The sequence below is a fragment of the Nipponia nippon genome, unplaced genomic scaffold (assembly GCF_047370975.1).
Source record: "Nipponia nippon isolate SJK-2023a ecotype South Korea unplaced genomic scaffold, ASM4737097v1 scaffold_25, whole genome shotgun sequence".
Classification (NCBI taxonomy): domain Eukaryota; kingdom Metazoa; phylum Chordata; class Aves; order Pelecaniformes; family Threskiornithidae; genus Nipponia; species Nipponia nippon.
Window position 1 is genome coordinate 6,649,398 of NW_028262342.1, and position 109,562 is coordinate 6,758,959.

Sequence of the window (109,562 nt, forward strand, 5' to 3'; positions counted from 1 at the left end):
GTGGCTGGAGATCTGTCTTGTAGTGATAGCAGAGCTCTCATCCTGCCAGTCTGCACAGAGGAGGGTCTCATCTCTCAGGGATGCTGCAGAGACCTTGGGAAGGTGCCCTTTGCTGCTAAAGGCGGCTTAGTGCCGTGTCCCAGGCACAGGCAAGGGGACTTGCCTTCATCGCAGGGAAAAGCTCTCGCAGGCACTGGTTACCTGCCTTGGACACTGTGCTGCTGACGCGGCCGCTGGTGCACTGGGGAGAGGCGATGCTCTAAGGGGGACAACCCCAGGGTTACCCAAGGCACAATCCTCCCAAAAAAGCATCTACTGAATGTCCCGTGTCTCCCAGGGCGCCCTGTGCCCTGCCCTCAAGGGTTTGCCTGGCAGCAGTTCATGCTGAAAGCTGAGGGCAGGAGCAGAGGAAGCCCGCAGGACAGCGGGGAGGTGCGGGCAGGGCCGCGTGCCCCAGCTCTCCCCGCTCATTCCCTGGCTAAGCGAGGGCTGAGCACAGTGGAAGGAAGAAAGAGCAAAGCCAGGAAAACTCCTTCCCCATCATATTTACTGAACTGCTCTGAGTTATGACTGGAGGCCAAGATCTGGCTTCAGGCGATTGCCTAAATCATTTAGGAGCTGACAAGGTAGGGAGGGGGGAAAATGTTCTTGTAATTCTTCAGTCTGAGGTACATTAAGGAGCCATAAGCCATGTCGAGAGCTTGAATTACATTAGAGAGATTATCCTGTTACAGTTCATAATCCTGGATAATATACCATCCCGCAGCACACCTGCCAATGATAAATCTCGCCCCGTAATGGGGCAGTCGTGACCCTGGCGGTCCTGTAGCCCTCTTGGCATGGAGCGGTAGCACCATGCAGACAGATGGAGTCAGGAGGGAGAGCACGGAGGAATAACAGCCTGGCAGTGGTGTCTGCACCGAGGGAAATTCATAGCAGGGCGGCTCCTCGTGGTTCTCAGTGTGCTGCGATTCACCGAGCCGCGGCAGGTCCTCATCGGCCTGCGGGCAGCGCAGGCATGGTCCAAGGGGCATCTGTGGGGAAGGACGCCTGGGGTCACCTGTCTCCACTGGGAGCCGTATGGGGCCCCAGCAAGTATGCTGGGCCCCACTGGTGGGGCTGAGGACATGCCACTTGCCAAAGCCCACAGAATAAGGAGGGGAGCCCAGCAGCCAGGTGGAGAGCAGCACCCCAGGCCAGAGCAGGACATCTCCCCAAAAAGAGGGGATTTCTGGCACAAAGCATCACAGCTCTTTCAGTGAGAAATGGGGAGGGACAGGGCTGAGTCCCAAAGCGATGAGGGAGAAAATCAGCCCTAGGAAACAGCCTGTCCTTTTGGAGCAGGGTACCAGAAGAAGTTGAGCTGAAAAGTGGATCAGCGGGTGGGATCTGCAGCCTGGAGATCCTAGGGGTGGTGGGGTCTCCCAGCAGGGCAAGGCAGGGCACTGCCTCTGAGCCTTTAAGCCTTTATGTCAGCGGCATTGGGCTGCCCGTAAAGGTGGAGCTGTGCCAGAGGCCAGCTGCTGCGGAGCACATCTTTGGGGGCCTCGGGCTGCAAGTCTGGGGGACGGCAGGCACTGCCGCCTCTCTGGGACTGGGACCTTCAGCTCTGCTGCAAGATGTTTGCCTTTCTCCAGCATGTATAACTCCCCTTCCCTTCCCATGCATTAGGAAACAACCCAGAGACCTGTCCTCCTCTCTCTGTGGCAAAATCCTGCCTGTAATCTTTTACAAGAGGCCAGCAAGCTCCAGGCCTCCTCGGGGCTCCTCACTCCTTCTTAGCCTACGCCCTCGGCTGTTCAGTCTCAGTCATCTCCCAGCCGTGCCGTCCTGCTCCACCAACTGCAGCCCCCGGGGCTCACAAGCCCCTGTTGTTTCGGATCTCCAGTCCTCCTCCAGCCCAAGCTACTTCTCTGCCCTCGAGCCCATAAATCCTGCTGTCCCCCTTGATGTGAACTGACCATGCAAACACGACCAGGCAGCTGCCGCTTCTCTGCCAGGCAGCCTCTCCCTGCTCCAGCCCACATTCCCCGGCACTGGAAACTGCAACTGCTCTGTTGAAGTCTCCCAACACGTCCCAGGGGAAAATGCTCTGTCCCCGAGGCCAGCCTGGCTCCTGATTTTGCAGAGCGCTGCTCCTGTAAACTGCCTCAATCCACTGACTGCAGAGGGATGACACTGATTTACACTAAACCCCCAAAGGAGGGAATGGGACTGTGTCCACCCGCTCCTGGATGCCTCCTTGCCTCCTCTTCCCCCTGCCCCTCTCCAGACCCGCTTCATGCTCCCTCTGCCCTTGATCTTTTCTTTAATAGCCGCTCACTTCCAGGCTGCTCCCCTCTGATCTGTGGTTAAGCAGCTCCCATGAATTACTGTCATCTCGACACTGGCTGCCAGCCTCCGGCCAAGGTAAATCCCTCCTGCGCTCCCTTCCCCAGCGCCCATCACCTGCACGGCCCCAGCTCCAGGGCCTGCACAGTGTAAAGAAAGAGCCCCTCTGTCCTGCAGGGATTTGCAATCTCCCCTATGGCCCTGGCGGATACTTGACAGAGCCTCTTCTCTCAGGCTTGTGTGTTTTGTTTAAGTGCTTTGAGATAAAGCCCTTTTATCGCGTTAAGAGCTCGGTTGCCCTGGTTTCTTCCTCTGGCCTGAAGGCCATTCTTTTCCTCCCTCTTGTTTTTGACCTCAGGTTCAAGAGTGCTAGACCTCCCTGGTTTAGAGGAGACCTTGGCGGCGAGCGCGACAGCCAGTGTGGGAAAAGCCAGGGCAAGGGTTGGAGAGGGCTGCCAAAGGCCCAGCTTGCTCGGGGAACAGGTTCCAAACCATTTAGGAAAGTAGGAAGGAAACGTAAAAGCAGAGCAGACTTCCGCTCTTTTTCAAGCCTCTGCTGTTCTCCCTTCCTTTTATCTTTTCTCTCTGCTGCTTCCCTTTATTTACACCTCCATCCTTCCTTACTCCTTCTCCCTCTTTCCCCTCCCCTCCTTCCCCTGGCTGTGCCTCCCTTTCCCCCTTTTTCTCACCCTTGTTTTGCTTTCCTTCCCTCCTTTCTCTCTCCCTCTCCCTTCCCCTGCGGCTTGCCAACTGCCAGCAGATGACATCTCCTTTCATGTTTGGGGCTGAGCGGAGGCTCTGAATGTTCGTTTGATTCCGTTAAGATAATAGCTGGTTCACTGTCAGACGCAGACTGATCAGTTAAAACCTTAATCACTGCCTGTCTACTCACATGGCACTTATTTTTTAAGAGATTAATCCCCTAAGCACTGCACCAGCATACATTCAGGCTCAAAGAAAAGGGTGGGTTTTTATTATTATTTGATGCGTTTACTGTTTCTTTTTTGCTCTTTTTAAAAAAAAATGCATCCTCCCCCCCATCTTTTTTAATCCGATGCCCAGAAGACATCTGACCTCCGCCACCCCAGCGCAAGGCCTCTCCCCTCACGCCAGGCGGGCGCGGAGGCCAGGGCTGCCAGTGGGAGACGGAGGTGATGCCCCTCCCGCCTCGGGCTCCGGGAGCTGAGGGGAGACTTGCGGGATGGCACGGTGGGCTGCGGGTTAAGCCTGGTCCGGGACTCAGGAGAGCTGGGCTCCGTCCGCGCCTCCCCGCTCGCTGCCTGTGCCTCCTTGCCCTCCCCGATTCAGACGCAGGAAGCAGCTCCGGATAAACGTCGCAGAGCAGCAAGCGCCGCAGCTCAAGCAAGAGGCCTCCGTCGGCACATCAAAGCCAGCTGGGGAAGTTAGGTGTCCACCTCTGACTAGGATTTAGGTAAAGCTTCTTTAAAGCGCCTCGGCTTAGCACCTGCCTGCATTAAAGCAGCGCCTCTCCAGGCAGGCTGTGCTGGCACCTGGCCGCGGCCCCGGCTTTCCCAGCCACGAGGCAACCGTGGCCCCAAACTGCTGCCAGCACCACGCCAGCACTTTCAGCACCTAACCACTGAATACTAGGATAACAGCAAGCTTAAATCTCCTCCTGAGCTAGGATTTTAATTAATGGAGAACACCACATCCCCCCAACCCATTAGATGTTGCAGTAGGTGCAGAGAAGGAAAGGGGGCTGTGATACGGAGCCCGGCTCCCCGTTTGCCCCAGGGCAGCAGCAACAACCTGCTCTTAGGCAGCATTTTGCATTCACAGAGCTCCAAGTATTTCAGAGGAGGCCTGCCATCTTCACCTCCAGCTTCGAAGGGAAATGGGTGCTGAAAGCTCATTTGCCTCAAAACCACCCTGCAGGTGAAGGCAGAGCCGCCCGACCACGTTTCCCAAAGCAACCCGCTGCAGCTGCCAAGCAAGATGCTTCTTCCCTCCCCCGGTGAGACTCAGCCCTGGAGCTGAGCGGGGCTGGGGAAGGGGGTGGTCGGGGACGCGGGGGTTTTTCTTTACTCCTTCAGCATCACCAGGGAAGCGAGGCAACCTTTTCTGAGCGCTAAAGTTTTGTGAAAATTTTTCTTTACGTTTGACTTGTGATCAAAGAAGGAAGAAAAGTAACATCCCCAAGCCCAAGGTTTGCTTTAGCACTTGTAAAGAAAGTTCAAGAAAAGCACATCTTTTACTAACTCCTAGGTAACAGTTTTCAGACTCCCAGTCCCTGTAACGGCCATGAGAAATGACGATTTCTGCATCCACCCCACTATGGCCACCACGCTCCTGAGCGCCCCGTGTTTTGACCTGCCTCTCACTTGAGGTCATGGCTTCATTTGCATGACGCACAGCGCCAGGGACACGGCAGTCCGGCACACGCGAGGGGTCCCAGGGGTCAGCCCTCAGCTCAGAGGGTGCTGGCGGTCCCCAGGCCCTGACCAGCACAGCAAGAGCAGCTCAGCCATGGGGTATCGTGCTCTCCCTAGGAAAGGGCTTCTCTCTCTGACACCCTGGCGCTGGGGAACCACCAGCAAGCTCTGCAAAAGCCGCTCGTGTGACAAACCAGCTTCCAGAGAGCAGCTTCTCAGCAGCAACCTGCGAAATACAGCCAGGGTTTTGCAGCCTCCACTTGCGATCTGGCAGGACACTGGGCCCTGGAGCCTTCATTTCCACGTCCTGCTCCTAACCCCACACCTGCAGCACCATCAAAGCAGCAACAGCGGTGTCACCAGCTCCCGGATAAAAGAGGTGGAATTGCTGGCAGCAAATGATGACTCAGAATTTGGTAAAATAAAATTGTATATGAGAAGAGGTTTTTGTCAGCTGCCTTTGGCGTTTCCTATTTAAAATGAAAATGTAGTAAGAGAAGAGGCTCTGAGCGTATTTTGGCAATTTTTGGTGAAGTAAAATAAAGCTGTCAAAAGGATTTATACCTATATATAGAAGCAGAGTTCACCTGCAGACCTCGTTCTGCTTATTCCCCAAGATATTCCTGAGGCTGGGGTTCAGCGGAGTTGGAAAAAACATAAAGGAAAAAACCCGCGGAAATTGAAATAAATGATACCCAGAATCATAGGGATAAAGTCTGAGAAAAGAAAGCTTACAGAGGAAAGGGATGCAAAATTCCTTGCTGCAAAGGATGAAGCAATCTCTAACTAATGGAGATTAGGAAGAAACTCTCCCAAAAGACTGGTTATCCCATAAATCAATAGACTCAATAGTGTCGCAGACCTCAGTCACAGGGTCCCGACTCATTGCCCTAAGTGCTACGAGTGCGCGAGCACCCTCCCGACGCAGCTGGGGCTGGCACTTCTGCAGATCGCACCACGGGCAGGCGGAGCCCAGCTTTCAACTGGCCATTCACATGTTTCAAAGCAATGCCAAAAAAAGGCCATAGTAGCGAATGAGTAAAACCCCATGAATCTTTTCTGGTGGAAAGGGTGCTAGCTCTAACTCAAGCCTGAATTGACTTTGATCTTGTGTGTTCGACCTGGCGAGACATTTCCTAGGATGCACACAAGTCTTCAGATGCACTAGAAGCAACCACCGGTGTTCATTCAGGCCAGACAGAGGTACTGCCTCCACCGAGAGGAGCCCGAGTTCACAGCAAATGCTCTTCTCCTGCAGGTTTAAGTTAACACATCTGCTTCCAAAGTGGCTTAACTATTTTTTGTGGAAATAGCAGCTATGCAGAAAGGTAGCCTAACCTACAGGTCCCAGATCTTCAGGTGGGCATCTTGCTAGGGGCCAATACTCCAGTTCAGCCCCACATCTGGTCTGGGGGGAGAACCATTTGGCTTTTAGTCTCCGGCCTTAGGTACGTGGGAGGTCAGGCGGCTGCATTCATCTCTTTCTGACCTACAGCCTAAGAAAAGCTGGCTGCCTTGCAAACGTTGTCACACGGTTATTTAGAGCGCTCAATTGCTGAATGACATTTTACCACAGTATTCTGTTAAGGAAATCCAGGTAGCTGGTTTATCGTAACTGCCACCCCTTCGCCCAGAGATCTCTGCCCCACAGGCTAACACTGTTGCATACCTACAGTCTACAGAGATTCTTAATCTACCCTGGAAAGCACGTTAAATTCCTCCTCTCTTATCAAACTGCAAAAGGATCCTCCTCTGCCTGACCCTAAAATACGCGGCCTGTGCACCACACAGAACAAACAGCCCGGTACACTCAGCAGAGCGGCTCGCTAACACAGAGCCCATGGGGACTGCGCGGAGAGACGCCTCATTCATAAAAAAGAAAAATTCACACTCATCCAAACGGGCTCATGCTCTAAACTTGCCAGAATGAGAGAGCCAGCTGCCCACGCCGCCGACTGCCCAGCACCCCTCAGGGAGAGGACAGGCTGCAGAAGGCTCCCAGAGGCCTCCCTTGACACCGCCAGCGTGGGCTCGTGGGAGCCCCGGCCCCTCGCAGCTGGCTGCCCGCGGGGCACACCTCCATGCCTGGCAGCAGAACGGAAAACCCACAGCATCGCCTGCAGCTCTGCTCTTTTCCATTCTTGATGATTTTTAAATCTCTCCCTTTATGCAAGCAGGGCCTTCCCCTCCATACTTTGGAACGTGAACATTTAAAAAAAAATCTTCTTAAACTTTTAAGATACCAAGGAAACAATTACCCAATTACTTTGTTGGCTATTTACTATTGTTGCTCTGGCTGTGCTTATTGCTTCACAGCTAGAGTTGAGCATTGCACTGAAGGTTGATATTAATAAATAACAGCCATGAACTGACAATACGCCTCTTGCCACCTTAATTGCATATGTGATGTGAGGCTTTTACATGCCTCTGTGCTCACACCACTGCTGGGCAGGGTTACCGGCTCCCCGTACCGAGGGGAAGTTGCTGCACGCGGAGCTTACAGCCAAGCTTCCCAGGGATATTTAAGTGTTTCACTCCCACTGAAACTGCAGATCGCTCCGAGGCTCCCAGCCTGAGAGACTTGCCCAAGCCTGTGGTGGATTTGGGAGAACAACGGTGTTTCCCTCAGGTTCACACCCTAACTGCGAGATCCTCCCTTTGATATCTCAGGATCTCGAGGCCGTTTAAAAGCATTAATAAACAAACTAATGCAGAGAAGGGGCCGTCTCTGTTTCTCAAAGGGGCACCAATGCAAAGAGACAGACGAAGTAACTCGGACAAGATCGCATTAAGGTTTGCTGGAAGCTCTGAAATTCGAGCGCCTGTCTCCTTGTTCCCATCCCACTGCCTTGACCTCCAGGACCATCTCTGCTCTCAGCAAATGAAAACAGGCAGGGTATGACAGATTGACCAGCCAAGCTTCCTGGAGGTATTTCCCACAGATTGTTGCTGAGACATACAATGAAAGCGATAAATATCCCAGTGGGAAATATATGGCACCTCATCTCCCACTTGTGTCGCTGTGAAGAGCTGGGGATAAATTTTAAAAGGCCTTTTCCCTCTTAGGGGATAAATCCTTCAGGACCAATCCTCTGGTGGGAAGCAGAGAACAACTAGAAAACCCCGTGACCCTGCCTGAAATCATGGAGTCAACAAGTGGTCAAGCAGAGGTCAAGAGGCCAAAGCGGGGCCAGAAAGGATGCTTTCTGCCAGGCCCATCTGCTGGCAAACAGACAGCAATCACCCAAAAGGTGCAGCATGGATCAAGCTCCAGGACTCAACTGTTTCCTCCCCCAGACAGTAGCAATTATCATAATCAAGCAGTTGACTCCAATTACGCCTTCCTCTCATTACAGCCAAGGGGATGGACGCAGCCACAGCAGCAAAGGGAAAGTTCGCAGCCCTGTCGCCTTTGCATATCTTAATCTAAAATGACAGGGTGTGACACGGGGGGCCGGTGACCCTGCCAGCCTTCAGCTGTTCGTGTGGCAACAATTTCCAGCACCAAATTACTCCCAGGCAGGGCTTGATTGGAGGTTCAAGGCAGCAGGAGAGAGAAGCCATTTAGGGGACTGAAACATTCTTCACAGCCCTATTTAAATACAATTTACATTCCAGGCTCTGCTGTTTGTGCATTGTTAATTGCACCTTGTACCTTAGTTTATTTTATAGTTGAAGGGTTTTTTTCTTTGCTGTTGTTTTTCAAAGGCATGCTTGCTTTCTTTTTTCTTTTTTCTTTCCTAAGGGGCTGTTGTTCTCAGAATATAGTTATATTTCCTGGAAGGGAAAATAGATTAGTAGATTTAAAGGCCAGAAGGGACAAACAGATCATCTAGATGACCTCCTGTAGAAGACAGGCCAGGACGTTTTACTCAGTAATTCCCGAGTCTCGATTTGTCCAGACTTAACCCAATACCCTGCATTGACTAAAATACCCCTTCCAGCAAGGCAGTCTCAATCCCAAGCCGCCACGAGTCACACGAGTCACTAGTTCCTGGGGCAGCCAGCTCCAGCGCGTAACCATCCCTCGCCGGAGCAGTCACAGGCAGAGATCTGAACGGTGTCTGGGCTGGCGGGACAGCGGGGACACTCGGATCCAGCCTCCTTTCATGGTGTCATCTCACAGCTTCAGCTGCAATCTGCTACCTGCTGCGCTTGGCGCTTGAGAGCCAGAGGAGAGCGCTAAGCCAGGAGAGCTCACCAGCCAAAACGGGCAAGGCAGGCAAGGAAGAAGCCCTGTCTGATAAAGCCAATGCCCCAAGAGCCCAGTGTTTTCCCTGTGCTGAGGTCAGAGGCTTTCAAATTCCAGCACTTTTGATCTGAGTTTGTATCAAACTTATGATGACTTGGTCACTCTTGGACAGACACATTGGTCTTCGTTTCCCACATGTAATGATGGTGGTTCCTCGCTTTCCTCCAGCCCGCTCTCAAAAACGTACTGTCCTTTGTTTGCTGGGTCAGGCTGGCGAGCCAGCGGAGGATGAGATGCATTGCTTAGAGCTCGATAACTGGACAACGCGTGGACCATTTTCATCACCTTTCCACTGAGCGAAGAGTTGTTGGTAGGAGGTACGACAGCGTGGGAACAGAAAAGGATTTCGTTAGATTTGGAAAAAAAAGGCAAAAGACAGAGTGGCTCTGGTTTGAGTCGCGTTTTTCATTCAATTGAAATAGAGCATAAAAACTAAAATAAGAGCATCCACCAGCTTTTTGCATTACTAAAAGATGGTGCAAAGATCAGATTTACCCCGTAGTCCTAAAGCCTGTGGACACTGGCAATGAACCCTCTCTTCTGGCTGCTGCCAAGCAGCAAGTCAAGTCCAGGCAACACAGCTGACTTTCCTACTCAAAATCCCATATTTTTGCACTAATTGTGCACTACTGCATGTTACCACCCATTGGGGGGCTAAGAGAGAAGCCTCATATTCTAACCTTACTTTAACATGTACGGTGTTAGTTGCCTTACATGAGTCTAATTCAATGAGAGCACGGCCAGAAAGTCCTACGCAGCTGAACTGGGGGGGCGCAGAGGTTTACCTCTTCTCAGATGAACTGCACGAGCTGACCAAAAGCTGACTTCCAACCTGGTGCTAATCTAAAGTAAAAAGTTTTCACAAGTTCCTTTTCCTCGGCTATGCAGAAAGGGTGACTACAGAAGGGGAAAATGGATTTTGAATTTCCAGACTCAGGTGGAATTTCAAATCTCAGCTCTGCCTGCAAAAAAAACCCCAAACCCAAACAAAGCATCGATTGGAGGAGCACAGGGGTAAAACACTGCAGAACTTTTCACTCCTCTTTTTCCAACTTGTTCTGCTACTGGGTTTGAAAAGCTGATGTCTTTTGCAAGTGTACTAGATTATTTGTGACTGTGGGCTTTCCACCAGGTTAAGAGCCAACTTTGGATGCCTAGTAGCTGGAGCCAGAACCCGTTCCTGGGTCTCAGGGCCGCTTGCTTTAGCAAAGCCCCGAGAGCTGCGACTTCGTCGTACAAGTCTGAAACCAGTGAACTATCAGCAGGTGACAGCCGGGAGGAAGGCGGAATCGCCCGGTGAAACGTCCTGCCACACGGGAAAGGTTTGATCCTGCCCTGAATGACACCAGGCAGCACTGTCAGTTTGCAGCTATTTTGGCATTCTTTTCTTTGAGCCCCATCTGCTGGAGTCCCGTGATTTCATGACACATTTTGTCTTTCACTCGTTTGTTTCTATTTAAAAGGCACATTTTTAGCCTTTGCAGCCAAGGACAGAAGCCGTAAGCCCCCCAAAACAAATGAAAGAATAATGATCCAATCTGAGGAATTTCAGGATAGTCCCATGATTTCACAATTTCTGAATGCTTGCGGCTGGGAATATCTGGTGCTGCCACTGGTAAAAATAACCTCATGGGCCTGGTTCTCATTTACATGAAGGTCCCTTCACACCAGTCTGGCAATGCTGGAAGCTGGCACGATATAAAAAGAGGTGTCGGTGTAAATGACAACTAAGCCCACTTGACCCCAGCAAGCCTACTCCTAATTTACTCCAGCTCTGGGGAGGTCTGAGTCAGACATCAGCTCAGTAAAACTCGACGGAGAGACAGACAAATGTACGCCACAACCTGATGCCGCTCCAGAGGCCTCCAAGCCAATTATTATGGTGATCTCACTCCTCCCTTCCTTCTTCTTTCTCTCCCCCTTTTCCCATCACGTGCTCGCTTCCAGCACACGCACGTCCTTCTGCAACAAAAAGCAGTGCCACAGAGGAATGTGGAGGGTTTGAAAGCCCCCTGAGAGCAGGTAGATCCATCTGAGCGAGAGTGCCTGCCTCCTCCAAGTCAGGAGGGGAAGGCGGGAAGAGATCGGTTTACATAAGTACTTTGCCATATGAAGAAATAATTTAGTGGTATTAATAGAGGTTAAAGTTTCCCAGGAATCCAAAACAGGCCCTGCCGACACAGGTGGGTTCTTTCACTCACAGGGATGGGGAGAGAAACCTAACTCCTTCCAGTGAAGGGGAGACAGGAGGCGACGGGGGGCAGAGGCTCTGCCAGGGTCTGCGGTGTGTGCGGAGGGTGCGGTGGGCCGCGCTGCCTGCCGGCTGATTTACTGCGGGGCGCGATGGGCTGTGACGGGGGCTTTGCTGAGGGATGCGGTAACCGTGCCGCTAACCCCGCCATGCTGGCTGCCTGGGGAGGACGGGATCTGCAAGGGCAGGGGCTGCTGCCTATTCGGGAGGTAGGAGGCGAATTCCAGATCAAACTTGCGATCAGGAAGGGATCTGTGCGCACGACGCTGGCAACGCACACAGACGCACGCAAGCATGGGCCAAGCACTGCCCAGCACATCTGCCATGGCCCGAGCACGCTCCCCACGCGGGGCAGAAAGAGCACGTGGCCCCGCAGACACGTGCAAGCAGGCTCGTGCTGTTTCTCGGATGGAGCATGCACCAAACATGCTCAGCAACGTGCGTGGAGCGTGCTGCACAATTACCCGCGCTGGAAGTACCTGCATTTTCAGAGCTTGGATACCGGAGACCAACCTGAAACCACCTCCGACTTCGGCAGAAAGCCCCAGCTGATGCCCAGCTACGATTCACCTCCAGTGCCTCCTGGAGAGCAGGACTTCATCCCCACTAAATGGATAAAGTGGCATGGAGCACAGAGGGGCTACAAGCAAGAGACTAGCAAGCCTACATCCCCCTTTGTTTAGATTAGGATCCGAGATAAAGTTGCTGATTCTCAAACATGGAGCTTTTTACAGCCAAGGGAGTTTTACGCCACCCCAAAAAGAATAATCTCTCAAAGCTCTAGTGATTACGGTGCTTTCACCCTATCAAACACATGGGACCAAGCCCCAGCCCACCTTACATGGGGCTGTGCTGCCTTGCGCTCATTCGGGATTTGGCCCACAGCCTCCCGATCACAGACCTTCCCAGAACACGTGCCTGCTGTTCTGCTCCGGAAGGGACTAACAAAGAAATAAGAATATTTGTTAATATTTTCTTTCCACTGAAAAGCAGTTAAGCCTCCTAAGACACTTTTTCCAGACATCTAAATCCTTTAAAAATATTCTCTAGACTCCATAAAACTTACAATTTTCCCTGGGTTCTCCCGTGAGTTATTAAAAACCCGAAGTCCCTACCTTAAGAGCTTAGAGTTTGGTCATGATCAGAAAACCAACTATGTCGAATGGCACCTTCTTGTGCATTCAGAGACGGATCTGCTAACTTAGTGGGGAATATCCGAGTGAACTGCAGGACCCGTACAGCCAACGGAGAACAGCCAAGACACTAAAAAGAGATAAGTGATTTTTTGGGTATCCAGGCTAAGACAGACTGAGGGATGTGTGTTTGAGACGACATAGGCTTGGCCCTCTCTGAAGATGCGGGGTCCTTTGACAGGTGACCTGGACTGGCACAACAACGTTTGTAGCTGTTGGACAATAGCCATCACATTCTCACTGTTCACTCTTTTCTTGACGAACACCTGGCAAAGTCAGAATTTTAATGGCAGCATCTTTGGTTTCTTCCAAAGAGGCTCTTAAAAATCAAGATTTTTTCAAGGACCTCTCAATACATAGGCCAGAAGAAAACCTATGTATCCAGTCATCCATCTCTCCACACATCACCACAGCATCGGAGCGCTGCTGTTACCGGTACAGAGCAAAGTAGAGCCTCTCCCTCCCAACCCAGGCGCCTGTGTGGAGCCTGCACGGTCCTGTACGGACGGCAGGCCGCTCGCACCGAGCCGTGATGGGCGCCGAGCCTCCCCTGGGCATCAGGACAAGCGAACGATGTGGCTCGACAGACGCCCGGCATGGAGGGGCTTCAGAGAGTCAGAAGAGGGTGGGTTTTTCCGTAGCTGCTTTTCTAGACCAGAACTGTGCTCCAACACCACCGGAATCAAAGGGATCGTAATACCCTCCCTGCTTCACTTAAACATCAGCTTGTCTGGGGCGTGAACTCTGCCAACAGCAGCTCCTGCAAAGTGCTTAGCTCTTTCTTTCCCCCTTGTTTTTTTCCTTTTTAAAAAAGCTTTCTCTTTTCCTCCCTGCTCTTACCTCGCTCCCTGTCTACCTCCCCGTAGCCTCCCAGAAGCACTGGCGTGTTTTTAACCCAGGCATGAAACAATCCCACAGCCACAGATTGTGATGTTTCAGATAACATACGGAGAATGTAAATCCTGTCAGCAAGTGCAACAGCCATAAAAGGCTAAAATGGATTCCTGCGGATTAGAAATAAAACACAGAAAGGGCCCTGTTCTCTCACTTTCCTCATCTCACAACCTCCTCCGCCTCCCCTAGCCCTCCCTCTCCTCACTCCCCTTAAAAAATCGCCTGGAAATGCAAGGGGCAGGTTTTTTTTTTTTTCATCAACTTAAAAGAAAAATAAAATACATTCCAGGAAAAGGACTGCTGCTAAGAAAACTAAAACCAGAAAATGCTTAAAGATGTTTTAATGACTTAAACACAGGGCCGGGATTGTGTCTAAAAGTTTCCACATTTAAAAAAAAAAAAAAAGCAAATTCAATATTAAATGTCCCCCTCTACCACTGCTGCTGTATTTCTTTCTCGAACCATCTGATTTAAGCAGTGTATTACTAACACGGCTAGCACGAACAGACACGAGCCTACATTTAAGCAAAAGTTTACGCTTCTGTTCCAAACCAGAAAGGCACAACTGAAAACGCTCCTAAAAATAACGAAGGCCACGTGAGCGTGGGTCCGAGAGGCTGTTAACAAGCAGCTGACAAGTTTCTGCTCTAGGAATTAGACCCTCATTTAGAGGGAGATTAGCAGAAATCTTCCTTCTAATTACAGAACAAGCCCAGCGATCTCTCCGCTCCGAATTTGCTGTTGGGCCGCTCAGCAGCCAAAGAGCCTCCTCCAGCCAGAGGTGTGGTTCCAGTGCGGCTTCAAAGCCTCGGGGCGAGGCGAGCGGGGCCAGTTCTCAGCCCCCTTCTGAAGCCAACCCATGTAATTTGTCACGACCGGTAGCCTGTGCTGTGGAGGGGCCTGACCGCTCACCTGGCATCGAGGGCTGAATCAGATCCTTTCACCGAGCAGACAGCGCGGTTCTTCTGGGCCACGGCAGAGGCTGGGCAGGGCAGGGCGCTACAGCTGCCTGCGGTGCATTTGGCCTTCGGATATGTTCAAAGCAAGATGTGGGGAAAGCCCCGTGCTAAAACGTTGGCTTGTGTGTGGGAGCAGGAGAGACAAACCTCCTGTTAAAACCAGCAACCTCCTGGTAAAACCAGCAGCTGAGAAGTTAACACATAGACAGGCCGTCTGAAACGCACAGCGTCGGGAGCATTTTGTTTAAGTGAGCAAAATCTAGAGTATTCTAGGCAGAATGTGAAAACCCCAAATTTGAGTTGGTGCTTTGAGGCTGCATAAAGGGCAGACAAATAATCAGACAGCAGACAGGCTGAGCGTGGCCTATCGAACATCACCCGTCTTATGGACAGATATGTAGAGACACACACAGACAGACACAAGATGCACCCACAAATACAGCTGCTCCCTGAAACAACCCAGTCCCTGTCAACAGCGGGGTAGGGAAGCTTTTGGCGTTGCACAGCAAAAATACTGCCTGGGTGGGAACGCTAGAAGGTCCCCGTGTCCTGTCTGGGGCCGAGCTTCCCACCCCTGCTCCCACGTCCCACCTCTGCCCCCTCCCAACCCCACTATATCAAGATCAGCCTGCATCTACAGGGCAAGAGCCTGTTGAGAGGCCAGAACTGCCCAGAAGTGTCGGAGAGATGAACAAGCCCCAGAGTAGGGCTGGGACACGTTGACTGAGGCTAGAGAACCGTCCAGAGGTGCACGTGTCCCGCAGGAACGCCCAGAGGGGAAAGGGAGGGAACCAAGGGAGCTTCTCGCAGTTCGTCACAGTTCTCAAACCATTTCCACAGGATCTGACCCCCCGTTTCCTTCCAGCGTACCTAAATTCTTTGGGGACAAACCAACAGACCGAAATAAAAACCTGCTGCCTGCACGCAAAAGGGCGGTTATCTAGCCAGATCATCTGATGTGTAATGGAGCCTTCACTGGGGCCACACCGACCTGCACCCACTGAAAACCTCCCTTCCTATTTGCAGCCCGGCCACGAAGCCAGCTGCAACGGGAGCTGTTATGGAGAGAAACGGAGTTTCTTTTTCCTGAAGTCAGTCTTGATGGACCCAAGGCTCTTCTCACAGCTTTGAGAGGTGGAAAGTCCCCTCCTGCAGGGACCCTCTGGGAAAATAAACCTGTGTGGGACCAGGGGATGTACCAAACCTTGGCTGAAAGCACCCCCCCTGCTCTCCACCCCATCTCCATCTCCCCGCTGCAGCAAGGCCCTGCTGAGACTCAAGCCCCAAACAACTCCTCAGCAGCCGCTCTGACAACCCCTCTCCATCTTCATCCAAAAGCTCATTTCTCTTTCCAGTTCAGCACTGGGGAGGGGTTGTGTGTTTTGTTTTTTTTTTTTTACTGAGAACGTGCAAGCGTGTTTCAAACCCAGATTTCCATCCAAAAGAGTAGGAGGCCGTAGTCAGACTTCCCAGACCACAAAGACGCACAGCTCGCTCTCCTTCCAGCCAGAGTTTCCATTGTGTTCTTCCCAGATGAACTTTTAAAACATGTGCATGTGTGTGTGTGAACGTGTGTGTCAGCGTGTGCGCGAACGTGCGTGGTTTTTTCTTTGCTTAAAGGAAGAACAGAAAAAAGGCGAGCGAGGCTTTTAGGAGGTTAATAAACCGACCTGTTGCCAAGTTGGATATGTGCATGGAAGGGGGGAGTTGAGGGTTTTAATTCCAGTTTTTGATAAATAGAAGACATTCTAGTCATAATAAAATGTGTTTTACACTTGAGGGGGGGAATAAGGGGAAGAAAAAAGGAAAGTTTTGGCCAGGCACTGCAAGCTCCTGAGCCCAAACAATGAGGTTAAGAAACATAACTGTAACGCATTAGTAAATTGACAATGAAATTGCAGTTACTCCACTGGCTCTTTATTAAATAAACACAGCCTGAAATGGACCTGTCTGCCCCGGAGGTATTTGTGTAGGGTTCGTGTTACTAACTCAACACTGCTGCTAAGGCACTCTCCGGCACTGCACACCCTGGAGCGCAAACACATTCCAGAGCAGACCCCGCAAGGTGGGGCCGACCTTGCTTTTCCCCTTGTCACTTTTTCCCTTTCGTTTAGACCCTGGATTTTATAGCCACTGGCTGCTACCAGGACATTTTATCCCCACTCACAGCTCCTTTCAGGACCAATGCAGAGACGGGCGCGCGTGACTACGCGTGCTCAGAGCACGCTCGCGGACTCGCTCTCTCCCGCCCCGTGCCCTGCCCCGCTCTTGCCCCTGGGAGAAGGCCCTCCTCTCCCAGGGCTCCTCGCAGCCTGCCCCCGCTTGAGGTGGCTGCTTCCCCCCAGCTCCCTCGCTTGTTCTGTTCCTGATCAGCCATCGGCCCTTCTCACCTATTCACAACCCCAAGAAGAAAAAAAAAATCACGCACCCTACGACAGCATGCACAGTTCAGACCAGCAGCCATTTACCCCTTGCAGCTACAGCCCCAAGCAGCAAACGTCACCATTTCCCACTCACTGCCTGTCACACCTCTCCACACAAGGGCCTTTCAACAACACGTCTCCATCCCTGCCCTCGTCTACATCGATCTCATCAACAGTCCTGACACTTGTGCCGTAGCCTTACCCCCGGCCATCCAACGCTGCAGCTACCAGCGGCAACCGTAATCAACAACGAGAAGCTACTGCAGTCGGGGATACAGCTGCAACTCACAAAAGCCACCTTACAAAACCTTCACCTGTAGTTCTAGCTAACCATCGACACATCCCAGCCCAGCCAAATCCCAGTCCCAGTCCCACAGGCAAGCTCGGGTAATCCATCCCCGCACGCACGCGCATGTTGGAGACAACAGGAACATCAGCATGTTCAGCACCTTGCGAGGCCTTGAACAGCTGCCAATGTCCTTTGGAGATGCGCCAAACCAGTTCATAAGATGTGAATGATAGAGATTCTCAGCAGCCCATGGGGTCTGTAGCGGGCTGTGCTACTGCTGGCTTGCGTGGTCACGACACGCTTTTCCCCTTGTTCTGAGACATACCTCCTGTGGAGTCAGGTTTTCTCAGTGAGGAATTCTGTTCCTGTCTGCAAGCAGAGTGAAAGCGCTCTGCTCTTCTTTCATATGTGACCAAAACAAAAAGAAGCAGCGGGTTAAGTATTTTCTTGCTCCCACTGTCATCAAGGGCTTTACGGGAAAACATCAGGCTCTCTCAAAGGTAAAATACAGAGATAGGACCCAACGAATTGTGTAGAACAGAGAATTTACCTGTCACTAATTCCATCCAACTAGTCTTCACCTAGACATGACATTTCCCCAGCCACTCAAGGCTCACGCTTTCAAGCCGTCATGCAGAAGAGAAGTCTGATGTGATGAGAAAGTGCACCAAAATTCAATTTTTCTGGAGCAATTTCTTCAACACCTTCTACACAAACGTGAGCCTTGGAACGAGAGCAAGGCCATCCAGCACATGCTGAGCAGCCTTCATGCGTGTTCCTGCCGAGAGCAGCCAAAGTCAAGTGGATGAAGAGAAAGCAGGAGGCAGAGATGCAGCCGCTGATCAGAATTTTAGTAATATGGAAGAAGAGATGAACATTTTGCAAATATGTCTCACTGACACAGAGAACAGCAGATGAGAAGGCCACTGTAAAAGCACAGTACAATAACGTGATGTGGCTTTACTAAATCTAAGTGCCGAAGACAAGGGTAGGGATGCTTTGCAGCGTGCTTACAGATGGGTGCAGGGACCACTGGACAGTGATGATTTGGGCTCCTCCTCTCTGTCCCTTCTCCTCAGGTGCCAAACTGCATTAAAATCCATCAGGATCAAGCTCACACTCAGTATTTTCTTAGCCATCCTATTTTTCCATATGAGCAAATGGTGGTGTTGGCGCATTTAGCCTTTGGAAGAGCTTACCAAGGGGGGCAGAGGCAGCGAATTCTCAAATTGTTTGGGATCCCGAAAGCAAGACTGGCTGTCTCTGCCTAAGAGACAATGACCTAGCTCCACCGGGACTGCGTGGAGCGCGCAGGAGCAGCGGGTGGAAATCCCTGGCTGGCCGCGTGCAGGTCAGCCCAGCCGCTCCAAGGGATTCCGTCTGGCCTTGCAGCTGAACGTGAAATCGCAGAGACGTCTCCTGCCTTGCCAAAAGCAGTTTTAATTTTGTAAGGGAGTGAAAGGGAGAGCTTTCCACTGAGTTCTTTCATTCATATAGACTGGCTGATTTTTAGCCTTTTTTTTTTCCTCCAACTTGTTCAAGTCTCCAAATTTCCCTCTGGAAATTCCATCCTGGGATGGTTTTCTCTTTGAGTTACCTTTTGCAGACTCCTCAGGTGCAACCCAAAGGCCTCCAGGGCCCAGGATTGAAAAGCTCTGCAAATTTAAGTGGATGCAAATAGGAAGATGCCCTGTTCATACGTTCAAGCTGCGTTTGACAGGAGTCTTTTGGACAGGAGTCAGCCTTAGCTGTGGATGGGAGGGAAGGTCTCTCAGAGAAGGTGGCTCTGCCCTATGGTGCTACTTGTTCACAGAGATATTGTTGAAATAAAAACTAAGAGTAAAGCAGTACCGTGTGTATCGAAAGATTGTTTAAAGCATACAAATATTGCACAAGGGTCCCGAAAGCTTCCCCTTCCTACAATTGCCAGAGCCAGCGAGCCCAATATCCGTCTGGAGAGGCATGATGTTTGGACCAGCCACAGCAAGTGGCAGTGACATGGCAGCCTCAGCCTCAGCTTTCTTGTTAGGTTACCTTAACTAAAGCAACATCTATCGCTGGTGGCCAGCTTGTGAGCCTCCAGCAATAAAACCAAGAGCTGAAGCAGCTTGAGCCAATACCTCATCTTCTCTTTCCACAAACAGAAACATGGAGCACCTGGTTTTATTGCTCACTTTGTGCCTCTCCCAGTCCTGGCAACACACATAGCAGGTCCACAGGACACGGGGGCTAACCAGCTCTTTAAAGGGGTTCCAACCTTTTCCTAACTGGGATAGGGTGAAGAGCTCCACTTTAAGAAACTCATATCCTTGGTGGACTTATCCTTTGCGGGTAAGTCATAAGAGAGAGCGATTGTAAGTCACGCTTTACAGTGAGTTACACCAGTCACTTCTTGGAGTTTCCCTCTTTCCCCATCCATCCGGGAGGTCTGACATGTCCTCTGTTCCTCACAGTGGTTTGTCCCTGCTTTCAGAAAGCTCCCACCTTCCCCTTATCCATTTTCTAGGCATTCACTTGACATCTGGTAGAGAGGGATATAAGCCACTCTGCAATGAAATCTTACCCTGCCTCTTTTTCCAGCCTGTCTGACAGAGAACAAGTCAGCTGTGGGCCTCACCAACAATTTTAAACAAAACCCCACAATCCAGCAGGTCAGGCCATTTTAGCATATGTACCTTTTATTTGTAGTGGACTGTTAATAATTAAGTGATGCCTTTCATACAGACATTTACAATAATTTAACCTTGCCCTTGCTGTGTAATTTATTCTTTGCAGAAGCCAATAAAAATAAAGGCCCCATATTTTGTCTCTCTCTCTCATTCTCTGTACATATATATAAATATATATATACACGCATATATCCAGAATAGTGTAATAGGTTTCACATATTGTTCCATAGGTATCATTAGGGTAACAGAGCCAAGTGTCTCAGTTCATATGACTTTCTTTATAGGTGCCTTATAATCCACATAAAATTGAGCTTATGTTTCCTCTCCATCCACTGATTCTAAAACAAGATGAGGAAGGGTTCTCGCTCTTTTTTCCTTTTTAGTTCCAGTCCCCACTGCACCAAATTAAAAATTTACCATTGGTGGTAAAGACCAGTCTTTAAAGAACCCAACAGTTACCAAACTGGACAGCACTTACAGCCCATCTCTTGTAATGTCTTACCTCTGACCGTGACAAGCATTAAAGGCTCCAGGAAAAAGGTTTGAGCAATGCCCACAGTAGACAGGTATCAAATCCTGCCTGCCCAGGGAGAAAAATCCTTCTTAAGTTTGCGAGTCATTACTCCTCTTTCTAAAGCCACAGAACAGAGAACCCAGCAGGTAAGTGGAATAGGAGCAAGGGAAGGGACTAAAACCAGAGATTTATTCCCTCTCGAAAAAAAGAAAGGGAAAAAAGCACAGGACAGGGAAAAAAAGAGCCAAAGCTAGTCCTGTTGGCTTCACTTCCACAGAAAGTCCTAAAGAGGCTACACAGAGAAACAAAAGAAAAATATTTTCCCCTAAAGAAACATTAGTAAAACCACATTTATTAAAGCACAAAAAAATTCCATAACACTTAAGAGACCTGATGCTCTGGAAAGCGCAGGGCTGACCGCTGTGCGCAAGCAGCGGGGCTGAGGAGTCACGGCCGTGTGCCCGTGCAGGATTGCTGCTCCGCAAGGGAGAGCTGGAGAGGCCGGTTTGCCTCTGCCTGCTCCACGGACAAGCAGGGCGACCGGCACAGCCCAGCTTGGCCTGATCCAGGCAGCTATGGAAGAGGGCCTAGAACCTCAGCTGGACGGTTCTTGTGCTCCCAAAGTAAAGCTCAGCTTTACCGTCCTTCCTGAGGTCTAACCTACTCTTAAAAAGCTCCTGCATTAGATGTTCCATCTTCTTAAAGGCAACTGTGCCATGCAATTAAGACACTCAGGCTATGTTGGAGAGGCCAAGACACATGCAAGCACCATGGACCTCCTAGCACACGTGGCCTAGAACCTATGGGTCACATAGGGGACGTGCTTCCCCCGTGCCATACACCCATGGTAATGCTGCAGAAAGTTTCCATTCAATCCCAGGCACAGCTTTTTTCCAGGGTCCTTTAGAGCAGCAGCTCCTAAGGGACGTGAAAGCACGTCCGTATCGTTATTGTCGTTATTATTCACCGGCGTGGCAGGGGAGGAAGGGGCAGGGACAGCACAGCTACTGGTCCCTGGTGCGTGGTCGGCTGGCGGCGCACGGCTGTTTGGTCCATATGAGGTGATGGAAAACTTTCCCGGCAGCATCAGGTGTTGCTGCCGAGCGTGAGCTGCTCCAGTTACACTCTCAGCAAGTGTTATAAACACACAGGCACAATCTAAATATTTATGGCACATGAAATCTCCCGTCTGCTGTTCCTCAGCAGAGAGAGAAGAGAGGAGGGAGGGTGGGAGGGTGAATTAAGAGGTGATTATTGTGCAGGGCCTGTAAAATCAAAATATGGAATCAAGATGTATTCAGTCCCCCGGAATGGTCACCACGGAGAGGAGCCAGGTGTCAGCTCCCTGACATTGATGTAAGAGGTTTGCCACAGGCTGGGGTCAGCGGGCTCAGTCCACGGCCGGGGAAAGCACTCAGCTTCCCCCGGCTGAAACACTGCTGCTGTACACCAGATGGAAACACAGCCCTGCCTTCCTGGTCTCCCTTTTCCTCTCAAGCACCTCCTGAGAGACTGATTGCTTCAGCTCGTAAAACCTTTCTGGGGCTGTGAAGGAGTAGAGCAGGCTGGGAAATTATTTCTCTACCCTTGACAAAAATTATGATAGAATTTGTTTTCTTATTCTTTCTGTTTTCACTCAGATCTCTGGGGGCTTTGTTAAAGGCTGAAGAAGGGCGGGGGGGGAACACAACCCACAACAAAAAAAGAGAGACCCAGCCTGGGGCAGTTTAATGTGTTTCTGTAACAACCGTGCATTGATCCAACCCGTGAAGCGCCGAGTGTCTGAGGGTGACAGGACTGGCTTGCCAGAAGGGAGAAGTGGAGCTGCTTTAGGAGAAATGCTCCACGCAGCAAAGCCTGGGAAGTCAGCACTGACTGAAAAGGCCCCACCAACAGAAGTCCTGCCTGCACTGGTCTCTGGCGCTAGCCAATGCCGTTCCAGCCCATTTCACCACCGTGGCAGGGATCAAGGACAAGGTGTTTACAGGTGCACACGTAAATTTAGTTGGGTAGCTGGACAGCCCACCAACAATCTCCTCCAGGTCATCACAGAGACCTGACGAGGAGAACAGACTGCAAATACATTTTCAGGACCATAACACAGTACAATTCCCAAGGATGTGTCTGCCCACGGACAAAGGACGCGGAGGACAAGAGCAGCATCTTCTCTGATAACGTAAATTCAGCCGGGAACACTGACCCATGACTGGCTCGAGCAGGAGCCCCCCTGGAAGGCTGCCTGGAGAGCAGGCAGACGAGCTGTCAAGGTGCTGCCCAGACTCCTAGCTCAGATTTTGCACTATTATTAGACGAAAAAGCCAATACAGCAGGCAGCTCCTCTACTGTGAAGTGCTTTTTCTTTACACTGGTGTTAAGACATCGACAGCGTTAGTTACCGCATCAGTGGCTCGGACTGCAGGCTTGGCGATGTCCAGCTGGAAATAAAGCAAGTCCTTCCTCCGTGTGGTGGAGCTGTGGCTTGCTGCGTTCCAACAGACTCACTGATGCCTATCAGGAAGGGTGACACCACAAAGAGTGACAGTTTTCTACCTTCTGATGACTTTGGCTTCTGGCTGCCAGAAATCTGAGAGCCAGTGCATGGGAATTTGTGTACTGCTCTGTTTTCAAGGGAGTGTGTTCAGTTAAGGTGGGGCCCCCAAAGTTATTTTTAGCTCAGCACAAATAACGGAGCAGAAGGCTTTGACGTTTTTCCTGAACGAGTCCCAGGACCAAATTAAAAAATCTAGGCTATTTAAGCTCTGATCAGGAATTTACACAGCCTTTCACCTTGATTTGTGCTGGCATTGGTGAGTTTGAGCACAGGCTGCTGACAGCAATGGGAGGATCAGCAGGAAGAAACGCATGGGGTACGGGTGAGGTGAGCTATGCCAATTGAGATCTCCGTTTTCTGTCCAAAATATAGGCTCAGTTTCTCCTCAAGTCTGCTCTGCAAAGTTGCTGAACAGCAACTCTTGACTTCAAGGAAGTACTCCAGTGCCTCAAAGGGCTGACAGCTCGCTGTTGCCAAATTAGAGTAAACAAGCCAATTTCCAGGTCCCCCGGAACTGCAAGCACGTTGATAATCACTTGGGAGAAAGTTTAAGCCTTAGCAATAACAAAGCCAGGGCACGTTCTGGTTGGCACACCCAGCTGGATGTTTACACTCACGCCCACGGAGGCGCCAACCCCAATCTCCTTCCATTGCAATGACAGGCCTGACTTTGCAGGGCTTCCAAAGGCACAACACCTCCTGCCCCGCAGAGGAATTTTACTCCCGGAAGGCTGAGAACGTTTTCCATAGGAATCTGCAGTTGAGAAAGGCGCTATTTTCCATGTTTCATATACGCAAAATGAGACATCCTCCACTGCTTATGTTCCGTAAGCCACGCACCATCTCTGTCAAAAGCTGGAACAAAGGTACTGACTTGAGTGGACTCTGTATGGACTCACCAGCACTGCTTGTCAGTGAGACAAGGGGCAGCTTTTGAATTCCTCTTATTACATATTTCCAGGGTCTCTCGTTTAAGCCTGTCTACAATCAAGTCAGGGAAACAAAGCACCTTTCTCCAGGGAGAGCTCCGCTGACTGCACAGCCAAAGGTAAAGCTACTGTGGACATTAAGAAGCCTCCATGCTACCCCGAGGCTGAGCTCAAATCTCAAAAAAAGCCAAAAATCTCCAGCTCAAACTAATAGACACATCTGCCAACAACTTCTTTTAATTTTTTGGAACTACTCTATAGATTATGTCATTGCCAAGAAAAAGAAGAGATATTTATGATGGTGACTGAAAAGCCTTGAAATTCCAAGTCAGATCCTCAGTGGTGTAAACTGGAGCGGCTCCAGCGAGTCAAGGGGACACTGCCAATTTACACAGGTTGAACTGGCTCTCTAGTTTTACCTGCCTGGCTCTCTAGCACACATGGACAATTAAAGGTAGCTTATTGAGCTACTGTATGAATATCTGCCACTCTTTCCTCTTAAGCCATCCAGTTGGACAAGAAATATAAGGGCACAAACGCAGAAGTAAAACCAGACATTTGCTCCTACCTTGAACTTAGAGGTAGCTGGTGTTGCAGCGTTGGCATGAGAATGGGAACTGAAAGGTGGACGGACAGAGAACGCCTGCTGATACCGTGTCGGGTAGTTTCCTTGAAGCCACTGCGTCTGTCCTGTAAACCGGGGGGGGAAAAATCTTTAGTTTGTAATAGGGTTGTGACTATTAAAAACAGGTACAACGGGGAGGTGTTTCAATACCAAAGCAACAGGAGCATGGGGAGGTTCTAGAGATACAGAAAACATGTGCTAAACATTCAGCAGGTGCTCAGGTTTATATAAAGCGCAGCTCAACAAATTTCCTAACGTTCCTGTCCTGAGGTTCTTGATGAACAAAGTTTCCCCAGGTGGGTCTCATTCAGAATCGGGGCCTTATTTAACATCAGGGAGGTTCTTTTGATCTGCCAGTCTCCTGGCTTTCATTATGACTGAGACATCTTTTTGAGAAGGAAATGTGTATTAAATAATGGCCTTTATTCTTAGTCTTTGGTATTAAAAAAAAGAAGTATATAGTCAACAGAAAATATACGTGCAATATGACAGCATGCAACTGAGGCCTTCCTGAAGGTGCGCACCAAACACATACCAGACTGCGGCGTTAGCAAACACGTACACATATGAGTAACTTTACTCGTGGCAATAGTCCCCATCATCTTAAACTACTCACACCGGTAAAGTGACTCCCATGATTGAGAGCACTGCAGGATTGGGCCCTGCGTACTCGACAGAGCATTTTAAAAAATTTAAATGCATTTAATCCCTTAAAAAAATGTAAACCAGTTGTGACCTCCTGGCATCCCCTGAGTTTAATGGGAGTTTTGTCTGCACAAGGAACGATTCCTTTGTTAGATCGAAACATGCTGAATTTAATCTCAGAATGAATTTTTATGGCCAAGACATAACCCACCCTTGAAAAGAAAGAGAGTTTATAATGGAAAGGCTGACACAGTCTGAATTATAGAGCTATAAATGACAGCACTTTAATCATTCGATTAAAGTGACCAGTCACTTCCAACAAAGGGGTGCTTGAGCCAAAGCTTTTGTAGCAGGTGGAAGGAGCCTCCGCTGACTTCAGAGGTCTTTGGATCAGGCCCAGATTGTTCACGGATTTCAACTATTTTTTATTCATTTCAATCCTTATTCAGCTAGATATTTAAACACGTGCTAAATATTTATTGTTTGTGTAACCTGGGACTAATCTCAAGTTTCACATTAGGCCTGGGTGTAACTATTTTGCCAACCGGTACTCGGATGAGCCAGTTTAAAGAGGGTCTTACTTGAATTTGATATCATATTTTACTTAGCTTTTTGGTGTTACCCTGATTGCTCTAAGGCAGTCGTCACCTTTTGTTAAAGCACATATTGACAGTGCAGCGCAGTGATTTTAGTTGTGTGGAATTAAAAAAAAACAAACAACACACCTCTCCAGTTATTTGGGGTTTCATTTTCATTTTTTTCATGTTTGGGGAAGAAGAAAAGACACAGGAAAAAAAAAAGAGAAAAGGGAAGGTTGAAAATGATTGGGTTTCAGGAAAAAAAATATTTTTGGCAATGAAATCAGGAAAAGCAGCAGGGTTTTTGAATAGTGAAGCTCACCAACCAAGCCAGGGAGAAAAAAAACCCCTGAACTGAGCTCTGAAACTTTACCTTCCTTTAATTATACAGGTGACATTTCAGACATTTAGTCTGATTTTTTTGCATCTGCATATTGAAAACACCCTTTTAAAAATACTTTAAAAAATAGCTGCTATAGAACATTTATTTAGTGAAAAGTAAATCTTATAAAAATTCAATTGCAAAGTAGTTAAGGTATTTGAATTTTTTTTAAAGAAGAAGAATCCCAAGAAAGAAAGTATTTGATGGCTAATAATCTCATTTCAATATAATAGGACCTTTCTTTTGCAAAGAGCAAGACAGGTTAAAAGATATAATTATGACTTTGCAAACTCTCCCAAGTGCTACGCGATCATCTGACAGTTCTGATCCCGGGCTCAGCTCTCAAAGGGGAAAAGTCTTTGTCTAGTTAGAGAGTTAAAGAGACAGGATCCCTATTCCACCCTCTGCCTACATTGCAATTTAACTGTCAAAAAAATCCAAGCTGCAAAATTGTCTTATTCCAACACAGCGCAAGGAAAGAGAGAGAGGTTTGAAACTGACCTGTCAAAAGCACCCTGTTTAAAAATGTATAATATATTTTAAATATTTTTTTCCGGAGGTACTTAAAGGTTAAAGATGTGCCAAAGAAGTAGGATGGATTTTTTTTCCCCCTTCACTAAAGCTTTTTAAAACAATTAAAACAAAAAAAAATCATTTCAAAATTAGGGATCATCAGTGTAAAAAATCCCCTGAAGATCAAAAGGAACACATTAGAATCACATTAATTCTGATTAAAAAAAAGAGAATAAATCCCCTTTTTCAATGGAAAGAGAAACTTCGAGGACATTTAAACAGTGTTTTCATTGTCAGAATTTACAAGAAGGTGGAGCAGAGTGTCTGGAAGAGACGAAGACCAAGGCAAGCACTGAGCCGTGAGGAAGGATACAGAGGCGGCTGTTGACAGTCTGTCCTGGATATTCTTGGGCTCTTTAAAGCCTTCGGTTTTTTAATGTTTCAAAATAGTGGAAGAAGGAGGGGAAAATATTTTTCCCGAGTAACCAAACAAAAGAAGTCATTTCTTAAGGGGGGTTTCCAAGGAGCCACAAACAAACAATTCCAAATCATTTTTTTTCCCAAATATAGATGGCAAACAGAGGGCTGGACACGACCAAAGACGTGACCAAACGAGCACGGGCCGTTGCACCAAAGCGGGTCGGATCTGTGGTACTGCAGCAGCACCTCCCCCGCCCAGGACTGCCTCGACAGGATCAGGCCCCGAAGCGCATTAGCAAAGCCGGGGGAGCCTGGGGGCTGCAGAAAGGCCAGACTGGGGTCTGTAAGCACCTGTGCTGCGGGTTCACCTCTGAGAGCAAGCAACGCGTTCCCCTAAGCAGGGAGCAGGGGCCAAATTTCCCTACTGTTCATCTCACCGCAAGTCAGGAGTGAGCCCTTCGTAAATCAGGAGTCAATTCATCGGAGGCAACAGTTTCCCCACCTGACAGACGCCAAGTGAGAGTGTGTTCAGGTCCGTTCATCCACCTCCATCGAGCCCCAGCAAACACCTCAACAAACTGGAGCAACTGGGAGGGCTTGCGCACCAGCAGCCTCCTTGTAGCCTTCGTTTGCTGCAGGGGGGCTTGTCCTCCAAGGAGCCAGTTGGGTTTTCCTCCCTCCTAATCAGCAAATTGTAACCTGCTCCTTCCCACATGTGGCTCGACTAATGGCCCTGCCGTGTGTCTGGCAGGGGCACAGGCCGAGCTGTTTCCCACACGCGAGTGCACGCACTCGGCGAGAAGGGGGAGCCAAGGGACAGGCAGAGCCGTGGGCGAGAGAGTTGTAGCTTTCGGACAAAAAGGTTGCAGGATAATGTCCCTCCGGGTCCCTCGTTGGCCTTTTAGATCTTTCCCGTAAATGAGTCCTCTCCCAGATGCTTGGGTCCCAAACCCACCAAGAAAAATGGGAATCTCCTTTGGGCTCTGCAGCTGGTCCTTCTAACCGAAGGCTGGCAGGGAGGGCACCAGCCTGTCTCCTCCTCGAAGTCACAAGCTAAAATCTTTCTAGGCCTGAGAGCCAAAGGACACCACCTCAGGGAGCTCCCCAGGTCACAGGAGGAGATCAAAGCAGTCCGGACTGAATAGCGCGCGCAGAGACTCGCATTGCCCGCACGAGGGCCGTGCAGCTGGGCTGGTACCATAGACTTTAACGTGCTTTGAAACATACGCTTATTTATTTAGATTTATACAAAGACCCTAAATGGTATCAGTACAATCCAAGATACCACCACCAGCAAGACAAGTGGCATAAAAATCAGCCTACCCCCTACTGCTCCCCCTGCCAAATTTTCTCCCTTTCCAGCCCTCTTCACTCTCTCATTTCCAGGTGGGTGGGGAAAGAGAAGAGCTTTGCAACAGCACGGAATGTCACGGGCAGACACGGGGAACGTCGGAACAGTGGTAAAGCAGCAGTTGTGTATTGGTGCTTATCTTCAACTTTTTAATATATATAAAACTGGTAAATCGGGGTGTGACCAAACTAAAAAAAAACGGGGATGGGGGACCTCATTAAAGCATCCTTGCAGACTGATTTGCGTTAGGAAGTATGTCACCACAGTCCCGTGTTTCCACAGGACCTGCAGGGTGACCAGGCATTAAGTATTGCTCACTAAAAATTAAAGCCAAACTGGACTCCTGCCCTAGGAAACTTGCCAGATTTCTGCTCTTAAAGGAATGATAAGCGTTTGGGATGCTGGTTGTCTGACTGTGCAAAATCAGGGTCAAGTCTGGGATAAGAGCTCCTCATCAAATAGCTCCAATCCCGCTTCCCTTAAACCCGGAGGGAAGTCTTCCTCTAAGAGCAGGACGAGAACCCACCAGCAAGACGAAGGTGTGCTCCTGGCAGCCCAAATGGATGGTCCTAGGGCAAAGGGCTTTTAGAAGGCGTTCCTTTCATGGATGTTGCTCACAAGAAGACAAGCAAGCCCTCCCATCCTTTCCATTAAGCTCTCTGGTCCTAAATTCTCGTCAGTTTGCCTCAGCCTTTCAAGGGATGAGACAGTGATGGGTTTTCCCTGGTGGAACCAAGAGCAGGATCTGGGTCTCCTTGGGAAACATCATATGCTAAAGCTGGCTTCCTCATGCCACTGTAAAGCTGCCACGATTCACCACATATGAACCAAAATTCATCTGCTTTGCACATTTTCCTCTTAATCCAACCTGTTCTCCAGCTCATCGTTTCTTGTTTGTGATCAGTTTGGAAGGATTTGTGCCTTTGTCTCAGGGACAGTCTAGCTGCTTGCTTATGACAGCACCAAGAGGGCTGCAGGTGTCAAAAGGGAATTCCTGCAGTGAAAATCATGACTGTAGTTCTGAGGAGACACGGAGAGTGGGGAGTAAGACGGTGTGAATGTCACCTGGTGAGAAGAGTAGCGAGTGGCAGAGAGCCACGGCACACGCTGATTCGACGCGTTAAGTGCGCAGCTGGAGCAGACACATACACACAAAAGGGGAGAGGCAGTCAGCAGGCGTAACCCCGTGGAATTCCACAGCAAGACCCGTGCTTGGGTGCTTGCTTACAATTTTCACCTCATCGCTTTCCTTCCTTCCTATTGCTGCAGAAACCACCCTCATCTGAGCATCCCCAATGACCCGTTCCAACGGGCACCCTCTTACCAGCCCGTTCAAACCAAAGGCCGTGGTTAATACCAACAGCTTTGCCAGGATTTTCTCAGCTAGGGGAAATTTGCAGGTGGTGTGAAGCTAGGGATGCTGGCTTTACACCGCAGAGCCTGACCCTGCAGAAGCAGAGTACCTGTCCTCAGAGCAACGTCTCACCATCAAACGAGACAATTTCAGCTGAGCTGTGAGCTGAGCTGCCTTCAGGCTGGGACAGGCTCAGGCGACGTCCCCACTCTGCAGTTGGTCCCCCCTCAGCGCACAGCACACGTTTCGGTTTGATTGATTTTGTAATTGCTCGTTTAATTGAACAGTTACAGCAACACTATCAGGAAAAGGTTTCAGGGCTGGGAAGGGGGGTGGGAGGGGAATTGGAGCTGGGGAAAGAGCAAAATGGGTTTTTCCCTTTCTCTTAAGATGAAAACAGAGAGAAGAGGCAAGGAGATGAGCTCCCCTTAGCTGGCACTGAGGAGGAAGGGAGCCGAAAACAATAAATTACAAAAAGAGAAGAAGAAAAATGAGAAGTGGGTTGAAAAGTGTGGCAGGGCCAGAGGGTCCCAGGGACTGCTTAGCCTCTAACTGACATCCTCTTCCTGCTAGCTGTGAATGCTGGCATGAGGAAAATGGGCCACAGAGAAGGAAAGCTGGGAAGCTCTGTGAGCTGGAAGGGGGGGAATGAGCAGGAGAAGGTGGGAGAAGATGCCTGTGTGCCTAAATAAAAGGTGCACGAGCAACACGGAGAGACAGGGAAAGACATAGCTGTGTCAGAGAAGCTGCGAAGAGCGGAGAGTGTATGAAAGCAAAACAGATGTGTACAGCAAGGTCTGCATTTCGAGCACAAGAAAGGGTGGTGTGTGTAGCATATCCTTGTCCGAGAGGTAAACCTCCAGGGAGTGGGAGAATGGCCCAGCAGGTATACATAGGAAAGCTGGGATGTGCGAGAGTGAAGGGAGAGCGCACATATATGAGAGGAAAGCGAGAAAAATAGTGACAGAGATGGATGGACGCCTGCGCCAAAGGAGGCGAGTGCGAGAGACATCAGGACACACACTGGCTGGGTTGATCGGTGAGCCTGCTATTGGGTATGCTCTGCTGTTACGCTGTGATACGAGGTTGCTGCTTACTTGCAGAGCTGGTGCCACGCTGGTTTTCGTGTCTGGGGCTGCATGGGCACTACTTCCATGTGTCTGTGAACTTTTTGGAGCATTTCTGCCCCCGATCTGCATACACTGCCTAGGTGGGCTTCCCAAAGGGGTGAGCACCTCTAGTTGTTGGCGCGGTAGGCGTTTGCATCACTTTTCACAGCGTGTTTGTGTATACCCATGTGAAGGGGTGGGCACGGACACGTGTGTAAATCCGCTACACGCCCATCTGTGCAGTGGGCATAGCACGCCTCTGCTTCCACGAGTCCAGATGTGGCAGTGCCACTGCATGCCCCTCTGTGGTACACGTGTGTCGAAGCGGGAGCATGTGCGGGTTGGGTGTGTGTCAGGAAAAGGACAGGAGAATCCAGACAGGGTCAGGGGGGAAGGTGCACACAGAGGCCATGGTGCAGCTCCACAGCAAAGGAGATCAGGTTTCAGGAGAGCCTGGAGCTCCGGCTGGAGGGGGACAGGAGGTGGGCTTTGCTGCCTGCATTCCCTGGCAGGCAGCACAAGGCAGGTTTAAAGAATATCCTTCCATTTAGGAGTTTGTTTATTATTCTTAACTAAGCAGCTCAGACAGGCAAGCTGGCAGCACCATGTCCACACTGACTTCCCAGGAAGGCAGGGAAGGGAGGGACAGGAAGGCAGATTTCCAGACTAGGGGACAAAGGGATTTATGTACCACTGGGCTAGGGAAGGGGGCAAAGCTGCTCTGCTAACTATTCAGAAAGAACATGGAAGACACTCAGCTTTGGGATGTCAGGGTGGAGTCTGGGTGGGGTGCAGCTGCAGTACGGCAAACAGGATCATAGCCGACTCGCTGTTCCAAAACCCAGCAGCCCCCTTGGGCTGGCTGCTCCTCTTACACTTAAGAATGTCAGACTTTTGTCTGAAATTCCTCGGATCCGGGAGCAGAGACTCAGCTATGTGTTTTCTAGGGAGGAAGCAGAAGCGATCCCTTCTCTCTCCTGTTAAAACCCACTTATTCTGTCAGGAGTCACAGGGCACCAGGATATTTGTGGTACTAGAAATTCCCTCACCTTGCAAGTGTGTCCATACCAGGGAGTCAGTGCACATCTCCCAGCTCTGTGTTTTGGCTTGTCGGGCCCATCTAGCAAGTTGTCAGCTACTGCAGCGATGACCAAGAACACAGCAACCTAGATAGAAAGGAGAGACGGTGTTGGTATGCATTTCTCACAGGGACAGACCATATATATCTGTGGGCTCCCTCAAAACGTGACAGAAGAGGGAAAGGTTCTGCATGGATGTCCACAGAGTGAAACACACAGGAGTATTTTCCTGCATACTGCTTGTGCACGCACACCAGCTTAGCTTAACACTGCCCGTGTGCGCAAAGATACGCAGAGCAGTGTTTTTTAGCCGGCACCTTCCACATCTTCCGTGGACTCTAGTGTGCGCGGGAGTGCTGCAGATCCAGGTGACGGGCGCCCACCTGCAGCGTGTGGGCACACACCGAACTTACCCCCGTGCGACAGGGGAGTTCGCGTCCTTGCAGCTCAGGGCAGGACTGCAAAGGAGGGACTATTTTTGCCGTTCGCTGAGCGCTGATGTGTGTGCTCACACTGTCATGAAAATGAGGTCAAGGAAGGTCACTCAGTTCAACAGTATAAATCAAGGAGGAAAGTAGAGTGGAAGCCTGTGAATACTCGGGAGATCTCAGCAGCAGGGGGTGGCCGGGGGAGCGGAGGAAGGGCTAATGAGACCGGGAGTGCCACACGCGGGTGAAGCAGAAAATAGCGGTGAATGAAAGCAGCCAAACGGTGGCAGCCAAAACAGAAGGCAGGAAAGCCCAGCCTCAGGTCCTTTATCCTGCGCTATAACCAACGCTTCGTGTTAACTCGCAGGATTATTCTGCCAGAGCAGGCAGAGGGGCTCCACACCCTCCGGTCCCAACCCGCTGACAGGAAACCTTTCACTGGAAACTTGCTTGCATTCAGTGCAAAATGTCTCACTTCTGTTAGCAATTTGTTCCCATCACAAGCATTCCTGGGAGGAGGTTGGCGGGGTAGGAAGCGGCCGGGAGGGCTGCGCGGGACGCTTCCACCTGGCGACCTGGTTAATAACACAATGGAGCAGACAGCCGGCCTTTCACCACCTCTCGCTTTCCTCCATGTCCCTCATTCCGCCTTTCACCACCTCCCCCTCCATTTCTCTCCTTTCTCCTCCCTTTTGCCAGCCTCCTCTCTCCCCTTCTCCACTTCCCCTCTTCTTTCATCCCTTTGTTTTTCTGCTGCTATGAGCTCCTAGCACATTTGGACCTCGCGCTCTGTCCCGTCTGCAGGCCTCCCAAACTCATCACACCTGTGCCCCACCGCCCTCTCGGGTACGGCAGAACTCAGCACTTTCTCCTTGGGCTGGGTCTGAGCCTCCAAAATGCTCTTTGTGATCAGTCTTCTCTCTGGACAGAAGTCTCCCTCGCTCCCTCTTCCCTTCCCCCTTCTCTTTCTCTCCCTCACATAATATTTTCCATATGAAGAAGCCTTCCTGAAGCCACACACTGCCCTCTCGGCGAGTCTTAGGCGGGTTAAAGGAGACCCTGGGAGCCTTTAATCCTCTCTCTCTCGCTTGCTTTCATCCTCAGCCACAGCTGGACGCCCCATTGATGTGGAACAGACCAAACACCAGGCCTCTCACTAAGCTGCTGCTGTGGGGCCTCTTCTCCTTTAGAGGCGAGCCGAGCCCATGGCCCATGTCCTGCTTACAGAGCGCCTGTCCCGCGTGCCCAGCGGCCCCGGCACGCACACGTCCAGCCCCTCCGGCCCCGGCTCTGCCTGCCTCCCCCCGGCCGTGCTCCTGCTCTCACTGCAGCAGCCGTTTCTCTGAGCCATCTTCCACACCACCTTGTTCTGAGACAAGCCCCCACCTTCTCCCTCATCCCAGCATCCCCCTTTCTCAGCATTATTTAGCATCAGTTCGCCACTGCCCCGCATCCCTGCGGAGCATCAGGCCTGGATGAGGGTGAAGGACTGGTTTATGGTGCTCTGCTGAAGCAGCCACCGGTGGGGATGCCCCCAGGAAGGGCCTGGCAGGCTCCATCATCTGCCAGATAAGGCCTTAGGACTGCAGCCTGCTTACAATTTCGGGAAGAAGGGTCTTTGCTGCCTGTTCCAGACCTCCCTTAGGGCACGCTGCAGGGTGAGGCATGGATACACAGCTTCTCTAAAACCTTTGCAGCACGCACAGGATGGGCTCACATGGGCACTTGCCTCCTGGAGCCAGAGGAGTGACAAACTGCCATGCCCGGGCACCTGCCCGCAGCAGGACACCCTGGGCTTTGGCCGCTGCGCGCTCCGCTAGCCGGGCGTTTCGTTCTCATTGCAAAACACGGGGAATATTGCGAAGGCACTGCGAAGGCCGGCATTTCACCTCGGTGCCGAGCTCTAGGCAGCTAGCCGGCTGCTTGCGAGCAGAGACCGGGCCTGGCTGCCGAAGACCCCCGTCCCCGCCTGCGAAGCCCCTGCCGGGGGACCCCTGTCCCTGTCCCTGCCCCCAGACCCCGCCCCCCCGCAGGCCCCATTCCCGGTCCTCCCCCGCCCCCTAGCGGCCGGAGCCAGCCCTGCCCCGCGCCCGCCGCCGCCCCGAGCGGCCCCGCTGCCGGGTCCTGCCGTGGTGCTCAGCCAGGGCCAGCGTGCGGCGCAGGCAAACCCGGAGCGGGGAAGTCTCCGTAAGGCCGCTGGCATTTTAAGAGGTGTTTAATCCAAAGAGGTTTCTGTGGATTTCACGGTAGTGAGAGTACGTCAATGGGAAGCAAGAATTTCTATGGAAGGCAACAGAGAACGTATGGTTTCATCCTTGATTGGATGAAAAGCTCAAAAGAAACTTCAGGGGGCTTTGGGGACTCCAAGCAGATAGGCAGAAAAGAGGTGGCTTGATGAGAGAGTTCAGAGAAAAGGGAAAAAATGATCCAAGCTGTCAGAAACACAACCTAGGAGGGAAAAGTAAAAGCCTTGGGGATGGTTAGTCTGGAGTGGAAGGACTGAGGGGAGGCATGGCAGGCGTCACTGCATCCAAAGCAAGGGAAAGGGAGTAATCTGTTCTCCGGGTTCAGAGCGGACACAACAGGGAGCGAGGCCTTTAAATAGCTGGGATGTCAGATGTTAGGAGAAGCCTTCAAACAAGGATGGTGCGGCACTGGAACAGGTCACCGGGAGAGGGCTGCAACCTAAACTAGTGCAACAGAGATCTTTAGAAATTACGTCGAAAGAGCTGATCCTACTGCGTGTCACGGGGCGAGATTAAGTGACCTCCTGAGATAACATTCATCTTGTTTTCTGTGATGCTGTAATTAAAAGCCACATTGATCCTCTGTCAGAGATGCAGCAAAAGGACCAACTTCATTACCTCCTTGCTGTTCCTTAGTGACCAACACACTAGCCCCTGGACGGACATCTCCATGACCTGTCCTGCCCAGAGAGCTTCTCTCCTCAAAGACAGGACCTCCAGTGGACATGGCGAATGCAGACGCTGTGGGAAAGGACGAGGCATTGCAATGGAGCGCAGTTCTTGGCTCGGTTTGTAGGCAACCAGTTGCAGAAACTGAACTAATTGCGGACTCTTGGGACTTGTTCATAAGAGAACGAGTGCATTCCCCCTTCTTGTTATTGAGCATCAAGCGCCTGATGAGAGAGGGATTTGGGGACAAGACAATGCGAAGATATCTAGCACAAAATGATTAGCCAGAATGTACTGTTAATAAGCTGCTTATTCATATAATTGGAAATTATTTCCAGCAAGGGTGTCACTACAGTCTTTCTGCACTGCTCTGGTGGAGCGAGGCAGCTAGGTACTGGCCCAGGGGAGACCCCTGCGAGCACATCGGCTGGTGGGGAGGCAGAGGAATTTACTACTGTTATACTTCTTCACTGTCACTGCCTTGAAGGGCAGAGAAGGGCACAGGGATTTCAAAGGGAGGCAGAAGGGACTCTGCCCAGCCCTGCTGCCTAGGGACATGTTTCCCCGTACGGCAAGCACGAGGCATCTGGGAGCAGCGTGGAAGGACAGTCCTTCTCCAGCATCCTGGAGCTGTAACAAGGGTAAGGCCAAGAAAGCATGGAGTCAAGACAAAGACGACCTGCCACCACTTGTGCTTTCCAAAGCGGCCCTTTAAGTTAGAGCCAGCTGTGGAAGAGCCATGAGTGAGCCCACCCCAGAGCTGTGCCAGCCATCCCTAAAAGAAGACTCTGGTTGTGGCTACGATGCACGCATTGTGGCTTGGTGATTGAACTGGAGGTTTCCACAGGTGGCTTTGCTCACCTTGAGGAGAGCTGGCTTCATCCTGGTTTCCAGGAGGCAGAGTTCCTTGGGGAGGCCAAGGGAAAGGAGGGGAAAAGCTACAGAAGCCATTGCCCATTCCCTCCGTTAGCTCTGCCCAGCGGGTGCACAAATACAGGGATGTGGCATTGCACCACCCCAGGTCTTTCTCCTTCCCTCACCTCCACTGGGGTGGAACCCAGGCCTGCGAGGCACCCAGGCTCAGAATCAGCCACGTGGAAGTTCACGTGCCTCTAAAAAACTGAAACATTTCTCCATTTTCCTGAGGCCAAGGGCTGGCCAATTTTAATGATGTTGCTAGTGGGAGTGTCGAGGGGTCTTTCAGGGACAACACTGAGAGTGTACCAAGATGGAGAAGTGTGGCTTCTGTTGATGCAAGGGGGAGAAGAAAACAGCTTCTCCTCGAATTCTGCCTAATACATCTGTGTCTTCTGAAGCAGCCAAGCTCTGTTGATATGGACAATTCAATTATTGAAGCACGAATTTGGTTGCAAAACAGCAGTGAAGGATTTCTGTGCCAAGCAGTAAGCCACTAAGCGCAGGCACATCCTCCAGCAGTACCAGTGTGGGAGAGGAGGGTACAGAGAGAAGACATCTACTGATCTTCTGATCTGCCTCCAGTGGTGCCCTTTCTCTTGGCTCCAAGACAGGCATGGAGCAGAGTCCTCCTGCCTCTGCTCTTCTGTTTTTCAGGTAAGAGAAGGGGTGAGGCAGTACCAGAGGCAAGGGGAGCTTGGGCACAGTGTTTCTCTTGCATTTGTCTAAGGTCCTGTACAATGAGTGATATTCCAGCGTTAGGAAAGGAATTTTCCAAAAGTTTCTACCACCAGAGCAAGTTTCTTTTCAGATGGAGAAATTCTCTGCACTGCTACGAAAGGAGACGGACCAGCTCTGGTTCCTGTTACCTGGAGATTCTGGCTTCTCCAGGACCATAAGCCGTGCCACTCTGGGCACAGTTTCCTCTTCAGAAACAGGTATAAGGGTGTCGTGCAGACAGCACCTCCCCTGGCACTGCCTGGCCCAGCTCCGCCGCTCCCTGAAAGGACACGTGGTCACTGGCTCAAGGGACAACTGTCCTGGCACCGCTTCCTTCTCTGCATGTGCAATGTTAGGATTGACAGGAAGGCCTTCAAGCATTTGTTTTGTGGCTGTTAAATGCGTCTTAGGAGTCGATTATTAAGATGCAGAATCCCAGGTACTGTGGCACACCAGGCTGAGTGCAGAGCCCCGCACCTTTGATGCGGCACAAAAAGCAACTCTGAAGGGAAGGATCCCTCTGAAAACCTCTGTCAAGGAAAAGGAGAGTCTTTGGGAGGCAGCAAGGAAACAAATGTACATAAAAGACTTGCTAATAATTTTGGAGCTGGGATCATCCAAACGACAGCAGCGTAATACTATTTCAGCAGCCCCCAGGAACGACCAGCGCAGATTTACTATCACACACGACTGACAGAGTCTTCTGTTCCCTTACCAAACCTTTTATATACTCGGTCTTTTGAAGCCTCCGCAGAGCCAGCTCAGGCCTGTTAACTATTCCATAGAGGGAACATAATTCCCTATATATTTGTGCTCACTGTATCTCTAGACACAAAGCTTGAATAGGTATGAAAAGATCTGTCCCTGAGCACAGTACTAAGCTGGAGAATCTCCTCACCTTTTGACGACCACGGTTTCCCACCTGATCCCTCCCTTTCTCCCCGATACACACCTCCAGCCATCACAAGAGCTTGTGCAGAGCTACAGCGGAGCCGGCACCAAGCCACACCGCACGATTTCTTCATTTTTTAAGGGACTGTTTCTGACTCACGCTCTCAAGCAGGACAGACTAAAACCAAGGAATCCCCCAACACTACAAGACAACAAACAGTTTCTACACCAGATCCTCATAGACAGTCAGCAAGCTTTGGTTGAGGAAAACTGTACTTTAGGGCAAATTTGTGATTTTTAACCCAAAAATATATTTGCCTTCTGTGAATGATCAAATTTTTTACTTAAAGTAAATTTGTATTATCCTTTACAATACAGTAAAAAATGAATTTGGAATAAGGAAAAGGCCCCATTTTCCTATTAGCAATGCAGAGGGATGCTGAAATACAACATTCCTTCCCTTCTTTTTCTGTGGAGAGAACTAAGTACTGGAAATTTTGAAAATATGGGTATGAGCACGTCACAGCCTCTTGAACAAGGAAACGTTCGTAAGCCAGCACTGACACAAGAGCATCCCCTCTGCCCACCTGGCGCTTCATCCTCTGGCACAACTCGTGACACTGTGCAGGGCACGGACAGACCCACGCCACGAGAAACACTGCCAATGCTCTGCCGCCCGCTCTCTTACAGTCCGTTTCCTTACCCTTGTTTTGTCTTTTTTACTGCAAGGTTTGTACTGATGAACAGGAAAATAGCACAAAAATAATGTCTGTAAAAAACTACGCATATGACAAATAACCATGAAACCTGGAGGAAGCATCTGAATGTTCCCCAGACTCCCCTTCTCCCCAGCCTTTTGTTACCTTATTGCTGGATCACACACTCCTCAGACCAAGAATTCAAACAAAATGCTATTAAAATTTGTTACGTTACTCTCCTTTTTCTCCATTTCTGTAAAAAAAGGACAAGCTATTTTAAGGCTTACCTCAATTTTATGTTCTTTCAAATATTTTTGCAAAAGGCTTTTTTGTCCCCCCACAACCTGAGATAAGACAGCCTAAGAATTTACTCAGCAGCTCCTAGCTTGCTAGATTCTTCCACAAAGTCTGAAGAAAGGAATGACTTCCTCTATCAGCGGTTTTATACCAGCTCATTTGGTAATGGGCTGAGGCTGCTCAGCTGTGAACACTGATGAGTTTCTCCCAGCTCTGCTGTGATGGTGGTAACAGGAAAGGAGAGATAGAGCGCTTGTATCTTAAAGTTGCTCCTATACCTAAATCCAGCAGCTTCGTCCTGTCAGAACTTGGGGCACTGTGGGAAAATAAGTTGTTGTGGGAGAAGCAGAGAGCAAGCGGTGTGTGAGGTACGCAGGACCGAGGTCCCAGCTGAAGCCAGGCTCTGGATTTCACCTGTAAAGGCTTTATCCCAGAGTGGATATGTCATTCATAGATGTGTCATCGTGGCTCTTAGCTGGGATTTATACAGTGGTTCGTATGTTCTGCAGTTGTCCAATACCACTCTGCTGGGGAGCTGAAGAGCCTCTCTATTTTATGTCCCTGTAACGTCCAGAACTACAACGCTACAGGGAAAGCCTGGTGCTGAAGGAAAGATAAAGATAAATGGGATATCGTGGTCAGCACCGATTACCACCTACCAGCATACCCAAACAAGGTTCATTCGGAGAGAAGCACTATGCTTGATGGCAACCAGAAGGGGACAATCACTGTCACAACGCGGAAGCCGCAAGTTGAAGACTCAGGAGTGTACTGGTGTGCACGCTGCATGCGTTCTCATTTTACCCAAATAATTGAGATTAAGCTGTCTGTTTCCAAGAGGGAGTATTTCTTTTCAAGGAAAGTGTGGGGCATTTTGTAGATTTCTGCCTCACTTTCTCTGCTTAGCTTTTCAGTGGTTAGGATTACCTTCTCCCAGGTTACTGAGGAATCGTACGAATAGCCGTAGTAGGTCAGACCAAAGGTCTCCAACACTGGCTGAAGCAGGTAATTAGGAAGGAGTATAAAACCAGAGAAGCACATAGGAACAGCTCTCCAGAATACTCTCCCAGCCTCCAGTGATTTTCTGGAGAGGATTTTTTTGTTATAATAGCAATGGCTAAATTCTTTTTTCCTCTTTAATTCATCTACTCCGTCTGCTGACACATAAAAACTTTTGGTGTATGAACAAGCTGTGGTAGTGAACTCCACACTCAATGCACGCGTGGAGAATTTCCTTTTCTCCTTGTCTCCTAACTAGTGACTTGCGTCTTAGAACAGACAGTGAATTATTGCTCCCTTTCTCTCTCTCCCTGCTATTCCTGAGTTGAGAGACTTTTGTAATATCACTGCTGTCATCTCCTTTCCAGGCAAAAAGTTGTTTCAGTAATTTCTTGTACATAAGGTGCCTCAGATCTTCTCTGTCTTGGCTGTTTTTCTCTGATCACCAACTCAGCTGACAAATTCGGAGCAAAGACTCCTGATGTTTCTGTTACAAGCTTTGCTTTGTTTGGGGACATGATTATATTATTCTAAAATTTCTTCAGAAGGACAGAATATTTTGGATATTTATTTTTTATTCAGCATCCCAGTTCAATTTGACCCTCCTGTAGCTAAAATGCTTGTGAATCGGATTACAGTATTGTGCTTATTCTAATTGTGGGAAACCGATGTAATTGGACATTTTGTCTGGACTTTACTAACCAGTTTGACCCTTTCCAGAAAGCCGAGGATACGGAGCTAGGGAGATGCAGCCTCTCTGCTGAGCGCCCGTACAACGTGCGAGATGACGAGGCTGTGCGGAAAGCCCAGTGCAAAGGGACGATCAGGGAAGAGCGAGCTGTCCCGGTCAGGACAGAACAGACGGGCAGGCAGAATGAGAATAGCCCTCAGAAAAGAAGATGCAGCAGAAATGATGACACCCAGAGGGGAGTTCTCAGCATTACCACAGAGAAGCTCACAGTACAAGACACTGGGGCGTACTGGTGTGCTCTTAATGATGACTCTCACCTCTTCCCAATAAAGGAAATTAAGCTGGCTGTTTTCATAGGTGAGTATCTTTTTTTTTTTTTTTTTTTTTTTTAAATTGGAGAAACTCCTTTCTGAGTTGCAGAACTCACTTCCTAGGCTTGCTGCCCCACCTGCTCCAGCCATTCTCTGCTCTCTGTACTCCGCAGTTCATTTTACCTACTAGGCTGCTCCTGACTCCCAGTTCCCTCACCCCCTCATCTCCAGTCCCTGAATCACGCTGGGGACCAAAAGGACATGGAGAGCCAGGACGCTGTGTTTAGCTGTCTGTTTTCACAGTAAGTCAAGGGTCAGTAAAGTCAGGAGCTGCTTTCAATGGATTATTTCAATATTTGCATTGTTTCTCCTATACTTAAAATCACTTCAGTTGCACCTGTGGAGACACAACTGTGTGATGTGCAACACCCAAAAGGTTCTGGTCTGGTTTCTCCAGCTGGGCACGCTGCGGGTAGGCACCACGATGCGCCACAACAGAGCACAGGGCACAAGGGGACCGGCTGGGGTGGTGGAGGTCGGGCATCACAAACGGCCCGGCCCGCGGGAGGGTCTGTGCGGACACAGCCCTGGACGCATCGCCACCCTGGCTTTGAGGAGACTTTGCAGCGAGGGGCTGGGGAGGGGACACCTTGGGAGCCCAGAGAGAAGGCTAGGCCAGCGCAAAGGTCCTGCTCCATCTCCCGTGGCTCGGGACAGCCAAAGGAGCGCCCCGCTGGCCTGAGGGCACAGCGTGACAACGGCCAGGTGAGAGCAGCAAAGGGCCTTTGCCATCAGGACGGGCCGAGCTCTGCCCTCAGCCGCTTCCCCAAATGCACCCTGAAATTATCTTCATATCAGTCGTGTTGCAAAACGTGGTGAAGGATTTCCGTGGGACAGCAAGACCTCGGGCACTTCCTCCAGCAGCGTCACTGTGATGCAGGAGGGCTCACGAGGCAGACGCTTTTGAGCGGGACGCGTTGGGCAGCCCCCAGCAATGCCCCTTCCCTGGGCCTGAGGATGGCCATGGAGCTGAGAGTCCTCCTCCTGCTGCCGCTCTGCTTCCCAGGTAAGAGAAGGGCTGGGCGTGCCCCAGGCTTCCCACGCACCCAGGGGAGGGGACACCCTTCCCCACCTCCCGCTGCCCGCGGAGCTCCACATTGCGGGGGAATCCAACACCGGCCGGACTCCGAGATGGGCAACTCGCGGCAGGGATGGGGAGGGAAGGGGCAGCCCCAGTTCCCCCCACCGCACATCTGGCTCCTCTAGGCTCTCGGGCCAAAGCACCCGGGGAGCAGAGAGCCGCAGCCTCCCAAGCAGCCCCCGCGCCTCCCCCAGTCAGCACTTCCCATCACACTGCCTGGCCCCGCTCGGCTCTTCCGAGGGCAGCCCTGGGTCAGGACAGAGCTCTCCGGGGGCCTCCCTGCCGTCCCAGCAGAAAGCACAAAGCTTTCAGCATGTGGTAGGCTGGGGAATCGAGGCAGGACGGTGGCCAGCTCCTTGTTTCCTTCTGCGAAGGCTTGTTTGTCTCTCAGTGCCCGACCCACGCGGGCTGTGTGTGCAGAGCACTCTGCACCCTCTGTCCAGCACAGACCGCTCTCGGCAGAGCTGCCCCTAGGTGGGCCTCGCCCCTCTGCCCCACTCTCTGCATCTCCCCCCGCAATCACTGTCTTTCCGCCAGCTCCTCAGCAGGCTCTCTCAGGGCCAACGGATAAACCCTTCGGAGCAGGGACTGCCTACGTGGGGGTGCCTGGACGGCCCCGCACCCTGCACGGCCTCGCGCCCCGGGTCGCTGGGCGTCCTCGGAGGATGCGGCACGGAGGAGCGGCAGGCTGCTGGGGGCAAGCTCAGGCCCAGCCACGGCCGAGCATTTCATCGCCAGCACGCTCGCTGCCCTTGCTCCTTCCCTCTGTCCCATCCCCACACCCCCTACAGACGGCCACCCGGCCCCTGAGGGGCGGCTGAGCCCCACCACTGCCACCCCTGCGTGGGGAGGGACTGGTCTCCATTTTGCCTGCGGCAAGGGGCCGTAACAAGGGGGCGGGCTGCGGGGGCAGCTCCAAACACTGCGCCACGCACGGCTCCATTTAGGGTTCAAGGTCCAACACCTCTGCACCCACATCTCTGCGGGTTTGGAATCAAAGACACCGGGTGTTAAATCACAGTTGTGGTCCCAGCTCAAATCTCAACGCTGCTCACCAGAAATCAACCTTCCCGTTTCCAAGCGGGTGAATTTATCAGGGGAATGGATCTCGGGTTTCGGAGCTCCTCCAGCCACAAGTGCCCACGGAGGAAGGTCGGAGGCAGAGTTTCCCCAGGTCCGTCGGGAGGTGGTGCGCAGCCCTGCGTCAGCTCCCCTCTCCCTCACCACATCTGATATTTACAGGTCCCCATGCCCAAAGAACCGGCGCTGAGGAGAGCCGATCGGAAGGAAGCACTCTCTATATCCAGTGTCCTTACACACCACCGGCTGGCTACCAGCTGCAGAAAGCCTGGGTCCGCATGACAGATGGAGAACTCAATGTCTTAGTGAAGACAACACAATACCCGTACAAACTCAAGGCCACAAAGGGGAAAGTTACAATAGAGGATGACCCCACGAACGGGACCGTGTCCGTCACCGTGACCAACCTCCAGGCAGAGGACTCGGGCACATACGTCTGTGCTGTCCTTTACGACGATTACAGGTATTACCCACTAAAGGAGATCTCACTGAATGTTTTCAAGGGTGAGTACCTTCTTCCCCACACAAACCCAAGTCTTGTCAGAAAGCAACATCATTCCTTCCCCCGCTCCGTCCCCCCTCTCCCACACAGCTGAGCGGCTGCCCCCGGCCCCCACAGCCCCCCCCCCCCCGCCAGCCTCGCTCCCCACCTTCCCCGCTCACACAGGCACGGTGTGAAGGAGCCCCACAGACCCGGCTGGCCCTGCAGGCTCTCGCCTCCCTCTTGTCCTGCCCTGCCTCACCCCTGCCCTGACTGGCGGGCCGTCCATGAGGGAGTTGCCCAGGGCAGAGGCTGGCCCAGGTGCCCAGCTCGGGCCGGGGGGCGGATGCCCGTGTGCCCGCTGCTCGCGGGTCAGTGACCACAAGTGCTGTTTCGCAGAGTTGCACAAGCAGGAGCTGGACAGTCTCTCTGTGCAGTGCCCGTACAGCACACTGAGGTACAGCACAGGGACAAAAGTCTGGTGTCGAAGAGAAGGTCCGACTACATGTACAATTGTGGCGAGGACAGACTACCCTTCAACACGGCGTAATGGCAAAGCTCTGGAAGGCAGAACGTTGATCCAGGACGACAGCCTGCAGAGGACTGTCACCATCACCATGCAGAAGCTGCAGGCCCAGGACACCGGCGTGTACTGGTGTGAAATCTACAGTAGCCTTGGTCTCACCCGGATGATGGAGGTCAGGCTCTCTGTGGCCAAGAGTGAGTACCTACTGGCAGCCAAGGGTGGACGTTGGCAGATTTCAGCCCCACCTCCCCTGCTTGTTCTCCCTCCCGTCCTGCGCCACACCACGGAGAAGCCCAGCGCTGCCGCCGCACAGCTGCCGCCCATCTCCCCCCGCCTGCCTGTCTCTCTGGCGGGCACGCTGGCGGCTGCCCCTTGGGCCTGTGGAGCCACAGCCTGGCCCTTCACGCTCTGTCTGCTGCCAGCAGAGACTCGGGGGAGGTTCCCATGAGCTCCCGCAAATGGGGCCGCTCTTCACAACTGCTTCCCGCAGGGCCGATCCAGGGGCTCCGGGAGCAGCTTCCCCAGCTCGGCGCTCGGCTGGCCCACGCTGGGCGCTGCTGGAGGCCTCCCCCACGGCCAGGCATTGCTCCTGCTCTGGCCCCGCAGCTGCCACCCCTCCCTGGTCCTCGCCTCCTCGATCCCTACAGGCTGAGCGCCTGTCAGCATGTGGTCCCTGGGGGAACCAAAGGAACGGGACAGGACCCCACCCAATTTGAGACTCGCCTCTGCACGAGTAATCTGGCTCCAGTCCCCTTCTGCTCCTCGTGTCTGGAGGTAGACGGACATCCAGGGAGTGTTCAGCCCACAGCCTGTATTCCAGGGATGGGGAAGGGGTGCCACTGTGCCTGCTTTGGGATCTCACCCAACATGCCGGGTGTTTTCCAGGGACCCAACAGTACACAGCCAAGGAGTCAGGCAATGTCTCTGTCCAGTGTCTGTACAGCGTCTCAGACTATGGGGCTGCGACCAAAGCCTGGTGCAAAGAGGGACTTGCGAAAGCATGTACCGTACTGGTCCACACGAATTGGAAACGCTCAGGGTACCTCAGGACAGCTCAGCAAGGCCGAGTCACGATCCAGGACAACACCCAGCACGGGATTGTCACCATCACCATGGAGAAGCTGGAGGCACAGGACGCCGGTGTGTACTGGTGTGCGCTTTATGAACAGTCTCATCTTTTCCGAATGGCGGAGGTTACGCTCAGTATTTCCGAGGGTGAGTACTGACCTGTAGGGAAACATGGTTGGTTGTAGATTCCAGACTCTCTTTCCTACTCCCTCCCCCTAGTCTCTGCACTGCCCAGCTTACACCACCTCCCACGTCACATCCGCATGCGTTTGCCGGCCCAAACCCTACAGCATTGTACCTTCTCACACCACCCATGCTATGGAATGGCAACAGGGATCAGAACCGAACCACACGCATGGGCTGTATCGCTTCTCCTTCACCTGAGAGCAGCCTCAGTGGTTTTCACAGAGGTGCTTCTGTCAGTCGTTCTCATGGTAGCAGTTCTGCCCCTTTATAGCAACTCATCCCTTGGCTTTCAAAGACTGTTAAGACCTTCCCACTTGGTTGCTGAGAGGACAACCTTTAGACCCGGATTTTAAAGATCTGTGACTTGTAGGCTTTCTTCCAGCATGATGTTTTAACCCTAAGTGCTAACGCTTAGGCACCGGATTGTGGCAGACCGGCAGCGCGCTGCCGTCTGTCTGGAATTTGGCAGAGCAGCTCTGAAGGGATACGGCAATGCAGACGACAAGAGGGGACGGCATAATTCTCCAGGCGAAACTGCTAACACGGGGGACCGAATGCAGTCTCTAAGCAAGCGGGTTCCTGCACACACAACCTCCCCTGGGCACAGAAACAGTCCTGGAAGCAATTGTTACAGCCGAGTCCTTCGCAGACCATGCTCTCTGCTTAGTTTTCACAAGCCTCTGCCTGCTTCAGCACAGAGCGGTTAAGTACTTCATTGCTACCTGAAGACCTTTGCCATAGAGCACGTCTGCTCGCACCTATAGCACTTCCTTCTGCCGTGCCTTGGGGGGGGTACACGCAGAGCAGAGCAGAGCGGGGCTGAGCTGAGCTCCTGGCGCCTGCCTCCCACGTTCTGACCCTTACGTTGCTTCGCCTGCTGCCAGCAACTCTTGATGACACAGCTTACAGCCCGGGCGCTTGTCTGTGCTGCGTGTCACAGCGGGAGTGGGTTTACGGCCATGTAGCAACGGCAGGGAAATCTAGGTGGTAAATGCAAAGCATCCCAGTTGTGATCATTCTTCTCTTCGTGTTTGGGATTGCAGTATCGGGTGGAACAACTTTGCCAGGTACTGCAGGCACAAGTCAATCAACCCCTTTTGGCAACACCCCAGCACTGAGGTAAGGCCTCGAGAAAGTCTCTGAGCTTGAACACAGACAGGATTTCTCAATGTCTCGTATTGTTTCCCCTGTACTTAAAATCACTCCAGTCGTGTCTGTAGAGACATTACTGTCAATACACCACCTCGGCAGCTCGACCCTTGACTGGCCGTTCTGTTTTGCTTTGTCTCCTGTCACTGACAAAGGTCAATCCTTTCTCTGAATGTATTTTACTTGCAGGTGAAACACCAAATATCTTTTCTTCCACTTCTCCAATGATTCCCTCTAACTCCACTGAAACAACTACCAATAACGAGGAAGAAATAAAACAAACCAGTTGAGCTGTCCCTTGCTGCCAGCTGAAAGGGGCAGCACAGGCCCGTCTGAACACTAGAGGGTAGAAAAGGGCAGGGTCTCTTTTCTCTTTCCCTCGGTGACAAAAGAATCCCCTTCTTTTAGCAGCAGACAAGTAAGAGGGAATTTGCCAGTCTAATTTATCCACAGATGCAAAACTACTTGAGAAAGTCCTTCACCAAAAAGTGACTAGGGAGCTATGATGTTATGGGGCAAAGAAAAAGCATTTCTCAGACTAGACAGTAGCAAGCAGAAAAGAATAGAAAAACTGTGGTTTCACCACAAACGGCGAAAGAAATGCACGTGGCTGCAAAGATCATATCCCAGACATATGCCTGATGGAGGATACGGCTGGGTATCTCTGTACCGCCTCCTAAGATGAAAACAAAGGGAAAAAACCAAAAATTCAGAATGTAATAAATTCCAACTGGAAAAAGAAAAATCTCTTGATCCTTGCTGGGAACCTGGGCCTCTGAAACAGGAGGATCTGTAGCTCTTTTGCTTTATTTATGGCATAGCTAACGTCTTCTTCCATCCTCCTTGCATCGTGATACCATGGAGCAACGAGTCTTCACACACCTTACATCCTGTGTAAAAATCTCTGTGCTCTTTCCGTTTCTCTGTCTTCTTCATTGATTGTAACTGTTAAATTTGCTCCTTTCAGGAGTTTTCTATGTGGGGAAGATATCTCAAAAGCAATCTGTACTATCCAGCTCCCCATGGTTTGCAGAGCTAAGTCTTTCATAATGCTAAACTGCCATCTGTAGAATTATGCCTGGGACAGATTTACCTTCCTTTTTACCTTCCTCATTTGAGTCTCCCTTAAATAATAATTCCTGCTGGATTCCCCTTATGGATGAAGAAAGCAAGCACTCGTGTTCTATGAAATCCTTACCCTTCTTGGGGAACCCCTCCACCTCTCTGGCTCAGTTGTGCTGCTCTTGGGGGGGGGGGGTTTAATTTGTTTTGGTTTGGGGTTCTTGTATATTTTTTTTTCTTTTCTTCTAGCTTGCAGATCATCCTTTGGCTTGTCATTGGTATGGTGACCAACAAGATCCTGGCAATAGCGATCCTAGTGTTCCTCACGAGAAGGAGGAAGAGGAACTCCACAGCGAAGGCATCTAGATAACAGTAAGCAGCAAAACCACAGTGCAAAAGAGCAAGCCATCCCCACAAGGGGAACCACCTGCCTGGTGGGGATGCAGGTCATGTGGGCTTGTAGCCAAAACCAGAGCAAGTCCCTTCTCACCAAAGCTTTTCCACTGGGGCAAGCTCATGTAATTGAATCCCGTTTGGAGAAGCAATGAAATAGAGTAAGACAGGACACAGACACCAACAGGCACCCTGAGACACTGCCCTTGAGGACAGTGATAAGAAAAGGAAGAGAGGGGTAAAGAGGCTTGGGGAAAAAACCCTGTGCTATATAGAGACAGGTTTCCCCTCTTTTTCCCTATGTCTCTTGAATTTCTCAGCAGCAGCTCCTTCCACTACACCACCCTTGCCTGGTAGGGCCGACACATCACATCACTTTATACCGCAGTGTAGTTTAAATCCCACACAGTCTAAAAGCAGGCAGGGTATTAGCTTCCCTCCCTCTGTTGCTCAGCACCAACCACTCTGGTGTGAATTTCCCTCCCGATATTACTCAGAAGGAAACATTTTGCTTAAGCAAAGAAACCTCTCCCACAGCCTAAATATCTCCAAATACATTAAGCCTCCCTTTCACAAGGCTCAGGGGGCAGTTTGCATGACCAGTCAATTTGTCCCTGGTTCCCGAAGTTCCTATAATTCTGCAAGGCACAGTGAGTGTTTACCCCGTCAGGAAACATTAGCCTTCTTTTCCCCTTGCTGGACTGAAGTATGAACACATCCAGGCTAACAGACTTCTCATGAAAGACTTTTGCCTCTTCCCGTCCAGGGCAGGAGATAGCAGGAGAGGAGAAAGTTCTGAGAAGAGCTCACGTGACACCCTGTGCCAAAAGCAGCTCCATGCCTCAGGACGAAGAAGTCTCCTCCAGCAAGCCAGAGCACAACCCACCACCCGCTGCCACCCTGCCAGCCTCACCTGAGGCCAGCCCTTAAACATCTTCCTGCATGTAATACAGCAAAGGCAAAAGGGACTTTGAGAGAGGGAAAAAACAGCTTCCTATAACCTCTTAATACTCTCTTTCCTCCTCCTCCTTCTACTCTTCCCATCTCCAGCCCAACCAGCAGCCTCACCTCCTCATCCCCTTTTGACTAGCAGAGGAGAGAGGCAGGCTGGGAGGAGCCCATGGGCACCATCCGCTGCTGGGAGCGGGCCTGGCAGCCTGGCTGGGCGCTGCCACCAGCACTCCTGTATTGCCAGGTCCCACCTGGGAGCAGCGCCTGCAGCAGAGCAGCATCTCGCCCCGCAGCACCCGCACTTCCCATAGAGATCGGCAAACCCTCTCGGCTTCCCCACCGGCCCCTGCACCAAGGCTCTGCAAGGTTGCCCCACGGTAAATAAAATGTGCAACACCCAAAAGGTTCTGGTCTGGTTTCTCCAGCTGGGCACGCTGCGGGTAGGCACCACGATGCGCCACAACAGAGCACAGGGCACAAGGGGACCGGCTGGGGTGGTGGAGGTCGGGCATCACAAACGGCCCGGCCCGCGGGAGGGTCTGTGCGGACACAGCCCTGGACGCATCGCCACCCTGGCTTTGAGGAGACTTTGCAGCGAGGGGCTGGGGAGGGGACACCTTGGGAGCCCAGAGAGAAGGCTAGGCCAGCGCAAAGGTCCTGCTCCATCTCCCGTGGCTCGGGACAGCCAAAGGAGCGCCCCGCTGGCCTGAGGGCACAGCGTGACAACGGCCAGGTGAGAGCAGCAAAGGGCCTTTGCCATCAGGACGGGCCGAGCTCTGCCCTCAGCCGCTTCCCCAAATGCACCCTGAAATTATCTTCATATCAGTCGTGTTGCAAAACGTGGTGAAGGATTTCCGTGGGACAGCAAGACCTCGGGCACTTCCTCCAGCAGCGTCACTGTGATGCAGGAGGGCTCACGAGGCAGACGCTTTTGAGCGGGACGCGTTGGGCAGCCCCCAGCAATGCCCCTTCCCTGGGCCTGAGGATGGCCATGGAGCTGAGAGTCCTCCTCCTGCTGCCGCTCTGCTTCCCAGGTAAGAGAAGGGCTGGGCGTGCCCCAGGCTTCCCACGCACCCAGGGGAGGGGACACCCTTCCCCACCTCCCGCTGCCCGCGGAGCTCCACATTGCGGGGGAATCCAACACCGGCCGGACTCCGAGATGGGCAACTCGCGGCAGGGATGGGGAGGGAAGGGGCAGCCCCAGTTCCCCCACCGCACATCTGGCTCCTCTAGGCTCTCGGGCCAAAGCACCCGGGGAGCAGAGAGCCGCAGCCTCCCAAGCAGCCCCCGCGCCTCCCCCAGTCAGCACTTCCCATCACACTGCCTGGCCCCGCTCGGCTCTTCCAAGGGCAGCCCTGGGTCAGGACAGAGCTCTCCGGGGGCCTCCCTGCCGTCCCAGCAGAAAGCACAAAGCTTTCAGCATGTGGTAGGCTGGGGAATCGAGGCAGGACGGTGGCCAGCTCCTTGTTTCCTTCTGCGAAGGCTTGTTTGTCTCTCAGTGCCCGACCCACGCGGGCTGTGTGTGCAGAGCACTCTGCACCCTCTGTCCAGCACAGACCGCTCTCGGCAGAGCTGCCCCTAGGTGGGCCTCGCCCCTCTGCCCCACTCTCTGCATCTCCCCCCGCAATCACTGTCTTTCCGCCAGCTCCTCAGCAGGCTCTCTCAGGGCCAACGGATAAACCCTTCGGAGCAGGGACTGCCTACGTGGGGGTGCCTGGACGGCCCCGCACCCTGCACGGCCTCGCGCCCCGGGTCGCTGGGCGTCCTCGGAGGATGCGGCACGGAGGAGCGGCAGGCTGCTGGGGGCAAGCTCAGGCCCAGCCACGGCCGAGCATTTCATCGCCAGCACGCTCGCTGCCCTTGCTCCTTCCCTCTGTCCCATCCCCACACCCCCTACAGACGGCCACCCGGCCCCTGAGGGGCGGCTGAGCCCCACCACTGCCACCCCTGCGTGGGGAGGGACTGGTCTCCATTTTGCCTGCGGCAAGGGGCCGTAACAAGGGGGCGGGCTGCGGGGGCAGCTCCAAACACTGCGCCACGCACGGCTCCATTTAGGGTTCAAGGTCCAACACCTCTGCACCCACATCTCTGCGGGTTTGGAATCAAAGACACCGGGTGTTAAATCACAGTTGTGGTCCCAGCTCAAATCTCAACGCTGCTCACCAGAAATCAACCTTCCCGTTTCCAAGCGGGTGAATTTATCAGGGGAATGGATCTCGGGTTTCGGAGCTCCTCCAGCCACAAGTGCCCACGGAGGAAGGTCGGAGGCAGAGTTTCCCCAGGTCCGTCGGGAGGTGGTGCGCAGCCCTGCGTCAGCTCCCCTCTCCCTCACCACATCTGATATTTACAGGTCCCCATGCCCAAAGAACCGGCGCTGAGGAGAGCCGATCGGAAGGAAGCACTCTCTATATCCAGTGTCCTTACACACCACCGGCTGGCTACCAGCTGCAGAAAGCCTGGGTCCGCATGACAGATGGAGAACTCAATGTCTTAGTGAAGACAACACAATACCCGTACAAACTCAAGGCCACAAAGGGGAAAGTTACAATAGAGGATGACCCCACGAACGGGACCGTGTCCGTCACCGTGACCAACCTCCAGGCAGAGGACTCGGGCACATACGTCTGTGCTGTCCTTTACGACGATTACAGGTATTACCCACTAAAGGAGATCTCACTGAATGTTTTCAAGGGTGAGTACCTTCTTCCCCACACAAACCCAAGTCTTGTCAGAAAGCAACATCATTCCTTCCCCCGCTCCGTCCCCCCTCTCCCACACAGCTGAGCGGCTGCCCCCGGCCCCCACAGCCCCCCCCCGCCAGCCTCGCTCCCCACCTTCCCCGCTCACACAGGCACGGTGTGAAGGAGCCCCACAGACCCGGCTGGCCCTGCAGGCTCTCGCCTCCCTCTTGTCCTGCCCTGCCTCACCCCTGCCCTGACTGGCGGGCCGTCCATGAGGGAGTTGCCCAGGGCAGAGGCTGGCCCAGGTGCCCAGCTCGGGCCGGGGGGCGGATGCCCGTGTGCCCGCTGCTCGCGGGTCAGTGACCACAAGTGCTGTTTCGCAGAGTTGCACAAGCAGGAGCTGGACAGTCTCTCTGTGCAGTGCCCGTACAGCACACTGAGGTACAGCACAGGGACAAAAGTCTGGTGTCGAAGAGAAGGTCCGACTACATGTACAATTGTGGCGAGGACAGACTACCCTTCAACACGGCGTAATGGCAAAGCTCTGGAAGGCAGAACGTTGATCCAGGACGACAGCCTGCAGAGGACTGTCACCATCACCATGCAGAAGCTGCAGGCCCAGGACACCGGCGTGTACTGGTGTGAAATCTACAGTAGCCTTGGTCTCACCCGGATGATGGAGGTCAGGCTCTCTGTGGCCAAGAGTGAGTACCTACTGGCAGCCAAGGGTGGACGTTGGCAGATTTCAGCCCCACCTCCCCTGCTTGTTCTCCCTCCCGTCCTGCGCCACACCACGGAGAAGCCCAGCGCTGCCGCCGCACAGCTGCCGCCCATCTCCCCCCGCCTGCCTGTCTCTCTGGCGGGCACGCTGGCGGCTGCCCCTTGGGCCTGTGGAGCCACAGCCTGGCCCTTCACGCTCTGTCTGCTGCCAGCAGAGACTCGGGGGAGGTTCCCATGAGCTCCCGCAAATGGGGCCGCTCTTCACAACTGCTTCCCGCAGGGCCGATCCAGGGGCTCCGGGAGCAGCTTCCCCAGCTCGGCGCTCGGCTGGCCCACGCTGGGCGCTGCTGGAGGCCTCCCCCACGGCCAGGCATTGCTCCTGCTCTGGCCCCGCAGCTGCCACCCCTCCCTGGTCCTCGCCTCCTCGATCCCTACAGGCTGAGCGCCTGTCAGCATGTGGTCCCTGGGGGAACCAAAGGAACGGGACAGGACCCCACCCAATTTGAGACTCGCCTCTGCACGAGTAATCTGGCTCCAGTCCCCTTCTGCTCCTCGTGTCTGGAGGTAGACGGACATCCAGGGAGTGTTCAGCCCACAGCCTGTATTCCAGGGATGGGGAAGGGGTGCCACTGTGCCTGCTTTGGGATCTCACCCAACATGCCGGGTGTTTTCCAGGGACCCAACAGTACACAGCCAAGGAGTCAGGCAATGTCTCTGTCCAGTGTCTGTACAGCGTCTCAGACTATGGGGCTGCGACCAAAGCCTGGTGCAAAGAGGGACTTGCGAAAGCATGTACCGTACTGGTCCACACGAATTGGAAACGCTCAGGGTACCTCAGGACAGCTCAGCAAGGCCGAGTCACGATCCAGGACAACACCCAGCACGGGATTGTCACCATCACCATGGAGAAGCTGGAGGCACAGGACGCCGGTGTGTACTGGTGTGCGCTTTATGAACAGTCTCATCTTTTCCGAATGGCGGAGGTTACGCTCAGTATTTCCGAGGGTGAGTACTGACCTGTAGGGAAACATGGTTGGTTGTAGATTCCAGACTCTCTTTCCTACTCCCTCCCCCTAGTCTCTGCACTGCCCAGCTTACACCACCTCCCACGTCACATCCGCATGCGTTTGCCGGCCCAAACCCTACAGCATTGTACCTTCTCACACCACCCATGCTATGGAATGGCAACAGGGATCAGAACCGAACCACACGCATGGGCTGTATCGCTTCTCCTTCACCTGAGAGCAGCCTCAGTGGTTTTCACAGAGGTGCTTCTGTCAGTCGTTCTCATGGTAGCAGTTCTGCCCCTTTATAGCAACTCATCCCTTGGCTTTCAAAGACTGTTAAGACCTTCCCACTTGGTTGCTGAGAGGACAACCTTTAGACCCGGATTTTAAAGATCTGTGACTTGTAGGCTTTCTTCCAGCATGATGTTTTAACCCTAAGTGCTAACGCTTAGGCACCGGATTGTGGCAGACCGGCAGCGCGCTGCCGTCTGTCTGGAATTTGGCAGAGCAGCTCTGAAGGGATACGGCAATGCAGACGACAAGAGGGGACGGCATAATTCTCCAGGCGAAACTGCTAACACGGGGGACCGAATGCAGTCTCTAAGCAAGCGGGTTCCTGCACACACAACCTCCCCTGGGCACAGAAACAGTCCTGGAAGCAATTGTTACAGCCGAGTCCTTCGCAGACCATGCTCTCTGCTTAGTTTTCACAAGCCTCTGCCTGCTTCAGCACAGAGCGGTTAAGTACTTCATTGCTACCTGAAGACCTTTGCCATAGAGCACGTCTGCTCGCACCTATAGCACTTCCTTCTGCCGTGCCTTGGGGGGGGTACACGCAGAGCAGAGCAGAGCGGGGCTGAGCTGAGCTCCTGGCGCCTGCCTCCCACGTTCTGACCCTTACGTTGCTTCGCCTGCTGCCAGCAACTCTTGATGACACAGCTTACAGCCCGGGCGCTTGTCTGTGCTGCGTGTCACAGCGGGAGTGGGTTTACGGCCATGTAGCAACGGCAGGGAAATCTAGGTGGTAAATGCAAAGCATCCCAGTTGTGATCATTCTTCTCTTCGTGTTTGGGATTGCAGTATCGGGTGGAACAACTTTGCCAGGTACTGCAGGCACAAGTCAATCAACCCCTTTTGGCAACACCCCAGCACTGAGGTAAGGCCTCGAGAAAGTCTCTGAGCTTGAACACAGACAGGAGTTCTCAATGTCTCATCCGCAGTACGCCTGTCTTCCTGGGGCAGGCAGTCTCTGGGCGTTCTGGAGACTCCTGCTTACAGAGGAATTAGATAGGACAGGAGTCCTTACCAAAGATGGCCCCTCCTCTTCCAGCTCCTGCCCAGAGTGTAATTACAAAGAAGCAAACTGATAAATCAAGTCACAGCTTTCTGGAATGCACATGCTTATCTACTTTTTTATCCTTATCTCTTTGGGCTGTGCTCTTTGCACCAATAGAAGCTCCCAGATTCTGCCCCTAAGCCTTTCTGTCTCACTCCTGTCCATGAATATTTAACAATGAAACAGTCCTTGGCTGCTATTTTATCCTTCCATTTACCAGGCTGTTAAATGTAAGGGATTTTTTTCCCCTTTGGACATCTGCTGTCATCAACACTACAGCAGCACCTAAGAGTACAATCATACATCAGCTTCAGCGCAGCAGGTGCAGCAAAACACAGGAGGAAAAGGCAGTTCCTACTCCAGAGATCATGGAATTGTGCTCTGAACTTTGAACAGTGGCTTGTTTTTAAAGCCCAGAGAGTAGTTTAGGAAAAGCTCAGAAGGCACACCCAGGTAGAAAAATCAAGATAGCACTGCTGCAGGAGAACCAGACCCTCCTTCCAAATGCGTAAAAGCTAGTGCATAAAAGTTATTCCTGTCCCTTTTTTTGGTCACTGTTTGGTAACGGGCTGTGCCAGCATCATGCTGTGCTACCATCTAACACTGGTAACTCCTTTGCTCTCCCGGCTTCAGCTCAAAAGTAAACACCTCTGTCCTACTCTCTGTGATCCTGAGCATCATGTTCGTCCTGGCACTTATCAGCTCGGTAACACTGTGCATCAGGCGGCGCAAGCAGCAGAAGAGAAGAGGTATGTGGAGGCTGGTGATGCCTTGTATTCTAGTCTGTACTAAACAGGTCCGTCTCTGGCCATCACTTTGCCACTCCAGGCGAGCTTATTCCCAACTCAGTGCCCTGGAGGAGATAAGGCAGGTGCAGCCTGGGAAGCCTCAAGGCAGGCTCCTTGCCGTGATCTCCTCTCCCAGTAAGTCAAACGCGTGTTCCTCCAGACTCTGCACAGGACACCTCCTAACATGTTAGAGGAGAATTAAAGTGAGAGCAATGTGTTCATCAGATTCAGGGTAGATGGGGCCCACTGGCACACCCATTGCTTCTATCACTGGGCAATCCCACAGCCTTCCCCAAAACTCCTGAAGCACAGGCAATGCCCAGGCATTTCATGGACTTCTCTACTTCTAAAACGTCTGATTTTGGCTGTTTCCAAAGGTACCAGCCAAGCAGAGGACACCTATGACAAACCAGAGGACATACCACAGGTAAGGAAAACGACAGATTTCCCATACGGTACCTGAATCCCTTACCAACAGTCTGTGAGGAGCTGGCTGACCCATCTGATGAGGGCCTTGGTGCCCATTTGTGGTTGTGAGCAGGAGGGGAAATGGTATTTAATGTCACCAGAGAGAGGAATGTTCCCAGGTGGAGAGAGAGGGGGTAATTAATGTAAGGAAAGTCCAGTAGGAAAAAAACACAGTGGAGGAAATTCTAGTAATCTCTGCAAAATTACTCAGAGACTAGAAACCAAGGTTAGACGATGAGGTTGTAACCTGTATCAAGGAGGGGGATGAAGGAAAGAGCTTTCTGTTCTTCCACCTCTGTTGTGACCAAAGGTAAGTTTTTACATGGCTTCTCCTTTCCTCCTGGGAAAATCTTGTTCTTTTGGTAACAGCTGTGGCCTGGCACTGAATCATGTTAATAAGCATTTTCCCTTTCTTTTCCTAGCTTGACAGCACTGAAAGAATGGAAAGTCCCAAGGATGACAGCAAAGACCTAAAATATGTTACCCTGAACTTTAAATCTCGACTCAGCCCTGAGGATCCTCTCTACTGCAATGTTGAACCAATTCAGACTCACAGGAAACCCGAAGATGAAAATGTGGAATATGCTATCATTGAACTCAAGCAGTTACCGACGAATGACAAAGGATGAAGCACAGAATCCCAAAACAATCCAGAAAAGAATAGGAGAAAAGAACTGTAATACAAAGTGGGAATGGGGAGTAGAAGGTGTGTGGATGGACACGGGGAAAAGATCTAAGGTTTTGCTGCCATGTGTATGTTGCCTATGCATTTTAAGACCTTCCTCCTATTAGAGGCCAGTAGAAAATCTTGCCACAAGTGCACAGATTCTCTCAGGTCAGACAGAGGTGCTGGGTAATTCTCAGGATCCCTTGCACATCTGCCTTCTTCAATTCCATTAAAACACAGATTCTTTTGGCAAGGCAGGTGTTGAGGACTGACCTTTTGAAAAAGAGCAGTATTCATCTGGACGTGGATGGGTTTGGTATTTCAACTATATGTTCACTGGTAGAAACTCTATCCCACTCCTAAGGGTTCAGCTACTATGGCCAAGCAAACTCATTCCAGTGCTGTAGGGATAAAACTCTAACCTTGCTGTGACCGGGTTCATTTGCCACGTAATGGGTGGGGGACATGAGCACTGGATTATAGGAATGAGCAGAACCAGCACCGACCTGAAGGCAAATAGCTTGAGGGTGTATTGCAACACGATGATATGCTGTATTGCAAACTGTGCAAACTGAGGATTGTGCTGTAGGAATCTGAGCACCAGAAGGTCTTGTAGCTACAAAACAACGGTGCATCTAAGTACTACGTACACCTTTTGAGACTTAGTGCAAATTCCCCTGTAACCTAAATTTATCAGTCTGCTTAGGTAAGAAGTAAGATGGTAAGAGGCTTTCAAACTGAAGCTAAATGTTTAGCTTCAGATCAAGAAATAGAGTGTGCACGCTGGAGTTTGGGGGTAGGAGGGAATGAAGGTGATGTCACTTCGAGCGCATGTACAAGCGTCCCTTTACGGAGCGCGGAGGGTTGTGGGATGGATTCAGTGTGGCTGCTGTGCTTGCACTAGCAAGAGCCTCCAACACTGTACCCTCTGGACAACTCCATTATTTCCATGCTTGAGGGCTGAATTTGCTCTCAGGGCCATCCACAGCCACAGCATATTTATGCAGTCTTTGAGGCCTGTACACTGAAAACACAATGAAGTAGCAGCTGAAATCTGAAGTTACAGGCATGGCTTCCCATGGGTAGCTTGTGCAGACTGCCCCATCCTTTCACCACCTCCTAATCAAAGGCCCTTACTTTGTTCAACAGCTTCTGGCTGGCCTGCTGTCTTGCACCCTCTGTTCCCCAAGAACACACAAACTGGCTGCTTGAACCAAGGCAGTGTGGAATCAAGACAAGCAGGGAGAACCAAAATTGAGTATTTCTGGAGAAAGGAAAGAAGGGAACCCCACGTGGTATTGCATTAGAGGAGTGGACAGGGCACTGGGATGTTTTTTGCTTGCTGTGCTAACTGCAAGGACGAGCCCAGAGAGAGGCGTGAGGAAGGTCTGTAGCACAGAGCAAGGAACTGGTAGGCTGTGCGAAGAAGCTGCAGGAAGTATGACACAGAGAACAGAGGAAGAAGTATGAGCGTAAGAGGGCTGGTCTCAACATCAGCTGATATAACAGAAGGGACACAATGGTAATTAAGAGTGGATTATTTACAGATGTAAATGTCCAAGTAAGTCAGACACACAATGTATTTATGGATCTCTAGTGCAGCTATGATGCAGGCTGGCAATTCCCAAGAGCTGCCACAGGAACACTAGACTGGCTGGGACCTCATCAAACCCTGCTACCCTGGATAATCACACCGTCAACTCTCAAACGTGTTTTTCCAATGCACTTGGTCTCTGGCCTTCATTGTTATGAGGCATCTTTGCATTCTTCAGCAATCACTACCCAGCTAGTCTCAGACGTAGCTCTGTTCTTTTGCAGCACTGTGCTGTACTTTAAACAGCTCGTCCCAGCCTATTCACCAGTGCAGCAGGTTCTTTCGAAGTTCTTTGGAAGACCAATACAAACCAGCACGCCTACTTCCAGCACCTTTTATTTTTTTGGCTACACCATAGAAAGCAAGCTTTTGTGGCTTCTTCTAAAGTCACAGGAGAGCAGAAATGCATGTGCAGTTTCATGGGAAAGCTCACCAGGGCCTTGGAAAGCGATACTCCGTATGACACATTGCTGCTTTTATAGCAGTCATGTGGTGAGCAATATGAAACGAGTTTGCTGGGGCTCAGCTCAGTTTCTCCGAAAGACCAAAAACCCTGGCGCTTTATTTGGCTGCACCAAGCTCTGCAGACAGGTGGCAAATTAAAGGGGCCTGAACCACTCCCTATTCACAAGCCAGTCACATCCATCTCTTGCTACGGCTGCAGCAGGGAAGCTGATCTATTTTTTTAGATTTTCAGAGTTGACGTGTTTAACTTGAAATGACAGAAAGAAAAGGAAAATGGTTCTGGAAATGGTTCATTCAGCCCAAGATTCCCCTAAATATTTGCTATGCGTGCAGTCAGTTACGCTGGGTCAAACAGTGGAAGAGTAATAGTAGAAAACAATTGAGCTCAAGAGAGACATTTTCAGGGAGACAGCTGCTGATCAAAGAGAATCCAGATTTGTGCTCACTGGAGTGAGAATGAACAAAAACTGCAATCAGTAAGCCTCACAGAGAATTTTTGGATACAGTAAGGTACCATTTTCTTAAACACTAATTAGAGGAAAGAAAAAGAAGGCACATTTATGAATAGATAGACCTGCAGGTTTATCTGCCTGTTAAGAAGCAGATAAGCACGCAAGTTAAGAAGCCAGGGTCTATTCGTACTTGCATGGAAGATCTCCAAGTAAATAAATTCAAAAAAGAAAAACCAGCAACCCATCCACAGCCTACCAGTTTGGTAACGCTATAGGAGGCTTCCTAACTGCAGTCCTGAACTACTGCATCAGTATGGCGCTGACTGGCTCTGAATCAATGCCCCCCTCGCTTCACCTTACATCCTTTCTGCTAGGTGCACAATGAAGATGTCTGTTTTGCTCATCTAAAGCACCTCACAGCTTCACCCAGCACAGTGTTCTTGTCTTCCTGTCCTCAGTTGCATGTTAAATAGGAATGCTTCATGCATAGGCTCTTCTAAACCTCCTTTCCCCTGAAGATAAACCCCAAGATTATGCCCTTGCCCTCCCTTCACCCTCGCGATGCTGACTGAGCTACCTGCAGAGTCTCGATGAGAGCCACCCTTTCCGTTTCGGCTTTCCAGAAATTCACCCCGTGCCAAGCTTGCATGTAAAGCCTACTGTGGTGGACAGGCGCCATGGCTGAGCAGAGAGGGACTGCCAGTACCATGGTTTCAGGCCATCACATGATGCTCTCTTTCAGGCTGTCTAGACTAAATTGTGGCTGTGAGTGGGCAATGCTGATGCCTGAATTTTCAGCCCACGAGAGAAATGCCCGTCCCTGGTGAATTGCTCAATATGCAGGACGAAAAAGATGCCAAGTTCCTGTGCTCATTCCTTCCGGCAGAGCAAGGAGGGGGGAAAAGCAAGCTACTCTTGGGCAAGAGCCCTTTTCACTTGTCTCCAGACTCCTCTCTTGTCCCCTTCTCTGCTCAACTGACATGGACAACCTCATGCACCTTATCTTCTTGGTCTTCTTGTCAGGTAAGAAAGCGTACACGGCCTTGGGTTTCAGTTAACAGACAGGTTAAAGGATTGGTGCAAAACTTAGTCTTTACCTGCACCTCGTATGGGATTACTGACAATGCTACGGGAAAAGACTGTGCAGGTCTTGAAACACAGTAGCTTTTTCTGGATGCAAAGGCATCTTCATGGCAGCATGCGGTTCTTCGGAAGACCAGTACAAACAGTTCTTATGGATAAAGAGTCTCACTGCCTGTCTGTACATGGCAAGGTTCAATGCAATGCAAGCAGAGGGAACCTGGAGCACTGCAGTGTGTTCTGCACTCTACTCTTCCTCCCCAGTTATATTGCACGGATGTCAGACTTCTTCCTTGGAGTCTGTTCTTTTCCCTTAATTTAACGAAGGGCCAGTGGTGATCCAAGTGCTCAGCTTTTCTCACAGGGATCCTTTTGAGTCAGGACAGGAAACACTGCTGACAGAGGTCTTGTGTGCCTTCTCAGAATGAAATGTGACATTGCAAAATCCTATTTGTTTGCATTTGTAGGGCTTTGAATGTAAACTGCAGCAGCTAGAGTTCAAGAGGAGGAAAATAAAACTCAATGAAGGGGACATTTCTGAAATCTTGGGCACTTGACTGTTATTGGCTTGGAAAGCAATGCTCGTCTGAAATGAGAAACGAGGCACAGGACAAGGCTGGCACTCCCAGCTGGCAGCCTTCTCTCTCCAGTCACACTTTGGAGATCTGTACTTGCAGCAGTGCACAGAAGGGCAACAGATTCAGGCTTCGGGAGCACAGAAACCTGTCTCAAAAATCTGAATGAGTTTGGAAAAAAGTCCGCTATACTTTTTTCAGTAGCACACAACAAGGGAGGAGGAACACAAATAGTAAATGATCCGTCAGCAGAATTGGCGAAAAGATAATGACACAAAGTTTTCCACAGGGGCATCAGCAGATCTTCAAATGTCATGATTCTGATCAAAAGATTTTTTGCAATGCTCTTTCTATTTAAAACAAACCCAAAACCAAAATCCTGGGGCCGTTCCAGAAACTGAAGGGGCAGAACTGTGGGCGAGGAGGGGTCCACACGAGAAACAGGAGAGGGAGTTAAAATGCTTAGAGGGATTGTACAGGACTGGACTGGTCTGGAGATGGGGTGAGGTAAGCCTTGACTGGAACAACTGAGTGGAGCAATGTATCAGAATAAAGACTTGTAGGTGCTGGATACTTGGAGAGCACAGATCCATTTTTATGCCTTCTTGTAGTCAAGCCTGAAAGACCTTCAGTTATTTTAGTTTACATTCATTCAGAATGGTTGAAATTATTCTAAGAAGCGTTATTAAAAGGCTCAGCCAGCACAAAGTCCTCACAAAAGCTTATTTTTTTAAATTTACTTCTGTTTCATCATTACTTGTGGTTTCACAGAAGGCACTAGCCTCCGACTTTTTTCACTGGAAATACAGATTTCCACAAATACCACACTGCACTCCTCTCTGGAAGCATTAATAGCTCAGACTATCCCTTCTGCCTTTGCCTACCATAAAGAGGAATGGAAATTAGAAATAAGGAACTAAGGCAAAAAAAAAAAGGCAAGCAGCCAAAGACCAGTTGTCAACATGATTAAGATTGGTAGAATACTAAAAGAATGGGTGAAAAAAATTGCTAAACCCCTGGTTTTAGAAATTAGGAGTGGGATTGAGAAGTAACCTCCTAAACAGCTAGTTGGACACTGGTTTGTAGGCATCACTTTGATTCTAGCATTTTCCAGGGCTGTGTTGCTTCTCTCTGGCTGTATAAAGAGCCTTAAAATGGGGATAAACTTCACGGGCATTTACTGCAAAGGACCTTTTCCGCAGCAGAGGTACTCCAGAGCCAAATCTGCAACTATGAACATATGTGGCAGGGCCAAGCTCAAAGCCAAAACCTGAAGCAAGCTGCCTTGCTGCAGCTGTACGCAGGTAAGCAGGGTGGATGTTGCAAAGCAGGGGTGTTACAGCAAGCCTAGTCTGACAAGATACACAGAAACAATTTGTCATTATTGGGTCAAGCTATGTTTTTATGAGCTGCCTTGTAAAAAAAGGTTTTAAAAATCAAGACAGTTTGCCTGATGCTAACTCGATCTACTTGAATGCCCAGCTTCCTGCTCCTCAGGACCAGAGGAAAATGCAAGTTTATATTTAATCCCCTAATCATGCTGTCAAACTGCTTCCCCTTACTGGGCGGGAGCCCAAAGATTACAGAAAGTGTGACGTGGTTGAGCTTCAGACTGCAATCCAGAGCAGTCACCACAGTGCCAGAAGGGAAGGCAAGGACCAAAATTTCCTGAGCTTCAGAAAATCTGCAAATATTAATGAAGTGGATACCTCCTCCTTCCCTCAGTCCCCCCCCCCCCCAAGAACAGCTGCCTGGCAAGAGCCAAATAACACACCAGTAAGAGGGATCCCTACGGACATATTTCAAGACAGTCTGAACCAAGACTCTGAGTCTGAGCACAGTGTATCTTTCATGGGGGAAGCAGACAGGTGACAGCCCTACAGTTGACAGCAGCCGTCACTAGAGTTGTAAAAGGGGAAAATGACGTTTAGCATAAACATAGCGGTAAGGGATAGATATCGAACAGACTTGGCTCACCACCTCCTCCTTCTCTCCTAGCATCCTGCGCTGTAGAGAACGTGACTGTGGTGTACGGAGTGGAGGGAGGCACCATTTCTGTCAACTGCACCTACAACCCCTGGCAGCAGCGGTGGAGGGAAAAGAGCTGGTGCAAGCAGATCGACGAGACCAAGTGCCAGCACGTGGTGAGCGCCCGACGCTTCTGGCTGCCATTCCTGAAGAACAGGAATGGCACCACCTCCATCAGTGACAATGTCCGTGAAGGGGTGCTGACAGTGACCATGAAGCGACTCAAGAAGCAGGATGCTGGGTTGTACCAGTGCAAAACTGAGTACCTGGGGGAAACAAACAGCTTAAGGAAGGTGCAAGTGGAAGTGCTGACAGGTATGTCCTGGGGCTCCGAGTTCCATGAGTTCCTGAGTTCCTACTTAAATTTCACGTGTGTCTGCAGATGCCAAAGCCTCACTTTAGTAAACATCTACCTTTGTCTTACTCTAAGGAGGTACTGTGTTTCATTGCCTCCTTTTAGTTCCTGATTTACAGCAACATGACCTCACTGTTACAGGACATCTAACACATCATCCCCTTATTGGTACCCAGAATAATCTCCTAGCACGCAGCCCAGTGCCCAGTCTCACCTTGGTTATCTATGCCTAGCTGGGGCACTGGTGTTGGTGACACCAATGAATATCACCCAGAAACATCTGCAGACTAAACTGTTCTGTTTCTATCATCAGCTGTCCTGGAGACCCAAATGCCAGAGGAGCCTAGTGCTGTGCAGAGCATCTCCAGGTAAGCCATAAAACTCCTCACGCTGTGATCTGTAGTCTTCCTAGGACTAAGGCAGATTAGCATCAGCAACCCCATTTGAAGCTGAGAGACATACCACCACAGGCATATTCTCTACCTCTTCCTAATCCATGACAATTCTCAGAGCTGCTGTGTGGTTTCTAAAGAGCAGCTTTCTCCCAACCCAGAGAATGCTGTGCCTCAGTGCCAAGCAAAACAACTCCTGCAGATCACAATTTATCCGTATGTGAGGTCTTGCAGTTCAAACCCATTATAGTTGTTCTAGCCTCCCAGGCTCTGTTGTGCACAGGCAGGGATTGCCTGTTGCAGGAGATGTTACCATCTTCACATTGTACACTACAGGAGTTTCTTTAATGGTTGAGCCATCCCCTTCATGGCTAAGCTTTATTGTTGTATTTATGATTCCCCATAGCATCCCTCCTGAAGCTGATTTCACTGTCTTCTATATGATTGCTGGATTCCTGGTTACGAAGTTCATGGTGGCTGTGCTGATCTTCATCATTGGCAACAGCAGGAAGAACAGAGAAACAGAGCAGAAGAACCCAAACTTGAATGAGCAGCAGTTCCTCCCTTGCACTGGCGACCTTGCGCATGACGCAATCAGCCCCTCCTGGGAGAGCACTGCTTAGAGCTAAACCAAAGGGAATCCACAGGGAGATGAACGTCAAGCATTTGCAGGCAAAGCTTTGCCACCTGCCGTAAGAAAAGGCTCGCCTACTAAACATAGGTATTGATGAACCTATCACTCTAGAGAGGGAATGTCACCATCTACCACCTCCTCTCATTGGTGCTGACCAACGTTTTCCAACACAACTGAACTGAAAAGATGCTGCCAGTAACATCTGAACCTAATGGAAAAGGATGGGATCGAGGGCCAGGGGGAAAGGAGGAATACGAAGTCTTTCTGTCAAGTGATCCAGCACAGACTTATCTATGTGCAGAGATGCTTCCCCAGGCTTGGCAAAGGTGAGAAAGCTCTGCTCAGTTTGCCCCCAGCTCATTGCTAGGCCAGAAAAAACTTTTCTGCTCTATACAGCTACTGGCAAATGCTTTGTTATAAATAAAACTACAGATACACCAGTGAACATAAAGAGAAGTTCGGGTAACACATCTCAACGACCATGTGTTGAGCAACTCACAAACACATCTGCATAATGTAAAAATGGCAAGACATGGATCTGTCTCAAATCTCCAAGAAACTTCTGATTCATTGAAGGTCAGTGTTAAAGAACTAACAGCTTTTTTCAAGGTGTCCTACACGTCTCTACAAGATGCTCAAATGCTTCCCCCAAATGCATGAAATATAACCAGAATTAGATGGTTTGTATTGAAAGCTAATATTATTAGTTGCCTAGAAATCAGCTTTTTAACTGAGATTCCACTCTCTAAAGACTGAAGCTTTTGGCAATGCAATGCTCTGCTGTCATCTCCAGTCACTGCCAGCAGCTGCACCACGCCACCAGGCAGAGTTATGCCAGACATTCATCCCCAGGATCATTCCCCCAGGGTCTGAACTGAGACCCACCAACTGCATGTCATCTCAGAGCAGTGCCAGGTGAGCGATTCTGTCTTTCCAAGGTGATGAAGACTAGCTCCCAAAACTTGCCTTGGACAGTGTGGCTCCTCAGTGAACAGTCACTGTGGAAAGGCGTAAGGAACTGCAGAACATAACAGAAAGGGATGTGAAGCCTACACGCAGCTCTGAGCCTGCTTCCTCATTTCTCAAATGATTTTGCAAACAAAGAATGAACTGTCTCTCTGTATTTCTCCTTGTATTTTTTCTGCCCTCTCAAGGGGATGTTACCAACATGTGATCATTGTTCATCACTCCCCAAAGTGAAGCTGCATTTAGCTCTCCCAGGAAGACCCCAAACCCAAGGGTGTTCACACTTCTTTTCCCTGCACTGCCTGCAAAAACTAAATAAAATCAAATTGATTATCTGACTTAGTGTGGATTCATGATAAAGAGCTGGAGTACACCAGATCACAATACATCACCCAGAGAAGAGGTAACACTTAGAACATGCTGGTGTGTTTATAATGTACAGAAATGCTCTCAGCCAGCCGAGCAGGTTGGCTCATCCAGCCAGCTCCCTTTAGCACCATGCAGAAACATCAGCTCAGATCCCAAAACCAGATCAGGCTATGCATGGTTGTGCTCTGTCTGAACTAATTTCCTCTATTTCCAGAGGGTAAACTAGCCCGTACAGAGTCACACACCACTGCAGCACTACTAACACAAACCTAGCTTCAGTATTCCCGGGTGGTACTGCGATGTCCAGCTAGATGTGCAAGGGAATCGCAGCTCTAACCAGGAGATCTGGCTCCTAGTTCCAGCTCCAACCTGTTGAGAGACCTCAGGCAGGGCCATCCGCTGCCTCTGTGATGCCAGGGGGCACAGCCACGCAGCCTGGTTGCTAAATATGGCTATCTAGACAACACTACATTCAAAGCGAAAAAGCAGCCAGTAAACATTATGCAGCCTTCCCACCCAAGAAGTACTATTAAGATTGTGGTTAAAAGATATTCTCAGCAATTCCAAACTGGCATCATCACTCTAGGCAGCAGACGACTGCAAGTGACAGAGCAAGTTAGCTTCCTCTGCAACAGAGAATTTCTCAGTGATAAAGAAGCTCCGGGCTACATTTTTTTCCTCTATGCCCTAAACCACTTCCTACTTCAGGATGGGAGGTTTTCCAGCCCTGCTGCTCTTGCTGGCACTACCAGGTAAGGCTCAGAGACTCTCATTTCTCCTAGGAACAGGATGCTCTCTGTGCTGTTGCACGCATTGCACACTGTTATTTGCCTGAGCACTTTTTATTCAGGCCATCTATAGCCAGGCACAGAATGAGATTCCCAGAAGTCAATGAGGGGAGGAAACGTTCAGCCTGAAATTTGCTTATTTTAATTATACAAGCTTTTGGGTTCTCATTTTTGTTTATAGTAGTTCTGTATTTTGTTCAGAAACTGAACTTCATGGTGGGACATCTGGCAATCTTTGCCCTTCTGAGACCTTCCTCTCCCACTATTGCAAAGTCCTCAGTCTGAAATCACCTAGCACATGGGGAGGAAAATCTGTGTTTGTTGCTCTCTCCCGATGGATCATCACGGATCAGGTATCGTAAGCAGTGTCATAGACAGGCTAGCTGCTGTTTGCTTTCTTACTGCAAATAAATACTGAGTCCACAGAGAGGAACAATAGGAATAACAACGGAAAAAGGGTAGTGGCACTAAGGATAAGCATAGATGTTTATTTAGGCAAACCTGCAAAGTTAAATCACTCTTCTCAGAGGCCCAGTGTGAGAGTCCCCGTGGCATAACGTAAGAAAAAACGGCATACTAAGCTGTGACTAATTGTAGCATTATTTTCATCTTTCTTTGGAAGGATCATGCATGGCAGGAGAGGACACGCAAGTGTTCCTGCATACAGAGGGAGAGTCCTTCAGAGCTAACTGCTCATATGATGTGCACAAGAATTTGCATGAGAAGAAATTTTGGTGCAAGGAGCTGTCAGAAAAATCTTGTCTAGTCTTAGCCTTGAGCTCCCCTTTAAAAGAAAGGATTAACCTGCACTGCATCATTTGGTTGGCCTGATAGACTGAGGCTGTGGCTGGTTTTCTGTGATCATGACAGCACTTCGAAGAGAGAATTCTGGCACGTATCAGTGTGGGGGGTGGGGTGATCTGAAGAATATTCTGCTGCCAAGAATACAGATGGTGGTTTCACCTGAGGGTGAGCTATGAGGCCAACAGTGCACTGGGTGGGAGACAGCCAAAGTAAATCAAGAATGATGTGTCATTTCCATTTTTGTTTCACAGCAAAACACGGTGTATCTAGACACAGAGACCCCACTAGAGGTTATCAAGGACAGGGTAAAACGCTATTATAGAATATAGAACCACAATATGTACCTATATGTATCTGGAGGCAGAAGTGCCCAGGAAATTATTTTTGCCATATGAAATCAAAAAGTTTCAAAGGAAAAAAAAAAGAAAATCAATATTTTACAGACTGCCATCAAAAAACATTAATACAATTTTGTAGGATTATACTAATCAAAAATAAATGGGTTTGGGACAGAAATATTTCAAGTAAGTTGATGACAGCTAATAAACAATACTTGCTTTTGCACAAAATTTTCCATTCTGTTACAAGTGTTTTACAATCACAGAAACCATTCGCACAGAAAAGCTTTGATAACTCACATAGAAGACTCGTGAGATGGAGCAACACCATCTTAACCTTGAACACATGTATGAGGCATAAGAAATATGATGGGGTGGCTCCACGCCCCAGCACCTGGGGAATGTGACAGCAATAACAGCCCTGGAGCCCGATACAGCCCGTGTTCAGAAAGGGCAGCAGGAATCCAAATTTCCCATTTGCCACCCCAACCTCATCTCCCGTGACCACCGTCCTCAGACTGGGGCTGGTTATTTCCTTGTCTTCTGCAAGTTCTCTTTGTGCTGATGTTAGCTCTGCTCCTTTGTTGGGTGAGATGTACACTACCACGGGCATTGTTTTTCCCCATCTTTTCTCCCTCTAATGAATCGCCACTCTATTTTCTTTAGAACCTGTAAGGCTATTTGCAAAAAAAAAAAAGGAACTCCCTGTCCCTCCATGGCTCCTATTCTGTGATAGCCAAATCAGGAAACTTCAGCATTTTATTTGGTGCAAAATGGTGTCCCAAATTAGATGTCAACCTCTTATCAGAGGTAACTCTGATCAAAGTATCGTTAAAGTAGGAAGGACTGAAATGATGAATGACTTCTCATGGAAAATGATTAGAGTGTGGCTGAAAAAGCTCTGACTTAATGACTCAGGAGAATATCATCTTGAGAGCCATTTCCAGGGCAGAAACAAACTACTGAATGGGATCATGCTGGAAGTTTTGGGTGAGTTAATCAAAGAATTAATGATCTTCTAAAAGTCAGCAATTTCATACCACTTGACAAGAAAGATTACAGGTCAATGTTAAAGAGCTCTCTTCTGAGCCTGGAAATTTCCTGAGACATAGACAATTCCTGAATTTCTTTTTTTTAGACAGATTTTTGATACATACTAATGATATAAACAAATTGCAGCCAACTGGTGGGGGGAGTCTGGCTTGGCTTCATCGACTAATGAAATTTTACATTTATATCAGCAGATGGAACAGACTCCAAGCAATCTGAATCTTTGCTTGAATTTCTACCTGAGTTCATCTCTTTGCCGCTGCTCATTAGTAAACCTCTGTATTTGTTTTAACACTTTACTTCTTTTTCTGCTTTTAGCCAGCGCAGGAGGCAGAAAAACAGAAGATACTTAGCAGAAGCTATTCTTTGATTTTTCTGACATGACTGAAAAATGTGTATGGGAATCACATGATGCATCTTTTTCCTAAGATGCTTCTTTTCTAACAGCATTCAAGTGTCCAAATAAGCAATTCACTCTTCATATCATTCTCTAAAACGGTATGAATTTTCATGGCTGACCTATACCTTCTACAAAACTTGTCTCCTGCAGGAGCTGTCCTTTCCCTTTGATCTGTCACAGGACTCAAACTTGTAAGGAAAGCAGAAACCAAATCTCATTTGTCCCTCCGCACATGATATGATCATTGAATAAGTAGGTTTTCCAAGGCATCATGCAATCAAGTATCAAATATTTTGCAAGAACGAAAAAACACCAGAGGACCACAACCCAAAGGGAAGAAAACTGGAATCACAGTATGTCTGTTCTTGCCCTACTAGCTACTTACTACTAGCTCTCTGGCTGGGCCTACATTTGGTATTTTCATTTAGATACACTGATAACAGGTACTATCCAACAACCTAAACAAAACTCCTAGCTCTTTTCTGAGGAACTGGTTGATCCCATTCCAGTGATTCAGCTGCATTAATATATCTTCTCTTACTGGTAAACAGCACAGGACGAATATTCCTGTGCAGCTTCACAATTTCATAGCTAACAAGCAAGCAGTAACTCTGGACCATTCTACAAACCTGCAAAGCAGGATTTTTTAGCGTGAGAAAAAGTCACCAGGGATGGATTGATGTGGGAAAATCACTTGCTCTTGTTTTTTTTCCAAGGGGAAAATTGGAATCGGGATGCAGATTTAGACACCATTTCATTTCCCACTAAGAAGGGCGATGTTGCCAGCCCCACAGATGACAGCAATAAGGATCAGAGGTAAAAAACAAAGACTCCCAGACTCTAAGTATAGCATTCGGGATGCACTGCAGGATTTGAGGAGTGGTGTGACAAACCACTGAAGCACGTGCACGCACAATCGTACACACACAAACAGGCTTCCCTTTCTCCCCTGCAGAGTTTGGTCCAACCTCCCCAAGTCCCATGAAAGGCTGTAGAAGGTTGCTATCAGTTTCAGGAGCACTAGGTGAGGCCTCTACTGAAGATGCTCAGTTTGACTGTGTTCATCCTTTCTACCTGGTTGAAAAGGGACAACTATATGGCCCATGCAATGCTACAATGACTCTGCCTTTTGTACAGGCAGACCAGCCTAAAATCAATCCCAGCTAAACAACACAGCATGTCAGATGAGAGTTATTACCAGGCCTGATCAAAGGTGACCCTATTAATGATCCTGATCAAAGACAGACCATGAGAAGGGCTACTGCATCCTGATGAGGGATGCCTTTGAACTCTGGTAGCACTGAAAATGACTGCAGGAAGAGAATTCAGGCTCCTGAGTATTCCCCAGGCTTGCCAAGTGCCAAAGAAAATACAGCTGGGATGGATCCTCTGTGGCTGTAGATCAGTACTGACCTCAAGGAACCATGCTTGTTTAGAGACAGCAGGGGTAATATTTGCACGCTGAATTTTTATCCTGGAACCATAATCCATTTTCAAACACACAAAATCCCCTCCCAAATTAACCTAGTCACCTCTGGTGCTGTAAATAGTAATGGAGATATCATGCTTTTCCCTGCAGGACTCTCTATGCTCTCACGGTGCTGAGTTCCTTCCTGCCTACAACTGCTCTGATTGCTACTGTCATACTCCTCGTCACCACTTACATCAGAAGGAAAAGGGCAGGTAAAGCTCCCTAATCCTCTTGTCTAGTTTTCCTGCCCCTACAGCTTGTCGTCCCCCCACCCTGAATGTAAGGAAGGTCCGTTCATAGCAATCATTGTCCAGGGAGGCAACGAGACAGAGCTGAGCGTGAAATGCAAGATGCGAGTTCGTGAAATGCAAGATGCGAGTTAAATCGCAGGGAAGGGATAGTGGGGGTAGTGATTTTTAAAATGAAAAGGTAAAGGTGTGGTTTTGCGCTCAAAGGAGATTCTGTCCTTCATGGCAGGAAAAGGGATGGACTTTGGCAGACATCCTTCTTTCAGGCAAGCAGCACTGCAGGTAAGACAACACCAGAAATCCCACATTCCTGGTGCTTTGTTCAACCTCTGTCGTGCAGAGACACTGGCTCTGTGTTCGCCACTCACGGGGGTTATAAAGCGTGCAGTACCATGCATCCTACATGGATGCGTAGCATCCACGCAGCTAGCAGACTAAAGCCAGCTGCTATGTTTGTTGATTGTCTGACATCTTGTTGCAAAGCAGACACAACCTAACTGGTTATTTGAGTAAGTCATAGCCCTTCTGCATATTTTTGTTTATAGTACTCAGAAAAATAATGTAATCACAAATATATAATTTTGATAATTAACTGGCCTTGAATCCTCAGTAGCATCACCAAAAGTTCTCATCAAAGGAAAACTTTGCTACTTGCAATTGCCCTAAATATTTAGTGTATAAATATTTAGTGTGTTAACTGTTGCTGCACCATTCTAACTAGTCACCTAAATCTGAGGAAGTAGAGTACTGTGTAAGAGAAGTTTTCTAAACTTCTCTGAGCACGCATTCCCTTTTCCCATGCATCCCCTCTCCTCTTCCCCAATTTCATGATACGAGGAGAAAATATTTGTGGTTGTAGATGAACTAAGACTAATATTCAAAGCAAAAAATGCTGTATTTCTTTTTAATTCCTCATTCTTTGTGGTTTCTCAGAAGGATGGAAGAAACAAAGCAAGTAGAATGCCAGATGGGGAACTGAATGGTAGTACAATATATGCTGTCATAAGGCACCAACCTCACACGAAGCCTGAAGATGTTCTATATGTCAACATACAGCCTTCACCAGAAGTTTTCTTCCACGCTCAAGAACCACCAGGCAATTCAGTTTCCTCAGGGTCTGTGGAATACGCTACTGTTACCTTCACAGCCACAACTCCCGATTCTGGAACGGAAAAGAGAAAAACGGGTCCACCTAAACAAAGCAGCACAAAGCCTTGGGCTTATTCACAGAATTTTGCTGAACTGCGCTTAGAAACAACCCAGTAACCAGGGTTAGTACAACTTCAGTAACCAGTTGCTGAAGCTGGATACACACGGGGTGCGAGGCAGAAAGCAACTGAAAGGATGAGGCACATGGATGCACAGACTTTCCCTGAAAGAACAACTGCACTTTTCTAATAGTACAGCGTCACAATTCAGCTATTGGCAAGCAAATCTAGTGGAAGGCTATGGTATATTTGCTTTTTCCAAATTGCTCTATTTTTAAACACCAGGCAACTGTAACCCCAAACACAGGAAACTGGTTCTCTTTGGCAGCAACTGATACAGTGCTACCGTCAACAAAGGGCTGTGAGATACGGAAACACGATGCTTCCTTTTAGACTTTCAACTTCAACAGCTCACTTAAGTAATCATACCCAAAATGTTAATTACTGCCCACTCTGATAAGATCCAAGCCAGCAGAGCGCTGAAGAATCTGCTTTATTTGAGTTGTTTCATGGACTTCAGAGAGAGGAGTAGTGCACTTGACATGTTTTAGTAAACAAGGGTCTTGTTGAAAAATATTTGTCTGTGTTATAGTATAAAATGTCTTCAGCTTGACTACATGGGTGCAGAAGTTACAAAGTTATATATTTATTTATTTTTACAAAGAAATAACTTTGTATTTCCTTGCCTTTTGTGCTTGTTTTTTGTTAATGTTGGGCCTGAGGATGCTGAATATGACACAAAAATGGCTTTAATTTTTTGGTATTAAGATTGCAAGAAGACTCCAACGTAAGTACTGGGTGGCACGGGAAGAAAGGAACGTGGAAAGGCAGAGAAATGTCCATGAATCATAGAAACTCCGCTCCGCCTGTGAGTGCTTGTACCATTCTGAGGGAGGGGGGAGAGGGAGAGGGGGGAGAGAAGAAGGAAATTCTGTCGACTAGTCTGAAGTGGCTCCATGATAGCAGGCTTTTTGCCAGTATATGAGATTATTTTGTCCCTCTATTGCAAATTCTCTGAAAATAAAGCTAGAAAAAAACATAGCTAAAGAAATCAATTTCTGGCTTCCTAAACAGGCTTGCAAGATTGCATTCTTCACTTCCTGTCCCAACTTCCCATTTTCTGTTCTCGCATACCATTATTTCCTTTTTTTCTTTTTTTGTCATCACTGCACTGACCAAGTCTGGAAAGAATCAATGACTGACACCTTTGTGCTTTGGGTCATTTTTGAGATGTCAGAAGTGTCAGTGCGGGAACCATACCACTAAGGTCTGAGATGATACACAACAGCAAAGACAAATGGTTAACATAATAGCTTCAATACACAGATTCCACTCCTTACGTAGCCTGTTTGACTCTTTGAAAGCACCTAAAACTTTGCATGCCCGAATTCCTCATCTGGGTGCAATGGCATATACAGTGAAAATTCTGGGGGCCTCAGATCCTGAAGTAATAGAAGTTAAATAACTAACTTAAGAGAGAGGCTTACTGGTATACACTTCTTTCTGCCTACAAAGCTGAAGATGATCTGCTATCATATGATGAATTTGAGGGTGTTTCTAGGGACAGTTTCTCTCTGTGGACAGCATCAGTCCTCTGTCACAAAATGTAAATATGTAACTGCCTGATTTAAAATAAAGACACAAGAAATATTCTCAAATCTTTCTAAATTTTTAGCATCTTACGGGTATTTTCCTTCTGTGCAAATGACGGAGATTTGCTAGTAACCTAAACTGCCTACAATGAAGGAAGAATTACCATAAGACCCGGTTTAGACTGGCATGTTTGGTAGTTAAGGTTGGAAAGCATCAGCAGCCCATCCAATCTACTTCTGTTACGCTTAGCTGTGGAACCACATTCAGGAATGGTCTAACTTACGTACGAGCAGCCTCTGGACATCTGGGACATCACAAACCTGGCCATGCTTCAGATAAGCCTGACGGAGACAGCTAGTTAGTGACCTAGTTCTGTATCGGCTGTTGAACAGCGGTGTAGACCTGTATCTGGCTGTCTCACACGTCCTCCCAGCTTATCTTGCATTTGATGGTAGCAGGAAATAAAGTTGCGGCATTCTAGGAACGGGGCATATCAGATGGGCAGGGCACAGCTGACGGGATGTAAGCGGACAGGAGTTTTTTCTGAAACTGAGGCTATCGGTCAACATGTTCCAGTGCCTCCAGACATCTCGTCTGTCCTTCTACAGGACAGCTAGTTAAAACTCACTCTAAATCTCAACATTCTCTGCAGCCTATGCTGAAATAGTTATTTGTTTCTTTGTCTCACTTCAAAAGCAGTAAACGCTAAGAGGACCATTTTCATCTCTAAGAGGGAATAAATGAATATCCATATGACTAATGGCTGGGCACCTTCATCTGTTACCTCCTGTTCACTGCAAAGAGCTCTTGCCCTAAGTGTACTGTAAGAACATAACAATCATATAATAAATTATAAATTATACTCTAGAGATTCTGCTACAATCATCATAGTACTATGCCATCTAAGCACTTTCCTGTAGCAGTTTTGCAAATTGGGTAAAATTTGCCATATCCATAAGAAGCCATGGAGATTTGATCAAAAGACAGAGATGAAAAGGATGATGCTTTATTAGCCACTGTGTAAACCCTACCGTTCTGCTCCATGTCTTGAAAGCCCCACAGAAAGCAAAACGGGAAAGTAAACTGAATTTTGGATATACTGCTTGAGCAGAAAAGTACAGAGACCAATGAGTCTCCTGCTAGACAAAACAAAGCTGGCTCATTCATACCTTTCCTCTTCCTCTGGAAGTAACTGAAACATGAAAATGTTTTTGGAACAACAATTGCCTCTAACTCCTCCAAATACAAAGAATCAGCAAAGTATTGTTGCACGAAGAACCTAAAGAAAGAGAAAACCCAGCACTTACCAACCCTATTCACATTATTAATACAAAATTTTATTCATTCTGTTCACTTGAGAATACCTGTTCAATTGTTCTCAACTTCCTGCCTTACTTCTTGCCCCTGCCTAGCAATTGCAAAATAATGATTACCAGAGAGGAAAACTGAGCAATAAAGGACGAGATCCTGGCAACCGTGACTAGCCCAAGATTAGCAGATGGAGAAACTTCTCTGCAAAGTGAGGGATTGCTTTAAATTAGTCTGCTCGTGTTCCTGTTAGGGAACTGAAAAGAATTTCAAATTAAGAATAAAGCAAAAAAGCTGTAAAAATCAATATCCAAGTGGCTTTGTAACCAGATAACCTATTATGTGCTGAGGGCATTCCCTCCAGGCCTACAATCCCTGCTTACTCCCTTGGGCCACTGCCCTTCGTGCTCTTCTGCATTCAAGAATCTTCAGCTGTGAGGTCCTTGAGGATTTATTCTGCTCTATTTGCCAACAATCACACTTCCAGCATTTCTGCATTTCATCACAGTTGCAGAGCTGAAAACCAGGCCAGCTTTCCTCAGGACCCACTCCGACTGCCAGCCTGTGGGGGCTTTGCAGCACGTAACGGCGTCTCACTTAGCAGGCCAGATCCTGGACCTTCGGCAGAGGGAAGAGGCATCTTCAGAAGGTATTTCCAAACAGCAGGACCTAACTGGATGCTCTGAACTGCCTGCTGGAAGAACTTCTGTCTCACTTGTGGGGACACCATACCCCCTCATTTAGACAGCTAACGTGGGTGGTGTGGTTATGCCCTATTACAACTGGCATTAGAAGTACACCCCAGTTTTCCATTGGAGCTCTGGCACCACTTCAGTGTGGCTAAATACAAACTCATTCAAGTTTTAGGGATAGTGTAAAGATGTCACTCACAGGTGGTTCACTTGGAAAACACCATTAAGGCATCCAGTGCAGCAGAAAGAAACATAATAGTGTTTGGGGTAAAACTTGCCTTTTTCGTTCTGTTTGTTGCCAGCTAGTGATATTCACGTGTGCTTCAACCTTTGCTAGCAGAGATGCTTTTGCACCAGCGAGGGCAAAACCAGGCCCCCAGAACGGCAGTAGTGACCACTGTTCTTTCAAGAACATAGCATATAGCTACAAACACCGGCGAAGTTCAGTGTATCCCTTCTAAAAGAGTGCCTATCCCGAGAACACAGGAAAAAAAAATAGGCAGAACATAACATTTTTCTTTTTTAAATGACTGCTTTTAACCCAGAGAGCTTTGCAAACTGTAAACATACACAGGAACTGTTTCAACGCTACTATAACATACAACTACTGGATACCACACAAAGATGACCTACCAGTGCGGGACCTCAGCCTTGATAAAAGTATTTATGTTATCGTAGTGCATGTTTAAGTTACAATACTGCTGAGAGATCCTGAGCAGCACGCGTGGAAGAAACCGCATGCCTGAGAGGGATTAGCAGGCAGACATGGAAACTCTCTCTTAAACCTTTCAAAGCCTGCCCAATCCTCCTAAAAGTTCCTTTTGTGCCAAAACACAAGAAATAAGCTCTTTCTAAGGGTGTCCATCCAGTCACATTTGGCCAAAAACGATAATGACATGATACTTGCGAATCTGGGGACGAGAAAAAAGTGCCTTCCTGGAAGGTAGCCAAGAATAGAAAGGAACTTAGAAAGAAGAGCATTTGGGTAACGTGAAGTTGGATTGTCGTCCCTTACACTTATGCAACCCTGTGCAGATTCCACTGCTGCACCCACAGGACACTCCCTGTGCTCCAGGGCAGCTTCTGCAGAATCACTACATTCTTCCGCATGGCCTTTCAGGGATAATTATTCAATGCAATGAATCCCGCAGCAAGCATGCAGAGACCGAAATGTCACTGAGGCACGCTGAGCATCATGTCAACAGATATCCAGGGGCTGGCTAGCTATGGAAGGGACATAGCGTGACTGTTAGGCGTATTTCCCTTAATGACTAGAATGGTAATGTCTCTTTCAAACGGTAATTGCTGTGCATCGTTTCCTCCCAGTCCAGACTCACCGAACATTTTCCCCACACTCGAAGGACACAAAAAAGCAACGCTGGCCAGCTCAAAGCTGCCTTCCTTCCCTCCCCCAGCTCAGCGAGGCCATTTCCCAACTCCAGGAGCATCACAGCAGCTTCCCTCAGAGCTGAGGCAAGGCCTCCTGCCGTCCTCCCTGCAGCCCTTCCTCAAACAACCCGGCCATCTTGAGGCACCACCCCAGCCTGTGAGGAAGAGCAGCAGGGCAAGATGGAGGCCTTCTTCACCAGCCAATCAGAGGTGTCCCAGAGCAACACCCATCCAATGAGCACCCACGGGTGGACACCCCAGCTTTCCTCAGCCAATCAGCTTCCAGCACTCAGCAGCAGCCAGGAGGGCAGCGCAGTCCCCTCAGGCAGCAAGATGGCAGGACAGGGATGGAGGGGAAGACGAACACCAAGATGTCCGGGCGCTTCCCCACGGGGCAGAAGTGCAGCAGGGGCACCCAGCCATCCCCCAGGGTGGAGGCAGAGCTGACCCCTTCTCCTCCCTGCTCTCATGGAGGGCAGGAAAGCTCACTGGCTGCCTAGGTGTTTCTGAGCGGTGCTAAAACCGCCGCCTGCCCTCACCGCTCCGTGTCAGCGCTGCCACTTGACGGAAAAGAGCACAAGGTCTGACAAACAGAGCCAAAGCTTGTTCTTGGTTTATAAATTTTTATTAGCTGGATAGTGTACACAGTACTTACAATTGCATCTATTAAAGACCAAAATACACTTGAAAAAATGCATCATATAAAAAAAATTATAAACTTTTAACTATATACAAACTTTGCCTTACATTACGTTAATCTCAGTACCCTCCCACACCCATTCACAAAGATCTTCTCCCCCCCCTTTTTAACATGCAAGGCCTTAAAGCCATTTAGCATCACTTGAGGACCATTTTCCACATCCCATTCTTTACACTCATAGAAAACTGGGTTTTGATCGGTTCGCTGCTCCAGTGCTCTCTGGGTCAATCGGCCACGTTTCTCGTTCTCCCCGAGCCTCTTCTTTTATCCTCATCCACTCTTTTATGCACTCCCAAAGTGGAGTTTTTGCTCAAGTGCAGCCAATCCACAAAGAAGTCTCATTTAATTACTGGAGAGGTTTGAACTTGATGACGTCTCCAATTTAACAAATTCACCCAGGAAAAGAAAGGAGACTTTTTGGTAACATGGTGTTGACCGACAACTCCCATCTCACCAAGCAAACACTTCTTTTAGAAGTGAATACACATAACCCAAAGCAAATGAAAAATATGACAGTAGCACTCAGGCTTTCACATCACTATTTAAAGTATTAACGGTAAGACTTCCTATATAACACAAATCCATAGATCTTAATACACATTCTACAACAACAGATCAGAGAACCTATATATGAAGGGCTTATTGGGAAAAAAAGTTCTAGCTGTTTTGAAGATTACAAGTTCTTTAAGAAAAGAAGTAATTACTCATTAAAAAAAATACCTATGTCAGAGCAATAATCTTGCTTCCCTAACTTCCAACTCTCAGAGGGGGTTCTCCAGAGATTAGCCATCAGTTGAAGAGCAGAAACATTACGGAGAGACTGTCTTACTCCAGCACAGAAATACTCCTCCAGCACATGAATATTCCACTGACAAAATGTACAGATGATCTAAAAAAATATTTACAATAATGCTGCAAATTCAACTAAAGCAAATCTGTTATTCCTTCAGTAAGAGAGAGCTACATATTTCCTGAAATGGGTGACCTCACAAGAAATGCTAGGTGAGGCTTTCATAGTTGCCAACTGAAGAAAGTAAGCACCATGCTCTAACTGGCCAAGTATTTTAAGGCGGAAGCAACCAAAGGCACCGAAGATGCCACCAATGCAATGGAGGTAAAGAAATGCCTTTTGAATCATTAGAAAAAAATCCTAATGTAAGATTTGTGAGCAGAGCATTAGATTACTAATATAATTTAAGACAAAAATCAAAAGAAAGACGATTCATTTGCATGTCAAGAATGAGGCCATCTCCTCCCATAGCTGCAGGTGTCAAACAGTTTCTTTCCCAGCTTCGGTTCACCATGTCAGCTGTGGTAAGGGCAAGAACATGGAACTGAAAATTCAGAAAGAAAATGAACTGAACTCCATTTAGAAAATCCAGCTGTCTAACTACAAATACCAAATTTGCATTTCTTCTTTGTTCTTTCACCAGCTTTGTACCTCCACAGATGGCTGACCTAACATTGTCATCCTTAGTATCAAGACAGGCATATTCTTCCTCCAAAATTGCCTGCTGGCAGTGTACAAGCTAACATTTCTCCACGTTTCTGCTCCCTCCTCTTGCATTCCTTCCCATCTTCTCCTACTCTTAGGTCTAGTATTTTTCTCTTCTATCCAAAGCAAATAGAATTTTCAAGGCTCTGTCTTTTTGTATCCTCCCAGTCTTCTAGAACTTGCTAATTTGTCCTCCATTTTCCATTTAGTCATAAGCTTTAGTAATGTAATGGGAAAAACATAAGAGGGAGATAACATGAGTTGTATTTTTTTCAAGTTTCATTTACTTTTTTTGGTCACTTGAAAACAGAGTTCACTGAATTTAAACCAGTCTCTCCCATCCTTGGATGCTTTCCTCAAAAACACCGCACCCTCTGCTACCTTACCTATTCAGGTTCATAATCGCCTCCCTCAATAGCAATGCCTGGCAGTATTTCCAATCCCATGCTTAACTGCCATGATGCAGTTTTGTGTTTTGCAGAACACAAAAATCGGAAGAGATGGGACTATAGCACGCAGGTGACACTCAGAAAGCCTGTAAAACTCATTCAAGATGGGAGGAGACAGGCATGGAAAGATGCAAGCATCACCTGTTAAAATGCTTATGAACTACAGCTTCCATCCCCAAATTTCAAATCAGTAAGAATGGAGCAAGCTTAAAATCTGTAATGAGCTACGGAATTAAAGATAAAGTAAAGATGTTTTGTCGAGATACTCAGCCAGAAGCCAGCTATAGGTCATGAAAAAAATCCTTTTTTTAAAATCCAAGTACTCCTCCTTCATTAAGTGCCACTTTTTTTTTTTTTAATTTAAAGAGGCTAGTCTATAAAAAGCCCAAAAGGTTCATCAATATCTGCCTTCATTTGTTCTTCAACAGTCATTCAGTTACATCAGGATGAGCTGAGTTGAATTGCCCTATGATTCTGCTGTCACGAAACAATCCCTCACTCTGTGTAGCACGAGAGAACTGTAGCACTGATTTAGAACAGACATCAAGAAACACTGTCACAAACACGGTCAAGTGCCAGCACTCTGAGATTGCAGATTTTATGTCTTTTGGAGGAACCATGCACTGGACCGGCACGTTAGAAGGAAGATCAAAAAAAGAAAGCCTTTGGAAGAGACTCATTTAGAAGCTTTAATCCTTTTGTACTAGCATCCACTTTTCTTCCAAAGCAACAACCACTGGCAACAAACATACCAAAAAAAACCAAGAGATTGCTTTTACTGTTTAAATCCTTATCCCCACATCACCCTCTCCTCTCTTACTTCTTGGAACAGATACACGACATATCAAGTCCTGTAATAATCTTGAAATATTTCTACCGTTGTGACTGGATGGCTGAACTTTTCCCGGAGAAGAGCTTGATGTTCACATATTTTACAAGGTGGAACTTAAAAGAACCCCCTTCAGTTTCTGCCAGTTTCAGAAGTGCAGATACAACAACAGGGAACAGTCCAGTTGATAATAAAGTCCAAAGGTGTAAGGAGTAGACGTAAATAACAAGTCTCTGCTGGGAAAACAAAGTATTGTGGTGTAGCCACCTCAGTGCTGGTTGCTATAAACTGGATTCTGTCTCTGTACAGAAGGGCCGTAACTCCAAGAGGTCTTTGCTGGCCCTGCTTCAGCACGCCAGCGTTATTGCTGATCACTGAGTCCGTGGCACACTCTCACCCATGGCCAATCTTAATGCAACAGAAAAAAAAAAAAGGCATGAGCAGTCAGACTCTGAAATCCCTGTGCTGGGTCAGAAGAGTATACCAAGAAAGTCGGTAAGTTTCTATTTGTTGAGTCAACCGCAGTTAAAATCTCGGCCACGTACTGAAAACGTGGTGCTCATTCTGTAGAAAAGGATAGGCTGTGATATGGCGATTGTCCCACTGAAAGACTCACTTGATGCACTGGAAAGGTAGGACAGACTTGCAGAAGGGACGGGAATTCTATTCAGTTATTTTTTTTTCCTTGAGCAGTGGTTAGGAGACTCTGATCATCTGTGTCATTGCTTCTTCATTGGCCTGGGTTGGATCCTACAGATTCAAAATACATATCGTTGTAAATTTAACATTCTTCCTTAACAGCAGAGAATCACGCACAACTCTACCAAGAGGAGATCCTCCTGCCCCCTCCCTTGATCTCCAAACATGCCATTTTTCCTGGGTTTTACAGGCCAGTCTAAGAGAATGGGAGCTATAAATCCTAACAGTTCCTAGTAATGTGCTGTTTCTGGTAATAGGGAAGACCTAGTACTGGTCTAGTATTTGGGAAGGATTCCACTTCAGCATAGGAAATATTCTTCCGCTAAAGCCGCAGGACTGCTATAAAGCACTAATCAACACCAGAATTTGCTAATTCTACTCTGTTGTGTCCCTTCCTTTGAAAACCTGTCTTGCACTTTTAACGTAAATCAATGTGCAGCTAAGAATCAGATATTCACATTTTTTTAATTTTCCATGTAAGACAAGGTGTCTCTACCTTTAAATCATATGCTAAAAAAATACTTCTGGTAACCAACCAGAAAGGCTGCAAAGACTGTATTCCTTAGGACAAACAAATACAAGCATTCTCTGTTTATAAAACAAAGTGAATACATTTCTATCAATATTACTGTAATTCAATTACTCAAGGCAAACAAACACTTGCTCTCTACAAGAAGCGAGACAGAAGGTTTCTTTAGAATGCCTGAAACATAAATTCAAAGGCAGAGAGGGACAAAGGTCAGCAGCCTAGCGCAAAAAAGAACAAACAAAACATCACAAAGACACCTCTACAGTGTATTCTGAAGAACTGAAAGTGGCAGTTGTCCAAAGAACAGACAAAATCCTACTTACCTGCATATGAGGGCTGTCTTTTTCCTTTGGTGAGAAGAAACGTCCACCTTCTCCCCGCTTCCTGGCCATGGCATGACGATGCCGAGATTCATGCAAGTATTTCTGCACCAGTATGAAGGAGGTTAATGAGAGGCCAGCCTACTTCTAGTTCAGTACTTTCAGCAGGGGAAATTCCTGACCGCTAGAGAAGCCTACCCCGTCCCCACCCTTCCCCCTCCCCGAAGACAGAGGGTTTACAGTAAATGCCCATTTGCAATACAGCTACATACAGATTCAACAATTAAAAGCATGCAAAGGGAGCAGGACTGCCATCAAGGGACTTAAAAAAAAAATTACTCTAATGTAGCTTAGGAAAAAACAAAACAAAAAAAACTCCAAACAAACAAACAAAAAAAAATGCAAAGAACACCAAGATTCCAGTCCTCATTTTCCAGCACAGGTGGTTTCTGTGCCTTTCTCAGAGAGCAACCCTGTATTAGATCTGAGTTATATTCTCACCCTTCTTTCTTTGGGAATTTTTCCCTCTGCTTCAAGCTTAGCACGTGCCTGCCTCCTCTTAAGGATCCGGTGATACTGCTTGGCATTTACATAGAGGGGCTCTTCTTCCAGCATTTCTGCTCCAGGCAAAGGTATTCTCTGGATGGCTGGTACTGACCCAGCTCCAGGTACCATCTGCTCAGAGAAGAGTATGTTTTTAGTACTTGCAGCTCAGAACACAAAGTGAATGTAAAAAAGTAATTAAAAAAAAGTTAAAATGGAAAGTGTTTAGGTTTTGTTCAGATAACGCACTTACTTAAATTGAAAGAAGTAATAAAGTTGTTCTCAAACTGCAGAACAAACTTAAACAAATCAATTACACATCAGTTCTGCTTTGTTGGGTTTTTTTTCTGATAATGGTAAAATTTCAACTCCACATACAATTCTATGACCATGTTACTGCTTCCTGTACAACTAAGCATACAGTTATTGCTTCCCTTTCTTTTTGGTTATAATTTATATGACAATTTCAGAGCATTTCTTAAGCAACTATTACTTGTAGAGCTGCTGACATCTAGTGGGGACAAACAGTGAAATTCACATTAAAAGGCGTCACACTACAAGGAAATAAGAATTGGCAGGAAAAGCCCTCTTACGAATCAGAAAAACAAATACTAAGGGATCCTCAAGAAAAGCAATAGCTGATTCAATATTTTTAAACCTCTACTTATCAGTTAACAGCTTATTTTGAATTTCAGTTTCTAGATTTCTCATCTCAATAGTCCGCTGTGGGAGAAAGAAAGTACAGAATACACAGATCACAATAGGACACAGGCCATTAAAACTGAAAACTTAGAGTGTTTAAACTTTAAACTAATGGTAGCTACTGAGAAGATGGACCGCGTTAAGGTGACATGAAGGTCAGACAACACTTTGTGTTCAGACATCTTAAACCTTAACCTTTAAAAAGGTCAATGGAAAGTTAAACACATACCATAACCATTCCACCTGAATTGACAACATTTCCAGCCACTGGCAGGGTCACTGTCACAGTCCCTTGTCCACTACTGGTTGTATTGGTGTTGGCTCCCGTTTGGACAATTTGTGCTCCAGCCAAACTGGCTGCTGGAATGGTGATCATGCCTGTAACAGGGACTGTAACTTTAAGAAAATAAAACACAAAAGAAAAAAGAAAAAAAACCCAAAAACACGCACACAAAAAGAAGGGAACACCATTAGTCCCACTTCTGGTTTTTACTCATTCATCCTTCTATAACACGCAAAAAGATTTAGAAAAGCATTGCAAGTCGTTAACTAAACCCCATCACCTGGTCCTCACACTTTCTATTTTTTCCATTTCTAGCTGCACTGTAATGCCCGTGTCAGACAAGAGATCATCTACTCTAAGGTGTAAAAGCAAACTTAAGTGTTCCTATTCTAATAGCCCTTGCCAAAGAAACGAGCCATATTGTATTTTTCTGGGGAAAGAACCACAGGCTGAATTCTCATATAACACAAACATCTCTTCTTCCATTCCCTATGCCAACAGTTCGTGCCACAGCACTACTAGCATTGCAACTCAGTATTTTCTCGGACAATAATTACAAGGCAATAAAAACCTAGCAAAGAGAGATTAAGAAGTCCGGACACTTTTCACACCAAAGCTCATACCTTGCTGGAGAATGGTTCCATCAGCGTTAACTGGCTGATAGACTATGGTCTGGCCTTCAGCTGCTTGTGCTACCTGCTGTCCTTGAACTGCTATTTGTTGCTGGGTCTAAACAAAACAAAGAACACAGTAACTTTACAAACTGCTTATTTTTCAAATTTTACAATTCCTGAATTAACACATGGTGCTTAAGGTGTTTCAGGCATCTATTTCTTTTGCTTTATTACCAGCATCAAGAAATAGGATGGAGCACAAACCAATTGAATTGTAGATAAAATACCTAAAGCACATACACTTTTCCTAACAGTGTAGTATTTAATATTGAAAGAAACAACTTCTAGGTTTCCTGCCTCACTATGAATATGTTAAAGGAAGAACTATTCTGCTCAGAAATTTAATTTTGGACCTAAACAAAAGAATCGGCAGAAAACCCAGGTATGACTAGATTTCACAAAATGGCGCAAGTATGAAATTAGCAATAGTTCATGTTTTCAAGTTTTGACTAACAGACAAAAACAACCATGAACCAATAAAATACAGGAACACAATGGATAAAAACATGCAATCTGTTTATTCTGCCCCAGAGTTATGTATGAAAACACTACAAAAATACGAAATGTATTCTCAAGTTCTCCTCAATATTAATAATTCCTCCCTTTTTTTTTTTTTTTTTTTTTTTCCTTTTTTACTTAACCACACCTTAAGTCATTTGTCAAATTTCTCTTCCTATTTCTCTCAAGAAAACCCTTTCATGCTGGTGCAGTTACCTGTGTCTGGCCAGCAGTAACTGCAGTCTGTGGCTGCTGTATAATGATCTGCTGGGTCTGGCCCTGCTGCCCCTGTACCTGCACAGCCTGCCCACCTTGAATCTGAATCTGACCTGGCTGGACCAACTGAATCTGTGGAAGAAAGAGTCAGAAAGGAACATTAACTACGCCTCTTATTTCTCCCTCCTTGGCCTCAGCATTACCGAATCATCTCTGAGGATGATTGACTGTTGCAAAGAAAAAGAAAGCACTGATTCTTCTCTTTTTCCACTTTAAAATGAAGAGTTTCAATTTATTCCTCCCTGTGACACAGCAGTCACTACCATACAGAACAGAGGAAACATAACATGCTCGTGTCATTACGCCCTAGCAGTTCTCCACTGCTTACACAATAAAACGGTCAAAAGAAATAAATTATTCACATGAAACTAGGAATAATAATACTCAGGTGAAGGAAAAAAAAGACGACTAAGATTTAAGATATCTGTAGAGTGTAAATTATCCAGCATACAGAAGTACTCCTGGATATATATAAAAGTTGTCCTCAGCTTTGCAGAGAAGTCTTTCCACCAACGTGGAACATTTCTCACATTAGAAGAGAGGAACTGGGATGTGGTTTGAAGCTTGCGCTTAAAAACCCAGTTCTGGATTTTCCTCCAACAACCAGACTGTAAAGAACCTAGCACAAAATATATTGTTTTTCAACCAAAGAAATTTTAAATAAACCTCTCAAAACACCAAGACACCATGTGTGCCTTCCTGGCCTGTGCTGAACTTCATTCCTGAATCTCATTCTCAAATCACTAGAACGCTTTCGTTATGTCACTGTTACAGTTCTTCCCTTTGCTTTTGAGGAACACACTTCAAGCACCCGTTTGAATTTAAAAACTGTCTTTTAGAAAAATATTTCAAAATAATTGCTTCTAATAAAATCCATCTTCTATACCTTCTACAGTATTACCTTCTGTGCATTGGAAACATTTACGTTCACCTTCAGCCATCACATATTGGAAGAACTCAAGCACAGGAGTTATTTTCAAGAAGCTTTCTTAAATTTAAAAAAAAAAAAAAAAATTCTCTTTCTGAGCCATAAATTGAGTAGACACTAGATCACCAACTGTACTGCAAGGGCCAGTTAAAAATAAAAAAACAAAACCAACCAAACAAACCCCAAACCAACTCCAGCTGTATTTTAATGGACTTCATTTAAAAGGTTTGCACCATCCCATAAAATACAAAAATCAAATACACAAAGACTTTTTATTGCATTCTTAACACACAGCTCACTGCCAGATCCATAGCTGGAGAACAACCGTCTTTGCCCAGCTTATTTTAAGGGCGCCGAGGCAAATGTACTATCTAACAAGGTGAGAACATCGCAGTTCATGCTCCGCAACTTATCTTAAATAAAATCAGGGTTATCTCACCTGCTGCAGTCCCTGTGTTCCAGAAACCGGGACTTGCATGATTGTCTGGCCCTGACCCCCAGGCACAGCCTGCACCATGATCGGCTGGCCGGTCGACGTGATCAGCTGACCTCCGCTTACTTGTACCATTAGTGGTTGACCCTGGACCTAGGACACGGGAGAAAAAACAAACAGAACAATGAAAAAGTCTGGTGAGGTGAAGCCAGAAACTGAAGCGGCTACCACAGGAGGCTACATGCTTACCTATTTTAATGCAGCGACCAGAGAACCCGAGCACCAGCCACTAACCTGGGTTCCTAATCAGCACCAAATATCTTTAGTTTCTAAAACTTTTTCCATGATGTGCTACTGGATTTAGTAAATTATCTTTTTCTGTTGCAGGCTAACCAAAACTTGCAAGTCTAATTGCAATAAAGCATGAAAAGCATGGCTAAATTTTCCAGGCACAATAACTATCTTCATGCACAGCCCGAGAGCAAAGTGTAATAAAAGAAACTTCATTATCCACATCACTGTTACTAATCTTTAATTGGGGTTCCTAATGAGAAAAAGCTCTAAATAAGGCATTCTGGCAGAGAGATTCTGAGGTAGCTTCTACTCTATCCGACTACATGCTTACATTTCCATTTCCTAACCGATATTAGCATGCGATGTTCTTAGATAATATTTTCACGGTTATTAAGTGAAATTATAACAACATAAAATGTAGTTCAGTAGGGAAGAGTGAAAGAAAATGCGCAGCAGCCACTTCTTGGCCCAACACGGCTTACAGCGGATTTATAATTCAGCATAAGAGTCTCTGGACTCTTGGACCAGGTGCGTCTCTGGTCACTAGGAAAAAGGCCAATGAAAAGCAAAGCAAGGGGAAAACCTCTCTGTTTAAACACCCGTACCCCTAAGTCCCCAAACTCCCCAAAATATATCTTTGAAAATACCATACCTCCACAGCTTAAATGTGAAATGAGGCTTATGAACTAGGGAACCACTCTTTACCACACTCTGAGTTGTTTAGAAACAAGAGCAACGCATGATAAAAAGTCACCGAGTTCTTCAGTCTTCTCCCTGTAAGTTCCAAGAATACGCCACAGCGAACGCTTGCTCTTCAACCACGGCACACCACCAGACTAACCATCAGTACAGATTTTCAGCACATACCGAACTACCTAAAAAAAGCTTGACTTTGCATAGTTCAAATACCTTAGTGAATGACATGCTAACACATCTACGGAAACCACCACCGTGGTACCTCAGTGATCAATGCCCTACATAGAATACTGCGACTCTACGAGTCACCCGATACCCTCGCGACACCGTTCTGTTCCTCAACCTTGTACCTATCGCATACAAGTCCCTATCAAACATCCGTAGTACTTGTTCGGAATTACACCACAGAGAGAGAGAGATAAGCATGCTCATGTCAGCCACAGAGAAGCACAGTCAGCAGTACAATATCCCATAAGCAGAAAGAAAAAGGATACATTCCAGGATTCTTGTTAATGTATTAGAGCAAGCCAGGAAAAAAAGGGGGGGGGGGGGGGGGCACATAATAACGATGAGGAGGCCACAGTGACGCAAGCAATTCAAGTCAGCCAGCTTTTCTTATTTTAACTCTGAACATAAAAAATGCTGTGTTCAACTTTGCACCTGGCAAGACCATCCTAGCCTCCTGCAACTCTCCTCCTCTGAAGAATTAAAAAACAAACAAAACGAAAATATTGAGTGAAAAATGCACTACTGAACTGCTACAGCTACCCCGGGTTTATCAACTCCTTTAAAAGCCTTCTACGTGAGCTAGCGAAATGAAGTTTGCAAGACAGAAAATACTTCACATTGAAACAAATCAGGGTTTGAAATAACCTTGCATTTCTTCCCACTCTGTGATGTATTTACTGTTAGGATACACACTTCTCCTGGGTTTCCCTGGGTTGTTCACACGTAAATAAGAACTCGGATCTCTCCATCTAAGAGGCCGATATTGTCCCCAGGTGCCCTTTTTAATCACAGATGAAGGTTTCACTCTTCCAGCTCATGGTCATCCACCACCCCTCTGTCTGTCTTTCATGTAGTGAAGACACAGAACTGCTCACAGTGCAGATCAGAAATCCAATCTCCTTGAAACTACAGGAAATCTTTGGGTTATCTCTCTTGACTGTTACTTTCTCATCTTGGTGTTTTTTCCTTTTAAGTCCCATTTCAATCACTATTCACTTTCAGAATTACAGCAGCAGGAATTCATGCATGCATCAGGGTTTCTGGCATGCACCTGAGATCCAATGAAAAGCTATCACCTTGGCTCTTCAGGGAAAACCCTACAGCTAGCATAAAGCACAGATACTACCGCTAACAAGTGTTCCTGTTTCAAACCCTGGAAAAAACACAGCATTAGATATGTGGCGATGGTGAGAGTCATGCAGTGCTCACAAACACAATTAGAGAGATCACCACTACCTGGAGGGTCTGGACTTGCTGGCCTGAGGCGGATGCCACCTGGGCCTCAGTCTGCAACTGGACAGCAGTGACACCACCCTGCTGCTGGGAATAGGAACAGGAATAGCTTGAAACATGGAAAAGCACAGCTCTGACAAGAGACAATGACACTTTGCTGGAAGAGGGTGAATTTAAAATTCATACACACTGCTCTTGGAACATAAGGAATGTGAATACGTTTAGCAAACCTAAGAATGGAATACCATCAAGACTGCATACGATACTGACAGGCTTCAATCTCCCAAACAAAAATGACTTACAAAGAACATGAGAGATTATTTTGCAGAATTTAAACTCTCAGCTTCAGTGTTTTAGACTTCTACCTTTCTGATTAATGTTTCCTTTCACTGCCCAGGTCTCTCACTGTGAAGGGATTCCAGATTTTCGTCAGACGTGTTAGCTGCAATAAAGGCCATAAACTCTGTTCTGTGCAGAACAGCAGCACAGATGACTACAGCCTAAGCTTTGTCTACGTCACCCCTGCATCGATGTCTTCCCAGCACTGACCTTGAAGGACAATCTTGAGAGGTTGCAAGAGCAGTTAAATCTAAAAGCCTTTTCTATCTTTAGCCTCTTTAGTAAGAGTCCCAAAATAATCTGTGTTAACTGTGTTAGCATTTGGGAGATGAAGGACATCTCTCTACCAAAAGCTGTACTACAACAGGCCTGTTAAAAAATTCTATTTTAGAAAAACATTTCATGTCAAATACAACACAGGCTTTAAGAGCACGTACTAAAAATGAAACCTGTTTTTACCTCCTTTTTACCTACAAAGTGTCAATAAAACCAAAGATATCTTTGGTTATCTGCTGGAAGCAGGTATTTTTGATGATTATTAATATGTAATTTTTTAACCTCAAGTACAATCTTGTTCTGACTCAAAAAGTCAACTTCAACTAAGTTCAATGGAAGAAGCTGGTCCCCGCTATCAAACACTCAGATAGGCTGATGACAAAGCAAAGCGTATCTCACTAAAAACATAATCCAGTGGCTCATTCATTTGCATGACAAACTAAGAAACTCCTCTTGCCTTGAACTAGAACAAACATAAACAGCTCATCTGAAAATGCATTACTATATCCGAATGGGTGAAGCTTAACAGTAGAAATCTGTAAGCCCTTAAAAACCCCAGCCCTCCTCATCTGCACGTTATAACATGAACTAGACACTTCTTTCTGGAATGGATGAATTCATCCAAAGCTACACGGTTTGTTGCAATTCCTGTACCGTGTGTGCATTTTGATCCAAACAAAGGATCTCAATAAATACTTCTTTTGAGAAAGCTGGAGAAAGCCTCTATGGGCTTGAACAAAACCTATTTCAATTTTGGGAGGAATCTACATTGTTCCTTGTGGACAACTGTTTATATTAATATTCTGTTTCCTCCACTTCCAGAGAGGATTTATTACTTTCCTCATGTCACTACCAGTTTGCAAACTCCCTACCTACACTGAAATTTGGTAACTTGTATACCTGCAATTCTATTAATTTAATAATAAGTATTTTTTAAAAACATATTTACTCTGACTTCACGTCAAGTCAGATCACTGACCACTGATCAGGTGACAGAAGCAGGTAAGCGCATATGCAGACAGCATCATGAAGCATCTTGCTGGTTCTGTGAAACTCTGAAAAGCACAGACAGATTCGTAACTCAGCGCTGGCAATGCCAGCTCACACATTATCACTTTCCATACCTGCTGCTGAATCTGTCCAGCCTGCACAACGATCTGCTCGGTGGAACTGTTACTATTCGCTGTGTACTGCTCCATAGTGCTTCAGTTCCAATACGGCAAAAGGCACACCTCAGCCTGCGTATCTGGCGAGACAAGTTAAAAAAGCACGTGGTTATTGTCCCAAGGTTTGAAGATTAGCACTGTCTTACAATAGCTGAGAAGCAAACCATCTGCTGACACTGAGGTCAGAATCACACAAAGAGCCGTTGTTTAATCAAGGACCTACCTCTTTCATAATGTCACCTTACTTTCATTGAGTAACAAAACTAGAATTGTCCTTTCAAGAACATGTAACTTGACTGAGAAGCAAAAGTTTCTCAGTCTTAATTCTGTCATTATCTTCAGTGAATCAAATAGTAGCTACGATCCTGTTTCTCTTCCTGTTTTACCCCTCGAGTCCGCGTATTCTGGGCTAGAGAGTTGCCTACACTGCATATTGGTAGAGGAGAGGGGTGTTAGCACTAAAAAAACCTGACAAAATACAAAGTTGAGGTGTAAAACCAAACTACATTTCAAGAATTCTACAAAGCTAAGTGAAACTGTCTCTCCTTCCCCAACTACGCAGCACTCCCTCCCCATATCTCTTTCTTCTCTTCCTACTTTCATACATTTTGAAAATAGCCAGCAGACTTCTCGCTGCTCCCAGCCTTTTACTGCCTCTCATTTCTTGGACCCTTGCCTACACATATGAAGAACATGCTGTTGAAATAAAATCCTTAGTTCCATTACCTCCTTCTCCCTCACATCTCTTCTCTTCTCGTTGATCAACGAGGGAAGAATTCTTACCATTCCTTTTAATGAGGTATTTGATTTATGCTATGACTGAACAAGTACCTGCTACATTAGTGAAAAAGCAGCCTGTAACTTTCATCTTTGAAGTCTAAAGCAACAAAAACCCAGGCCCCTTCAGTTTTCAAAGAAATGCACGCAAAATTTACTCACAACTTTAACTAACTGTAACTGTTGCTGTGGTTACTCCTGTCGTGATACCTCTCACACTTCCTGCTCTTTAACTTTGAAACATCCCTTGTACTTCAGTCTTGCATTTATCCTAAGAACACTTCATTTTTTCAACTTACTCCTCACCATGACCTAAGAAAACAGGCAGTGATTTTACATTTTGTTGTTTTCTAACCCTGGAGATCACAAAGATGATCTCAGTCACAGCACTGAAAGGCACTACGTTTTACTGCAATTTTAACTCTATCCTTGGCCCATTTAGTAACAGTTTTTCACAGCCTGCCAGAATAAAATGAGAAATATCCTTTCTGAAGATGATACTGCCTACCAAGGTCCTCATTTCAATTTCGCACTGCATACTTAATTTCTGCCCTAAGTGCCTGTGGGCCTGTCAGAAAACAGCTCCCACATTTCATTCGTCAGGGCGTATTTCAACAGCAAGCAGAGGATGCCAGTAAATTGTATTTGCCAAGTTCTCTGGCTTCCTGAACGCCAGAACCAAGAATCAAGCACAGGCGTAGCTCTACTTGCGAATGCTTCTCCACAGACCCCGTATCAAGCCCCTGTCTTGCTTACTTAAAATATTAGCAGCATTGTAGGCCTAACTCTGCACCAGCCGTGGCTAGCCAAAGTTAGAAGACTTTACATGTGCTGGATCGTAGTCCTCCAAGGGATTACTTCATTCCCTTCGTTAAAACGCAGAGCACCAGCGTTACTATAGCAAAGTTAAATTTTAAAGATCAGTCATCTGCTTCAATGGCTTGCTCCTCCCGCAGCTGGTCTCACCGCTTGGCTCCTCCTCGCTAGGCCCCTGTCCGCTGCGAAAAGGACTCAGTGTTCCAGCTCTATACGTTCCTATACGTATGAGGCTACAGGAGCTGCATCAACAACAGTTTTCTTGGCAGAGAGGCTATGCCAAGAACTAACTAGGGTGCTAAACTGTGCTAGGACTTGAGTTAGCTTGAAAGCAGCATTTTAAAACGCGTTGCACCCTGAAGCAACGTCACTGAATTGGCAGAAGCTTCCAGGGCAGACCCCGTCCATCTGCCCGGTGATCGCTGTCCTCCAAGGACGCCGGCGGAGGGCAGACGCCCACGCCAAGCCAAAGGCGGGATTTACCTGAAGGGATTTACCTGAACAGCAGACGGGCCGCAATCTCACCTCCCCCTGTTGGGCCGAACACCACACGCGGTACCCAGGTTCCGTTTCCCACCTCCGTATCACCCGCGCAAGTCACGGAGGCCACCCGGGGACGCCTTTATTTCACTGCAGCAAGGCCCAGGCGCGGGGTCGCTCCCGGCGGGCAGCGCAGGCCGCGCCGCGCCCGGGCGGAGGGGGCGATGCCCTGCAGCGCAGGGAGGAGGCAGGGAGCGGCGGGGCGCCGGGCTCCGCCAACGGGGCGGCTTCTCCTCACGGGGGAGCACGTGGCCGCCGACATTCGGCGCCCAGGTGGGCTCCGGGCAGGCGGGAGGGGCGGCCTGCGCCCGCTCCGCCGCCGGGTGGCAGCGCCGGGGAAGGGGGGCAGCGACCCGCCCGCGGCGGCCTCCCCGCACCTCCCCCGGGCACGGCGGGGAGGAGGAGGAGGAGGGGCGGCCCGGGCTGCCCCCGGCCCCTCCGTCACCAGGGCCAGCGGGGAGGCTCCGCTCCGCTCCCCCCGCCCGGCCGGCGGAGGGCGGGGCCCTGCCGCCTCCCGTCCCAGCGGCCCCGCGCGGGCAAAGCCTGGCCCCGCCGGGGGAGGCCGGGCCCGCCGCGCGCCTCCCCTCAGCGGCCCCGGCCGCGGCCGCGCGTTCTCCTCCTCCGCCGCTGCCGCCCGTGGCCCCGCGCCCGCCCCCCCCGGCGCGCCCCGCCCCGGGCCCGCTCCTCCCGGTGCGCCCCCCCCCTCCCCGGAGGAGCCGGGCCGCGGCTCCTCGCCGCCCCCGGCGCCCGGCCGGCCGGCCCCGGCCCTGCGCGCGGCCTCCTGACTGGCCACTCGGCCCCGCCAATCCCGGCGCTGGGGCCGGCGCTCGGGGGCTCCATATTGGCTGCTCGCACTCACCGTGCCTCGCTCCCCCGGTTCGGGTCCCGCGCTGATTGGCTCCGCTACCGGTCCCCGAAACCCAATCAGCGCCTCCACTCAGCCGCCGCGCAAAATGGCGCCCAACCCCGAACAAAGGCAGGGGAGGGGGCGGGCGCGGGCGGCGCAGGCGCGCGGCGGCGCCCGCCCCGGTGGCCCCGCCTCCCTCGCCGCGGCCCTGGGCGCCGGGCCCCGCCCCCCCGCGCCCCGCCCAGCCGCGGCGACTGCGCCTGCGCACCAAGGGCGGTGCGCTGCCACGCGCAAGCGCCGGCTGAGGCTCCGCCCCCTTCCGCCAGGCTCCGCCTCCGAGCGCCTTGCGCATGCGCCGTGGCGAGGGCGGGACGGCCCGCGGAATGTTCTCGGTGAGTATCATAGAGAGGGCGGTCCTCCCGCCCGCCTAGAGAGGCGCGCGGCGGCGGCGGCCATGTCCGTGTGCCGCTGAGGGCGCCGCGGAGGCGGGGCGGGCCGGCCGATGTGGGCAGCGCTGGCGCGGCTCTCCCTGCCGCAGGCCCCGGCCCGGCGGATCGTTCTGCACACCGCGGGTGTGGCCTGCCGAGGGGTTTCCTGGAGGGGCAGGGGTGACTTGGAGGAGGATGGAAGGCCCCTGGGTGCCGGCTGTGTGGTGACCCTGGACTGGGGCCTGCTCGCAGCTCACGGGCCGGGGCTGCGGGGTGCAGCAGGAAAGCTTGCGCCACACTGCCCGGGGGTGCTGGCCTCCCCCTTTGCTGCTTTCTGGGGGTGTCTCGATTGTCCCAGCTGTCCCGTAGATAAAGTAGGCTTAGCCTTGCACCTTCTGGCACACCAGCTTATTGCCTAGCTTGGGATTCCTAATAACTCTCTTTTTCTCTCTGTCATCTTTCCAGCTGCGGGAGTCTTCACCATAGCCCGCGTTACCATGGCCACCCACTTCTCCAAGGATCAGGAGGAGAGAGTGCGTAGAAAATGGGTTATCTGGGCTACTGCTGCGATGCGTGTCTCTGTAAAGAGGCCTTCCCGTCCCCCTCATAACATGGCAGCTGGCTGTACCCTGTAGCTTTTTGGAGGGAAGGGGCTGATACTGCTGAATTCCTTGTGCTTTTGTGGTTGTGTCAGTGGTGCAGGTATTGCACAACAGCACAGGGCTTACGGGCTTGACTAAATGTCTGGGGATGTCCAGCACGGGCACACTGAAGGTGTGCACTAATCCTGCTGTGCTCTATTACATAATTTTCCTTCTTAAGCGTTGATATTGTAAAATTAACTGCTGAGCTGGCTCGTGATGCTCATAACTGGTCTTGTAGAAAAGGTAGTTACCTGTATGTTGGGTTCATAATTCATGCCAACTCATTTACTTGTGAACTGCATCTTGAGTTCGATGCCTTATTGTCCTTGATGTACAGGCTTGCCAAGTTCCCTGTTACCTGAGTATTCTCTTATCTGAGCCTGCACTCCGCTTATTTTTATTTACCCTTCTGTTTGTGGTGTTTTCCAGATCAAGTGTGTCAAGGGGGACCTTTTCTCGTGCCCCCAGACGGACGCCTTGGCTCATTGCATCAGTGAGGACTGTCGCATGGGTGCAGGCATAGCTGTTCTTTTTAAGAAAAAGTTTGGAGGCGTACAAGAGCTGTTGGATCAACGTGAGTGATACACGTGGGGTGGACATGCAGGAGCTGAAGGGAAAACCTTGATTTCCAGCAGTAAGGGTATTCCAAGCTACTTGGGGTGCGGGGGGGATTATGGAGCGGAGTGTAAGTGTTTTAAAAATACCTTCTTCATTTCTTTGCTTCAGAAAAGAAGACTGGGGAGGTGGCGGTCCTCCAAAGAGAGGACCGATACATTTACTACTTGGTAAGAGTGGGACGTTACTCAGGCACTTCCCTGTAACTAAACTGTATTAGATACGATGATGGGGGCTTTAATAGTTGTGGGGTTTTCGAGTATGCTCTTCTAAATAAGAAGTGTGAGATGTGTTACTCAAAGACTGCTGGTTGAGGAGAAGCCAAGCTCTCTTGTGTATGTATATTTAAACTTTAAATTGACAAAACTAGCTGCTAAATTATACAATTTTAAGCTGTGGAACGTAGTTCTTTTTCCCTTCTGTCGTGGTTTAACCCCAGCTGGCAACTAAGCCCCACCCAGCCGCTCGCTCGCTCCCCCCCGGCAGGATGGGGGAGAGAATTGGAAGAGTAAAAGTGAGAAAACTCGTGGGTTGAGATAAAGACAGTTTAATAGGTAAAGCAAAAGCCACGCACACAAGCAAAGCAAAACATCGGCAGGCAGGTGCTCAGCCATCTCTAGGAAAGCAGGGCTCCATCATGCCTGACAGTGATTTGGGAAGACGAACGCCATCACTCTGAATGTCCCCCCCCTTCCTCCTCCTTCCCCCAGCTTCCTATGCTGAGCATGACGCCATACGGTGTGGGACAGCCCTTTGGGCAGCTGGGGGCAGCTGTCCCAGCCCTGTCCCCTCCCAGCTCCTTGTGCCCCCCAGCCTCCTCGCTGGTGGGGTGAGGAGCAGAAAAAGCCTTGGCTCTGTGTAAGCGCGGCTCAGCAGGAACGAAAACATAGCTGTGTTACCAACACCGTTTCCAGCACAGATCTGAAATATAGCCCCATACTGGCTACTGCGAAGAAAATTAACTCTACCCCAGCCAAAACCAGCACGTCTTCACTGTAGCAAGTCTGGGTGTGGGGTTTCAGAGTGTAGTGGAATGTGTTTTTTAAAAAAAAGTGTGCAGTGATCATGCCGAAGGCGCAACTGACCTTTTACATTTATACTTAGATTACGAAGAAGAAAGTTTCTCACAAACCGACATATGAGACTATGCGAAAGAGCTTAGAAGCCATGAAAGCTCACTGTCTAAACAATGGAGTTACTGACATTTCCATGCCTAGGTAAGAAAATTAGTTACTGCAGTGTAGATACTTCGGCGTTTCTTGTGTGGAAGGCTGTTTGAGAGATGATCCCCTGCCGTGAAATGAGAGTTCAAGTATCCACTTCACTTCTATTCAACTCTTCTGTTCAATTGCGTAAATAACATTTGCATTTCCCAGAGCGTTTAAATGATGGCAAAACATACAGGCTCGGTTTCCTTAGTTTAACTGCATTATGTTGATTTATGGTGAGCTGAGTTAGTGCCACATAAGATCATAGCTGCTCGAAGGGCTAGTTGTTCATAGCACGCTCTAAAAGAGGCCATTACAGCTGTTTCGATGTCTGTTTTCCAGGATTGGATGTGGACTCGATGGCCTGGATTGGAATAAAGTTTCAGCAATACTTGGGGAGGTGTTTGAAGACACAGATATCAAGATCACAGTTTACACTCTGTGAGCAAGAGAGTTTAAAGAGAGCCCCATTTCCCTTGCTTTCAGGAGTGGAAACCTGTTAACCGATCGGGGGGAAACTGCATGCTGAGCACATTCTTCGTCTGAGCGTAGCTCACTCCTGTGTTGGCAGTGGCAGTGGCTTTTAACAACAACAACAACAACAACAACAACAACAGAAAGCTCCAGAGCAGCTAATTCGGGATGTAGTGTTCAGGGAGCCTGTGGAGAAGGCAGGGGTGTTGCGGTAACCCGTGGGGGGTTCCCGGTCTGTCCCAGCAAGCCACCAGATGTCACTGGTCCTCCACGGAGCACCTGCCTGCACTAGCGTTTCTACTTAAAGCTGACAGTTCCTGCACAGAGTGAAATTGGAGCTGTCTGTTGCTTCGGCATTTGTTGGTTTGTAGTTACGGTTGGTAATGATGAGCTGTGGAGCCCTGTCACCTTTTTTTTTTTTTTTTAAAAAGTTTTGCAATGTTCATATCTGGCATACAGTTTACTTACTCTGTTCGTTACAGGATTAAAAATTTAATTTCTGCCTTCTGGCAACAAATACTATTTTTTGTTATGAGATTGTACTCACAAAGAATCATGCTGTCAGCGTTAAATAAATAGCTCCTCAGTACTCTGCTGTCAGCTCAGAGCACGGTCCTTTTGAAAAACATACCTGTGCCTGTTTGCGTTGCGGCTGGGTTCTGGAGGAAAGGTGGGTGTGAAGGGGAATGCCGGAGATGTGTACAGACACCTCGTGGGTGCATTTTATCCCGGGTAATTGGCATAGTCTGCAGAACTCAGTTTTCTGAGAATCCCCACGAGCGAATGACTGATGTGCTGTAAAAAGTCATAGTAGAGAGTTTAAGGTTTGGTTTTGATATTTCTTTCTTACTGCATTTGTAGTTTAGCTGTTCTATGTAGGTTGGTGTTCGATGTCACCAATAGCGAAAGCAAATCAGGAACAGCTTAGTTCATCAGGCCACTGGTAAACACTTGATTTTTGGAAGTCTGGTTCCAGTACTGCAGAACTGTCACCTGCTCTGCATTCCCTTTGTTTAGTTTTCCCCACCCTCCCGTAATAACAAAGCTTTTTGACTTCTCTCATACCGAATGCCCAGAAAAATGCCAGAAACGCTTAATAAAGGTAAAAGATGGGACAGAACAGTTGAGAAGTTTTTGGCATACCATAGGGTTCCTAATTGGTTTTCACTATGAATTGAATGGGTGGAGCGTTTTCTGTTCTCAGCGTTGTGGGTTAATCTGTATTGTGCGGTTTCTTTGCTGATGCAGATCTGCAAATCCTGTTTGTGTCTTTAAGAGCTTCATATTATTACTCTCATGTTTGTTGACCATCCTTTGTAAACGTGGTTTTGGTGGATAATTGCTGTAGCTAAATACACAACTGGAAAAAAAAATAAACTCAGTAAGACAAATGGGAACTTGGAGTATTACGCTGATCGGGAGCGGCCATCAGGGCTGCTCATTGATGTCGTCCTTACGCTTGTTTATGTTTGGTTTTGAAATCTAGCGGCAAAGCAATGAAATCCGCAGCGGCTCCACAAAGGTGTTCTCAGGGCTGCTCGTTTTTTCTGCCTTGAAAATGTATGCCAGAATTGAGCGCAGTTGACTGAAGTAAGAGACGGGTGCGGCCCGCAGCTCTGTGTCTGTGTCTGTCTGTCTGTGTCTGCGCGCGCGCGCGCGTGCGTGTGTGTAGCGCCCTTCCAGCCCGTGACAGTGCAGGAGACACCAGCGTGACGACCCCCCCTCCTCTGGCTGGGTTTCTGAGCTGATGAGCGTCCCTGTGACCCGTGTTTGGTCTCTGCCTTTCTTGCTACGGGAAGCGATACGCCCATATTCTCGCTCTCTCCCTCCCGCCTGTATGTACTCTTGAAATTTTTTGGCATATAGTAATTCTCCCTTTTCATCACGCCGCACTTCAGCTATGAAATATTTCATACGTGGCTGTCCCAGGATGTCTTACTTGTCAGATTAGATTTAGGACCTCTTGCAAATAGAGAAGAAGGAATAAACAGTGCTATAGCTTTTGCAGTGATTCCAGTTTTATTTCACTTTGCTTTTCCCAGTTTTATATCACAAACATCATTGAACAAGGGGAGAAGGTATTTGATGTATCTGAAATCAAGTACTTAGGGCTCCATCATAATTTAGAATAGACCCGTTAGCCCTAATTTAAATCACAGCTCTGATTATTGAGGAGGACAGAGGAAGAAACCCTTTTTTTCATCTTAAATCCCTTTCTCTTTAACATTTATGAAGTATGTACTTTCTAAACGCATTTATCTAATTGGCAGCTTTGTTCTAAGATCTTTTCTCATAAAGTAGTCCCAGCGTGCGAGGGCTGCAGCCTTTCCTGGAGGGCCACTGCCCTCCGTTTCCTTCAAGGCTTTAGCCGCGCAGTATGCTGCCTTCGGCTCTCCTGTCAGCAGGGGCGGCACGGGTTGGTTTGGGGCGGGGGGAGAGGAACACAATAAACCAAAAAATCCCAAACACCGAAGATCTGTGTTGTATATGTATTTGTAGTCCGTCAGGGCCGAGTCTTCCAGAAGCTGACACTCCATCCTGCTGGAATCAAAGCTTTGGAAAGCAGGAGCGTCCCAGATGTCCACGTCTGTCGCACCTCTCTTCACAGATCTTTTCTAATTGCTCCTGGGTAAGGAGAAAGAGAGACGTGTTAGACGCTTCAAAGGCTTTTGTGTTTTATGGCTTGAATAGGTGACTCTCTAGTACCCCTTAAAAAAAAAAGGGAATTCTGCAATTGTAACTGTGATTTCCTTTAGTGGTTGTTTTTTTTTCTAGAGGGCTAGACTTTGGGGGGTGGGGGAAATCCCCTCTTCTCTACATTCCTCTCACTGTTTCCGCATGTGTCCTGAATACCATGCACGTGGGGAACAATGAGGTGTTCTTGTTGCACCTAGTGACCCTAGTGCCTTTTTGTTCTTTATTCCTGGAGGTGTTTAGTCTGAGAGGAAAAAGAAAAAGCTCTAAATCCCTTGCATGTCTGCTGTGGAGGAGCCCACTGCGGCGTTACTACCCTTGAAGGGGTAAGTTACCGCCTAGGATCATTTTCAGTATTCAGGTGCAGGCAAACCCGGCCAGGGACGTACGACAGTAACAGTAACTGAAATTGGCTCTGGGTTTCGCCTTTAACAACCCGAAGAAAAAAGAGGAGTCTGTGATACTGATACAAGGAGCTGGGTGACCAAGTGGAAATCCTCACTCACGTGAGCTTCAGTGCAAAATCTCAGCCAACTTTTCCTCGTAATAGTGGAAGTTCTCTTGAATGTCCTCCCATGGCACGAAAGCCTTTGCTTCCTCTCCTTCCTCCTGCTCCACAAAGTTCTGCCAGACATACTCAAAGTCTTGAGGCTTCATAATCCTCAGCTTGCAGCCAGCCGACTTCATTTTTTTCAGGGCAGCCTGCATTTCTGGGTCTTCCCACATGAAGAGGCGCCCTACCATGATTGTCAGACGCAGGTTCTTGTTCTTCTTTAGGGTCTCGGTTATCCGATCGGCGCAGGTCACGCAGGGGCTGGAGGAGACGTACCAGGTGATGTTGTAGCGGAGGCTTGATTCACACTTTGGTAAAATTGTGTTGAAGAAAGCCATTTCTGCATGGGCGGCTGCATGCTCGTCTTCCAGGTAACCCCGAGAAGTCACTGACTCTTTGCCTTGGGTCTCGACAACGTAACACAGGAAGGTTTTGTTCCTGCCTGAGCTGTATTCCACATTCCTGAACTGGAATTTGAAAAATATGGCTGGGAGGCGCTCCCTATAAAGAGTGGAGAGGAGAGAAGCATCTCAGAGGCAGATAGTAAAGGGTTACAGCATCGGTTTAGTTCCTGTGTGATCTTGGACAAGTCGCTGCATCTATGATGGCTGTATTTCTCCATGTATTAAAAGGAGACGCCTTTTAATAGCAGGATAAAAATACATTAAACATTACAAGACATTCAGCTAGTTTTGCTGTGTGCTGAGGCTTCCAGGCCCGTTCTCACTACCTAGTCTTTTTCACTTAATTTTAACAAACTTGTACTGGGAATTTCTGGTATCTGCATTGAGGTGTTTGAAGAGGAACTTGCTTCTGAAATCTGTTTCTTGAGACTATGATATTTACTGTTGGTAAGGAGGGACAGTAATTGGCATTTTCCCAGTCTTAATGCACTTGTAGACTGAACCGTTCTACTGTGTGCTAGGCCATTAATACAGTTCTTTCAGTGTGGTGTTGCAATGTTCAGCTGCAGGACCTGTTGTCCTAAATTGTCAGGATGATAACCCTGGCATTGCTAATTAACATTTTACCCCCCGTGCTTTTGCAGGCTGGATTTCCTCTGAGCAGAGGCAAGCGTGACTGACTAGTTGCAGTTTTTACATGTTCTAGTTTTACTCTTCCAGTATCAGTTGAATACTAATATTCAGTACGATTATGTTGTGACTTTGGTTTAATGAAATATCTGAGATCAAATCTAACTTCGCTATGAAAAAGTGTATTTCCCACTGAAATTTGATAGCTGTCTCATGGATACTACTGATAAAACTTCAGATACTTTTTTTTTAATGTTGTGCATCTCTTCCATTCTGGGTCTCTAAATGAGCATAATCCAAAGTGAATCATCGCAGTGAGTAATGTGTTTGCGGTCCTCTTTCACCCAAAGAAGGTAGTCTGCTGTTACTTACGGAAGGTAAAATTAGTCCCGTAAAATACCGCGTATAGCTTTTATGCATTGCTGACTGAAGAGGAGAAAAAGGAAAGCTGCATCATCTCATGGGACCTGTTACTTTCTGATGGAGTGCCAGGCTTTCCCGATTGCCCCCTGTAGCATCTCTCCGCGGAGGACATCACTACAAGAGCTAGAGCTTGAAGGGTGGTAGGTGGAAAGATGAAAAATATATTGCTGACAACATGCCTGTGACCCGCTAAATGCTACAAAGGATGGGAGCAAAGACTGCACAGAGCAGCCAAAGCCAACGTGAAATAATGAAAAGTAGTAACACAACATTTCATTTGTTACACACTAGTAATCTGCTGGCATGTTGTACTCCTCTCATCTGAGCTTTAGGTGGACCTATAACCTTGATATTCCCAGCGAGGCAATAACGAATCTTTGTAAAACACTAAGTGTCTTATTCATCCCTGTCTCATCTATAGTCAGACTATAATGTCAGGCCTCTCCAGGGGGTACACCCCGCAAAGGTCAGCAGAGATTCTCAGGCTCTTGGAAATTTTAATTGGGGAGAGCAACGAGGCTGCAGGAGTAAGTGGCAAAGTGTCGTTCTGCTGAGAGGAAAGAGCGATTTGCGATGCAACATCTCACAAGATGTCTCCAGGGACAGTGGAGGCGAAGGGTATGGAAAAGAGTGAAGAGAATGGAGATCAGTATGTTTTATGCTCGCTTAGTAATGTGGGAACCACGAGCAAACGCTATCGGTTCCCTAGTGGGAAGTGCCGGTATGGGCCACAGCGAAAACGCGGGACGGTTGCAGGTCAGGAATAAGGACTGTTCGTGAAGAGCTGGATCTGATGCCTTTTAAAATTAGTGGATGTCTTTCTGTAGAGCGGAACGGACAAGGCTTTGCTAGGACTGCATGAAACACCCCAAACAGCGTGATATTCTGTGCAGATCAGGGGGACTGGAACAGGAATGTTTGAACAGAAAGACCAGGGAACAGGAGTTCTTCATGTAATACCCGGCTGCAAATATTACACTACGTACTGTGAGCAAATGGCTTTGTGCTTAGATAAGAATTGGAAATAGTGTGCTGTCTAAATACATAACTCAGAGTAAATTATAGCTATTGTCAAGATTCTTCAGCTGAGTTATTTTAAAAGTTTAAATACAATTTTCCATAAATGTTTAATTCCACTTACAAAGTTTCAGAAATGTCTCTTCGGTACGTGTATATTCCATACTTGTTGTAATGCAGCCAAGAATTTTCTTGCTGCCAAAGTCCTGTGGCATTTTTGGCTTTTGAGAAAGTTAAAACATAAAAGAACACCCTCTCTATTTAATTTTTTATGATGCTGCAGTGGTGTCTAGGGTCCGTTTGGGTCTGCTACACAGATTCGCAGTAAAAGGCCTGGAGTTATAGTTCCCACCTCTGTTTTGGATTTCCCAACAGCATGATTTTACAGATGAACAGCTTCACTTGGAACAGCAGAGTACTATACCAGCCAAATGGTGCGCGAGTTGATGCGGTTGGGTTGGCATAGTTGTACTTTGCCCTGAGAGAGGGAGACCATTAGTCTTCCAAATGCAACAGGAGGTACGGGTAGGAACGCTCGTGTTCATAGAACTGCATCTGCACGGGGAATATCTGCCGTTGCTGTCAGGCACGGACCGCCGTCATTCTTTTCACATATCACTGATTCGTGACAGTGGAAGTTTAGAGCACAAGTTTGGCTTCAGAAGTTTTACTAGAAGCAGGTTTTCAGCTGCTTCTTAAACGATATAATTAAACCCTTACATTGTTCAATTCTACTTTGATGAGATCTGCACAAGACAGGACTTAAACAATAGAAAAGCCTGTTTGGGAGCCGTCCGTGCTATTACTGTCTTAGCTGGCACTGCATTAATGAGGGATGGGAAGCAGTAGTGTGGATACAGACTTTTATGTTGATTAATGAGCAAATAAATCGTGCTGGTTTGGTATGATTTTGTCTACGGTTCTCTGGTTTGCATCGAGAGTTTGCACAAGCCTAGGTAAGGGAAACTCACACTGGCTTGCACAAGCTCGAAACCACCCAGAAAGCCTGCCTTAACTTCCTTGTCGTAGCGTTTTGACCTCTGTTCCCTTACGTTAGATGACTTAAAGTTACCTGTTAGAGGGAGTGTCATTTTCTTTAAGACGAATTGCAAGATTCCACTGATTTTATTGAAGAGCACTATCAGGCTTTAGCATAGTGCCCCTCATTCCCTGAAGTCCTTTCTCTTGTTCTTTGAGACAAAAACAATTCACATGCTTCCAAGAATAGCGCTTTTCCTGCTTTATATCCTAGATAATGAATGGTTTTTTGGTTAATGATTTAATGATTCTTTAATTAATGATTTCTTTGAAATCCGGCTATGTTGGGTTTGGCATAAGCCACCCATTGCCTTGTTTCAGAGGTAAGTTCGTAAGGCCACTGTCAGTTGTTTTAAAATGACATCATATATTTAAATGTAGCACATCAGAATCACATGGAAGTTCCTTCCTGATTTAACTCTCTTGACTGCGAAGCGCTTACATCGGTGATGAGGTTGAGTCTCTATGTTTTGGTGAACGGCAGCGATCTGTTCCAGGAGGCACTGACTCAGTGGGGTATTTAGTCAGGCCTTCCAGACGGATTTTATTGCTTATCATCGCGGCGTCTGTCTAAGATTAGCTGGGATGTTCACCTAAATCTGTCCTCCTACCAACACGGACTGTGCATCGGCGTAATTAACAAGTTTCCGATAAAGAATATAAACAAAGCTAAGGGCATTTTCCAAGTCTGTCAGTAGCTGGCTGAGAGCTTGGAAAATTTGCTGATCACGGACACGCAGGCAACCAATGAGCTGTGCGTGCTAGCTAGCGAGAATCCGCTTAATCCCACGTAAACCCGAGCAGGGAGGCCGTTTCGGCACAAGCGTGAATTGTAAACTTCTGTCCTGACAGGGCTTAGCTGAGTCCTTGCTATGCGACTCTTGCCAGCGGTGGGGATTTGGGAAAGGTGCCTCTGGTCCTCGGAGCAGGGGCAAAGCCCTGGAGCGAGCGGTTCAGCAGTGGAAGAACAGGCAAGAACAAACCACGTGTACCGTAAGGTGCAGGCAGACGCAAATGCCGTATGCTGCATAAGCTCACCTTTGAGTTACAGCATGCTTGGCAGATGACCCTCGTAACTTATTGCAATTGTATTGTTTGTTTGGGTAGATTAAAACTCTTTCCAAACAGCTGAGCATCAAAATACATCCCTGACATAGCTGTGTCGTCTACTACAAAAGACTAAGCCAGCTTCTTTGGAAGCTCAGGTTTAGCCTTGAATAGCTTCCTGGCTGTTCCGGAGTAAATGACGAATTCTTGGCAAGCCTATTTTCCCATGTTTGAATGATGGGTGGCATGCAAGTGTTAATATTATCCCTCTTTTACCCATTGAGGCGGAAACCTCAATCTGTACGAATGGTACTGGACCGAAGAGGCAACGTGCTTTTGAGTCTGCTGAAATAAGGTAGGCTGGAGACCGCAGCGGCTGCCCAGCGTGGCCCCAGTGCGGTCGCGTGCTGGGGAGGAGAAGAGAAGCAGAACTTCTAATGAGAGAATAAAAATGTGGGATTACCTAAAAGATGCTGTAAACTAGCAGGACATATTCTTTAGATTTAAATATTTGTTCGGTGACTATTTATACTATGGTCTTAGGTTATTTGAGCTGATAAAACAGTGTCCTTTTGCTTGCTCTTTGACAACTCTTCACAAATAAACACACTCATGCTGGGCTCATTGATTATAGAAAGTCTGTAGTGATCAACTGTAACAGGAACCAAGGATTTATCGCTGCTAAAAGGAGCCTCATTTACACCCTGGGGAAAGCGTAAATAAATGTGTCTACTTAAATGTCATGAAACGTACAGAGATGGGGCTTATATTTACCCAGGACTGTGTCGACACAAATGTTGACAAAAAAAGAGTTAATATTCTTAAACAGAGCGATTAGGTTCCCGGTATTTTTTGTGTAAGCCAGACTCCTTAGAGATATAAGCAACAGCTTGAAAACTTGGCTGTGTGTCTTAAGATGCCCCTAATCCAAGGGCTAAAACTGAGCTGCACTGTAATTGAATTTAAGTGCTTCCACAATTGCAGTTATGTGTTTTCTCATAATTCACATAACTGGCTTTATTGGCTGAAAATTTGTAAATAATTAGAAGAATCCAAACCATGATCGTACCAGGTTGAGGCACAGGCTACTTCTTAAAATGAAAGTAAAAATTGCTGGATTTTTCTGTACCTCTTTCAGGGTGCTTTAGGATTTCTGCTCTACTTCCTCATTCTTACCTCTGGTAGCCAGCATGTTAGTCATAACTTAATAATCGGAGGAGGTTTGGTCATGATTCCTGCAGGAATTCACCAGATATTTATAAGCACTTTCCAAATATGTGATGAGGACGGTAATAAATACTCACACACTGACAGCTCTGTGGTCCCTCACTGAATGTCTCAGTACTTTCATTTCAGAAACATAAACTCCTGCCTTGCTTGGTATCAGCGTCTAGAAGGTAAAAATCGGCTGGTACCGGCTTAGCGTATGCCGATAGCACAGACGGTAACGGGAGGCTTCCTTGCATCGCGGGCCGCCCTCGCCCTGGTGTCGTCCCTCGTGTTCTTGCTGCCGCCGTGCCGGAGCGGAAAATCCTATCGGATTCTGCAACGCCCTTGTCATTTCAGCAGATAATTTCATTGCAGGATGACACTGAGCAAGTATTTTTCATCCCTGATTAGCACACCAATTCCTATCCAGGTCTTTGGGGTTAGCAAGGAAGTTTGAAGATTTCTAATTGCAAGTTGACTGCTCTAAGGCTGAAAAACCTGATTTCCTCATTGAGTTTCATTTTAGTGCATGTCTTAAGTGTCTAGAATTTGGCACCATATGTGTTCAGTAGCTTATATAAACAACTTTTGGTGTCTTAGCTCCGTTCCTAGCAGAGGGATGTGCTTTTCTTAAAAGTCACTGCTCTAGCAGAGAGGTGTCATTTCTGCGATTGTGTGTGACAGAGACCAAAGGCTGTGAACAACCCCAGCCCAAGAAGGCATTTTTCAGAGCAGACATATTTTAAGAAGAAAATGTTTTTTTCACCCTGTGCAGGGATGTAACCCGGCTGTGTGAGGTCAGACATAGGTGCTGGCCTGCCTCATGCATCGCTTTCAGAAACGCCAGCCACATTTTTTCAGTTTTTTTTAATCTTTCTTACCAGTGACCGTCACGTGCATAAGGGTTCCAAGCGGGATTTTAAGAGCCTGGCTCAAGCTTTACATTCAAGCAGCTGGAAGAAATCATGGTTTTGGTTTACACACTGGGAACGCTGCCTTGGTGACTGCTAAGGGAGACCAGAGGGAAGAACTACATAGGGCATCTTGCTCCTACTACAACGAGCATTTTCTAATGCTTAGAGATAACCGATTACACAGGTTTTTTCTAGTTGCAGCTGTCCATTATGTTTGACACAGTTCAGCTTCCTAGATCTCCGTTATATCTGCCTCTTTCCAAGGCCAGCCTCACCGGAGCAAAAGGAGCTGCTTGCTGCTTTGCTGTCTTGAAAACTGCCGATTGTTTTGGTGCCTTTCTGTGAGTTAGGCTTTTCTGAAAGTCAGGTTCCAGCTGTGGGTCTGGAGCCCTTGAAAATGGGGACTTTTAGCTCTCTTGAAAAATCTGTCCCTTAGGTGCATAAAGCAAAGCAGCCGTAGCAGGGGTATTTTTCCTAATCCACAGATAGAGAAACTTTCAGACAAGAGCCATTGATCACACCAAGAGATCAATATTCAGCGCTCATCAAGGGCCAGTGCCTGCCTTCCTGATACCATCAGGCAAGCGGTCCCACTGCCGTCGGCGGGACCGCTCGCGCTGTCGGGAGTCACTCAGCACCATAGAAACACACCTGCTTGCACAAAACACGGATTTGTCTGCCCGCCCGGTGTGAATCCATCCTCTGTAAAACTCAGTGAAACTTTTAACAAAATCCCACCACAAGGAAAGCCATACTTAGATTGTTTAAGAACACTCAGAAGGGCACTGGCTGAAGATACCCTCTCTAATTACCCAAGGTAAGAGCTGAGGCAGAGACCTTTGAACATCCCCACTTTGCTCTCTTGCACCCTCATATTTATATCTAAACCTCTTACCCTGTCACAATTTCAAATGGTGGCAGGTCTTCCCGCTTCAACTTCTTCTTCTTTTTTTCCTCGCCCTCTTCTGCGTTGTCAGGTTCGCCGTTCTGGGTGTTGCTGGGCTCCTCCTGCTTTTCTGCCATCTTCTTGAGTATAGGGGAATTGAGTTATGGCCACTGGGAAAAAGAAAGAGCAATTTCTGAGAGCTCTAAGGCAGAGGAGACAGCAGAGGGAGGAGGGAAAACCAGAGCTGGGAGTTCCTGCCCTCGGCACAGTTGTCAGGAGCTAAATATGGAACAAAGCAGCAGCGGTAGCGGCTGGATGGGGTAGGATGACCCAGGGCTCTCAGATGTCGCCTCCTTCCCTTGCTTTCTCTAGGTCTTTTTAACAATCCCTCTTGCTCCCCTTTTAATTTAAAATTAAGTGACGACTTCGCCGTGGGCGGGTTAAGCAATGGATGGAAAATCCTGGAAGCATAAGTATCCTTTTATCCATTAGCGTGACAGATAGCTGGCAAGATGCAGAGCTGGCAGCTTCTCCATCTACCTTCTTTTGCCAGTTTATTTTATTGCTGACCTTGAAGGACCAGTGTTTTGGCTCAGACGAGAGGGGAAAGGGGCAGTCCTCATTTGGGTTGCTGAAAAATCCCCACTGGTGGTGGATTTGGCCTCGTGGGCCACCTGGAGCACGGCAGCAGGGGTGCCCAGGACAGCAGGAGACCTACCTTGCCTTCCACCCTGCTCATCGGTGCAGGGACACTGAAAACAGGAGCTGAACGGGGTGAAATCTGGCTTGTTGAAGTCGGTGTCAGGTCGTACTGGTGTAAATGCAAACCAGAACCTTCTCCCGGATACTTTAAAGTCAGCCTTATAACGCACAGTGGGGCAGCGTTTCTGGTGCAGGGCGATTCCAAGTGCACGTGCTGAGCATCTGCCCGTCGCTCTGTATTTTTTCTCTCCGTTGCCTGAATGTTTGCAAAGTGCCCAGCACACCGGGGGCGATAACACGGCTAGGCGAGGACAAGCTTTTGCAAACTGCTGGGCTTAGTGATTCTTGCAGTATTTCTTTGTTTCTTTCACCTTTGCTGCCGCAGAGGGTGCAGGTGCTGAACGAGGGATTGCGCTGGAGCCAAGGCATCGGGCAGACGAGAGCCTGCGGTGGAGGCGCGGTGAGAAGGGAAGCGCGGGGGGTTATGCAGCGACAACGGACCGGTGCCGGCAGCGTGCCGAGGACAGAGTACTGGAGACGTTCTGGTAAGGTGCTTACTGGGATTTGCCTGAAGGAGCGTGGGTGCGAAATCTGCCTTCCATACGAAGAGAAATGAGACGGACTATACAGACTTTATTGACAGGAGCTGGGATGTTTGGTTTGCTTGGCACCGTATCAAGCAGATTTCTTGACGAGGCTGTGGCAAAGAAGGGTACTCGGGGGTGATGTAGCTTTCACATGAGCGCTAAAAAGAGTTTTATATGTTTGGGTTGGGGGGGTTGTATCTTTTTTTTTTTCTTCAGGATTATGTGAAATTCTTCCAATTTCGCACTCTAAATTTAAATCATTTAAAGTTTGTATAATTCCCATGTGAGCCAAGCCTAATGAAAACCTGAGCAAGACTTTTCTCAGAGGCTAATCCTGCTGTGCCACGAGGGTGCAAGGACATGGAAAACGTGCCGCTGTGCAGGACTCCTGTTTTGGCCAAAGCGTATTGGAAATCACGTCTCCAGTATCTTGGGTTCTGCACTTAGTTCAGAACCCACCATCACCAAGGTTTGGATAAATATGAAATATTAAGCTATCTTTGATTGAGTATTCAGCCTGTACTGAGAGGAAAACCTGCTCTTAGTTTGAGGAGGATAAACTGTATTGTGTAGGAATTAAATAGGTGTGAATCCCTGCTTTCAGGCCAAACTCAGTCTCGTGATACTGCTGTAGTCAGCTCTTTGCAACTTTAGAGGGGTCTGCACTATCACGAAGTGAAATAACTTTATGCCATTGGGCAGATAATTTTATCGTAGATAATAAATAATATATTATCATAGATAATTTATTCTGGCTACTCTTTCAAGCCCCCTTGCTAACAACAGCCTGCCTTTCTGTGCTACGGTATCCTGGTAGCTTTTCATTAGTACCACCACCGAAACGCAGCATTCTGGGGACACAGCACCCCCCCTTTCCTCCCACACTGTTTGCTGGTGACAAGAAGTTGTTTATTCGGTGACTGACACAGCTGGCACGGAAAGTGTTGTGACAACAGCGCTATCAAGGACTTGACAAGTTCCAAGACATCCTATCCGTGGAACGTATAGCTTTCATTTTCATGGTGCAGAATTTTATTTATTTTTAAG

At 48.4% G+C, this 109,562-nt stretch overlaps 7 protein-coding genes and 1 long non-coding RNA gene across 32 annotated transcripts; 5 read left to right on the plus strand and 3 right to left on the minus strand.

Moving 5' to 3' along the window:
• Positions 1–22,435: 22,435 nt before the first annotated feature.
• LOC148055281 (uncharacterized) lies at positions 22,436–38,671 on the minus strand. Its single transcript, XR_015705695.1, has 4 exons — positions 38,559–38,671; positions 31,675–31,791; positions 24,217–24,338; positions 22,436–22,676 (listed from the first exon to the last, which is right to left on the minus strand). It is a non-coding gene; the product is annotated as an uncharacterized LOC148055281 (long non-coding RNA).
• Positions 38,672–41,375: 2,704 nt separating this feature from the next.
• On the plus strand, positions 41,376–48,999 carry LOC148055282 (polymeric immunoglobulin receptor-like). 4 transcript variants are annotated; one of them, XM_087761993.1, is made up of 7 exons: positions 41,388–41,635; positions 42,953–43,294; positions 43,671–43,991; positions 44,683–45,012; positions 46,095–46,170; positions 47,512–47,634; positions 48,422–48,999. In XM_087761993.1, the coding sequence occupies exons 1-6, from the start codon at positions 41,587–41,589 to the stop codon at positions 47,630–47,632; spliced, it is 1,239 nt and encodes a 412-aa protein (XP_087618119.1). In that variant the 5' UTR covers positions 41,388–41,586; the 3' UTR covers positions 47,633–47,634; positions 48,422–48,999. The 4 variants fall into 4 exon arrangements, with proteins under 4 accessions (XP_087618118.1, XP_087618120.1, XP_087618121.1 ...); XM_087761992.1 differs by lacking the exons at positions 46,095–46,170; positions 47,512–47,634; positions 48,422–48,999 and adding an exon at positions 45,484–46,085 and having other exon boundaries at positions 41,376–41,635; XM_087761994.1 differs by lacking the exons at positions 46,095–46,170; positions 47,512–47,634; positions 48,422–48,999 and adding an exon at positions 45,467–45,664 and having other exon boundaries at positions 41,382–41,635.
• Positions 49,000–49,387: 388 nt separating this feature from the next.
• On the plus strand, positions 49,388–58,324 carry LOC104013216 (polymeric immunoglobulin receptor). Its single transcript, XM_087761991.1, has 8 exons — positions 49,388–49,640; positions 50,957–51,298; positions 51,671–51,991; positions 52,683–53,012; positions 54,095–54,170; positions 54,984–55,099; positions 55,516–55,565; positions 56,029–58,324. The coding sequence occupies exons 1-8, from the start codon at positions 49,592–49,594 to the stop codon at positions 56,233–56,235; spliced, it is 1,491 nt and encodes a 496-aa protein (XP_087618117.1). The 5' UTR covers positions 49,388–49,591; the 3' UTR covers positions 56,236–58,324.
• A 1,206-nt stretch (positions 58,325–59,530) lies between these two features.
• Positions 59,531–65,152, plus strand: LOC104013159 (triggering receptor expressed on myeloid cells 2). 2 transcript variants are annotated; one of them, XM_087761996.1, is made up of 5 exons: positions 59,531–59,807; positions 61,642–61,743; positions 62,438–62,782; positions 63,136–63,190; positions 63,621–65,152. In XM_087761996.1, exons 1-5 carry the CDS (start codon positions 59,765–59,767, stop codon positions 63,835–63,837), a joined length of 762 nt encoding a protein of 253 aa, XP_087618122.1. In that variant the 5' UTR covers positions 59,531–59,764; the 3' UTR covers positions 63,838–65,152. The 2 variants fall into 2 exon arrangements, with proteins under 2 accessions (XP_087618122.1, XP_009463903.1); XM_009465628.2 differs by lacking the exon at positions 61,642–61,743.
• Positions 65,153–65,751: 599 nt separating this feature from the next.
• LOC104013217 (uncharacterized) lies at positions 65,752–73,116 on the plus strand. Of its 2 annotated transcripts, XM_087761998.1 has the most exons (6): positions 65,830–65,935; positions 66,173–66,324; positions 69,280–69,379; positions 70,143–70,246; positions 70,512–70,564; positions 71,216–73,116. In XM_087761998.1, exons 2-6 carry the CDS (start codon positions 66,270–66,272, stop codon positions 71,546–71,548), a joined length of 645 nt encoding a protein of 214 aa, XP_087618124.1. In that variant the 5' UTR covers positions 65,830–65,935; positions 66,173–66,269; the 3' UTR covers positions 71,549–73,116. The 2 variants fall into 2 exon arrangements, with proteins under 2 accessions (XP_087618125.1, XP_087618124.1); XM_087761999.1 differs by lacking the exon at positions 66,173–66,324 and having other exon boundaries at positions 65,752–65,935.
• A 5,352-nt stretch (positions 73,117–78,468) lies between these two features.
• Positions 78,469–93,253, minus strand: NFYA (nuclear transcription factor Y subunit alpha). 17 transcript variants are annotated; one of them, XR_015705702.1, is made up of 11 exons: positions 93,055–93,252; positions 90,021–90,142; positions 88,282–88,368; positions 85,837–85,983; positions 84,410–84,541; positions 83,645–83,750; positions 82,968–83,134; positions 81,995–82,168; positions 81,497–81,598; positions 80,562–80,695; positions 78,469–80,353 (listed from the first exon to the last, which is right to left on the minus strand). XR_015705702.1 is itself a non-coding variant. In XM_087761960.1 (10 exons), exons 2-10 carry the CDS (start codon positions 90,093–90,095, stop codon positions 80,642–80,644), a joined length of 1,038 nt encoding a protein of 345 aa, XP_087618086.1. In that variant the 5' UTR covers positions 90,096–90,142; positions 93,055–93,253; the 3' UTR covers positions 78,469–80,641. The 17 variants fall into 17 exon arrangements, 16 of the variants coding, with proteins under 16 accessions (XP_087618086.1, XP_087618085.1, XP_087618083.1 ...); XM_087761960.1 differs by having other exon boundaries at positions 78,469–80,695; positions 82,968–83,128; positions 93,055–93,253; XM_087761959.1 differs by having other exon boundaries at positions 78,469–80,695; positions 88,285–88,365.
• A 112-nt stretch (positions 93,254–93,365) lies between these two features.
• OARD1 (O-acyl-ADP-ribose deacylase 1) lies at positions 93,366–97,808 on the plus strand. 4 transcript variants are annotated; one of them, XM_087762331.1, is made up of 6 exons: positions 93,366–93,434; positions 93,936–94,003; positions 94,544–94,688; positions 94,841–94,899; positions 95,834–95,946; positions 96,280–97,808. In XM_087762331.1, the coding sequence occupies exons 2-6, from the start codon at positions 93,968–93,970 to the stop codon at positions 96,380–96,382; spliced, it is 456 nt and encodes a 151-aa protein (XP_087618457.1). In that variant the 5' UTR covers positions 93,366–93,434; positions 93,936–93,967; the 3' UTR covers positions 96,383–97,808. The 4 variants fall into 4 exon arrangements, with proteins under 4 accessions (XP_087618457.1, XP_009463908.2, XP_087618456.1 ...); XM_009465633.2 differs by lacking the exon at positions 93,366–93,434 and adding an exon at positions 93,457–93,614; XM_087762330.1 differs by lacking the exon at positions 93,366–93,434 and adding an exon at positions 93,482–93,844.
• A 597-nt stretch (positions 97,809–98,405) lies between these two features.
• APOBEC2 (apolipoprotein B mRNA editing enzyme catalytic subunit 2) lies at positions 98,406–107,865 on the minus strand. Its single transcript, XM_009465634.2, has 3 exons — positions 107,236–107,865; positions 99,612–100,159; positions 98,406–99,036 (listed from the first exon to the last, which is right to left on the minus strand). The coding sequence occupies exons 1-2, from the start codon at positions 107,361–107,363 to the stop codon at positions 99,619–99,621; spliced, it is 669 nt and encodes a 222-aa protein (XP_009463909.1). The 5' UTR covers positions 107,364–107,865; the 3' UTR covers positions 98,406–99,036; positions 99,612–99,618.
• Positions 107,866–109,562: the final 1,697 nt, after the last annotated feature.

Excerpts from the sequence above, each read along its gene's own strand:
- NFYA (XM_087761954.1), bottom strand. The coding sequence starts at position 90,095 with ATGGAGCAGTACACAGCGAATAGTAACAGTTCCACCGAGCAGATCGTT. Across the intron at positions 88,369-90,020 it reads CTGGACAGATTCAGCAGCAG|CAGCAGGGTGGTGTCACTGC; the intron begins GTATGGAAAGTG and ends TCCTATTCCCAG. Across the intron at positions 85,984-88,281 it reads AAGTCCAGACCCTCCAGGTA|GTCCAGGGTCAACCACTAAT; the intron begins GTGGTGATCTCT and ends CCCGTGTCCTAG.
- LOC104013216 (XM_087761991.1), top strand. The coding sequence starts at position 49,592 with ATGGCCATGGAGCTGAGAGTCCTCCTCCTGCTGCCGCTCTGCTTCCCA. Across the intron at positions 51,992-52,682 it reads CAGGCTCTCTGTGGCCAAGA|GGACCCAACAGTACACAGCC; the intron begins GTGAGTACCTAC and ends GGTGTTTTCCAG. Across the intron at positions 55,100-55,515 it reads CAAGCAGCAGAAGAGAAGAG|GTACCAGCCAAGCAGAGGAC; the intron begins GTATGTGGAGGC and ends CTGTTTCCAAAG.
- LOC104013159 (XM_087761996.1), top strand. The coding sequence starts at position 59,765 with ATGGACAACCTCATGCACCTTATCTTCTTGGTCTTCTTGTCAG. Across the intron at positions 61,744-62,437 it reads CTTGCTGCAGCTGTACGCAG|CATCCTGCGCTGTAGAGAAC; the intron begins GTAAGCAGGGTG and ends CTTCTCTCCTAG. Across the intron at positions 63,191-63,620 it reads GCTGTGCAGAGCATCTCCAG|CATCCCTCCTGAAGCTGATT; the intron begins GTAAGCCATAAA and ends GATTCCCCATAG.
- OARD1 (XM_009465633.2), top strand. The coding sequence starts at position 93,545 with ATGTGGGCAGCGCTGGCGCGGCTCTCCCTGCCGCAGGCCCCGGCCCGG. Across the intron at positions 94,004-94,543 it reads CCAAGGATCAGGAGGAGAGA|ATCAAGTGTGTCAAGGGGGA; the intron begins GTGCGTAGAAAA and ends GGTGTTTTCCAG. Across the intron at positions 94,689-94,840 it reads ACAAGAGCTGTTGGATCAAC|AAAAGAAGACTGGGGAGGTG; the intron begins GTGAGTGATACA and ends TCTTTGCTTCAG.
- LOC104013217 (XM_087761998.1), top strand. The coding sequence starts at position 66,270 with ATGGGGAGGAAAATCTGTGTTTGTTGCTCTCTCCCGATGGATCATCAC. Across the intron at positions 69,380-70,142 it reads GACAGCAATAAGGATCAGAG|GACTCTCTATGCTCTCACGG; the intron begins GTAAAAAACAAA and ends TTTTCCCTGCAG. Across the intron at positions 70,247-70,511 it reads CATCAGAAGGAAAAGGGCAG|GAAAAGGGATGGACTTTGGC; the intron begins GTAAAGCTCCCT and ends CCTTCATGGCAG.
- LOC148055282 (XM_087761992.1), top strand. The coding sequence starts at position 41,587 with ATGGCCATGGAGCTGAGAGTCCTCCTCCTGCTGCCGCTCTGCTTCCCA. Across the intron at positions 41,636-42,952 it reads GCTGCCGCTCTGCTTCCCAG|GTCCCCATGCCCAAAGAACC; the intron begins GTAAGAGAAGGG and ends TGATATTTACAG. Across the intron at positions 43,295-43,670 it reads CTCACTGAATGTTTTCAAGG|AGTTGCACAAGCAGGAGCTG; the intron begins GTGAGTACCTTC and ends GCTGTTTCGCAG.
- APOBEC2 (XM_009465634.2), bottom strand. The coding sequence starts at position 107,363 with ATGGCAGAAAAGCAGGAGGAGCCCAGCAACACCCAGAACGGCGAACCT. Across the intron at positions 100,160-107,235 it reads CCATTTGAAATTGTGACAGG|GGAGCGCCTCCCAGCCATAT; the intron begins GTAAGAGGTTTA and ends CACTCTTTATAG.